Source organism: Rhinoderma darwinii, chromosome 2, assembly GCF_050947455.1.
Source record: "Rhinoderma darwinii isolate aRhiDar2 chromosome 2, aRhiDar2.hap1, whole genome shotgun sequence".
Lineage (NCBI taxonomy): Eukaryota > Metazoa > Chordata > Amphibia > Anura > Rhinodermatidae > Rhinoderma > Rhinoderma darwinii.
In genome coordinates, this window is record NC_134688.1 from 356,748,130 (window position 1) to 356,892,308 (window position 144,179).

The following is a 144,179-nucleotide window of genomic DNA, read 5'->3' on the forward strand; positions in this document are numbered from 1 at the left end:
TCTTCCGCAGTCACTCTCTGGACTACCCACACACAATGCCGGCTTTGCAGACATCTTCAATAAAATAGAAGAGGAGACCCTTCCTCCTCATCGTTCCTACGATTGCCCTATAGAACTGCTCCCAGATGCCTCACCTCCTCATGGACGTGTATATCCTCTCTCCTTACCAGAGACACAGGCCATGTCGGCCTATGTCAAGGAGAACCTTGAGTGGAGGTTCATTCGGAAGTCTTCTGCTGGAGCCAGGTTCTTTTTTGTTATAAAAAAAGATGGATCTCTTCGACCCTGTATCGATTACCAAATCACGGTTAAGAACAAGTATCCCTTGCTATCAATCTCGGAGCTCTTTGATCGCTTTCGTGGAGACAAGATTTTTATCTAGCTGGACTAACGTGGGGCTTACAACTTGATCCGGATCCATCAGGGGGATGAGTGGGAGGCAGCATTCAAGACTCGAGACGGACACTACGAGTATCTTGTGATGCCCTTTGAGGTGTGTGATGCTCCAGCTGTGTTTCAAGAATTCATGAACGAATCCTCCAGGAACTCCTCTATGTCTGTGTGGTGGTGTTTTTGGATGACATCCTGATTTAGTCACCAGATCTGACAACGCATCGGTATCATGTCCGCCAAGTCCTGTTGTGGCTAAGGGAGAATCACCTGTATGCTAAACTAGAAAAGTGCATTTTTGAGAAGAATTATCTGCCTTTCGTGGGCTACATTGTCTCTGATCATGGACCCATGATGGATCCCGAGAAGGTGAAGTCCATCTTAGATTGGCCGCGTCCTCAGGGCCTTCGGGCCAAACAGCGATTTCTGGGATTCGCAAATTTCTACCGCCAGTTTATCTCAAACTTATCATCGCTGACTTCTCCAATCTCTGCCCTTACTAAGAAGGGGGTGAACGCTAAAGTCTGGACCCCAGAGGCAGAGTCAGCATTTATCAGTCTCAAGAGTGCCTTCACTTCAGCCTCAATTCTTTATCATCCCGACATATCTCGACAGTTCTGTTTAGAGGTTGAGGTTTCTTCTGTTGGAATAGAGACATTTGGTTCTAGGCATTGGAGTTTCTTTTGCTTCTGAGCGCACAAACGCAGAACATGGCCTCCGAGGCCGCAATACAGACAAAGTCCTGAAGTGCATCTGCAGTGTTTCTCCTGGGCAGACAGTTTGATCCGGTCCACCTGCATAGGCTCCTCTGGTGGGACAACTGATGAGGGCAACAGGGATTGCTGGAAGATAGGAGCCAGCTTAGGGAATCTTCAGTCCCGACAAACCTCTTGGGATCGCTCTCGGATCCTCATGTCAATCCGGGTGGCTAGAATTACGAGGTCATCCAGGGTAGGTGGCAGATCACGAGCGGCAAGCTCATCTTTAATTTCAGGAGACAGTCCCTGCCAGAATGTAGCCACCAAGGCCTCATTGTTCCAGGACAGCTCTGTCACCAGGGTGCAGAACTGAATGGCGTACATGCCGACGGAGGTGTCCCCCTTGCGAAGGGTCAGAAGAGATGAAGCTGCTGAGGAGACACGTCCAGGTTCCTCAAATACCATGCGAATCGTCTGTAGGAAATACTGGAAGTCATGGGTCTCTGGTCCCTGACGTTCCCAGATAGGGTTTGCCCATACTAGGGCCTTGCCAGTAAGGAGTGAGACTATAAATGCGATCTTTGCGCCATCAGTAGGAAATGCTCTGGCATGTAGACAGAAGTAGATCTGGCACTGGTTCAGAAATTCCCTGCAGGTCCTCGCGTCTCCGTCGTAGCGAGTAGGTAGTGGCAGCAAGAATCGTGATTCAGCACTGGTACTGACAGGAGGTGTAGCAGGAGTAACAGCCGGAGCAACAGGAATGGATGCTGAGATGACTGCAGCTTGTGCATCCAGCCGATGTGTAATGCCGTTTACCGCTTGGAGGAGTTGGTCCTGTCATAATTGGCAGACTAGCATATCCGCCTACATGGCTTGTGATGTCATCACGGTCTTAGGTTGACATTCGGGGTCCATGGCCACGATCTGTTGGTAAGTGGACCCACTGGGACGTACCGCCGTAGCGGGATAGCAGCTGGCCAAACATTGTACCAAGTCAATGTCTATATAGTCCATGCACAAGGGTACCTGTATCAGTTCAGACAGTAGGAACGGCTAGGCTCAGATGGGACCTTGGCAGCAGACACCAGGCGTGACCGTGGTGTAATAGCAGGCGTGACCGACAGCACAACATGACTCTAACTTTCTAAGGCACAGGAACAATGGTAGCATGGGATACAGGATACAGGCTGCAGGTACGGGAACACTGGGAACAGGATAACACTAAGGGACCATTTGCAAGACTAATACCGGTAAACACAACAATGCTCAGGCAATGAGTGAAAGGGCAGAGCCCTTTTTATAGTCCAGGGTGATCATGGGTTAATTGATGATTATTTTCATGTGCGTGCGCTGGCCCTTTAAGGCCGGACCCGAGCGCACCCTACGGGACACAGCAGAATGGAGCGGAAGTGGGCACTGGCTGTAAAGGATTTACCAGACACAGCTTCTGTGTCGACACCCGTGATTAATCAGTCTGCATCTGCTCCTAGGTCTGATAGAGTGACTCGATCTGCTACCACTCAGGCTGGTAGGCTGAGCAGTGGGAGAACCTATCACAGCCTGGCCAGACGGAGCTAGCTCCCGCCCTCGGTCTATTTATACCTTCATTTCCTGCTTTTGCTTTGCCTGTGATTCTGTCTGGTTTCCTGGCTCTGCTGTTCCTGCTAGTACTATTGACCTCTGCTTCAATTTGACCCTGGCTTTACTGACTACTCTCCTGCTCTGCGTTTGGTTCCTCGTACACTCCTGGTTTGACTCGGCTCGTTCACTACTCTTGTTGCTCACGGTGTTGCCGTTGGCAACTGCCCCATTTCCCTTAGCTTCTGTGTACCCTCGTCTGTTTGTCTGTCGTGCACTTATTGAGCGTAGGGACCGTTGCCCAGTTGTACTCCGTCGCCTTGGACGGGCCGTGCAAGTGGGCAGGGACTGAGTGGCGGGTAGATTAGGGCTCACCTGTCTGTCTCCCTACCCCGACCTGGGGAGGAGATGGTGGGCCAGCGCTCATAGATCCATGGCTGCGGCCGTCGGGGAAAGAGTAATCCCAACGGTCCGCTGCTGTGGGAGGTACACTGAGCTTGGTTCTGGTGCTGTATTTATGTACTGAGCTTTTCTTTGGTGCTGTATATATGTACTGAACTCTGTTCTGGAGCTGTATATAAGTACTGAGCTTCTCTTTGGTACTGTATTTGTGCTTGGTTCTGGAGTTGTTTATATATACTGAGCTTTGTTCTGGTGCTGTATTTATGTACTGAGCTTGTTTCTGGTGCCTTATATATGTACTAAGCTTGGTTCTGGTGTTATATTTATGTACTGAGCTTGGTTCTGGCACTGTATATATATGTACTGAGCGTGGTTCTGGTGCTGTATATGTGTACTTAGCATTGTTCTGGTGTTGTATTTATGTACTGAGCATGGTTATGGTGTGGTATTTATGTACTGACCTTGGTTCTGGTACTGTATATATGCACTGAGCTTGGTTCTGTTGTTGTATATATGTACTGAGCTTGGTTCTGATACTGTATATATGTACTGAGTTTGGTTCTGGTGCTGTATATATGTATTGAGCTTGGTTCTAGTGCTGTATTTATGTACTGAGCTTGGTTCTCTTCTGTATTTATGTACTGAGCTTGGTTCTCTTGCTGTTTTTATGTACTGAGGTTGTTTCTGGTACTGTATATATTTAGAGAGCTTTGTTCTGGTGCAGTATATATGTACTGAGCTTTGTTCTGGTGTTACATATATGTACTGAGCTTTGTTCTGGTGTTGTATTTATGTACTGAGCTTGGTTCTGGGGCTGTATATACAGGGCCGGCCTTAGGGGTGTGCGAGCTGTGCGAGAGCACAGGGCGCTGCACCCTCCCAGCATGTAGGGGGTGCCACTGGGCTTTGCCTCTGCTCTGTCCTCTGCTCTTGGAGTAAATAATAGCCGAAGAGCAAGAGAAGAGGAAGCTCCGCCCAGAGCCTGTCCTGCACGAAGTCTGTGATCCTTTCAGACAGGGGAGTTGGTAAGTTCATGTGTGTCTATGTGTGTATATAATTGTGTTTGTATGTGTATATGTTACAGTGTGCGTGTGTGTGTGTGTGTGTGTGTGTGTGTGTGTATGTGTGTGTGTGTGTGTGTGTGTGTTCAATATTAAAGAACATATATATATGTCTCTGTGTGTGTTTACATCCACTACATTATCTGTACTCAGAGAGTTATCACTGTGTTATCTGTGGTATTACATAGGACTGAAGGTAACATCTACTACATTATCTGTACTGTGTATGTATGTGCCTGTGTGGATATATATTGGTCGCTATATGAATGTGTCTTTGTGCTTGTATATATGTGCCATTTATGTATTTGTATATGTTCCTGTGGGTATGTATTATATATATATCGAAACGTTGCCTGCCTGTGCGGTGATTAACCACATCACCGTTTTCATCCACTACTTTGGAGTGCTGTTTCTTTTTTGTCTGATATGTATATGTATATATATATATATATATATATATATATATATATATACATAGCAACAGAAAGCAGCAGCACTCACTAACTGAAGATGTATAGGTGCCAAGCAAGTCGTCCCGATTCAAGGACCGAGCAATATACAAAAGTAGAGATCTTTCAGCACTCCAGGTGTGAAAAAAAGGGTGGTTTTATTCAGCCAACAAACAGCGACGTTTCTGTCCAACAATAGGGCCTTTATCAAGCATATGCAAAAAAGAAACAGCACTCCAAAGTAGTGGATGAAAACGGTGATGTGTTTAATCACCGCACAAGCAGGCAACGTTTCGATCCAGCTTAATGGGATCTTTGTCAAGCAATGACTGACAATCAAGTGTGGGTTTAAAAACCCCAGTAATACAGTGTGCTAAATGAATTTACATAAAATTAAATAAAGCATGTACAAAGAAAAAATGAAAGATCAATAATAAAACCATAACAATCACCTGTCAGCCATGTTACATGAAGTGCACAAATACTGTTATACAAATACTCTCTAATATGTTGGAATACATTGGTGATGTGGAGAATACATAAACCATATATTAGTGATGTGATGAATACATAAAAAAACAGTACAATCCACAGTAAGGAGAAGATGTTACTCACCGCTGGACGACACTACTAGAACGGAGCACGCTACATCTGCGTCTCCAAATCACAAATGTGCAACTGCGCATGTGATAAACAGAGAAGGGAGCAGGGTGCTCACAGTATAAGCATACTGCTCATGCGTCCCGTTCCCTATGAAATAATTCAGCGTAGCTGTAACGTCCGTGGTTGCTGACCACGAACTACTTCCATCCAGTCGACGCCCTTCTCTCCAGAGACGTCTGCACATGCGGCCATCCTGTTCCGCAGTGACCACCAGGGTGCGCTCGCGAGCTCAGTCCAGACTTGTGAAGCCAAAGCGCACATATGTGGGTAATTGAGCTGATTGCTCCCTGGGCTATAAGAAGGTCCCAGCCCCATGCTTCCATGGCTGAGCGTTGTTTGTTGTATCCTAGTTTGTCTTGCAAATGGCTTCCTAGTGTTTTTCAGTTCCAGTGTTCCTGTATCCTGTGTCCTATCCCAGTGGCGTGTTGTGCTGTAGCCGTGCTGTGCTGTACCTACGCTTGTCCTGGTGCTCCACGCCTGACGTCTACCTGCTGCCTAGTCCCAGCCCAGCCTGCCTTGCTACTGTCCGAGCTGCCACAGGTACCTTATACGAACTGTGAAATGTGACCTGCACCCTGTTGGCCAGCTGCCATACCGCCAAGGCGGTACGGCCCAGTGGGTCCACGAACCCAACGTGACAGTGGCAAGGTAAGATAAAGATAAAGAAACGAATAACATGATCATATATAATCATAGATGATATTAACCCCTTACCGCACCAGGACGCACCGGTACGTCCTGTATTGCAGTGCTTTAAAGCACCGGGACGCACCAGTGCGTCCTGGCTAAAAACTGTCACCCTGTCAAAGGACAAGGTGACAGAACTGTGCCATCAACTGTTTATGACAGTTGATCGGCACAGTAAGACGGCAGGGGACCAATCACAGCGGTCTCCTGCCGGCGATCGCTGTGATTGGTCAGTCAAAGTAGACTGACCAATCACAGCTCCATGACGTGGTGTATGTGATGGCACTGGCTCAGAAGCTGAGCCAGCGCTATCACCGTCGGTTATCAGCTGTCCGACACCCCTCTACAACGGCCAGGACCAGAGCTAGGTTCCGATCCGGCCGATTAACTCCTTAGATGCATCGATCAACACGATCGATGCATCGAAATGTCTTGTAGCCTGTCGGCAACCACGATGATTGCCACGGTGTGGCGAAACCGGGTCAGTGGGGGTCGGTTTACGCCAAGAGAATGTGGGCGATAGATTCAGGCGACACAGATTAACAGGGGACAAGCCACAGCGGCGCGTTTATTAACAGGGACAGACACACACAGAACCAATGCATCGCTGCTTCTCCCCTCTGGGCTGGATGGGACAGGCTACCTCACTATGGGGTCTCTCCACTGTACCTTTCATCCTTTGGGGTGTCTCCAGATCCTCCTTAGTTAGATGGGACTCCAGCACTTGTCCTCTATTACTGTCCCTAGGTCAGGTACCATCTCTGAGGTAGACAGCCCCTGCCTGCAGCTCACACTGCTATCTCATCCTCTTCTGGGCTGCAACTCAACTGAGAACTCATCCAGCACAGCTATATCCCTCACTCAGGAAACAGGCCCCCTCCTTTTTCTTATTTACATTACACATGTTCCCGCTCTCAGCATGTGACTCATTCTCCTTCAGTATAAGATTAACCCTAGAGGGGGAGGACAGTGAAGCAGCACTGAATACAATATAAAACAACTGGTTATCAAACATAACGTAATGCAGTTTTAGGGGACATATCCCCATCTAGCACCGGGCGCCATCTAAGCTATGGCACCCGGATGGCGGGAGTGCGACGGTTTGCGGCAGGCTTAACCTTTATCTGGGTACAATGCCTGTAACCGTCACCCGTTCCGCCACAGACCTCCCCCAGCTTAGATCCAGAATCAGTCCTGCTGACCCTCTGTCGGGTCAGTGATGAGATCTGGGCCCGGTGCTGTCAGTCTCTGCCCATCAGTGTCCTGCTGCCGAGAGAGTCCATCAGCATTCCCGTGGTCCCGGCCCTTTTTATGAGAGATGGTAAAGTTATAGGATTGTAAGGCCAGGCTCCACCGTAGTAAACGCCCATTGTCCCCGGCGGTTCGGTTCAACCAACTGAGAGGACTGTGGTCTGTGACTATTGTGAACTCAATCCCATAAACGTAGGGCTGGAGCTTCTTTAGAGCCCACACGACAGCCAGGCACTCCTTCTCAATGGTTGCGTATGCCCTCTCTCGGTCCAGCAACTTCCGGGAGAGGTACGCGACCGGGTGTTCGTGGCCCGCCTGGTCCACTTGGCTCAGTACCGCTCCCAGCCCGACGTCTGAGGCATCGGTTTGGACTATGAACCGCCGGTGGAAGTCAGGGGCAGCCAGGACAGGGGAGGTGGAGAGGGCAGTCTTAAGGCTCCCGAAGGCCGCCTCACAGTCAGGGGACCAGGGCATCAGTCGACTGAACCTTTTGGACGTCAAGTCGGTCAAGGGCTTGGCCAGGGTACTATACTGCGGGATGAATTTTCGGTAGTACCCTGTGACTCCCAGAAAGGCCCTAACCTGCTTCTGGTTGGCCTGCCGGGGCAAATGGAGAATGGCCTCCACCTTGGCCGGCTCGGGGCGGATCTGTCCGCTGCCCACTCGGTGCCCCAGGTAGGCGACTTCTGCCATCCCCATCTGGCACTTGTCGGGCGGATGGTGAGGCCGGCGTACCGGATGCGCTCCAGAATCTGCGCCACGTGCCCCAAATGTTCCTCCCAAGTCTCGCTAAAGATAGCGATATCGTCCAGGTAGGCCTGGGCAAACTCCTGACACCCCACGAGGATCCGGTCGACCACCCTCTGGAAGGTCGCGGGGGCGTTCTTCATCCCGAACGGCATGCACGTAAATTCAAACAGGCCGAACGGGGTGATGAACGCCGAGCGCTCTTGGGCTTCCTTGGTCAGAGGAATCTGCCAGTAGCCCTTGCTGAGATCCAGAGTGGACACGAAGCGTGCCCCTCCCAGCCTATCGAGCAGCTCATCAATCCGGGACATCGGATAGGCATCCGTAACGGTTACCTCATTCAGCCGCCAGTAGTCTACACAGAACCTCGTGGTTTTGTCCTTCTTGGGGACCAACACAACGCCGGCAGCCCAAGGACTGTGAGATGGTACAATGACCCCCATCTCCAGCATGTCTTCTACTTCTTTTCTCATCGCGGTCAGCACTGAGGGAGCCACTCAGAACGCGGGCTGCCTCAGGGGTCGGGCTCCTCCAGTGTCGACCTTGTGAGTGACTAGGGAGGTACGTCCGGGGGACGCGGTGAACAGGGCCTCCTGGGCTGCTAACACCTCCCCCATCTCCCTACTCTGCAAGCGCGATAGCCGGACTTCAAGCTGCACATCTGCCAGCCATATCTGGCGTCGGGCCTCTGCCAGTAGGTCAGGGATGCGGTCCACGTCAGGGTTGTCCATGGGCGGGCAGCATATCGCGACCGCTCCTACCTCCCTTACCACATAGGCCTTGAGCCGGTTTATGTGGTAGTTCCGTACCCGCTTTTCTGCTTTGTCGTGGGCTACTAGGTAGTTCGTCGTCCCCTGTCGCCCCACTACAGTGTACGGTCCAGCCCAATTGGCCTGCAACTTGTTGCCTCGTACTGGCGCGAGGACCAGTACCTTCTCCCCCACCCCCAGCTCTCGGGGTCGGGCGCTACGGTTGTACTCGTCCCGTTGACGGCTTCGAGCTACTTCCAATCGCTGATGGGCCAAATCCATCAGCCGTGCTAGGCGCTCCCGCATTTGGCTCACATAGTCTACTACTGGGATCTCCGGGCTTGCAAACTTCCCTTCCCAACCTTCCCGGACTAAGTCCAAGGGTCCCCGGACCCGCCTCGCGAACAGCAACTCGAATGGGGAGTGCCCGGTAGACTCCTGCGGCACCTCTCGATAGGCAAAGAGAAGTTGCTGCAAGGAGCGGTCCCAGTCTCTCCCCTCCGAGTGGACGTATCGGAGTAGCAACTGCTTGAGGGTACCGTTGAACCTTTCACACAGTCCGTTCGTTTGGGGGTGCTAGGCGGTGGTTCTTAGAGAACTCACCCCGTGCCGATTCCAGAAGTCCTGCATGAGTTCTCCCTGGAATTGAGATCCCTGGTCTGTGAGTACCTCACGCGGGAACCCCACCCGGCTGAAGATGTCCATGAGTCCCTGGGCGACGTGCTCAGCATCTATGGAGGACAGAGCCACTGCGTCCGGGTATCTGGTTGCGAAGTCTACCAGGGTTAGGATGTAACGCTTTCCCCCTCAGCTGGGGGGATTAATGGGGCCAACCAGATCTATGGCCACCAGCTGGAAGGGCTCTCGGATGAGGGGCAGCTGCCTGAGCGGCACCTTGCGCGGGGCCCCCGCCACCCGTTGGCAGACAGGGCACGAAGCTCGGTACCGCCGCACGTCCTCAGTCAGCCCTGGCCAAAAGAAAGCCTTCGAGAGCCGGGCCCTGGTGGACCTGGTCCCAGTGTGACCCGCCGCGGGTATATCGTGGGCCAGGGCTAACAGTCGTGCACGGTAGGCTTGGGGAACAAGCAGCTGTTTGGAGGCGGTCCAGGGCGACTCAGGCTTGGTTGGGGCTTCGACCCGGTACAACAGCCCGTTGTCCCACTGGAACCGTGCCTGGGCCCCTCCACTGGGTGGTCGATCGGCCAGGCTACGGGCAGAGGCCAGGGAAGGATCCGTATGCTGGGCCTCCCTAAAAGCGACCCTATCCACCTCCACCAGGTCTGTCGGGGGGTTTGTCAGGTCGGTCAGTTGTGAGGCGTCAGGGGCTTGGGTACTTACCACCGGCGGTTCGGGGGCGGGGCTTCCGGGAGAGGAGCCTCGGTGGTTACACGGGTCGGTGGTGGAGGCCGGTAAAGGTTCTCCCGGGCTTGGCTGCGGGTCACGGCCCCAGCGAACTGACTTGTGAGACTGTTCCCAAGGTCGTTCCCCAATAAGACATCGGCGGGGAGATCCGGCATGAACCCGACTTCGACCTCCCCTTTTCCGGGCCCCCAGTCCAGGTAGACTCTGGCGCGGGGAATGGACCGCTGCTGTCCGTCCGTTAGGGAAATCCGGGCTAATCGCTGGGGAAGAACCTTAGACTGGGGAACCAGGTCCGCTCTTACCAGGGTGAGGGATGCCCCCGAGTCACGGAGTCCTTGGACGGTGCGGAGTCCCAGCACCACGGGCTGTCGGTGGCCCTGCATGTTGGCAGGGACCTGGTTTGTCACGAGGCTTGCAAGCTCTACATGGTAGACCACCTCCTCCACCTCTGGTGCATCTAGGAGGTGGTCACACTCATCGGGGTCGCTCGCCTCCGGGCAAAAGGCGACCCGGGTTGGGGTTGGTCTGGGAAAGGGCACCGTTGATTGGGCAAGGGGGCAGTCCCGTCGGATGTGCCCCGGCTGGTGGCACCCATAACACTGGCGGGAGTCCATAGGGCCGCGGACCCTTGGAGGGATCGGGGCGGCCGTAGGCTGCGGCTGGGGTCTCATCGAAGTTGGCCGGGGTGGTTCTGCTATTTTGGTAGGGGCTCGGAGCTCTCGGCGTTGGTCCTGGCGCGGAAGGCTTCTCCACTGGGGTCGGTGTGCCAAGAACTCGTCGGCCAGGGTGGCGGCATCTTCAGGGGTGCTGGGGTGGCGGTCCGCGACCCAGGCACGAACGGGGACCTCCATCCTGGAGAGGAGTTGCTCCAAAATGACGAGGTCCTCCAGGGCCTCCCGACTGAAGGCCTTCTTCCCCTCGGCCCATCTGGAGCAGCTTAAGCGGAGCTGGGCTGCCAGTTCCACATAGGTACCCTGGCCGGCGAGCGTCAAATTACGGAACCGCTCTCTGTAAGTCTCTGGGGTGATCGCATACCTCTTCAGCAGGGCGTCCCGGAGGCAACCGTAGTCCCGTCCGTCCTCTGGACCTAGGCTCCGGTAGACTTCAAGGGCCCTCCCTTGCAGGCTGGGCCCCACATAGCGAGCCCATTCGGTGGTGGGGATGTCATGCACCTGTAGCTGTGTCTCCAGCATGGTTAGGTGCGCATCGATATCCGTGGACGAAGGATCCAACTTGGGGAGGTCGTTGTATCGTAGTTGGGGTCTTCGGGGCCTGGCAGGGATTGGGGTTGTTGGTTCTGAGGGTGCCACTGCACGGGCCACGGCCCCAACGATGATCAGGCACTCGGCCTCGGAGCTTTGAGGCCCCAGAGCTGTCAGCAGATCCCCCATCCGCAGGGCCTGGGTGTCCGAGATGGCGCTACGGCTGGTTCCCTGGCGACTGGCCGGTTCTTCGGGGCAGTAGTCAACGTCACCCTCGGCCATCTCTCCCATCTCGGCCGGGTTCGCCAGGTCCCAGGCTTGGAGCTTCTCAATCAGCCGATCCTTGATGTCGCGGGACGAGAAGGCAATACGCCGGAACCGGCACAGCTCTTGGAGTGTAATTCGGAGGTAGCTGCCATAGGGGACAGCCTCTGCTCCGCCGGGAGGATCCATAAAGTCAGGCTCCATGACTGGGGATTTAGGTGCCTGTGGTCCCCCTGTACTGCAGCACGTGTGGCAGTCCGCCCTGGAGGTCTGGCCGCGAAGCGCCGGATGGTACCAGGGTACCTATCCCCTGCCGCTTCCCCAGGAACGGGCTGAATCTATCCCACCGCTGCCACCAAATGTGGTGAAACCGGGTCAGTGGGGGTCGGTTTACGCCAAGAGAATGTGGGCGATAGATTCAGGCGACACAGATTAACAGGGGACAAGCCACAGCGGCGCGTTTATTAACAGGGACAGACACACACAGAACCAATGCATCGCTGCTTCTCCCCTCTGGGCTGGATGGGACAGGCTACCTCACTATGGGGTCTCTCCACTGTACCTTTCATCCTTTGGGGTGTCTCCAGATCCTCCTTAGTTAGATGGGACTCCAGCACTTGTCCTCTTTTACTGTCCCTAGGTCAGGTACCATCTCTGAGGTAGACAGCCCCTGCCTGCAGCTCACACTGCTATCTCATCCTCTTCTGGGCTGCAACTCAACTGAGAACTCATCCAGCACAGCTATATCCCTCACTCAGGAAACAGGCCCCCTCCTTTTTCTTATTTACATTACACATGTTCCCGCTCTCAGCCTGTGACTCATTCTCCTTCAGTATAAGATTAACCCTAGAGGGGAGGACAGTGAAGCAGCACTGAATACAATACAATATAAAACAACTGGTTATCAAACATAACGTAATGCAGTTTTAGGGGACATATCCCCATCTAGCACCGGGCGCCATCTAAGCTATGGCACCCGGATGGCGGGAGTGCGACGGTTTGCGGCAGGCTTAACCTTTATCTGGGTACAATGCCTGTAACCGTCACCCGTTCCGCCACACACGGGCACGGGTGTTAGCTGTTTGTCACAGCTGACATCGTGCTATAACGGCCAGGACCGGAGCTAGGCTCCGATCCGGCCGATTAACCCCTTAGATCGCACCCTATGGTTGCTAATGACAACCATCGGCACCCGCGGGTGTTCCGATGGTTGCTATGGCAACCATAGCCTAACAATCGCTTTCTAGTACGGAAGTCTATTAGGCCCTGCCGGGAAGCGAAGCCTAATAGTCTTGCTGTCAGTGAATAGCTGACAGCTCTAACACACTGCACTATGTAGGTAGTGCAGTGTATTAGAATAGCGATCAGGGCTTCATGCCTTCAAGTTCCCTAGTGGGACACAAAAAAAATTAAAACAAGTTAATAAAAATGTTGTAAATAAGTAAAAAAAAAACAAGTTGCATGTACCCCAAAATGATACCATTAAAAATTGCAGCCCGTCTTGCAAAAAACAAGCCCTCCCACAGCTTTTTTGACGGAAAAATAAAAAAGTTATGGCTCTCAGAATATGGTGACACAAAAAATAAATTATTTGAAACAAAAGTGATTTTATCGTGCAGACGCTGCAAAGCATAAGAGAAACTATATACATATGGTATCGCCGTAATCGTACCGACCCGCAGATCAAAGTAAAATTGTCATTCATAGCGCAGGGCGAACGCCGTAAAAATATAAATAAATAAAAAACATCAGAATTGCAGGTTTTTGATCACCTTGCTTGCCAAAAAAATGAAATACAAAGTGATCAAAAAATTGCATGTACCCCAAAATGGTACCAATGAAATCTACAGATTGTTCCGCAACAAATAAGCCTACACCCAGCTCCGGTGGAGAAAAAAGAAAGAAGTTCTGGCTCTCCGAATATGGCGATACAAAATGTGCAGAGTGTCCAAAAGTGGATAAGATCTGGCACCTGTAAAGATGAAGTAGGGAGACAGACAGGTGAGCCCTAATCTACCTGCCACTCAGTCCCTGCCTACTTGCACGGCCCGTCCTAGGCAACGGCGTACAACTGGGCGACGGTTCCTACGCTCAATATGTGCACGACAGACAAACAGACAAGGGTACACAGAAGCTGAGGGAACAAGAGTAGTGAACAAGCCGAGTCAAACCAGGAGTGTACGAGGTACCAAACGCAGAGCAGGAGAGTAGTCAGTAAAGCCAGGGTCAATATGAAGCAGAGGTCAATAGTACAAGCGGCAGCAGCAGCAGAGCCAGGAAATGGAGGAGCAGGAAATGAAGGTATAAATAGACAGAGGGCGGGAGCTAGCTCCATCTGGCCAGGCTGTGATAGGCTCTCCCACTTCTCAGCCTCCCAGCCCGAGTGGTAGATGATCGAGTCACTCTATCAGACTTAGGAGCAGGTGCAGACTGATTAACCACGGGCGTCGACACAGAAGCTGTGTCTGGCAGATCTTTTACAGTACCCCCCTTTTATGAGGGGCCACTGGACCCTTTCTAGGTGGACCTGGCTTATTGGGGAACCGAAGATGGAATCTCCTGAGCAATACCCCAGCGTGAACATCCCGGGCGGGTACCCAAGTCCTCTCCTCAGGCCCGTATCCTCTCCAATGGACCAGGTACTGGAGGGAGTCTTGGACCATCCTGCTGTCCACAATCTTGGCCACCTCGAATTCTACCCCTTCAGGGGTGAGAGCAGGGACCGGAGGTTTCCTCGAGGTAGCCAAGGACGGGGAGCAGCGTTTCAGGAGGGAGGCATGAAACACGTCGTGTATTGGAAAAGACGGGGGTAACTCCAGTCGGAAGGAGATAGGATTATGGACTTCAATGACCTTGTACGGCCCTATATACCGGGGAGCAAATTTTTGGGACGGGACTTTAAGGCGCAAATTTTTTGAAGACAGCTACACCAGATCCCCGACCACAAACAAGGGGTTAGCAGAACGTCTTCTATCTGCCTGAGTCTTTTGTATGCTCTGGAACGCCTCTAGGTTCTTCTGAACCTGGGCCCAGACTGTGCACAGTTCCCGATGAACGACATCTACCTCGGGATTGTTGGAACCACCAGGTGAAACGGAGGAGAACCGTGGATTAAACACAAAATTACAGAAAAAGGGGGATACCCCTGACGAGTTACTGACCCGGTTATTAAGGGAAAATTCGGCGAGGGAAATGAAGGAGACCTAATCATATTGACAGTCAGAGATAAAACACCTTAAATATTGTTCTAGAGACTGATTAGTCCTCTCAGTTTGGCCATTAGTTTCAGGATGAAAGGCCGAGGAGAAGGACAGATCAATCTCCAACTTTTTACAGAAAGCTCTCCAAAACAATGAAACAAATTGTACCCCTCTGTCAGAAATTATATTGACAGGAACCCCATGGAGACGCAGGATGTGTTTGACAAACAAGGTAGCTAACGTCTTAGCATTGGGTAGTTTCTTGAGGGGCACAAAGTGGCACATCTTACTGAAGCGGTCTACTACAACCCACACCACCGACTTGCCTTGAGATGGAGGCAGATCGGTGATAAAATCCATGGAGATATGGGTCCAAGGTCTCTGGGGAATGGGCAAAGAACATAGTAAGCCCGCTGGTCGGGACCTGGGAGTCTTGGACCTAGCACAAACCTCACAAGCGGCGACGTAGGCCTTAACGTCTTTAGGCAACCCAGGCCACCAATAGTTTCTGCCAATGAGGTGCTTGGTACCCAGGATGCCTGGATGACCAGATAGTGCAGAGTCATGATTTTCCCTGAGTACCCTTAGCCGGAATTGCAGGGGAACAAACAGCTTGTTCTCAGGAAGGTTCCCGGGAGCTGAACCTTGATCAGCCGCAATTTCGGAGACTAAGTCAGAATCACCAGAGGAAATGATTATACCTGGGGGCAAAACACAAGCAGGATCTTCCTCCGAAGGAGGGCTGGCCATGAAACTACGCGACAGTGCATCAGCTTTAATATTTTTAGACCCAGCCCTATAGGTGACCAAAAAGTTGAATCTAGTAAAAAACAACGCCCATCGAGCTTGTCTCGGGTTTAGCCTCCGGGCAGATTCTAGGAAAACCAGATTCTTGTGGTCGGTAAGGACCGTTACCTGGTGCCTAGCCCCCTCCAAGAAGTGGCGCCACTCTTCAAATGCCCATTTAATGGCTAAGAGTACGCAGTTGCCAATGTCATAGTTACTCTCAGTGGGCGAGAACTTCCTGGAGAAGTAGGCACAGGGACAGAGATGGGTGAGGGACCTGGTACCCTGGGACAAGACAGCACCAACTCCCACCTCGGAGGCGTCAACCTCCACGATGAATGGCTCAATTTGGTTAGGCTGAATCAGCACTGGGGCCGAGATAAAGCACTTCTTAAGGACCTCAAAAGCCTGGACCGCCTCTGGAGGCCAGTGGAGGAGATCAGCACCTTTGCGAGTAAGATCCGTAAGATGCTTAGCGATGACCGAGAAGTTAGCAATAAATCTCCTGTAATAATTAGCAAACCCCAGGAAGCACTGTAACGCCTTCAGGGAGGCAGGTTGGACCCATTCAGCCACAGCCTGAACCTTGGCAGGGTCCATGCGGAATTCATGAGGAGTGAGGATTTGACCCAAAAATGGTATCTCCTGCACCCCAAACACACATTTTTCGGGCTCTCCCACTTCTCAGCCTCCCAGCCCGAGTGGTAGATGATCGAGTCACTCTATCAGACTTAGGAGCAGGTGCAGACTGATTAACCACGGGCGTCGACACAGAAGCTGTTTCTGGCAGATCCTTTACAGCACCATTTATCAGTGCGACACTCGCCACAGGTCTATGAAATATTATTTATTTACCCAATTATTATACCTCTTATACCCTGATGTACTCCGCACAGCTTACATATGCCCCCACATTATAAACTGAAATACCAGCAAAACCCCAAACAAAACTACCACTAAGCAAAATCTGCGCTCCAAAAGCCAAATGGCGCTCCCTCTCTTCTGAGCCCTTACGTCCACATATATGGCATCGCCATACCCGGGAGAACCCGCTTAACAGTTTGAGGTATTTGTCTTCAGTGGCACGAACTGCGCACAACATATTGTGCACTAAAATGGCATTTACCTGTGGAAATTTGCAATTTTCACTTTGCACCATCCACTGAGCATTCATTTCTAATAGAAAAAAAAATCCTGTGTGGTCAAAATGCTCACTACACCCCTTAATAAAATGCCTTCAGGAGTGCAGTTTCCAAAATGGGGGTCACTACTTGGGGATTTGTTTTACTATTTGACCCCAGAGCCCTGCCATTGTGGGCTAATGCTGCGAAAATCACCAAAATAGGCCTCACATGCGCCTTTCACTCCTAAGCCCTGTCATATGTCCAGGCAAATAATAAATGCCGTGAGGGGTGTAGTTTACAAAATAGGGTCACTTCTCATGTTTTTACACTATACTCTGGTACCTAAGGGAGCTCTGCAAATGCGACATGGCGCCCATACACCAGTCCAGCAAAATCTGCGCTCTAAAAGCCAAATGGCGCTCCTTCCATTTTGAGCTCTGCCATGTGCCCAGACAGCAGTTTAGGGCCACACATGGGCTATTGCAGTAATTGGGTAACACATTACGTGTTGTTTTTTTCTCCTATTACCCCTTGTGGGAAAAAAAATTGGGTGCAAAACTACATATTTTTGGGAAAAAAAAATATTTTTCATTTTCACTGCCTCATTCTAATACAATCTATGAAACACCTGTGGGATCAAAATGCTCAGTACACCCCTAGATGATTACCCTGAGGGGTATAGTTTCCAAAATAGAGTCACTTCTCAGGATTTTCTACTGTACGGGTACCTCAGGGGCTCTGCAAATGCGACATGGCGCCCAAAAAACAATCAACCAAAATCTACATGCCAAGTAGCACTCCTGCCATTCTGAGCCCTGCAGTGTATCCAAGCAGTAGTTTATGACCAATATGGGGTATTGCCGTACTCGGGAGAAATTGCTTTACAATTGTTGGGGCGCTTTTTCTCCTTTATTCCTTGTGAAAATGAAAAAAATTCAACATTTTAGTGGAAAGAATGTAGATTTTCATTTTCACTGCATAATTCCAATAATTCAGCAAAAAAACTGTGGGGTCAAAATGTTCGAGTGTCACAGCTTGAGAAAGGTTCTGTGACAAACCGAAACGTCGCTGCTCACTTGAGGCGAATAAATCCACCCTCTTTTCATCTGTCTGGAAGTCCTGGTGCCGTTATTTCGTCCTATGGTTCTTATATATATATATATATATATATATATATATATATATATATATATATATATATATATATATATATTATTGTTTTTGCCTGTTTGTCTAAGTATTTATGTGCAGTATATATGTTCCAGTATGTGCGTGTCTATATATATGTTTTATTTTTGGTTTAGGGAGGGTAGCAGTAGAGAGTCCCGCACAGGGCGCCATCCAACCTAAGGCCGGCCCTGTGTATATATGTACTGAGCTTGGTTCTGGTGTTGTATATATGTACTGAGCTTGGTCCTGGCCCTGTATCTGTGCATTAGTCGGAAGATTTGTCGTGGCTTTCTGCGCACGCCGCACTGTCCTCCATCCTTCTCACAATGCACAGCCTAACTAAATGGGCTCAGCACTCTTAGGATATGGAATGTGGGCATATTCTGTATGTCTATACGCAATGAACGAGTTTAATATAATGAGTGTGGGTAGGTAGGTATGTACGCTTATGTAGATATATACATAGTGTGGAAATCCAGTTAAACATTCTGGACAGGGAATATATTTATTTAGAGTCCGCTTTAATATAGGGCATATTTGGAATATTGTAATTGTTTTATTTGAGTATTAGAATAATTTTCCATGCTGCAATACGCAGCGAAACACTGCGACCCACCTACACCCCGACGTGTATGACTTTGTCCGCAAAACAGGGAACCTGTTGTTAAAAATTTGAATTCCACCCCTGGGTCCCACATAATTACCTACACTACAGTATCTTTAAAGGTTGTTTTCCTCATGGCCATACCATCTGCCAAGACAATACGGGAACTCCAAGTGTTGTGATCTGTGGATCCGTACCTCAGATCCCTCCATGACATAGTTTTGCGGAGGCTACTGCCAAACTCACTGCCAAATTTCCCTCATTTGTAACCTGTAATCAGGTCATCTCTCTTGCAGTATTCTGTCCCGAGCCTTCCTCTCATGAGAAATGTAATCTCCATTTCTAGATCTCTCCTGTTGTCTTAATATCTAAAACAACAGATTAACATCAGATTAACCCCTATCCGCTCGAGGACGTAACTGTCCGTCGTTGCGGGAGGTTACTTCCCGCACGAGGACGTATAGTTACTGAGTTTTTCTCGGTGTACACTGTCGGCGACAGTGTGCACCGGGAACCGGGAGGTCAGCTGTCGCCGACAGCTGACACTCCCCTCTTGCCGGCCAGCGGTCCTTTGCCGCTGATTTCGGCGAATTAACCCCTTAAATTCGGCGATCGGTTGCTATCGCCGAATTTTAGGGGTTTCTAGCATATCAGCAGACCCCAGTCCGAAATCGCGTGGTCTGCCGATAGTTAGTATGGCAAACGGAAGCCAAATAATGGTTTCCGGGTCTGCCATGGATGGAAACCCATCAGGACCAACCTTCGGCTGGTCCTGATAGGCTTCCTGTCAGAGTAACAGGAAGTCACTGTGTCGTTCCCGATGCACACTGTCGGCGACAAGGTGTGCATCGGGAACTTGGAGATCAGCTGTCCCTGACAGCTTACACTCCATTGTTGCCGATCAGCGGCTCATCGTCGCTGATTTCGGTAATTAACCCGTTACATGCGCGGATCGATTGCGATCTCCGCATGTACAGGGTTTGTACCACATCAGCAGCCCCCATGCAATCCGTGGGGGCTGCTGATGCTTGTAATGGCATCCAGAGGCCAGGCAACGGGCTCCGGATCTGCCATGTATGGAAGCCTATGAGGATCAGCCTCTGCTGATCCTCGTAGACCAACTGTCAGAGAGACTGTGACGTCACACTGACAGTTGGAATACGTTACACTACCTAGGTAGTGTAATGTATTCTAGTAGTGATCAGAGCTGCAGGTCAAAAAGATAAAGTGTAAAAAGTAAAAAAAAAGTTAATAAACAAAAATATAAAGTGTAAAAAGTAAAAAAAAGTTAATAAAAATGTTTTATAAAAGTGTAAAAATAAAAGGTTTTGTTTTCCTATAATAAGTCATTTATTATAGGGAAAAAATGAAAACGTTAAAAAAAAGTACACATATTTGGTATCACCGTGTTCGTAACGACCCAAACTATTAAACTATAATGTTCATTTTTCCGCACGGTGAACGTCGCAAACAAAATAAACGGAAAACTGTGAGCATCGCTATTTTTTGGTCACCACCCTTCCCAAGATATAGAATAAAAAGTGATCAAAAAGTCGCATTTACCCCAAAATGGTACCAATAAAAACTACAACCCGTCCCGTAAAAACAAGACCTCCCACAGCATTTTTGACGAAAAAATAAAAAAGTTACGGCTCAGAATAGCGTGTCTCAGAAAATAAATTATTTTATAGAAACTTAATTTTATTGTGCAAACGCTGCAAAACTTTAAAAAAACTATACACATATGGTATCGGCGTAATTGTACCGACCGGCAGAATAAATTAAAATGTAATTTATTGCCCACGATGAACGCTGTAATAAATAAAGAATTTAAAGCGCCAAAATCGCTGTTTTTTGGTCACCTTAGCTCTAAAAAAGATCCTGAGGGGCCAAAATGCTCACTATACCCCTAGAAAAATTCCTTGAGGGGTGTAGACTCCAAAATAGGGTCACTTTTGGGGAGTTTCCACTGTTTTGGTCCCTCCGGGGCGTTGCAAACCCGACATGGCACTGAAAACCAATCCAGCAAAATCTGCGCTCCAAAATCCAAAAGGCGCTCCTTCCCTTCTGAGCCCTGCTGTGGGTCCAAACATCAGTTTACGACCACATATGGGGTATTGCCGTAATCGGGAGAAATTGCTTTACAAATGTTGAGCGAATTTTTCTCCTTTATTCCTTGTAAAAATGAAAAAATTCTATGTTTCCACAGAAAAATAGGTGATTTTCATCTTCACAGACTAATTCCACTAAATTCTGCAAAAAAACTGTGGGGTCAAAATGCTAACTATACCCCTAGAAAAATGCCTTGAGGGGGTGTAGTTTCCAAAATGGCGTCACTTTTTGGGGGTTTCGACTGTTTAGGTACCACAAGACCTCCTCAAACCTGACATGGTGCCTAAAATATATTCCTATATATATTTTCGAAAATATATATAAGCTGTGCATGTAACTAACTGTAATACACTAATTAAGTTTAAACAGTAATCAATATTAAAATCTAAGAAAGCTGGCACTCACCAATCTAAACAAACAGTGATCTCCTGAACGGACTTCATATGCGTCGACTACGAAATTCTCGACATCTCAAGCGCCGAGTTGCGCATGCCCAAATGCCCATGTCCATTGGGTAAAGCGATACATGTGTTCTCCAGTTGCCATGACACAGTACAACAGTGTGGCATCGGACATCACTATATTAAAATGGAGGAGTGATCTTACCGCGCAGGCGCTTTAGGGTAGGTGTTCTTTACAGTACCATCTTTAACCCGGGCAGACTACCAATACGAAATAGCATATGTGGGCATAGTAATATCAATGTTATATCCAAGTCATGGATCATATGTCCTGCTTAAATAACGGAGTGTATAGTGGTTATATGGTGCACACCTCAAACTCAGGCTTGAATTCAATTAATGCCTTACGTCCCTACAGACAAGATGTTCTCCACATTTTCATATGTAAGAACTACGAGTCTCAGATATCCATTCAACCAGTGTGTAGATCTATAATCAACACAGAGGTATAAGGTAAAGACCAAACCGGGATCCATGGCTACAGAGACACGCCCTATAGTGTTTCAACCAGAACTCCTTCAAACAGGACTTAGGGTATGTTCACACGCAGTGACCAAAAGCTTCTGAAAATATGGCGCTGTTTTCAGGCGAAAACAGCTCCTGATTTTCAGACGTTTTTGTAGCAACTCGCATTTTTCGCGGCGTATTTTACGGACGTTATTGGAGCTGTTTTTCAATGGAGTCAATGAAAAAACAGCTCCAAAAACGTCCCAAGAAGTTCACTTCTTTTTCGCGGGCATCTTTTTACGCGCCGTATTTTGACAGCGACGTGTAAAATTACACCTCGTGGGAACAGAACACCATAAAACCCATTGAAAGCAATGGGCAGATGTTTGTAGGCGTAATGGAGCCGTTTTTTCAGGCGTAATTCGAGGCGTAAAACGCCCGAATTACGTCTGAAAACACTGCGTGTGAACATACCCTAATATCCATGAATCAGAGGAAAGGGGATCATAAATCATCCCATATTTAATTAGACATTTACAGTGTAAAAAATGCAAAAAAGTTGTACTGTGTTGTACAGCATCTCATAGAGTACACGGAAAAAACAAAAACAAAAATATAAATAATTATTTTATTGAATGACAATCTTAAAGAGGCTCTGTCACCACATTATAAGTGCCCTATCTCCTAGGCAATGGTACAAGATAGGTTCCAGCGCAAAATGATTCTTGAGAGGTAGATGATTAAAATGGAAAATATTCCAATTTTATTATAGCAATATTAAAATAGGGAGACAAGACAATATCCCACGAAGAAAGGTGGATGTGAATAGGCAGCGTGTATTTTTCACATCCACCTTTCTTCGTGGGATATTGTCTCCCTGTTTTACTATTGCTATAATAAAATTGGAATATTTTCAATTTTAATCATCTACCTCTCAAGAATCATTTTGCGCTGGAACCTATCTTGTACTATTGCCTACCTATATACATCGTGTGCCGACACAAGGATCCGAGCGCAGCTGGCAGCAGGACTCTGCTGAAGGTGAGCTGGAGGTTTTCCTTCTATATATACTTTCTGCCCTATCTCCTACATAAGGAGATCGGCGCTATAATGTAGGTGACAGCAGTGCTTTTTATTTAGAAAAACTATCTGTTTTAAACCACGCGTAATCTCGCGAGATTACGATGTAAACGAGATTTAGTTTCCCTTGCTGGAAATCACAGAAAAGATTCAGAAGTGTCAGGATTCTGAATACACATGACGTCCTGGCTGGAGGTAATGTATATTCATTATCAGGACACTTGATTAACGTTAATGTCTGTGTATGTGGCTGCACATCGTGTTCTAGTAAGAACGCGATGCTGCTGTGTAAATAAAATAGATAATTTTTCTAATTAAAAAGCATCACTGTCACCTACATTATAGCGCCGATCTCCTTATATAGGAGACAGGGCACTTATAATGTGGTGACAGAGCCTCTTTAAGGACAGAAAAAGCGACCATATGTGTCCAGTATTCCTTAGTTCAGATGGTGAGTGTCCATTAGTAGTATCATAAACCAGACATCATTCTATCTAAAAGAGAAAGAGTCAGGTTAATAAAAAGTTTATCTGTTACACTATAATTATAATGCTTCCATTGAGGAAGTGAAAGGTTTCATCTGCTGGGTGATTAAAATCCTCACTTTGTTCTGAGTGTTGCTTCGGTTCTCTTTATTTCGTGGATATGGATAGTATTAGGTACAGTGGCTCAGCAGACAGTATCACACATGATAGGCTTAGATATAGGGCCTAGCTCGCTGACATTGCGGCTCCAGCGCTGGACCCAGGATTGGTAAGAATAATAATTGTTTGGGTTTTTTATGTGTTACTCATTTTTTGTGTGTTTGTGATTTTTTACAGGTTCGGTCATTGGACTACGTTGTATTTGAGGTCTACTTTAATGACGACCTTTTTTATTCTCAATAAAATGGTTAATGATTTTTGTGTGGCTTTTTTTTTTATTTCAATAAAATATTTTTTTTATGTCCTTGTATTTTTTAAACTTTATTACTCCTACCTTATTAATAGCTGCTATCTGATTGACAGCATCCATTACTAAGGTGGGGCTTAGTGTTAGCCGGTGCAGAAGCTAACACTAACCCCCAATATTACCCTGGTATCCACCACCACCAGGGGTGAAGGGAACAGCTGGGTACGATCCAGTACCCGATTATCTGTAGGGATGGTCGGGCAATGGAGTGGCCGCAGGATGGTGTTATTAGGCTGGGAAAGGCCAAAAACAGTGGCCCTTCCCACCCTGGTAATGCTAGACTGCTGCTATGTTGTATCTGGCTGGTTATGAAAAATGGGGGGTGGGCATGTCATTTTTTCCAGTTATTTAAAAAATGAATAAATTTAAAAAAATGATGTGGGGTCCTCCCCAATTTTCACAACCGGCCAGATACAACACAGCAGCAGCAGCCTAGCATTACCAGGGTGCGAAGGGCCACTGTTTTTGGCCTTTCCCAGCCTAATACCAGCCTGCAGCCGCCCCAGTGCCCGTCCATTGCTACAGATAGTCAGGTACTGGATCATATCTTCCCAGTATCCCTGGTGGCGGTGGGTACCAGGGTAATAATGGGGGTTAGTGTTAGCCTCTGCACCGGCTAACAGTAAGCCCCGCCTTAGTAATGGACGCTGTCAATCAGCCAGCGGCCATTACTAAAGCGGTAGTAATAAAGTTTAAAGAAAAGACATAGATAAAATATTGAATTGAAATAAAAACCCCCCACACAACCTTCATTAACCATTTTATTGGGAATAAAAAAAGCCGTCATTGAAGTAGTCCTTGAATCCGACGTAGTCCATGGACCGAACCAGTAAAAAAATACAAACACAAAACAAACATTAGTAACACGTGGTAGGCTTAGATACAGGGCCCATGTGTGATACTGTCTGTTAGACCATGTATCTAAGCCTATTACAAGGTAGGCTTAGATACAGGGCCCCAGCAGACCGTAATGTTATACTTACCCTCCTCTTCGGCTCTGGGTGCAGCGGATGTTCCGACACCACCTAGCGTTGTGATGTCATCCGTGGCGCACAGCGTTGTTACGTCATGACGTGAAAAGACACCAGGACTTCCGCTGCGCTCGGGAAAGAAGATGGGTAAGTATGTGTCATTACTATAGTAACAGGGGCCCGTATATTTTATTACATAGGACCCAGTTACCGCGGCCCAGTCACAATTGCGACCCGAATGCAGCAGTCACTGGGGTTCCAGGGCAGGGGCCCCGAAAGCCCAGTTTTAGCAACGCCCCTGGTCCTAGGTAGTTAGTGTTTAATTTGATTAATTAAAATTTCCGTCTGTCCTACTGTTACAGAACGGAACTGCCCCATTATTGTACTGCTGTTAGGACTAAGGGAAAAAAATTAACATTAGAAATCTACACATTTGCATTTTTCAACTTCTGTATAGTTTCTAAACAAACTAAATATTAATAGAATTAAAATACACAACTCATGAAAGTGTCTTATTTTTGTTTGCAGAGCATATTTCCTTCAATAGGATCAATGAAAAGGACCACAAAAGGAACATTTCTCATTTTAAAACTCCCAGCTGTATTTACATTTTGCATAGTAATACAAAATAAACCAAAATGAAATACAAAGTCACTTGAAATATGAGATAGTCCCTTACAACTGCGTTCTTATGAAAATAGAAAAATATATAAAAATACAGATAGATAATGAAATATAATTTTATAGAATATTTCACAGTTATACAATGTACCAATAAAAAAAAGAAAACATACAGTCGTGGCTACTCAAGCAACACCTTTTTAAATGTGTAAGCAGCCATTTTCTTTTAAATTATTTTTCCAAAATGTTCATCGTTTGTTGGCTCAATAAGCTTTGATTTTGATATTTTATGCACTTGATTAGATCTTTTAATTTAAAGAGGCTCTGTCACCACATTATAAGTGCCCTATCTCCTACATAATGTGATCGGCGCTGTAATGTAGATTACAGCAGTGTTTTTTATTTAGAAAAACGATCATTTTTGACGGGGTTATGACCTATATTAGCTTTATGCTAATGACTTTCTTAATGGACAACTGGGCGTGTTTTACTTTTTGACCTAGTGGGCGTTGTGGAGAGAAGTGTATGACGCTGACCAATCAGCATCATACACTTCTCTCCATTCATTTACACAGCACAAAGTGATTTAGCTAGATCACTATGTGCAGTCACTTACTCACATATTAACGTTACTGAAGTGTCCTGACAGTGAATAGACATCACTACCAGCCAGGACGGGATGTCTATTCACAATCCCGACACTTCAGTAACGTTTGTGTGAAATTTACAGCACAGCAAGCATTTTAAATGACAGCTTAATCTCGCGAGATTATGCTTGCTGTGCTGTAAATTTCACACAAACGTTACCGAAGTGTCAGGATTGTGAATAGACATCACGTTCCAGCTGGTAGTGATGTCTATTCACTGTCAGGACACTTCAGTAACGTTGGTGTGAAATTTACAGCACAGCAAGCGTAATCTCGCGAGATTAAGCTGTCATTTAAAACGAGATTACACTTGCTGTGCTGTAAATTTCACACAAACGTTACTGTAGTGTCAGGATTGTGAATAGACATCCCTTCCTGGCTGGTAGTGATGTCTATTCATGGTCAGGACACTTCAGTAACGTTAATATGTGAGTAAGTCACTGCACATAGTGATCTAGCTAGATCACTATGTGCTGTGTAAATGAATGGAGAGAAGTGTATGACGCTGATTGGTCAGCGTCATACACTTCTCTCCATAACGTCCACTTGGTCAAAAAGTAAAACACGCCCAGTTGTCCATTAAGAAAGTCATTAGCATAAAGCTAATATAGGTCATATCTCCGTCAAAAATGATCGTTTTTCTAAATAAAAAAACACTGCTGTAATCTACATTACAGCGCCGATCACATTATGTAGAAGATAGGGCACTTATAATGTGGTGACAGAGCCTCTTTAATTCAAAGGTGAACATATTTACACTGGCCAGAGAAAAATAGATGCATCTTCACTTGCAACATTGAAAATAAAAACTGAAAAAAATATATAAAAAATACTGGCTGCACTTCTTTCCTACCTCTCAGCCTACACATCGTTTTCCATTTTGTTTACAGGCCATCTTTCCTGCAAAGTGCCATGTAAAAATCTGATAGCGTAGCCAGGAAAACAATTCTCACCCAACCCAAAAGCAGGGCTATGTACACTTTAGTTTTGATGTCCTCTTTTACGGCCCGCCGAAGCCATGTAATCGAGCACCGATCAACGAGACAGCTTGTTGATTGGCGCTTGTTTGCTTCTTTCACAAGGAGCTAGTATGGTGACGAGCGCTTGTTACTTCGATCGCTCTTCCCCATACATTTCTATCATGTCGGCAGCGGATCTCTCTGTTTACACAGGGAGATGTGCTACTGATAGCAATAATATTTAGTGTTGCCTAAAATATACAATCAGCCAATGAACGAGCATTTGCTCGTTCATCGGCTGATCGTTGCCCTGTTTACACAAAACAATTATCCGGAACGAGCGTTTTGTGAACGCTCGTTTGTCCGATAATTGGTCAGTGTCAAAGGGCTCTTAGATGCATTGACCTATTAACATTTTTTTATATTCAACATAGATTTTTTATAAGCATTATAAGCGTCACAGCATCTATTAGATTAGCCTGGAGATTGGCCATTACTAAACTAGTGACAGATTCTCTTTAAGCAAGCGGCAGCAGTAGTAAAATTGCATTGTGAAAGCACAATTAGCACAAGTTTCTAAAAATTCTAATGTGTTTTAAAAATATGTAGTAGGTCACTTTGTGCATTTATTCAGATTTTACTTTTAAAGGGTTAAGATGCTGTCTATAACGCAACATTAAATCTTAAAAAAAAGAATACATTTTATTATATTATTGTTTTGTTTTTCTAATTATTTTGTTTTGTTTGGTAGGGATGATTGAGAGAAATTAAAAATAAAAAAATCACATTCTTCCTCTACGTTTTTATTCTTCTGTTCTGGTATGTGCCTTCTTAAATTGGACATGTCAGAAGATCCCCTACTCTATTTTAGAATTCTGACCTAACTGGCACCTTCTTTTTGGCACAAATAATTTTATACAAATTTAGCAATGAAATGTGCCAAAAAGAACAGATTTTTGCGACTCACAAGGCGGCGTGGTAACCGGTAAAGCTTAAGAATCGCCAAATTGCGTCAAAGTTTGGGCCTAAATAAGTAGTTTTAAGTAAGCCAACCAATAGACAGAAGTGTCTATACATACGACAAATTTATCATCCAGTATAAGCCACAGTGATAAATTTGGTAATAATGTGATGTCTGATTCTCTGAGCACCTCAGATGCAATATTACAAGTTATAAGTACTAGATTTTGGAGATGGTACGTTGATCTGATTTATTCTGATTGCCATATTTGGAGTCGGGAGGAATTTTCCCTTAATGAGGCGGTTGGCATCCACCTCATGGAGGTTCTTGCCTTCTCCTGGATCAACACGGTAAGATTATAGGTTGGACTTGATGTACCTATGTCTTTTTTATACCTTATCAACAATGTAACTATGTAATTCTAAGCTGTCTGAATTTAAAACAGTATTAGTAAATCTGCCACTTTATGATTAATATACAAAGAAAGTAAAATGCGTCTTTTAAAAAAACTCTACTGCTCACACTCCGATAGGAAGTGGCTGCCTGGGATTGAGTGCTTGACCATAGACAGGACTACTAAGAGAACCAGGTCCCATGCACATAATGCCCTGTATACAAAATAAATAGATGTGTAGGGACCTTCTGACGTGTCTTCTTTAAAGCGGTACTACACTTTTTTATTTAAACTTATTTTAAACTACATGTACTATTGGCAACAATTGGATTTGCGGATTTATTCTTCCCCATGAAATTTAATAGAACAAATCCTAACAAAGGTAAACTTTTGTGTGGAAAATTTCCGCAGCATGTAGATGGGATTTGTTTAAATCTAATTCCCATTTTGCTACTGTCCGCAAATCCAGACAGAAAATCTGCAGCAAATCCGCCATGTGAGAAAATTCTCTGCCTTAGCTGATATGTGAGTATATACCTCCCTGCCATTGTAGGAAACCCAGATTTACAGTACCAAACATCATGCTGTCTGCCCCTGATCTGTCGTCTAACCCTGCACTAGCTACTGAATAATATGCAATTTAACAAACCATTTCTATATGATCTTGGTATTAAACAAGTTTCTGAGAAATAGTAAATCATAGATAATATAGTATCACTGAAAAGGCAAACCCTAAAATATAACTCTTAATATATCGATAAAAAATACGCAAATCAAGTCCGTATTTAAACAGCAAGTGAAAACGCACATAGAAATTTACACATGACCAGAGTGTGGATATACTTGACAAAAAAAAATAAAATAAGATATAGATTTTACCGTTGCTAATAGCGACAACTGGCAAAGAAAATAGAGTGGAGGGGTGGTGGTGAAAACCCTACCTTCACCATACATTTCCCTTACATTTACTCACTGTCTTGTGCTGCTGATCTGCATCTATATACATTTCCCTTAGATATTCGTGAAGGCAGGATTTTCATATCCCACCCCCTACACTTTATTTTTATTTTTTTTGCCGGTTGTTGCTTTTAGCAACGGTAAAATCTATATTACATTCTAGTGTTGTTGTTTTTTTAAATGGGAGTGTATCTCCATTTCTATATGTGTTTTCACTTGCTATTGTAATATGGACTAGAATTGAGTTAATTTTTATCGGTATATATTAAAAGTTACATTTTAAGGTTTGCCCTTTCAGTGATACTACAGATCTTGGCATTAAACCATTATTATTATTATTATTATTAGATTGTTATAATCAGATGTATAAAAGTATATCTATAGTATTCTGAAATAAATGTATGTAAAACCATACATTAAGGCTTGCAACACTGTCCTTTTGAAAACTTTATGAGCATCAAGTATAAACAGTCTCAGGCCCAATGTCGCTTTGTTGCGCATAACAGCAAAGAATTTAGCTTTCATTTATTAACTACAAGTTAGAAAATGAAAGCTGGACTCCAAATTGGTTATAAAACACATCAATAGAAATTTTAGAACCTGACAATTAGACATAGATAAGTTTCACTATATCAGCCTCGCTCACCTCTTCCTGCAGAAGCAATCTGCCACATATCACTTTTGCAGGAATTTATTTCTCCTATGCCAGCCATTGATTGAATGGTATAAATTGCTCGCAGCTGCAATGTATACAGTACCATGGAAGAGATGCTGCCAAACATCCTAAACCACACCTCACCTCAGAGACTGCAGTGGACAGGAAGCTCTCCGTTCTCTTCAAAGAGAAGTTATGCAGCAACTGAAGTTTGTATGATAAGGAATAATGTATTCCTTACTATAAATTATAAAGAATATTAGACATCACCTAGAAGTTCTCTGTCAATTAAAGGAGTTTTTTCGATCCTTGAGATAGATCATCAAGATAAGGTCGGTGGGGGTCCGACTCATGGCACCCTCGCCGATCAGCTATTTGTTCCGGCCTTTTCACTACTTAACGGGCACACCTCCATACATTCAGTAGTGGCTGTGCCTGGTACTTCAACTAAGTCCTATCCTTTTGAATGGTGCTAAGTTGCAAAGAGCTGCAGCACCAGGAACAGTCACTGCCAAATGTACAGATCTGTGCCTGGTAAGCAATGAAGAGGAAGCAATGAAGAGGCCACCGCTTATTGGAGCGTTGCGGCCCCTTGAATGAGCTGATCAGTGGGGGTGCCAGGAGTCGGACCCTCACCAAACTGATATTGATGACATGAAGGGTAGGTCATTAATATTAAATACCCAGAAAATCCCTTTAAGCAAAACAAAAAGATGATGTTAACATATTAAACTCAATGGACTCACCGGAATCATTGTGCCCTTTACCCTGACATTATATCCGTTCTAGACGTTAAAAATAAATTTGGCCCTAACTATTTTGTAGAATATATATTCCAAAGTTTTCCCAGTTTATTTAACCCATCACTAGACAAACAAATTAGAACAGGTCATAAAGGGATGTATATTGTACTATTTATTTTCCCACTTACTACAGAGAGAATATTGTTGTCCTGTTACACTGTAAACAAATTTGTTGATGGCCCAAATTTTAAGGGCAATAGCACAATTTACTGTTCTCCAACCTCATTATCTTTCTTTTACACTCATTATGTATCTAAAAACATATTGCATATAAATAGCACTAAATGACTAATTATGGTATTTTACACTATCCCAACAAATCAAAAGGAGGGCCCTGCCACTGTTGTTTCACTACACTGCCACCTATCCTAGTGCAAGGAAACCCTTTGCTTAGATTAATGCCCTCCCAAATTGGAGAGAGAATATTGTTGTCCTGTTAGACTGTAAACAAATTTGTTGATGGCCCAAATTTAAAGGGCAATAGCACAATTTACTCTTCTCCAACCTCATTGTCTTTCTTTTACACTCATTATGTATCTAAAAACATATTGCATATAAATAGCATTAAATGACTAATTATGCTATTTTGCGCTATCCCAACAAATCAAGAGGAGGGCCCTGCCACTGTTATTTCACTACACTGCCACCTATCCTAGTGCAAGAAGACCCTTTGCTTAGATTAATGCCCTCCCAAATTAGAAAGAAGTGCAGCATTACCCTTTGCCCATTTGCCCATTTCTTGTTTGCTAAAATTGTGGTATTTGTGGAGATAGTGAGCTGTAGGCAAGTACAAACCACCCATAGGGAAGGAGGATGAAGGCAACATGAGTCCCCTTTCCACAGGTCCCAAACAGTGGAAATGGTGGCCTCCATGTTTTTTATATACATTATCCATCTTGATAAATTAGGCTTACAAATAATTCTGCGATTAAATCAATATCAGTATGATCTATATTTAGTATGATGTCTCTTCTTGGGACAGACACATTGAAAACAAACGATGACCTTAAAACTTAAAAAAAAAATTTCCACTATTTCTTTTTTTTTGGTGGAAAGAATTATCTGTCCACACAGGGAGTACACAGTAAAAGCAAAAACACATGAATTTAGACGGTAATGGTTGCAGAGGCCCTTTGCTCTCTGCATTTGTGTGTCCACTATTTTAACTGATGTGTTTCCATAAATTAGGTGATTTCAAGGATGATTTCAGTGAAGAACTCAGTGGAAGTCCCAACCACCATAAAGCAATGAGGTGAGCTTGGTATCTCTAGTTTTCCATGATAACAGTACTTCTGAGTGATTGTGGTTAAGGGTCCTTAGCTCAGTCAAGCGTCCAGTTAGTCGTGCAAAATGTTGCGGGTCTTCTGGATGGTAGATCTTTGAATACTTATGTAAAATTCCTAAAAGTGGCTCCTGAAGTTTTTCAACACCATTCTTGTTTTTTAAGAATGGACGATCTGTTATGAAATTAATTAAAGTTAATATTTAATTGAATAAAAAATACATTATTTTTTTTTTACTTTTTATATTTATCAAATGATAACATTGCTATTAAACAATAATACATCTGGCATACGTACAAAAAAAAGAGAGAATAAAAATGTTCTTTACTCACCGGAAAAAAACACAGTTATTGCAGAGAGTAAAGCATATTCTGCATCAGTCACATTAAGGGAGCCCATACTTCTATAAAAGTTGAACAGTGGAGTAATAAATTCTTCTGTAAGATCTACAACATAAAACATAAAGTACAATTTCATTAATGGAGCATTCAGGTAAAAATCTTTGTAGTGTACCTAAAAGAAAAAAACTAACACTGGTTGCAATAGACACAAAGGTCACTTTACATCTCAAAAAGTTTTGATACCTGAATTCCATTGGTGTCTGCTCTCTGCAATGCTGATATGCCATTAAGTGCAAGACACAGGGATGCTCAATGCACTGCCCAGCACTTAAATTCAGCTTGTAAGAGGACTCTGTTGCATATGTTTTCCATGTAGCCCACTAGGTTAACCATATATGGGCTACATGGAAAACGACAGGTGCGTTACAAATGAAGTTCCTCACTAAAGTTACTGTAATCACATGTTTATAGAAGTCCAGTCCATATGTCATAAAACACTTGTGGAAAAAGCTTTTTAAAGCTTGCTATATATAGAAAGATATTAAAAAAAGAAAAATGTACATAAGTCTGTGAATCAGCTTGCAGATCGCAAACATAGAAGAAAGAAAATCAGACCTGTATTAAATGTTTGAGTATTTTGCCGCGGAGTAGGTTCTAGAGAATACAAAGGACATCTGTCAAAATCCTGAATATGATAATATTCTCCCGTGTGGGTCTGGTATTTTGCGAGTCCTAAAAAATAAAATATTGATATTTGGTTTCTGTTTGTTCAAGTAAAATTAGTTGTTAATAGCCAAACAATAGTATCTCAGTTCTTATAATTTATGGAAAATTAGACTGTCTCTTAAATTAAGTTTATAATTTATTTACAGGAAAGATCAAGTCTTAAAAAATACTACTGTTAAAGAATCAGTAATTTATGGAAATGTTCAAAAATGTTCAAAAGTAAGAAGTCACTTTGAATGTTCCTGGTCACTACCATGCTGTATTCCAGCTCCTGGTATGCTGACTACATTTCCCAACAAACAGTGTGGGACATTGTGCCCAATGGATCAAATGATTCTGTTGGCACTCATGGGTCATATTATTAGTATGGACTGATAACCCTATTTAGATCCCAGCAGCAGATAAAGTTTTCTATGCTGAAATAGTCTATTTCAATATTCCGCCACCATCAGTGTTGCACCTGAATATTGCAAAAGACTGCTTCACTGTTTACATTAGGTTACTGGGCTTCCGGACCTGAGGCCTAGTAAGAAGCTTTTAACATTTAAGTTGAGATTGTTAAAGGTTAAACAATATAGTTGATGTATGCTGAATCACATATATCTTGACATGGCTGGTGTCAGAAAATAGGTCCACAAGAGGTTCCTCTTGTTGTCCTGTAAGCTAATTTGACCTTGTTAATATAGAATCTGGCTTCCTAAAAAAAACTTATTTTATTTATTCAATATATGCACATTCTGTTGCCTTAATGAGTCAGAAAAGGCCAAAATATCTACTAGCTCCTTTTTTTTAAATATATAAATCACAGCAGTCTGTGGTTGTTGTAATGGGGACCTCAACGGCCGTTGGGTGATTACTGTATATTTCATAGGCAGAACAGCCTAGATAAGCAATTTATTAAAATAAATATGGTAAGAAAAAAGTGACATAAAAAACAAAAAAGAGTTACCTATCTAGTCCAGGAAACTAGTGATAGGAAAATAAGACATATTGCCATATTGCACTAAGGGGTCATTCTAACCAGGCTCCTCCAGAATTAAGTAACACTCCAGACTGTTCAGTTTTTCAATATAGACGCCACAGAGGGTGATCGCCCACCCAGACAACCGCCCTTCCTTTATGAGCCTGAGCGAAGAGCAGCTAACAAGCAGCAACTCTTACTCTGACAGAATCTGTCTGCCCATGAATTGCATTTCTCTTGTTGCTGCCACTGCAGGGTAATGTATAGCCAGCTGGATCTAATAAAATAGATAACTAACTACAAGGTAAATTACCATCATCTAGCTGTGAGCACCCTGTCGCTTGTTGATTGTATATTTGAGCTGAACGTAAAAATATTGCTTCAACAGTGGAGCCTTTGAGAAGAGCAATCTGATCATCATGATCCAGAATTTCAAACCCTGGAAATAAAGGGCATATGTTAACTGTAGAATATCAGGACAATTTAATTATATGCAGTATCTTCTAGGGTACAATATATGTGCTGCATTAATAAATGCATACCAATTAAGGGCTTATTCACACGTCAAATCGGTGTCAAATTGGTCGTGAAAAAGGTCAGTTTTTCACTGCCAATTTGCATCCATGCGGGACCCGATTTCACAGATCCCTCATAGACTTCAATCTATTAAGGGATGCGTTAAAACGGGAAAAAATAGGACATCTATTTTTTCACTGGACCATTCACACGGCTGATTATCCCGTTTGTGTGAATAAGGCATTACTCTTTAACACACCAACCTGTTGCTCTAACAGTAATTTTACAATTTAGTCTCAGAACACATGTATATCATAAAATGTGAACATGATATGATAAAGTGCTCCTTTTAAGTTACAGTATTACTTTATTCCAGGGCGACCATTGTATCTTGAAAATATTGTAATCAGAGATGGGGTTTCTTTACTGTAAGAGCAGTGAGACTATTCCAAAGGGAGTTGTCATGGTTAATTAGTTGAGACTGTAAAAGGGGCCTAGATGCTTTCTTGAAAGTAATAGTGTTACAAGTTATGTGTTATAGATTACTGGAATAAAATGGCAATTAAAGCAAAATAAGTAGTTAAAGAGAGAAAGAGCTGCTGGAAGCTGGTAAATAACTTTCTATGTAATGGAGCATCATCAGGGCCCTGTATAGTACACAGCACATCATCACCTGGTCTTTAAAGTTGCCATGTGTCCTGGTACAGGTACGTAGTAGTAAAGTATATAAAGTACTGCACTGTATTGCAGAGAGGCGCTACTAGACAGTCAATCATTAAATGCGCCACAGATTGGTACTGCTTGTGGCTTTCCAAACTGAATGTGGTTTCACTGTACTCCAGAAAAGGCCATTGTAAGATGAAAATATTGTAACCCGAGGGGCCACTGTACAGGAGATAGTGAAAATTAATAGCCTCTATTTTGAAGTGTGTATACCAAAATAATTGAAATATTTTATGTGTTTAGCATAAGAGTGAAATTCATTTTAAAATCAGATAAACGCTGTTCTGTGTGAATATATCCAAAGAAAACGTCATACCTGGTAGCCTTTTTGTGAATTCTACAAGCACTTGCACATGCATAACCGCTGCTTCAGAGATATGGTAGAATATTTCCTCTGCATTTACTGATTCTTCTAGCTGAGTCAAAATGTAAAAAAACAGGTATTTTAAAATCACTTAAAATTTCTACATAAAGACTAAATTATTGCATTTGGAGACTCTAAGGCTGTGTTTGCATCAGTGTTCGGTTTCCATTGATGGGTTCCGTCAGACCTTTCCGTCGGAGGAACCCATCAACAGAAAGGCAAATGGAAACCATAGCTTCCATTTGCATTACCATTGATTTCAATGGTAATGCTTCCGCTGCTAATGGTTTCCGTTTGTCTCCGTTCCGTAAGGATTCAGTTTGTTTGACAGTATTAATAGCACAGTCGACTTTCCCCTTGATGGGTTCCTCCGACGGAAAGGTCTGACGGAACCCATCAACAGAACCGAGCACTAATGTGAACAGGCCCTAATGGTCTATTCACATGTGGTAGATTTATTGCAGAAATTTCTGTGACTAAACACCTGTTCAGTATATCTGTATAGAGTTGTTTATGCAGCATGTTCATTCCATCATATAAATAAAACAGTCGCAGATAATTCTGCAACAAATCTGCCACATGTGTATATACCCAAGACTGGGGAAAAAAGGAGAATAGGGATCTGATGATGACCCCATTGTCAGTCCTTAGTAGCCCTAACCATAATTATCAATATGTAATCTGATGTTTGTAAGAGTGGGTAAACACTGTGGTTGTGTACATTGTGAATAATATGTACATGTAATTGTATGTGTTTCTGTGTGAACAGGAAGCGATGACTTTCCGTGGGGTGAAAAGTTTTAATTGTAAGGTCAATTCTTCTTCTAGGCGGGCCTAGGATTCAATAGGATGTGTGATCAGGGGATAGAAGAAAGAGGCAGACCTTGCTAACTGAGATAAGTTGGAGCACAGAGAAGGCCCTGCTACGGCCAGGGCTGTCGACTTTGCTGGGGAATATGGTTGCATCTAAGGTATTGTGGCTCCAGGCAGTGTCATTCCTGGGCGCCATGTTGTGGGAGGTCCTAGTCACACTAAAGCAGAAACCTGCGATATGCTTAAGCGTAGGCACATAGTTGTGCATCTCGGGAGGAGGGTGGAGGCCCACCAGATCGTTAGAATGTTGGCGCCAAGGTAAGGCGTTATCCAATGAATGAGGAGAGAGTCTCTCCTCTTGCAGTCTGAATGAGGGCCTGTTGTTCCTGATATATGCATCGAGTCACCACAGGGGTCGACCACCTGGATTGTGTTCGAGGTGTGCAGTGGCAAGTTGCCGATCGGGGCGGAAGTCTCTGAGAAGGCTGATAATAGCCTGGAATCATCCAGACAAAACACCACCCCTTCCCTGGCTATATTAAACAGGACTTAGAAAACTATAGAACCCTACAGGGGGTTCGGATGTTGTAGCTGTAATACAAAATATGGCCTTATTGAGGCTGTGTGAAAGTGCCGCTACAGAAAATGAGAAGCAACTTACTAGCCATTTCTAAACATTGGAGACTTTATAAAATGGTCAGTTATTTTTCCTGCTAAATGTTAGGTTATAAAAAGAATATTAAAAAAAATCAGTAATTCTATATTTAAGACTGAAGGGGCAGATAATAAGTGGTATCAATTTCATACCAACGACACGGGATTATGCTATGAATAGTCAATCAGACATTTTAATTTAAGAGATGATCTGGTTTCGGCAAATAAATCTTCTTTTTTGTATAATGAACAGTTATACAACTTTCCAAAATACTTTCTGTATCAATTCCTTATGTTTTTCCCAGATCCTTGCTTGCTGTCATTCAATAGGAACCTTTATTGTTTACTTCCAGGGGACAAAAATCTGTCCTGGTCGTATGATGGGCACACAGGTACGGTCCTGATTACAATTAACTAACCCTGCACCTGTGTATCTATCCCATGACCAGAACAGATTTTTATTCCCTGGAAGAAAATTACAAAGGTTCCTATTAAGAAATTAAATTGAAACAATTGTATAACTTTTCATTATACAGTAAATAACAAATTGTCAAAGTATGTAGCGGATCACAGTCCAGTGACTGAAATGATCTGGGAGGAAGATGATAACAAGTGCTGTCAATTAACAGTCCAGGTTGTAGCGTGAGGCAGAGACGTGATCACCAAACAATCCAAGTTCGGTACACAAATAAGCAGCAACAGGTTGTAGCAAAAACGTGATCAGTAAGTAATCCATGTAATGTTCAAGAGTTTTATTAGTTCTTTCAGTTTGTCCATTTGATTGGGGATGAAAGGCAGAAGACAAAATTTACTCTTTTTCCAGAAACCGCATTATCTGGAATTCCATGTAATTTGAATACTTTGCGAATCATTAGTTCAGCAGTTTGTTTCGCAGTGGGAATTCCCTTGATTAGAATAAAATAGGTAATCTCTGTGAAATGGTCTACAGCAACCAGGATAGTGTTCATTCCTTTGGAAGAAGGTAGGTCAATCACAAAATCCATAGAAACTGAGCCTCAAGGGCAAGATGGAATGAGAAGTGGCTGTAGCAAACCTAGAGGAGAAGAGCGTGGAGTTTAATTTTGAGCACAAACCACACATGAAGGAACATATTTTTAGACATTATTCTTAAAGCTTGGCCACCAAAAGAAACTGGAATGAAATTCTTGAGTCTTTTAAAATGTCTAAATGCCCAGCCAGCTTAGAATCATGGACTAATTTAGAACATCAAGTCGTGCTGTGCTTTTCTGGTACATACAAACAAAGTCGCATCCAGAATCCATCTTTCAAAAAGAGGTTTACATTCAGTCAGTTAGAAACTTCTTTGAATAAGTAGCCCCTAAAAAGTTTTTTCTACTGATAAAATTGTGCTGCAAGACTTGTTTTTCTGTATGGACATTCCTGATAAGGCATTAGCTTTTCCATTTTTTTGATCTAGGTCGATAAGTAATCACAAAATTAAAATAAGAAAAGAATGAGCGTCATCTTGCTTGTCTGTAGAATAATCTTTTACCACCACGGATGAATTCTAGATTTCTGTGAACAGTAAATACAGTTACAGTAGTAGCAGGTCGCTCCAAAATATGTATCCTCTCAGAAAAAGCATTTTTTTATCGCTAGTAGTTTTTTAATTCCTATATCATTGTTCTTTTCAAATGAGAACATTTGAGGAGAAAAAATAAGCAAAAGGGTACAACAACATCTTGTCTCCTTATCTCTGAGACAACACTGCCCCTACTGCAGAATAAGATGCATCAATCTCAACAGTGAAAGGTAATGCTGAATTTGAATTAATAGTTATGCGTGCTGATGTATAGAGAGTCTTTCATTTTATAATAGCATTGTGAGCCTCAGGTATCAAAGAAAAGCAAACATTCTTCTTTGTGTGTTGAGTGATTGCTGCTATGGTCTTGGAGAAGTCTCAAATGAACTTTCTGTAGGAGTTAGTAAAACTAATAAATCTCTGAACTTTTTTTTTTCATTTTTTGTGGTTGGCCAATCAACAAAAGCCTTGATTTTACTAGGGTCCATACTCAAACCTTCTGGAGATCTAATGTAGCCAAGAAATTGATTTCTTGTCTGTTCAAAAAAAATGTTCTGAAATTCATGTAGTACGTTGCAGACATGTTTGCAATGTTCCTCAAGATTGTCTGGAAAAAAATAAGATACCATCCAGGTAGGCTTTTACAATTTGCTCCCATAAGTCCCTGAAAACATCATTGAAAAAATGTTGGAAAGTGGCTGGGACATTACAAAAGTCCAAAAGACATTAAAAGATACTAAAAGTGTCCAGAAGGTAGTCTTCCATTCGTCCCCAGGACAGATTTGAATGGGGTTATTTGCTACTCTTAGAACAAGCTTAGTAAATATTTCAACTATACGTAGCCTCTCAAGTAATTCTGGAATTAATGGGAGAGGATATTGGTTTTTAACTGTGACTTTATTAAGCTCCCTATAGTCAATGCAGGGACTTAAGGTGGAAATCTTTATATTCAGCAAAGTACAAAGGTGCTCCAGCAGGAGATGTAGATGGCCGGGTAGAGCCTTTTTTTTTCCAAATTCTCTTTCTTCAACCGAAAGTTCAGAAATTGATCTGTTCTCAGGTAGTAAGAAAATAGGTTTAGGCAGACAATTTAGCTGACAATATTTAGAGGGGAAATGTATACAACATATTTCCCACTTGATAGATGGATTGTGAGTAGAAAGAGAAGGAATCCTCAAAATAACTAGAAACTTTGGAGAATCAATCAGTTGGAAATAAATTGAGGCTTGATGAGAACTTAAAGCTTCATAGTCTAAGTAGCAGGCCTTGATTATGTTAGCAATGCAATATTATTATTATGAGCAAAGGATATGTCCATGAAATTTCCACCAGCCCCAGAGTCAAGCATAACAGAACAAGAAATGTTAGTCTTTCCTTTTTTCTTTCAGTTAGTCTCTGATCAATTCAAATGCACAATTAAATTAAGTTCTCCCACTCACCTGGGGTTTCCACTCTGGAAAGCTGATCCTTCATTTGCTCTGAAAGCACTCGCTAAAATTTGCTTTTCTGAGCCGCTAGATTCTATGTTGTATAAGCTACCCAGCAGCAAAATTCAGCTGTGTATTCAGCAACATAGAATCTTCCTTGCCACAGATTATGAAACTTAGCTTCGTCTGTGGTACAACAATTAGAATCATCAAAAGCTTGATTCATAGCAGTGATAAAGTCATCCAAAACATTCAGAAGATTACTATTCTTTTCAACAAAAGCAGAGGTCCATGCTTCATCTGTCAGAAGATTAGTTATAAACAATACTTTTTTTCCTTTCACTGGTAAATGGAGCAGGTTGCATTTGAAAATATATGCAGGATTGATTAAGGAAACCTCACCACTGAACTTTGATGGTAGTGGCATGCGTGAACTGGAATCTGCAGCAGAGCCATGCACATCCGGACTTTTTTCTTGCAATTTAATAATTTCTCTGTGTTGATCTTGCACAAGATCTTGCAGCTGAGAAAAGTCCCATATTAGCCCAGGTTCAGAACACAGATAAGCAGCAACAGGTCATATCGTGAGGCAGCGACGTAATCAGGAAGCAATGCAAGTTTGGTACACAGATAAACGGCAACAGGTTGTAGTGGGAGGCAGAGAGGTGATCAGGAAACAATTCAAGTATAGTACACAGATGATCGGCAACAGGTTGTAGCGCGAGGCCGAGACAGGGTCAGGAAACAGTCCAGGTTTGGTACACAAATAAGTATCAACAGGTTGTAGCGACATGGTCAGGAAATAGTCCAAGATCAGTGCACAAATTAGCAGCAACGGTTCGTAAAGTAAGGCAGATAAAAACAAGACTACAGGCTGGAAACGTAATAGTCTAGCAAGGAGGAAGTGCAAAGTCTTATATAGAAAGCCAAAAGGGTGAAACTGATCAGGACAATCAAGGCAAAGAATCCAGAAATGCAAGAATATGGAGAACCTGGAGGAAAGATTTAGCAGTGGAGCTGTCCAATGTTTCAGATGGCTCAAAGAGAAGAGCTACTGAAAGAACACAGGACTTTTTGTGTTTAAATTCTGACACATTCTGTATACTTGCCGAATTGAAGTGCTACTTTAATGGAGAGATGAAAGATTGCCTTGTATTTACAGAATCTCTAAACATTTCCCATAATAATTTAGCCCCATATGATTCATAACAGTGTGTAGACATTTCACACAGCCAGCCATACATTTGTACTTGTCAAAAGTTCCACTTTCTTATTTTCTTTGCGTTCTATAAAGAACATTAAGAATCCTATTCTCCATGGAAAGACTACTTGCCCAGCAGCAAGAAATATTGGATTCATCAGGACATATTTCTTCTGGTAGAACAATGTTCTATAGGAACCTCGTCTTTTTTATTTTTGTTTGTTTTTTTGCTTTGTAAACTTTCTCACATGTCCCCTTTAAAAAAAAAATCTATTAAAGATATGTCTGCTCGTACAGGTTTTTCAAAACTATTTTCATAAAAAATAGAATGACAGCCAAAGGATGGAAGTGGAAATATCCAAAAGGCACTGGTGTGGAACTGGTCTAAATCAAGGGCGGAAACGGATAGAAGAGGGCCTACAGTTTATGAGCCCCTTGGTCTCCAATAAATTGTTATAGAGCATCTCCTTGTGTCTCTCGCACAATCCATGAGTATGTGTAAGCCATGAAATTTATTAGCTCAGTCCCTAACATCTTCTTATCTAATAGATATTAGAAAGCTGCTTTTAAGGTGGTGGAAACAATTATTTATTTATTTTTTTAAGACCGTAATTTTCTGTTATACTGATTGCGAATAACAACTGATAACACAATGAGTACTTACAAATAATTTGTGCTCATCTATTGGAGAGGCATACTTTTGATATGCAGTAACTATATGATCAATCAATTTGCAGTCTTCAGCTGTCAATTCTAGTCGTGTTACTACCTGCTGAAATCAATATAAATTACAACTTAATATCTATTCATAATCTAAATCATAAACTAATAAAAAAAGGATTTTAAAAGGTTCATATGGAGTGGTATACTGATGTGGTTAAGAAAAGTGATAATTTAGGTGACCTGCTTTAATGAACTGCACTATTTAGGCTATGTTCACACCTGCGCCGGTGTATTCCGTTGTTCTGCTCTGTCAAAGGAGCAGAAAAAGGTAATAATGGAAGCAATGGTTCCGTCGGCCGGCGGCTGATGGAACCCATCGACTTTAATAGGTTCCGTCAGCTTTCCATTGGGATGTCTGTGATTTTACCGGAGACAATAGTGCAGCATGCTGCGCTATTGTCTCCAGTAATCTCGGCCAGATCTGTGACGGAGGCCCCTAAAGGAGCCTCCAACGCAGTTGTGAACATGGCATTAACAACACCATTTACACTTGTGCTTACAATAATATTTGCCTCATTGCCAGAATGAATAGACCTGGATCATAATTTTTCCACCCTGATCTGAAGAATACAACTTGTACTTACTTTTCCTGACTTGGTAGTTGATGACACTTGTCTGCTGTCATTTGCATCATCTTCCACTTTCACATTGCAAACTATTGAGCTGTTTTGCTTACAATTTTTCCTGAGCCTCTTTGACTTACATTGTACTTCAGTTAACAAACCTAGCATATAAAACAGAATATGGTCATTACAATATCACAATTTATATGTCTATGTTTTATCATATAGATTTATCAAACGTATTGGAAGATGAGCTTCATCAAGTCTTTTGTCGATGTATCATTATTTGTTGTTATGGTGAGACCGCTGAGCAATGGGCCAAGCTCATGGGACACATTTGCAAAATACAAATTTATAAATGTATTCCTAAATGAATTTAAGATTTTGCTAGATCAGCTCTCATACTGTATATGTCATATTATATATCTGTTGTTGATGTTTTTAACACTATGGACTAGTCACTTTTTCACTTTTGTATCGATGTTGCCCTGTGTTGATACTCTTACTTATTGATGAAAAGTTTTTACCACTATATGTAATGTTTTAATTTATTTTAATGAGATCGATGATGTCAGAGCACACTTGCTATTTATATCACTGCCATTTAATTGTATCACTATGCTTGAAAAAGGTCCTATTGCAGGACTGAAACGTTGCATTTCTGCTTGATGTGGATTGAATAAATCAAATTTTTTTGCCTTTCTAGAGTCTTTCTTGTAAATAAGTTGTACTGCTGTTTGCTACTTTATTGCCACATCCCATTTTTCAGACACTTCGTAAGTGTTGGACAAAAAAGGTTGAGGGCTTATTATATATGGCATTCAGTCTGAACACCATTCTTTTTTTTAATACAATTGCATCAGAAAACTGGCGCAATTGCATTGATAAATAGGCCCCATTGTGAAAATCAAAATCACTATTCACATCAATGTTTACATCCTAATTGGATTGAATAGTACCAATTGGCAATTGATTAAGACATTGATTTATAAGCTTATTCCAATCCACAAAATGGGCAAAATGTACAAATAATGGTGCACATCGGAATTGTGGGCCAGTCTATTACACTTGTGTAGTGTGCACCATATTCCTTAATATATTTATGTTACTTTTGTTAGTTTCATTTGCAAAGGTGTCGGGGTTCCACCATTCAGAGGACTCAGTGATATCCATATGCCCTAATAGGGAATATGAACAGAGGTTGTCTTCATGAGACAACCACTTTAGGCAGTCCTGCATCTATATGGTAAGTCTGGTTTCTTTTGTATTTCCTCTAAATTAATGTTAAATATGTTTAAATAATACTAAACTTACATTCTGCAAGCATGCCAACAGCCTTACACTTCTTCAGCCGACATTCCTGACATTTCCTCCTCATGTACATGTCCATCTCACAGTGTCCTCCATTCTTACACCTATACACAGCATTTTTGGTAATGCTACGACGGAAAAAACCTGTAAAATTTATATTTAATTGTGTACCATATAATGGAAATACAAAGTATTTTAGAAAATTTGCACAACAAACAGCAATTCTATAATTGTTTTTTAGTTGTTTTTTTTTGTCATTCACAGCCATATTGTGTAAAAAGTAAGTGATATATTTTACATTTTAAAAAAATTAAAAGGAAAAATAAAAATAAAAAAAAAAGTGTGAATATGTAATTTTAGGTGATGCTTTTTGACATCTGGTACATGCCATTTGACAAACACACTTGAATACATATTTGGCAACTTCTGCCAACTTCAGCGATACCAAATATGTGGGCATTTCTTACACGTTGGGCGCAAGGCAGGGCTTACAATGAATGGCGCAAGGCAGGGCTTACAATGAATGGTGCACAAACTGGCTTTTGGAGAGCAAATTTTCCAAAGCTGGTTCCAAAGCGATCTTTGTGCAAGCGACCAGTGTCGCAGCCAAAGTCACCATGTAGCCCAAGCCTAAAACTGTACATCTATATATGATCTACTTCTATATATGGAAATATCTATCTATCTATCTATCTATCTATCTATCTATCTATCTATCTATCTATCTATCTATCTATCTATCTATCTATCTATCTATCTATCTATCTATCTATCTATCTATCTTGCACATTACCGCAAGGGGCTGGCATATTGCCTATCGCTGGAGTCTCCGTGCAGATCATCAGCTAGAACTGTGCCGGGGACTCGAGCACTGCTCACGACGTCACTTTGAATATATGAACAGTGACATCAGGAGCTGCCTATAGCTGGAGTCACCGAGCAGAGCATCAGCTGATGCTCTGCTCGGGGACTCCAGCACTGCGCCTGACATCACTGTCCATACATGGACAGTGACATCAGGAGTTCTCTATCGCTGGAGTCCCCGAGCAGAGCATCAGCTTGCGCTCTATCCCCAGACTCCAGCATATTTATCCAGCATATATGGACAGTGACGTCAGGAGTTTCTTATTGCTGGAGTCACTGAGCAGAGCATCAGCTGGCGCTCTGCCCAGGGACTCCAGCTCTGCTCCCAATGTCCCTTTCCATATATGGACAGAGACATCAGGAGTTCCCTATCACTGGAGTCCACGAGCAGAGCATCAGCTGGCAGTCTGCCCAGCGACACCAGCACTGCTGCCGAAGCCACTGTCCAGAGAATTGACCATTTTTCATGCTGATGATTTATCCGCAGGTCTGACACCCGGACCCTGCCCTGATCAGCTGCTCTGGCTGCCTCCTGGCAACAGATGTACTTGCCAGAAGCAGATGGCTCCGGTCACAGTATAGTGGCCGAGCTGCAGTACTGCAGCTCTGCTCCTATTCAAGTGAATAGTAGCAGAGTTGCAGTTCTGCAGCACGGCCTCTATGCAGTGTGCGGAGCCAGCTGCTTCCGGCACCAAACACTGCATACAGTGCCCGGAGGCAGCCGGAGCAACTGATCACTGCGGGGTCCAAGTGTCAGACCCCCACCGATCATATACTGATGACCTATACTGTGGGTAGGTCATCAGTATGTAAAACTGTCCTGTGTTCGCACAACCCCTTTTACCACAATGCTAGGAAGAGTTCTTGCTTTGCCCAGCCATGTGTTTTCTGCCCCTAGTGATTAGTTTATGGATTGCACTTGCCCTGTGGTTAATAACAGTAAGGGTATGTTCACACGGAGCGTTTTCGGCCGGTTTTTGAGGCGTAAACGGCCGAAAGATCGGATGGGGTGTTTATTACGCGGCCGTTTTTCAAAGCGGATGGGTAAAAAAACGGCTGCGAAAAAGAAGTGCATTTTCATAGACTCTATAGAAAAATAGCTCCAAAAACGGCCGTTAAAAACGCCCCCGAAAAACGTGACTTTGATTAAAAAACGCCTGAAAATCAGGAGCTGTTTTCCTATATTCCTGTTTTCCTATATTAACCAACATCCTGTTACTTCCTCTGCCTGATTTTTCTGGCTTGTCAGTGATCCAGATTGCCTGTGCTAATCTACTATTACTCTCCTTGTGTACCAAACTCTGCATTACATCTGACCATGGCCGATCTGCCTACTTGTGTACTGAACCCTGCATTACATCTGACCACAGCTGAACTCTTTATTTGTGTACCGAACCCTGCATTACGTCTTGCCACGGCTGATCTCTTGTATACTGAATCCTGTATTGCATCTGACTATAATTGAAACTGTGTCGTTTGCCTCTCCAGATCTGAGAACCAGCATCGTTATAACCGTTCTACTGTCGCAATCTTCATAGTTACCACAGTTATAGAATAAAATTGAAGACATAATTTCCTCATATACAAAACAATAATTATTAAACAATCATCTTTTCTGGTTGGAATGTTACTTTTATTGTGTGCATATTTTAGGAAGCACTAAATCATGCTTTTACCCTAGTGTTGAGTATTAGGGTATGTTCACGTGCAAAATCAAAAACGGCTGAAAATGATGGAGCTGTTTTCAAGGGAAAACAGCCTCTGATTTTCAGCCGTTCTTGTAGCTCATGATAATCCAAAGAGTATCTCTGATTACATGTCTACATCAAATAAAGTTGTTATATTTTTAGAGGTGGACATAGATGTGACTAGTTTTAGAAGAACTTACAAAAAATGCTCATTTACTTACCTTTACACCCTTCACAAGTAAGGGCATTGTAATGGTATCCAGAAGCCTTATCTCCACATACGACACAAAGTTCTTCATGACCTTTCATCCGGATGCTGGAATGGCTAATCCTAGTCCTCTTTACAGTAGGGTACATCTCTTCCATGCTATGAGTCATGTTAGGGGTTGGTTTACTCATGTCACATGTGCTAAGGACATATTGTCCATCACCATATGGAGTCTCCAAACTGTATGCACTGTAGTGGCATTGTGATGCTGGGGATTGCAACACAGGGGAATAAGGCACATTTGTATACTGACAAAATGGAGTCGCCTGGAAGTCTGAATCTGGAAGTTGATAATTAATGTGATCTGGCAGGACGTCTGTGAAAACAAACAACGAAACATTTAGCAATGTAATGCTTTCTCTGCTGGACAGGCAGGGAATGGCCAAATGGAAATTCCTACCCATAACTTTCTATCAATCATTGAAACAATATGTTATCAGCCTTTGCTCATTGAATCTATCCCAGAAATTATTAGGGACATGGACTACAGCAACACAAACATATATAAGATATGGTTCATTGTAAATCAGATAAATAATCACGTAAACACATTAGGTGTTTATTGCAAAGGAAGGTCACTTTATATGCGGAATTTATTAAGATATGCTGGGCTTACATGTAGATATTATTTATATTTAGAAGCCCCCACTAGCTTTTTGAGGGGCATATTTTAAAAGCAGCGATTAATATCTGTAGAATTATAAAATAGGAAATATGAACAAAGCATAAATTAGAAAAATTATTAAAGCAAAAAAAGGAAATTCTTTTACATATTGTTTATTTGTTTTTGTTTTAATAATTGACATAGACTCCTATGTAGATAAATAATACAGCAAAATAAATAAAGACATTGGTAAAACAGAGAAACTTAAGTCCAATTACCCATTTGAAAATGATAAAAAATATTTTGACAAAATAAATGTAAGAAGTAGCCTAAGGCTATGTTCACACGGGGTATTTTGCTGAGTTTTTTGACGCGGAAACCGCGTCGCAAAACTCGGCAAAAACGTCCCGAAAATGCCTCCCATTGATTTCAATGGGAGGCGTCGGCGTCTTTTTCCCGCGAGCAGTATAACTGCCTCGCGGGAAAAAGAAGCGACATGCCCTATCTTCGGGCGCTTCCGCCTCTGACCTCCCATTGACTTCAATGGGAGGCAGAGAAAGCGTATTTCGCGCTGTTTTATGCCCACGGCGCTCAATGGCCGCGGGCGAAAAACGACGCGAAAATCGGCGTGCAGGGAGAGGAATATCTGCCTCAAACTTCCAAACAGAATTTTGAGGCAGATATTCCTCCTGCAAAATACCCCCTGTGAACATAGCCTAACACTTGGTCAAAGATGATCAAAATGTCATTAATGATACCTCAGTCTAATTTTCTTACACTCAGTGTATATTAACTACTATGGGTATTTTCTTATTGCCTGATAGCAATAGGTTTACATGAAATATTCACTTATTATTTACATGGAATCTGTGACAGCACTATATACAGGATTGGGAGAGAAGCGTAATGATACTGTGTTGTCAGTCAAGCAAGTCGCATGACGGAGAACTCTACATTTTGATGACCCGCCGCCGTGATTGCAAGTGCCACTCTCTGGTCTAAGTGATCGTTCAAGCGGTCTTTTAAATGGATGCTAGAGCCGTCACTCAGTGGGAAGGGGTTAGTAGCATTCAGTGCACACAGCCTGGAGCACTGAACATGAAGAGGCTGCCTCAGTCACACTTGCGATCACGGCTCCCGGGAACTCACAACGTAGATTTCTGGTGTTGTAACTTTGGTATCCCCATCTTGTATATAGCGCTGTCAGCAGTTTTGAGGCCTCAAAACTGAAAACAGAGTCTCTTTAATATTCAACATCTTTCCCTCAGATCTTCTCAAGGACATAGAGATCGAATGTGGTCATTGCTAGTGGCAGGGGCAGCAGAGATTTTTTTTTTTATTAGGCTGGGGTTTCATGGAAACTTTTTGTAGCATAACGGTACAAATTTAACTATTGAGCTACAGCTGCAAGAATATTTTGAGTTGTGCAACTCTGTGTACTACTGTGAACTGCAGCTCCATGTAGCTCCAGCATTAGGGAGTCTGAAGGACTCCCTAATAAATAATTACAAAAGCAAACTCCAGGTTTAACTGGATCTAAGTCTACCTTCACTACAAACAAATTTTTAGCGATCCAATGCATCTAAAATGAAAAATTAATACCTGTTGCAAATATACTTTATTTAAAATCTTCTACCATTTTGTGTGTACAGTTCCTACACAGACCAATGTGTCCCCATAGTAACAGACTACAAACAAACTTATGTATTCTGATCCTACAGTCATACTACCATCTATCCCGTACTTCTTGTTAACCTACTGAATGTAAGTTAGCAAGTAATAGGAGACAGATGGGAGGGAGTAGGACTATAGGATCAGACTACACAGGGTTTATATGTAGTCTGGTAACACATAGGTCGGAATGGGAGCTGTAGACACTAATCAGTAGGAGATTTCTAATGAAGAATATTTGCAAACTTGTTTCATACTTTATTTTAGAAGTATTGGAGCAAATAAAATAATGGTTACAAATGTGTACATATTGTTTAATAATGATAGCAGTAAGTACTTTTTATAGAAGTGCAAGTTTATAGTTTCTGTTATATATTTTAGTTACATTTACACTTTGATAGCGTTTCATATTGTATAATAACATGCAAAGTCAATGTTTAATATAATATGAGAGAAATATTTCTCATGAAGCTGCAACAATTTTTACTTCATGAACTTTATACGTGGAAACTGATTTTCTCCAGACCACAAAAGCCTGTTTTATTTTTTATCTGTCTTAAAAGTATGCATTTTTGGTTTCAAATGAATAAAGCCAGTATATCATGCACATTCCACAAGTATATTTTCACTTAAAGATCATGCTGCACACATTAAGGTCAGATTCTCGCAGGGCATCTTTGTGGTGTATTACTGCTGTGCATTTTTACTACAATACCTAAAGATGTTACTTTTCAGTGTCTAGGAATTGAATAGTTTGAACAGTGACTGATGCATTGTTTTCTAAAGTGCAGCAAGCCATATATGTTGGGCATTTTTGTGGCATTTAAACATGCTTGATTTCAATTGGACAAAAAAGCCTTTTCTCACATAGTGCAGTCTTGGTGCATTTTGTTTTTCATATACTTCAACCCTTCTTTGGTTCTAATTTTGATTTTGGGGAACAAAAAATATAGACTCGTGCAAAACTTTTAGAAAACAGTTCAAGGCTTAGCCAGACTTATGCAATCAATGTGAGCTTTTTCTTTTTACATCTTAATGAAAACCTATACGTTTTCACAAGTTACGCTCCTTTGCGCGGCGCTCCGTAAAAGTGTTTGAGTATAGTGTAAGTGGATCAGTGTAAATGGGTTGTTCCAGCAAACCGCCTTACTATTACAGTAGTGCTGGAAATACAGAGATGACATCTTGCTCCAATGGCTGGGATCAGAGATAACTCGGATCCCAGCTGTTTACCACTTTAGATGCTGAGGTCAAGAGCGACCGTGGCACTTTAATGTGATCCCATAGGTGCCCCCGTGACACAACTAGGGGAACTAAAAAAAGCCTGCCATGGCTATATGCCTTTAAGGCCCTGACTAGCCAGTATTGCAATGCATTATTGAAGCGATCACAAGATGGTAAATTCAAGTCCCCTAGTGGGGCTAAAAAAACTAAAGAATAAAAAAACAGGTAAATAACATTTAATGAGAAAAATAAATGTCTAAAGAAATACAACAATTTTTTTGAGTAAAAATAGCAAAATAAAAAAAATATATATTTGTTATTGCAGCAATCGTAATGACACGTAGAATAGACTTAAATGGACACTAACTTTTCAAACAACTAATGCTAATCTAGTAAACCTGATATAGCTCAACTTTGTAGTTTACTTATTGTTAAAATGTAGTTGTTTTATCCATGCAAATTCTGTGTGAAGTTACTGCCATTAGGTGTATCCTTTCCTCTAATATGCTGTCCACCCCCTGTTGTCAAGCAAAATCTGTCCCTAGTTACAGAGCAGAATTGACGGGCTGCAGAAGGGGGTGGGTGTCTTCACTGCCTGCCAACACAAGTCTACGAAGAGGGGAGGTGGAGCAGGAGGAGGGATCAGCAGCAGAATAAGAAAGACACAGACTGCTGGTAAGATTTCTATACTAGATTCTCAGCTACACTGCTAATTACTGCTGTATAATCCTCTCCATGCTGCTGCAGCTTTAGTATATATATATATATATATATATATATATATATATATACACATATGTATATATATATATGTATATATATACATATATATATATACATATATATATATATATATATATATATATGATAGTTAGAGATAGAAGAGCAGGATTCTCCTCTTCTATGTGTGCTGTGTATAGCAGACATGATAGCCATTAGGCTCTGCCACAAGCTCAGAGGCAACTCAAAATGAGAGAGCCCGCAGAGGGGAAAACTGCTAAAAAAAATGCAGAATAAAGGTCATATAATGGCCATAGATAGTCTTATTTCTCATGTGCACACATATGATATCTTATTCGGAAAAGTTACCTGAAATGTTAGGTACGCTTTAACATATTATTTATACCACACTCCCAACAGCGTTAAAGAAAATAATACCGGAATCGCTGTTTTTTCTCTCCCCCCAAACAATAAGTTATATGTACTCTAAAAGGATGCAATTGAAAACTCTAACCTATCCTGCAAATACAAGCCCTCATACAGCTATGTCGACAGAAAAATAAAAATGTTATGGCCCTTAGAGTATAGCAGTGCAAAAATTTAAAAGAAAACTAAAAACAGCATCATAAAGGCCTAAAATGGGATGTGTCCTTAAAAGGGGGTTGTGTAGTTTAGAAAACCTATTTCATAGTTAATAGAGGGGATCTTCTGTTCAGGAGTGTCTTTTTCACCCTAGAGGACCAGTCCTGTCCTGCATTACACAGATAACCTATTAGTTTGAATGTGTTACCTTGGTTGAACTTGATGGACATGTGTCTTTTTTCAACCATACTAACTATGTAACCTTTAAAGGGGTATTCCTATCATATGACATTTATAAAATATCGTGTGGATATACCATAGATGTCTGTGGGTACCACCTCTGGGACCTGCACCTAACTTCCGAATGGGGGTCCCTGATCTCACCCCACCCCACCTGGCGAGGTGGTTTCTAGCATCTTGGTAGAGAATCAGTTGTCAGATTCCAGAGAATTAAAGAAACAGCCAAGCCGCTGTGCTATGCTGTTTCCGCAACTCCCATAGAACTGAATGTGAGTTGCGGAAAAAGCAAAGCGCAGCAAGATCAGCTGTTTCTGTAATTCTCCTTCACTTCTCTGGGAGTTACATAAACAGCCAAGCACAGCAGGAACCCGCATCTATCAGACATTATTGGCATATCCTGTGGATATACCATAAATGTCTAACATGGGAATACCCCTTTCATTTTCTCTTTGGTGCTGCTACAGGGAAATGTAACACTTACTGCCAGTTTCCCCACCGATAACTGATCACTGGGGGTCCCAGCAGGGGGACACTTTGTGATCATTTTATTTTCAAAGGATCCTTTTGATAAGTAGACTGCAAGTAGTGTTTATAAAAGAAAAACCCACCTTTGCCACTTCTAATATCTATATACATTTCAGATAAGGATATAATCATAAACGTAACTCCAGCCACAACAGCTGTTATGGGCAGGGGCGTAACTAGGAAAGACTGGGCCCCATAGCAAACTTTTGACTGGGGCCCCCCCTCCCCTGGGTGTCACACAACCCCCCCCTTGTAGATAGTGCCTTTTTTACAGCCCCCCCTGTAGATAACGCCATACAGCCCCCCTCTGTAGATAGCGCCATACATCCCCCTGTAGAGAACGCCATACAGCCCCCTGTAGATAACGCCATACAGCCCCCCTGTAGATAACGCCATACAGCCCCCCTGTAGATAACGCCATACAGCCCCCTGTAGAGAACGCCATACAGCCCCCCTGTAGAGAACGCCACACAGCCCCCCTGTAGAGAACGCCTTACAGCCCCCCTGTAGAGAACGCCATACAGCCCCCTCTGTAGAGAACGCCATACAGCCCCCCCTGTAGGGAACGCCATACAGCCACCCCCCCCTGTAGGGAACGCCATACAGCGTTGCCCCCCCTGTAGGGAACGCCATACAGCGTCCCCCCTCCAAAAAAAATGCGACCTACTGTGTGTCCTACAAAATACATGTATCCCCTCTCCACAGGATATCCACAGGATAGGGGATACATGAGTGATCGCTGGCAGCGATAGGGAGAACGGGGGACTGAAAGTCCCCTGAAGTTCTCCATGACAAACCTCTGACTTCCGGCGTCTGCGCAGCTCAATAAAAATGAAAGGAGCGCTGGTCACGCATGCCCACAAGCACGACCGGCGCTCCATTAATTTCTACGGAGCTGCCGACACAGACCCCGGAAGTCCGAGGTTTGTGATGGAGAACTTCAGGGGACTTTCAGTCCCCTGTTCTCCCTATCGCTGCCAGCGATCACACATGTATCCCCTATCCTGTGGAGATCCTGTGGAGAGGGGATACATGTCTTTTGCTCTATTTTGCGCCTTCAGGACCAGACACCGTTTAGCCATTTTTAGCATGTGTTAGTTAAATGGCTATAACTTTTTTATTTGTTGGGCTAAGGACGTGATTTTTGCGACGTTTTTTTCGTAGACAATGCAGGTTTCATTTTTTATCGTTTTTATACACACCTTTTTTGCTATTTTAGAATTTTTATTCATAAAGTTTGAAAATAATAGTAAAAAAATAAGCTTTTTTACATTTCAGCTATTTTTTTTTTGGTAATAACATAGTTTTACCCTAAAATAGACCTTTTATTTGTGATCGGCATTGTCTACTGTAAATTTTTATATATTACATGTCTATATTAGGGTAATTGGGTCAGCGCTAGCGTTACAACAATGATTGGCGGGGGGGGGGGGACATTTTTTTTTTTGGGGTGGGTATTTTATGTGTATTTATTATTTACATTTTTTTTACACTTTACTTTATTATTTTTTTATTACTATGGTCTGTCCCCCAAAGGTCAAAGAAGACCTTTGGGGAACTTTATATATATTTTTTCTTTCTTTTACACCATGTTTTTCCACTGTAACTGGAGCTGCACAGCAGCCCCAGTTACAGGGGAAATCAGCCCTCTCATAGTGACGATTGTCACTAATAGGGCTGTGCTGGGTCTAGTAAGACCCAGCAGCAGCCTGCCACTAACGGCACCCGGCGATCATGTGACAAGTCACATGATCACCGGGAGGAATAGAGACAGCGCCGCTGCTGCTGTCTCTATTCCTGTACACAGCGCGCCTTCAGCGCTGTGTACAAGTGATCAGAGAAGACAGAAGCAGCGAAAGCTGCTTCTATCCTCTCCTCAGGGTCCCCGGCAGTCACTGACAGCCGGAGACCCGACATTCAGCTGCCCGATCGCGCGGGCAGCAAGTTAAAACCCGAGCCGTAGAAAGTCTATGGCTCGGGTTTTAAGGACCCTGACCGCTGGCCGTAAAAATACAGCCAGCGGTCGGGAACCAGTTAATGGCAGAGCGGGGAGATACCTCCCTGCTCTGCCGTAGTGTTCAGTGGCGTCCCGCTGTAGCAGCCATAGCGGCTGCTGGCGGAGCCTCCGGCCATGGTGGGGGCCCGTGCCGGCGGGCGACACGGGCCCCCTCATGCCGCGGGCCCCGTAGCAGCCGCTACTGCTGCTACGGCGGTAGTTACGCCACTGGTTATGGGAAAAAGAGGCTGAGGAACCCACTCAGGTACAGGAAGGTGCGCTTGGGTGCATTTCCTAGTACCTGGAAACCGTCTTCTGCCATTGGTGGGGGGAGGCAATCACATATACTCAGTTAAACGATGAAAGGAAGGGAGCTCCATACAATTACTTCTGTTTGCTACTGGCACTAGAGGGAGCACCTAACATAAGGATTTTTTCAGCTAATATTGAGTTCAATTAGAATTGTGTCACTCAGAATGTAGTGAGCTCCTCCTAGTCACATCTGCAGGCAGCCAGAAAGTTATTATGTAACTATCGCTGTGTGTTGGGAAGCAAGGAATTTGGAGCTCTGTAACAGAACTCTGACCCTATAAAGATATATTATTATCAAGGAATTATAGACCTATTTGCATGAAATAAATTGAAATTATATGTATACTGTAGCAACTTACTCCCCAAGACCACCACAGATACTAAAACCACCTTCAGCCTAAACAACCATGAATATTAAAACCCACCCTGAACCTCCAAGGATATTGGCATTAACCCACTACTATTATATTGGCACTACCTTAGAGAACCACTGATATTATTATTAACATTTTCACCAGTTTAGACCACTAGATATATTCGATATTAACTCATAAACCACTGTAGAAAACTTGGCATATTATCAGGACTACTATCGCTAACCATTTAACCTGATGTTAAAACATGATATGTACATGGAGCAATTTACCAAAGTAAGTATAATGGCGGCATTTTGACAATCACTGTCGTGGGCACTAACAAATTTGGAAAAATTACTTTAAAAGCCGTGCACCTGTGTGTCTATCACATGACCATGGACAGAATATTATCCACTGGAAGTAAACAATTAAACAACTGAATAAGAACAAGCAGAGATCTTGAAAACCGTGAGGGATTAATACAGAAAGCATTTTGGAAAATTGTATAACATTTAATTATACAAAAGGTAACCTTAAGTTGCTAAAACAAAACAACCCCTTTAATTTTGGGGTCTGGTGTCTAAATGTATTTGGGGGTCTAGTCTAAAGTCTGAGCTTCTTTTAGGGTCTGAATTAATTTTGGAGTTACTATGAGTACTGGATTAATTTTAGGGTCTAGGATCTGAATAAATTTTAGGGTCTAGATCTAGCCCTGTATCTTACATTGATACAGAGATCTCTGCATTCATTGCTCCAATTGCTCTGCTAGATTTTCTTCAGGCTGGCAGCTTAGGTGGCAAGTCCTTTCTGCTGCTGCTCCTCCCCCTCCCTGTCATAGTTTGTATAGGCAGATTAGAGGGAGAGCACAGTCCCCTATAACTCAAGAAGAGGGAGAGCCTGCAGCTTACACTCAATGAGAGGATGAGCAGAAGAGTGGAGAGCTTAACGCTGTATGTAAGCAGTGCTGTATGAAGGCTCTCTCTTCAACTAATCAAACTGCTGGCTCTCCTGTGTGTTTCTTAGGGTATGTTCACACGGCTTATTTTCGGACGTTTTTCGGGCTGCAAACGGGCAAAAAATGGCAGAAAAATCGGAAGCATCCAAACATCTGCCCATTGATTTCAATGAAAAAATGTCAATTCGTTTTGAAAAACAGGCGCGTAAAAAAATGCCCACGAAAAAGAAGTGCATCTCACTTCTTGAGACGTTTTTGGAGCCGTGTTTGGTTGACTCTATAGAAAAACAGCTCCAAAAACTACCGTAAAAAAACGCCGCAAAAAACGCGAGTTGCTAAAAAAAAACTGCTGAAAACAGCTTCATATTTTCAGAAGTTTTTTAGTAAGTGTGTGCACATACCCTTACTGTGTAAGATTCCATTCACACTACAAGCTGTGTTTTTGAATAAAAGCTTGTTCTCTACTTCTTTACTGACAACATTTTCTATTGGCTTGTGACAGTTAAAAGTGGAACTGAGCTTGTACGTCCTCCCTTATTCAGCTCAGTACTATGCAGATTGTATGCAAGGGGGCGCTATTATATTGAAGTAAAGGGAATATCTCACAACAGGAGCATTTTTGTAACCTGAGGTAAATTATAAAACAAATACATTTTTAATGCTAAATTATATTGTAATAAATTTTTTTACTGGGACAACCTTTTCATTTTTGGGTTATTTAGGGCTCTGTTGTCCGAATTGATTTAGAGGTCTGAGATCTGAAATAATTTTGGGGTCTGAAATAATTTTGGGTCCTGGTCTGGTGTCTGAATTTATTTAGGGGTCCGGTGTCTAAATTTATTAAGATGTGTGGGTTCTGGATTTCTTTTGAGGCCTGACATTTTGGGGTCTGATCTGGGGTCTGAATTTATTTAGGGGTCTGTTCTGAGGTCTAACATTTTTCAAGGTCTTGTCAGAGCTATGGATTCATTTTGGGGTTGTCTGGGGTCTGGATTAATTTAGAATTCTGGTCTGGGGTCAAAATTTATTTTTTGTTTTCTGGGGTCTGAATTAATTTTAGGGTCTGAGGTCTGGCTTTATTTTTGGTCAGAAAATAAATGTCCACTACACACTAGTTTTTGTCACATCGCTTACGGTGAAAAAAATGGATGCACAGCCACAACATCCAGGAATTCCTTATGGACTAAAACGTACAAATCGCATAAAGTGACAGTCTCCCTCCGAGTGTTAGGCCTCATTTACACGAGCGTGTGCGTTTTGCGCGCGCAAAAAACGCTGCGTTTTGCGCGCGCAAAAGGCACTTGGCAGCTCCGTGTGTCATCCGTGTATGATGCGCGGCTGCGTGATTTTCGCGCAGCCGCCATCATAGAGATGAGGCTAGTCGACGCCCGTCACTGTCCAAGGTGCTGAAAGAGTTAACTGATCGGCAGTAACTCTTTCAGCACCCTCGACAGTGAATGCCGAACACAATATACACCAACCTGTGAATACAAAAAGACTTTCATACTTACCAAGAACTTCCTGCTTCCCCCAGTCCGGGCTCCCGGCCGTTGCCTTGGTGACGCGTCCCTCTCTTGTCATCCGGCCCCACCTCCAAGGATGACGCCGCAGTCCATGAGACCGCTGCAGCCTGTGATTGGCTGCAGCCTGTGCTTGGCCTGTGATTGGCTGCAGCTGTCACTTGGACTGAACTGTCATCCCGGGAGGTCGGACCGGAGTTATCGGTAAGTCAGAACGTTTTTTTTTTTACAGGTTCATGGATTTTCGGAGCGGAAGTCACTGTCCATGGTGCTGAAACAGTTTAACGCTTTCAGCACCGTGGACAGTGACTGTCTCCTGACGTCGCGTACCCGAACATTTTTTACCGGTTTCGGTCAAAACGAGTTTGGCCGAACCCGGTGAAGTTCGGTGCGCTCATCTCGAATTTGACACTCCGTTTGGATGTTTGTAAACAGAAAAGCACGTGGTGCTTTTCTGTTTACATTCAGGAGTTTGACAGCTCTTGCGCGAATCACGCAGTTCGCACGGAAGTGCTTCCGTGCGGCATGCGTGGTTTTCACGCACCCATTGACTTCAATGGGTGCGTGAGTGCGCGAAAAACGCACGATTATAGAACATGTCGTGAGTTTTTTTCTGCGCACACGCGCTGAGCGCAATTCACGCATCGTCTAAACTGCCCCATTGACTAATATAGGTGCGTACGACATGCGTGCAAAGCACGCGCGTCGCACGCGCGTATATTACGTTCGTGTAAATAAGGCCTTAAGTATTCCAAATGTTTATTTATTGATCCAGCATAAATAAGACAAGCAACAATCTGTTTTACGGGTCTGGTCTGAGGTCTGAACTTTTTTGCGGGTCTATATTAATTTTGCGACCAGGTCTGGAGTCTGCGTTTCTTTAGGGGTTTGGTTTAAAATTATTTTGGGGTCTGAATTAATTTTAGGTTCTGGTCCGGGGTATAAATTTATTTGGGGATCTTGTCTGAGGCCTAGATTAATTTGGGGATTTCATCTGGTGTCTCAATTTATTTTAGGTTCTGGTCTGAGGTCTGAATACATTTGGAGGTGTAATGGGTCTCAATTTCTTTTGGGGTCTGTTTTTGGGTTTAATCTCTCCCATGCCCCAATCCTGTATTTTCTACTTGTGGCTGAGTCACTGAGGTACCATTGTTTGTGGAACTATAACTCCCAGTATGCCCTCATTATTTGTCAGGTCATGCTGGAAATTGTACTTTTACAGATATTTTTTTAACTGTACCCAGTCAACCAGCGAAGTCTGCCCTTACCCTAACTATCACATGGAGCTTGTAAATGCTTGGGGGGAGGGGTGTCGACTATGGGGCCTAGCATCTTCTAATTATGTCCTTGCTTTTAACTCTATCTGTATCCTCAAGCACTATTATTCAGGCAGTATAGTATTTGGGGGCACCAAGGGTAAAAGCAGGCATGCCGCAAGCAAAGTATTGGGGTAACAGCAGGACGCCAAATTTAAAAGAGGCAGGAGGATGGGGGGGGGGTTGTGTTGCTATAGAAGGTAGGGATGGGCTGCTGAAGTGAGGAGCCAAGGATGCCTGGGCAGGAAACTATGCAGTTTTCAGGTGTATTCATCATGGAGGACAGGGCCGGATGGAGAAAAAAAAATGTAAGTGAACGACTCCAATTAGAGAAGATGTCACCTGTGAATCACAGGACAGTTATTTGTTATTTATTCTGCCTTTGTATTATATCCTCTTGTAGGGTCTGCAGTGTGATGACACTCTGCAAACCACCTATGTAGATATAGCATCTGGCCACCAGAGCTGGACAGGTCATCTGGCAGTTCTGGCAACTGCCAGATGGACTGGTGCACAGTGGGCTGGGTGGCTGCCACCCACACAGTTATTTTTAATTATAGCTGTGGACTGAAGCTTATTCACTTTGGGTATCTTATCAAGTTTATCTGAAAGCGGCCACTGATCAGACACTCCAAGAGATGGCAAAGGGGAGAAAATGGATGAGGTTGGTTGCCTCTGTATAATCAAGCAGCTGTCAAGTGGCAGAGAGGAAGCAGTGCTTCCTCTCCCAAGAAGAAAAGAGCCCGTCCAGCAGCCCAGCATTGCTTAGTTTACTGTTTGGTCCGTGGGGGTTCAGCCGCATCGGCTGATTTCACATACTTCAATTGATAAGAGAAAGAGAGATTGGTACTGCTGAATAGTGGCTGTAGTCTGAGCCAATAAGCAGCTACTAAATCTGGCATACAGCAGCTGATCAGCAGTGCCACTCTCTCTATTACTGTCATGAGTAAACCAACATCCTCCAGTCTCTTCATAGAAGTTAAATTCTGTTCACATCAGCATCGGAGTCTCTGTTGTAGTTTCCGTCAGATTTGAATAGAAAAATAGCGCTACATGTTGCATTATTGTTCCCATCAAAACAACGAAAACCACGTCCTAGCTTGATAAACCCTATTGTAAGTCAATGTCCAGGTGTTCCAGGTTATTCATGTGTACAGTAAATATGGCAGCATTATTCATGAGTATAGTATATAGTGGCGTCATACATGTGTACAGTATGTATGGTGGCATTCTTCATGTGTATTGTATATATAGCAGCATTATTAGTGTTCAGTATATATTGGTGTTATATCTGTGTACAGTATATATGATGTCAATATTCATATGTATAGTATATAAAATGTTATTATTCATGTGTATATTCACTATATATGACCGCATTGTTAGAGTGTACAGTATATAACGCCATTAAAAAAAATATGATGAATTTGTGCAGTAAGGATCACTAAAATATTAATTACATCAACCTAATAATTAAACAAACACGTCATGTATCCTTACTGACCAAAATTATTTTAATAAATAAATTCTGCACACATTATATATTCTGGTGGTTTACAATTTTTGTATGGTTTTATATTTATTGCAAACATATATTCTTAATATTTCTGCAATATTTTATTTATTACTAGATATTAAAATATGATTGAAGAATGTCCATTTCTGCGTATTGTCACCATGTCCAGTAGGTCTCCATTCCTGCTGCATTCCTTCTGTGCTGCTCAAATTTTATAGCGGATAATCAGACATCGTTCCTGTAGATTAGTTGTGACCAATATACCAATAGAATTGGTATATACATTCAACCCATAACATGCTACTCCCATTTATCAGTTTTGTGGGATTTATTGATTTATGAAATATCTGAATAGCACAAAAGGAAAGCAGCATTTCAAGAAGCATCAGAAACAATGTACAATTCTTTTGTATAGCTGGATGGTGGACCCACAAATGCGCAAACATATTGCATGGACAGCAGATGGGCCGGTTTGCTTTAAAATGCCAGGGCTGATTTTGTATCATATGATCACTGTATAGCGGTAATATTGGTTATATAGCTCTTTGTATAGTGGTAGTGTATACTTGTCCCTGACTGAAACAACGGTTGTACGCCTGTCCCTAACTGTGTGATCAGGTGTTTCTATGTTTCACTTTTATTTCCCATCTTGTGTTGCCGATGTGACTACATACACTCCTCAACATTTAAATTGCAACACCAAGAAGGAAAAGCCGTAGGGTTATGTAAGTCGAGAAAGAAGCAGGTGTCGCTAAGATCTGCAAATGATCAAATTTTCAAGCACCGAGCTCCAATCTGTGGCATGTGGGAGTAGCATAAAAGCCAGATTGACAGCAACGTTTTTTAGCCACATGAATTCTCAAAAATCGGATCAAATGCTATGGGTTGATTGTGTGATGCCGCCTGTTCGTCGACGTGTCAGTTATTGCCACTTGTCGCAAACTAAAAGGGACAGAATCCTTGAACTGAGAGACCTTGGTTTATCACTCCGGCAGATCGCTACGCGCCTACACCGAGATGTCAGCACTGTTCAACGTTGCGTGTCCCAGAGGTTGGGAGAACAACAACAATACTCGATACTGAATAAATCAAGATGTTTGGAATATTTTGTTTCCATTTTTTTTATCATTTGCATATCATTAACATGTCTATCAATCCTGTGATTTCCACAATTCCAAAACTCTTCCTTCTTGGTGTTGCGATTTCAATGTTGAGGAGTGTTTTATAGAGAGTAGCAAAGGGTGTGACCAAACACAGGAAAATTTGCTGTACAATGTTTTTATTTTTATTTTAATCATATTATTTTAAAAAATTAAATATTGGGCTGGAAAATCCCTTTTTAGAATAACAATTTGTTAAACAACATTTCCTGTGTGTAACATATGTTTCTTTTAACTTACCATAATAAGGTAATGGCTCAGCAAGACAGTATGCATCAGGAACTGTTACATAGCTGTTTGCCATGGTCTGCTCCACTCCTTCCCACTGTCTCATTAACACGTGTTTATTATACTTTTCTGTAGAGAAATCCTGAAAAGAAAACAGAGTTATCAGACTATTTCATTATTTATTGGGATTATAAATAGCGCTAGTCTGTTGTCTCTGCGGCCACGTCTTCACTATATCGCAAACTAAGGCCTTCTTCACACAGTGCAGTTTTAATGCAGATTTTGCATGCATTTTTTGAGCCAAAACCAGGATTGGATCCAGGAGAGTAGACATATAAGACCTTCCTTTATATATTTCTTCTATTTAGGTTCCTGGTTTCGTTTAAAAATTACATGAGTAATCTGCAGGAAATCTGCACCTTGTAAACAAGGATTAATCTTTCTAAAATTAGGCTCTTTCTATTTCCTCATTCATTTTCTTCACCTGAGGCCTTATTCACACGAACGTGTTATACGTCCGTGCTACGCGCGTGATTTTCACGAGCTTCGCATGGACCTATATAAGTGAATGGGGCCATTCAGACTGTCAGTGAATTTCACGCAGCGTATGTGCGCTGCGTAAAACTCACGACATGTCCTATACTTGCCCGAGTTTCACGCAGCACGCACCCATTGAAGTCAATGGGTGCGTGCAAATTGCGCTCGGCACACGTAAGCACTTCTGGGTGCCGCGCGTGATTCGCGCAACAGGAGTAAAAAGAATGAATGAAAACAGAAAAGCACCACGTGCATTTCTGTTTGTAAACATAAAAACAGTGTCATAATGATGCCGAGTGTCATCACGCAGCCGCGCACCGTATGCTGATGACACACGGACCTTTTACGCGCGCAAAACGCATCGTTTTTGCACGCGCAAAACGGAAATGTCCGTGTGAATAAGGCCTAAACTGATGTCTGTAACACCACCATCCTCCCTAGACCACAGGCCCAATGTCTTGGATTTGTACTTGTCTCTGATCTGTACTTTCTTCCTCACATTCAATCCATTGCCAAATCCTCTCGCCTCCACCTAAAAAATATCTCTTGTGTCTGTCCCTTCCTCACCACTGACACCGCTAAAACATGAATCTAGGCCCTGGTCATTTCTTGCCTAGACTACTGTAAGGGCATGACCACACATGGCGGAATTCCTCCGCAACTGTCCGCATCAATGCCGCACAGAATCTGCGTTGCAGATTCTGCAGCGGATCTGCACAAAATGTGCAGAAAATTGATGCGGACTGGCCGCTGCGGACTGCAGGAAAAGTGCTTCTCTTCTCCCTATTCAGTGCAGGATAGAGAGAAGGGACAGCACTTTCCCTAGTGAAAGTCAAAGAAATTCATACTTACCGCCCGTTGTCTTGGTGACGCGTCCCTCTTTCGGCATCCGGCCCGACCTCCCTGGATGACGCTCCAGTCCATGTGACCGCTGCAGCCTGTGCTTGGCCTGTGATTGGCTGCAGCCGTCACTTACACTGAAACGTCATCCTGGGAGGCCGGACTGGAGACAGACGCAGGGAGTTCTCGGTAAGTATGAACTTATATGTTTTTTACAGATACATGTATATTGAGATCGGTAGTCACTGTCCCGGGTGCAGAAACAGTTACTGCCGATCGCGTAACTCTTTCAGCACCCTGGACAGTGACTATTTACAGACGTCTCCTAGCAACGCTCCCGTCATTACGGGAGCCCCATTGACTTCCTCAGTCTGGCTGTAGACCTAGAAATACATAGGTCCAGCCAGAATGAAGAAATGTCAAGTTAAAAAAGCAAGACGGATCCGCAGCACACATAACATGTGCATGACAGCTGCGGACTTCATTGCGGAAATTAGAATCTCCATTGAAGTCAATGGAGAAATTCCGCCATGAGTCCGCCACTGCTCCGCAACAGACAGAGCATGCTGCGGACACCAAATTCCGCTCCGCAGCCTATGCTCCGCAGCGGAATTTTACGCCTCGTCTAAACGAACACTTCTAAATTAAAGTGTAAGTCAATGGACAAACGGCTCCGCTGCGGATTAACGCTGCGGAGTGTCCGCAGCGGAATTTAAGTGAAATTCCGCCACGTGTGAACCCAGCCTTATTCGTCTGCTTTTGCATATTTTTTTTACTGTTTATCAATATATTCCCTTTGTCCTGCCTGAGTTCCTCTTCTTTGGTTTTTCTTACTATTATATTACCTTATTTGAACTTTTTACAAGAATTTCAGATATAAAAAAAACAGCGATTACACATGAGTTAACACATTAACCCATTATCCCTATACCTGGTCACTTTAAATGGATTTCTATTGAAATCCAACCAGGAGGAAAAGCAAGCGACTTCCTTTCACTCTGATGTCAATATTAAACTATATGTATTTTCTACCTGCAAAAAGAAAACAAAATGTAACCTTATAGGCTATACATTAGTCAAGGCTGGAGTATGTGCAGACTGGGCAGATTAGCTGCTGATTTATCGCAACAGATTTCATTGTGGAAAATCTGCAGCATATTAAAGTAGCAGCAAAGTGATTGAGATTTCAACAAAACTCATCCACACGCTGCAGAATAAATATGTGCGGTAATTGACTTTCTTCTTCTTGTAAAAACACTGCAAAATTTCCACACAGAAAATCCAGTAGTAAATTCCACAATCTTTACACTGTGCGTGGACGCACCCAAAGGCATCATTTACACGAGCGTAATATACGCGCGTGCGACGCGCATGCTTTTCACGCGTGTCGCACGCACCTATATTAGGCTATGGGGCAGTACAGACAGTCCGTGAGTTTTGCGTAGCGTGAGTCCGCTGCGTAAAACTCACGACATGTTCTATATTTCTGCGTTTTTCGCGCATCACGCACCCATTGAAGTCAATGGGTGCGTGAAAACCATGCAGGTCGCACGGAAGCACTTCCGTGCGAACTGCGTGGTTCGCGCAAGAGCTGTCAAACTCTGAATGTAAACAGAAAAGCACCACGTGCTTTTCTGTTTACAAACATCCAAACGGAGTGTCAAAATGATGGCGGCTGCGAGAAAATCTCGCAGCCGCGCATCATACACTGATGACATATGCAGCTGTTAAGTGCCTTTTGCGCACGCAAAACGCCGCGTTTTTTGCGTGCGCAAAACGCACACGCTCGTGTAAGTCAGGCCTAAGGGTATGTGCACACACAAAATAAAAAACTTCTGAAAATATGGAGCTGTTTTCAAACTATGACATGTCAGAAGTTTGTTGAACGTTTAGTTACCCTTTAACTACAGCAGCTTAGCATAAACTTTAGTGCAATATGTTTCCTCTTCATCCCTTTTTCAGTCAATCCAGCATCAATTGGACCTGATAGGTGCTGGAATATCTGATATTCTTGATTATTAGACGGCCATATAAAAGTGTATAAAACTTACTTGTAAGGGTATGTTCACACGGCTTATTTACGGACGTAATTCGATTTACGTCCGAAAATGCGCCTCGATAGCGTTGGCAAACATCTGCCGAATTCATTAGAATGGGTCCTACGATGTTCTGTGCACACGGTCATTTTTTTTACGCCCCGCTGTCAAAAGGCGGGGCGTAAAAAAGATGCCCACATCAAAGAAGTGCCTGTCACTTCTTCAGACGTAAATGGAGCCGTTTTCCATTGACTCCATGGAAAAACAGCTCCATTTACGTCCGTAATGGACGCAGCGAAATTGCACCTCAACATGCCATGACAGCTGAAATTACGGAGCTATTTTCTCCTGAAAACAGCCCCGTAATTTCAGCCGTTACGGACGCTGCCGTGTGAACATACCCTAAGGGTAAAGAACCTTCAGGATGAAAGACTAGAAAAACAAATTATTAATATGAAATATCGGTTATTCCTGCTCAGTCTTCTGATTCTGGTTTCGTGAAATGAAAATGCTAGAAACAAGTGCCAGATGAGACTTTCTAGATTATGCGATGATGCATTGAAGGAGTTTTACTAGAATTCCATTGATCACTGGAATGGTTAAAGTGTGTGGATGCGTGTTTAAGTTGACACATACACGTAAGGCTGGATTTACACAAGCGTGTGCGTTTTGCGCTCGCAAAAAACGCGGTGTTTTGCGCGCGCAAAAGGCACTTAACAGCTCCGTGTGTCATCACCATATGATCATTATGACACTCTGTTTGTATGTTTGTAAACAGAAAAGCACGTGGTGCTTTTGTTTTCATTCATGCTTTTTACTGCTGTTGCGCGAATCACGCGCGTCACACGGAAGTGCTTCCATGTGCTGCTCCGTGATTTTCACGCACCCATTGAATTCAATAGGTACGTGATGCGCGAACAACGCACAAATATGGGACATCGTGCGTTTCGCGTAGCGGACATACGCTGCGTGAAAATCACGGACTGTCTGCACGGCCCCATAGACTAACATAGGTCCGTGCGAGGCGCGTGAAAATCACGCACGTTGCATGGACGTATTACACGTTCGTCTAAATAAGCCCTTAGGCTGTACAGTATTCACACGTAGCAGAGTTGGTGCAGGAATTTCTACAGCTGAAAATCCATCCCATACATCTTGGGTTTCTGCAGTATGTGCATGAATTTATGCAAACCCTATTTAGGTGAAAGTGACATTCGCAGAAAGTTTCACAACAAATCTACCACACGTGAATATACCCTTCAGGTTCACTTACACGGCATTATATGCACTTTTTGTATGGCAGAAAATGGGGTCCCTACGGATGCGTATTATTCCTGTGTCTACATAATAAGTTGCGTGTTGGAATGTGCCACAATACGGCACCATATTACAGATCCGTGCCTATGGTATTTGCTATATCAGGACTCACATACTACCTTAACTACACTATATGGACAAAAGTATTGGGACACGCCTCTTAACCCCTTAGTGACCACCAATACGCCTTTCCACGTGAGTCACTAATGGGCTTTAGGCTAGGCTGACGCCTTTTCACGTGAGCCTAGTCTAAGTCCTACACGGGTGTCCCGTGCAGGCAGGAGCCGGGGCTCTGCTGTCTGATGACAGCTGAGCTCCTGCTCCAACGCCCGCGATCGAAGTTTACTTCGATCGCGGTCGTTTAACCCGTTAAATGCCGCCGTCAATAGCGACCGCGGCATTTAACTTTGTTTACAAAGGGAGTGCACTCCCTCTGTCACCCATCGGCGGCCCGCGAATGCAATCGCGGGTCTCCGATGGGGTGTCATGGCAGCCGGGGGCTTGATAAAAGCCCCCAGGTCTGCCCTGGACATATGCCTGTTAGGACGCGCCGGAGGCACGTCCTAACAGATTGCCTGTCAGATTTACACTGACAGGCAATAATGCTCTGGTATACGAAGTATACCAAAGCATTATAGCAGCGATCGGAACATCGCACAGTAAAGTCCCCTAGTGGGACTAATAAAATAAGTCATCAAAGTGAAATAAAGATTATTAATAAAAAGTACAGTAAAAAAATAAATAAAATTATTTTTTTCCATAAAAAGTGGTTTTATTTAGTAAAAGTGTAAAAAAAAAAAAATCTGATAAAGGGCTGCGGCGGGAAGGGGTTAAAGAGACTCTGTCACCACATTATAAGTGCACATTATAATCTCGTTTACCTCGTAATCTCGCGAGATTTCGTATCCGTTGCTGGAATCTCACAGAAAAGATTCAGAAGTGTCAGGATTCTGAGTACACATGACGTCCAGGCTGGATGGTCATGTGTATTCATTATCAGGACACTGTAGTAATGTTAGGGTTTGTGTATGAGGCTGCACATAGCGATATATCTATATCGCTAGTGCAGTGTAAATGAATGGAGAGGAGTGCATGATGCCGATTGGTCAGCGTCATGCACTCCTCTGTACAACGCCCACTTGGTCGAAAGTAAAAGTACGCCCACCTGGGCATTAAGAAAGCTCATTAGCATAAACTTAAATCGCTCCTAACGTTGTGAAAATAGATCGTTTTTTTAAAATAAAAAGCACTGCTGTCACCTACATTACAGCGCCGATCTCCTTATATAGGAGATAGGGCACTTATAATGTGGTGACAGAGTCTCTTTAACCCCTTCCCGCCGCAGCCCTTTATCAGATTTTAATTTTTTGTTTTTTCCTCCCCACCTTCCAAAAGCCATAACTTTTTTATTTTTCTGTCAATATAGTCCTTTGCGGGCTTGATTTTTGCGGGACGAGTTGTAGTTTAATGTAGTACCATTTATTGTGCCATATAATGTACTAGGAAACAGGAAAAAAATTATTTGTGGGGTAGAAAATTAAAAAAACTGTGCAATTAAAACAACATGTTAACTTTATTCTGTGGGTCAATACGATTATGATTATGACGATACCAAATATATATAGTTTTTTCTATATTTAATACTATTTTTTGCGGGATAAGCTGCCTGAGGCAGGGCTTAATAGGAGCACAAAGATGGCAGACCTGGGGGCCTTCATTAGGCAGCCCCACAGCGCGATGAGCTGTTAGAGGGGGTCGTCCCCTCTTTCTAACGATTTTAATGCTGCGGTCGCTATTGACCGCGGCATTTAACAACTTAAATGAGCTGGATTGCACTCGAGCGCAATCCCGCTCATTACTGTGAAGTGTCGGCTGTAACATACAGCTGACACCGTCATCGTATGGAGCGGGTTCAGTCCGTGAGCCCGTTCCATACTTCCCCTACCCGACTTTGGCGTATGGATACGTCAAATGTCGGGAAGGGGTTAATAAGCTTTTGTGAAAGAACTGGTCTCTATAAAGAGCTCACTGATCTCCAGCTACTGGTACTATAATAGGATGCCAACGTTGCAACAAGTCATTTCGTAAAAATTCTTCCCTTCTAGATATTCAACGATCAACTTTGATTGGTATTATTACAAAGTGGAAGCGTTTAGGCAACTCAGCCACGAAGTTACAGAGCGGTGTCCCGAGGCGCATAGTGCAAAAAAAGCTCTGCTGACTCATCAACTGCAGAGTTCCAAACCTTCTCTGGCGTTAACATCAGCACAAAAACTGTGCCCCTGGAACTTCATGCCATTTGTTTCCATTGCCGAGCAGCTGCATGCTAGTCTTACATCACCAAGCACAATGTCAAGCAGCGGATGGAGTGGTGTAAAGTACTGGACTCTGGAGCAGTGGAAACGTGTTTTGTGGAGTGGCGAATCACCCTTCTCTATCTGGCAGTCTGATTTGGCCAATACCAGGAGAATGTTACCTGCCTGACGGCATTCTGTCAACTGTAAAGTTTGGTGGAGGAGGGATATTGCTATGTGGTTGTTTTTCAGGGGTTGACCTTCGAGTGAAGGGAAATTTTAATGCTTTAGAATACCAAGACATTTTGGACAATTGTATGCTTCCAACTTTGTGGGAACAGTTTGGGGAAGGCTCTTTTCTGTTCCAGCATGACTGTACCCCAGTGCACAAAGCAAGGTCCAAAAAGGTATGGCTTAGTGAGTTTGGTGTGGAAGAACTTGACTGGCCAGTAAAGAGCCCTGACCTCAACCCAATGGAAGCCATGATACAGCTTAGTTGATGAAAATTTATCTTTATGGCTCTTGGAATTCAGGGAGAAAAAGACAAAAACGAGAAAGTGAAATCTAGCTGCGGTGGGAAGGAGTTAAGCTCTATTTAATTGAACCTGTAATCATTCAATTTGTATGGCCATATTCAAATAAGATGTTATTACTTTTGCTATTAGAATGTACTCACACATGCAGGTTTTTTTAATTCAGTTATTGAAGCCAAAACCAGGAGTGAATGCAAATTAGAAAAGTGGAGTCTGTCCTCTATACTTTCTCTACCTTTATGATTCAAACCTGGTTTTGCCTTCAAAATCTGCATAAAAAAGCCTGAACAAAACTTCATCAAAACCTGCATTTGTGAATGCACCCTTAAGTCTAATTCACACGAGCGTGTTCGGTCCGTGATATACGGTCCGTGTGTCGGGCCGCATTTCCCGGACGGAACACAGTGCAGGGAGCCGGGCTCCTAGCATCATAGTTATGTACAATGCTAGGAGTCCCTGCCTCTCCGTGGAACGTCAGGACGTCAGAGGGACGCGTCGCCATGGTATCTATTTTTTTTCAATGCAGGATTTCCACAGAAGACATTCCAGATGAAAAACTGCACTACAATTTGGTGCAGTTTTTCGTCCGGAATTCCCTGCGGCGACCAAGGCGGATACGCTGTGTGCTTTTATGCAGCGTATCTGCCCTGTGTGAACATAGCCTTAATGTAAATTAAGTCTGGCTGGGAATCGTCAGAAGTTAATTACTGGCTTTTGTTGCTGTTGCCTTGGTGTGGGGGCTGTAGATGTTATGTTCATTAAAATACAGTTTTGCAATTATATTAAAAGTCTGTAAATATCTTCCAGATCATGAGTCAAAGACACATTTTTGTGTGTGTGCCAAGAAGATCTGAAATTCTGGCTTGAGAAACAGGAGACTGGAGGAAGTGGTAATGTGTCCTAAAAACAACACACATTATCATGTTTTACATTTTTTGTGAAAGCCCTTTTCTCCCCGTCTTAACCTTTTCAGAGTGGCCTAATGATAATTTATTAGCAAATGTGCATTTTTTACTGATGGCAGATTAAGACTTTGTAAGGTTACATGCAGTGGAAGGCATAGAATTTTAAGGGTCTATTCACATGTTGTGGTCATAAGACAATTTTTATCGTGGTATTTGCAAAACTGCAGCGATATGACCGCAAAGCATAAATAGACCCTAATTGCTTTTTAAGATATTTATACACATTAGAAATATGCAACCACATTGGTTATATGCAAATATTGCATGATGATCATTAACAACGTCCAACAGATAGCTACAATCTATTGGTTGGCCAACCCCATTAATAGTTTGATAATTCGTACATGATTTTTCATTTTTATTTTTACACGCTTGAAATTGTCTCAGAAGTTAGAACGAATATGGCCTATTTGAAGGACCAGTGTCAGTTGGCATATCTTTTGAGATAATCCAGTATATGCCAAGTGCTGTTTGATTTGTGTCTAATGAGTGTGGACAGCCCTAGGCATAAAAGTTATATACTACAGTGAATAGCACAGTAAGGCCAAATGCACACGAGGCGTATTAGGTGCGGATTTGCCTACAGCAAATCTGCAGCATAATACAGTACCAGCAAAGTACATGAGATCCCAAGTAATCTCATATACACGTTGTAGAATTTTTTTCCACGCGTAAATTGACCTGGGGTGCATACTCTAGAATCTGCAATGGTAAAGACGAGAAACACACACAAGGGTATGTATATGGCAAAAATTCTATAGACACAAAATATATCACAAAAAATATACAAATTTTATTGATGACAGTTACACCACATAGACATAGTTAAAATCATTTAAAAAGCAAATACATGCTAGAGCTCTCCTGGAAAATGCCACCCTGATAAGTCGCCAGTCTCAAAAAAAAACAGACAAAGACCTACCTAAAAACTCCTCCGATAAATGTAGTAGTATGCATCTGAGTAAACGGGATATTGCATCAAACCATGAGGTATACAAATCCTACCAGATCATGGAATATTCAAAGGAAGGAGAAAGAAGGGGTCTGAATGCCCATTTTTATTTTTTTTCCCCTGCGGACATTCCACCTAAAAGTTGCACCACAATTTGGTTCGTTTTTGTGGATAAACAGATATGAGATTAATATAAAATAGATAGATAGATAGATAGATAGATAGATAGATAGATAGATAGATAGATAGATAGATAGATAGATAGATAGATAGATAGATAGATAGATATTTATAATCCTGGAACATCACTCTTCCTCATCACTGTACATGTAACCGCTCTGTACATATTAAATAATATAAAACTGAACGTCTGGGGACAACAATGTGGAACAAATGGCACTTATCTCCAATACTGTTTATGATTGTAAGCAGTTATATCTAAGGCCCCTGAGAATGTTTATACACAACTCATCTACTGTTGCTTAACTATGAGAAACTTTTGTGAAATAGACAGTTCCAATTAGATAAATGAACTGGAGCCCATTTGTTTTAATTACCGCCATTAATGTATGCAACACAATATGCATCATTTTCAACCCCGTACTGTTTGTCTTTCTGTTTTGTCGAGCTCCAGAGTCATTTCAAACAACAAGGAATGTTTTGCTACCAGGAACATCTTCAATAATCAGATGACCTGCTAATGAATTCTTCTAGCCTCCCACTGGTTGGTTGTTTCATTTCCCTTTATTAGATTATCCCTAAGGGATATAGAAAGCAGTTGAAGTTACGGTTATGATGTTTTTAGAAGAAGAGTTGCAGTCACATGTCCCCTGAGGATGGGAGTTATTTCAAGGAATGTAGGCCTACTTAAAGCAGATGGAGTTAAAAAAAAAGATGTCAAAGGCGTTAAATGAAATAAGGTTAAATAGGATGAATAGGGGCTATGAAGTGAATGTGGGGGGTCTTTATTAATAAAATATGAGTCAGTCACATCCAAAGACTTCCTTTAAGAAATTACATTGATCAAGCTCCATTAAAATAGAGCAAACAAAATTTTCTCCCATATCCTTAAAGGGGTTATCCAGAGAGATAAAATTGATGGCCTTTTCTCAGGATAAGCAGTCAATATATAATTGGTGGGAATCCGACTCTAGGCACACCCATTGTTGAGCTGTTTTAAGGAGCCGCTGCGCTTGTGCAAGTGCTACTTCGCCTTCGCTGACACACTTGTAGCGGCAGTTCACTGTATTACAGTCTTTTACCATTCACTTGAAAATGGGAGAAGGCTGTAATACTTTAAACTGCCGCTAAAGTTTGTTGGTGTTTTAGAGTATAGAGCAGTGTGCGCGATGAAGGGCAGCAGAGCTTGCAAGAGCACTACAGCCCCTTCAAACAGCTGATTAGCCCAAGAATTGAACCCCCACGATCAGATATTGATGACATATCCTGAGGAATAGGCCTTCAGTTTTATCTCTTCAGATAACCGCTTTAAAGGGGTTGTCCACTTTAGACAATCTTTACTTGAATAAGATGACCATACACATTAAATGTATGGCGGCCAACCCTGCCGATTTCGGCAAGACCGGCCCTTCATCTATGTATGGCGGTGTTCCGACTCTCTGATGATGACAAATATCAGGGAAGAGAAGGGTTGGGCATGTTGGATTCCTGATCCTTTTGTTTGCAAGGAGATGAGCCGCTGCCAGATTCTCCTGTCCTTCTCCCTATTGGGAACGCATGCACACTCAGCCGAGGGGAGTTGGGAGGAATAGCTGTTGGACAGCTATCTTAAATGTATGGCCAGGCTCAGAGTGGTACTTTGACAATAGGCTGATCACTAAGTGTCCCCCTTCTAGGAACCCCAGCAATCAGCTGTTAAAGCTGTTATCTGTGGGGAAACCTGGCTATGTGTTCAATTTTCATGCAGCGCCATCATAGGGGAAATTAAATAGGCACTGCACTTTGAACAAATGTTGCATAAAAATCAATAGTATAAGCGAAAATAAGAAACTCTGTAATATATCTTATACAAGAAAAATTTATTTTTCTCTACTTTTCAGGCTCTCCCACTCCTCTCCTAAACTGTCCACTTACTCTGAATTTACTGCGTTCTCTGTCTTGTCTCAAGACGGGCTCTAAGCTCACTGAGGGATCAGATTATAGCTTCCCATAGAAATCTACGGAGAGGGGAGCGGGGAGGAGGAAATCAGAAAGGTTAGTAAGAGGAAAAAGTGCTATATTCTCAGCTACACTGCTCATTACTTCTATATATATGTGATAGATAGACATATAAGAGCGGGATTCTCCTCTTCTTTGTTTACAGTGTATAGAAGACATGATAGCAACTAAGCTTAACCCAGTAGATTAGAGAACTGAGAATTAGAGAGAAAGCATTTGGGAAAAACTGCTAAAAAATGCAGAATACAATTCATATAACAGAAATAGTATTATTCCTCATGTACATACATATAACAGCTTATTCTGAAAAGTCAAATTTATGGATTATCTGTAATACAGGATTGGTCCTCTAGAGTTAGAGTCGCTCTTTGTAATCAGTCTCCACTGAGATGAAGATCCTGAACAGGGGACCCCCCCTCTATTAACTCAAAAATCACTATATGAAAAGGTATATGAAAATGTTTTTCTAAACTAGAAGACCCCTTTAAATCAGAAAGGAATGATATCACAAGGTAGAGAGATACAATCCATAAAGCTGACCTGGGAAAGTAGAGGAGGCTCAAGTTTGAGAGTTGCTCAAATAGGCTAGGACTTATGCCAACATAGTATTAGCAGCACTCACTTGGTATGACATTTTTTCTTTATTTGGCTTGCATAACGATCCATTAATCATTATAATTTTGGGAATTAGTATTTGTATTATCCCTTTTGTTTGTTCGTTAAAGGTGTTTTCCTATCCATGGGATATGTCATAAATGTCAGATAGATACGGGTCCCACCTCTGGGACCGAGCACCTATCTCTAGAACGGGGCCCCCTAAATCCTGTTCTAGCTTTTTGTTCTCACGCTGTCTCCTGGCCACTTATTGATTACATGGTTGGTGGTAATGGAAACAGCGTAACTCGCTGAGCTACGCTGTTTCCGTAACTCCCAGAAGAACTGAATAGTAGTTACGGAAACAGCGTAGCTCGTATGCTATGTTGCTTCCATAAATGCCATTCACCAATATTGGAGTTACGGAAACAGCATAGCTCAGCGAGTTACGCTGTTTCTGTAACTCCCCACCATGTCCCGTCCATGTAATCAGGAAGTGGCCGGGAGTCAGCATGAGCACAAAAATGTAGAACGGGGTTTAGGTGGCCCCATTTTAGAGATAGGTGCATCTCCGAGAGGTGAGACTCGCATCTATCTGACATTTATGACATCCTGTGGATATGTTATAAATGTCCCTCATGGGAAAACCCCTTTAATGCTACTTATAAAGGATGTTCGTAAAGTAGGCAAAAGCATGCTGGGGCACAAATGCCAATTTACTGTGTCCACTGTATATATAGTGTCTAGGGCAGTACCAACATAAAACATGTACATAAAATCCTTAAAAAAATAAATTGAAATTATGGGGTAAATGGAATACATTCTATACATCTTTAAGGAAATAAATAATTTAATGACCTTACTCCATAATGCAGAATTTGCTACTGACCAATATATATTCCAAATCCAAATCCAAATCCAAAACCATAGTCAAAAGTTAAAATAAAATAGTGTGTGTCCTGTGACAGTTAGTAACAGGACAGATGAACTGGCATAGGTAACCTTTAGGGCACATTCAGACGTGGCGGAATTGCTGTTGAATTCCGCTGCGGACAGTCCACTGTTGAATTCTGCAGCAGCCGTTTTTTTCATTTCTTTCTATACATTTTTAGGAAACTTAGTCCAGACGTTGCAGAAAATAACTGTGCGGAAATTAGGCTGCGGTGCAGAATTTTCCCTCCGCAGCATGCACTTTCCATTGCGGAGAAGAAGCGGAATTTCATTGCAGATTTCAGCCTTTGCGATGTAAAAACTGAAATCTGTGGCAAGTCCGTTGTGATATCTGCAACGTCTGAATTACCTATCAAATATGCAAATGTTGGTGCAGATTCGTTGCGTAATTGCCCCAAATCCTGCACCAACATTTGCAGCGGAAGAATTCCGCCACGTCTGAACATGGCCTTAGGATTGCCAACGGTTCATAATTCATGGACACAGTAAAAATAGGGGACAGTTAATCCAATGTCCGTAATAAAAAAATATATGCTCCCATGAGATTTGGAAACTGGGGTGTATCTTGTACAGGTTACCATCATTTTACAATTCACAGTCAATGCTGCTATTGTGTTAATACATGTTTCTGAACTATAGACATATACAGTATTTGGGCCTGTTCACATCAGCGTCGGCTTTCTGTTGAGGGCTTCCGTCAGAGGTTTCCGTCAGTCAACTGCGCTATTGATTCCGTCAAAACAACGGAACCCTGTCACACGGTGACAAACGGAAACCTTTAGCAATGTTTCTGTCACCATTGAGATCAATGGGGAGGGAAACGGAAGCAAAGGTTTCAATTTGCCTTTTCGTTAAGGGGTTAACCCAACGGAAACCTCAGACGGAACCGCTCAACGGAAGGGCAATGCTGATGTGAACACAGCCTTACTTGTAATATTCATAAATAATTTGTGTCTTCCTATTAAACAAAATTGTGTTGTCTGATTTTTTACCAAAATGTCCAGAAAAAAACAACAAAAAAGCAAGTTCCCAACCCTGATGACCACTACTATTTTAAATTACATCCATGAGTTCAATGATAGTGAAATATCCAATTTTTATCATTATATAACATCGGTATGGTTTCATGGGAAATGACCTGGCACAGAACTTTATAGGTTCCATACCCTGCACCCTCATTAAATTGTGACACCTTGATTTAAAGAATTAAACCTCTGAACACAATTTAGCATTGTATGTATTACTCCACATAGAGTAATTGAGTACGCTGAGTAAGGCCCTATGCACATTTCTATGGGCTACGGACACCTTTCCGTATTTTTTAATATTGGCGTCCGTTCTATAGAAATGATCCGTAAAATATAGAACATGTCCTATTCTTGTCCGTAATTACGGCATTGGACTCCCCATAGAAGTCTATGGACGCTTCCGTAATTACGGATGTGCACCTGTAACTACTGATTACGGAAGCGTTGCTAGGCGACGCCAGGTTTGCAGATGTTGCACATCATTTGTGGTTTTCTTCTTTTTTTTTGTGGATCCATATATACGAATGCATTACGGATGCACTACGGACCGTATCTGCGTGATAATGTTCCATATATGCGGATAAGTTGCGGATGACTATGGATCCGTATTTACGGACAGTATTTACGAATGGATGAAAATACGGTCGTGTGCATGGGGCATAACTTTGTAAGTATATTGGGGGAGATTTATTAAAACTGCCTGTGTTGCCCATAGCAACCAATCAGAGCTCAGCTTTAATTTATTAAACTTCTCAGTCTGCTGTTTAACCCCTTGTATGCTTGATCAATACTGAGCACAGCATACAAGGGCAAATACAGAGATATGCCCTAACAACTGCCTGTGTACAATTATAGTATATAGGCTATTGTACTGGTATATAGATATATTTCAGTACATTATAGTAAAAACAATAACATCATTTAAAATGCTCCTTTAGGGCCTGTTCATGCAGAGTTTTTTTGCAGGCAGGTCAAAATCTGCCTCAAAATTCCTACAGGAATTTTGAGGCAGATTTTGACCTGCCTGCAAATTCTTGGTATTATCAGGTTGGGAAAGCCCAAAAACAATGGCCCTTCCCATACTGGTAATGCTAGCCTGCTGATGCTATGTTGTATCTGGCTGGTTATAAAAATGGGGGCACCCCACATCGTTCTTTCCAATTATTTATTTATGTTTTAACTCCTTAACGACATGTCACGTACTGGTACGCAGCAGTCGTTAAGGATAAGTATGGAGCGAGCTCACAGGCTGAGCTCGCTCCATCACAGCGAGTGATGGCTATTTAAATTGTTAGAATCAGGGAGGCGCCCCCTCAAACATGCCATCGGCCTGCGGCGCAATCGGCTGTTTACAGTGGTTGTTATAAATACAGTGGTTGTTTTTATTGTTTAAAAGAATAAAAAGTGATCAAAAAGTCGCATGTACCCCAAATTGGTATCGGTGAAAACTACAGCTCACCCTGCAAAATTTAAGCCCTCACACCTCTAAATTGATGGAAAAATAAAAAAGTTAGGGGCTCTCAGAATATGGCGATTTTTAGCAAATAGTTTTATTTTTTTTAAAGTGGTAAAACATAAAACAAAGCATAAATTTGGCATTGCCATAATCATATCAACCTGTAGAATAAGGTGAATATGTAGTTTTTACCGCCTGATGATGCTGTAATAACAAAACCCCCCAAAAAATGGTGTAATCAGTGATGTTTGCTCATTTCACTCCATATATAATTTTTTTTTCAGATTCCCAGTACATTATGTGGTACAATAAATGGTGCCATGAAAGACTACAACTTGTCCCACAAAAAACAAGACCTCATATGGCTATGTCGATAAAGAAATAGTAAAGTTATGGCTTTTGGAAGGCGGGAAGGAAAAAACGAAACTGAAAAACTCAAATTGACCTGGTCTTTAAGGGGTTAAAAAAATGATGTGGGGTCCCCCCCATTTTTCATAACCAGCCAGATACAACACAGCAGCAACAGCCTAGCATTACTAGGGTGGGAAAGGCCACTGTGTTTGGCCTTTCCCAGCCTAATAATACCAGCCTGCAGCCGCCCCAGTTCCCGGTTCCCTGCATCGTGCCCGGCTCTTCCCGGCACCACTGGTGGCGGTGGGTATTGGGGTAATAACGGGAGTTAGTGTTAGCCTCTGCACCGGCTAACACTAAGCCCCACCTTAGTAATGGACGCTGTCAGTCAGTGGCCATTAATAAGGTGGTAGTAATAAAGTTTAAAAAAAATACAAAGACATAGAAAAAACAGGTTTATTGAAATAAAAAAAAGCACACAACCCTCATTAACCATTTTATTGATAATAAATATCAGGTTTCCGTTTGTCACCGTTGTGACAGGGTTCCGTTGTTTTGACGGAATCAATACTGTAGTCGACTGCGCTATTGGTTGCGTCAAGAACAATGGAACCCTGTCACAACGGTGACAAACGGAAGCCTCTACCAACATTTCCGTCACCATGGAGGTCAATGGTGAGGGAAACGGATGCTGAGGTTTTAGTTTGCCGTACCATTGAGGGGTTACCCGACAGAAACCTTAGACGGAACTCCTCAAAGGAAAGGTAAAGATGATGTGAACACAGCCTAACAAATACGGAAGGCTTAGATACAGAGTCCAGCAGACAGTAATCTTATACAGTATAAGATTACTGTCTCCTGGGGCCCTGTATCTAAGCCTACCACATGGTAGGCTTAAAAGGGGTTGTACAGTCCATAAACATTGATGGCCTATCCTTAAGATAGGCCATTAATAGCTGTTGGGTCGGGGTCCGACTCCCAGGACCCACGCCAATCAGCTTTTTGAAGGGGGTGCAGCGCTCGTACAAGCGCTGCTTCCACTTCATTTCCCTTACTTGCTCACACTGTTAGTCGATGACACGTCCGTGTCGGCGATTCACTTTGAGAAAGTGACCAGAATAAAGGGGAAGTACCTTTAAAACAGCACCTTCAAAACAGCTGATTGGCAGGGGTCCCAGGAGTCGGACCCCTACCCATCAGCTCCAACAGACAGTGGTATTAAACTTACCCTCCTCTTCGGCCGAAGCGGAGGTCCTGACTCCATCCAGGGTCAGGATGTTGTGCGCAGCGAATAGCGTGACGTCAGGACCGTCGCTGCGCTCCGTAAGGAGGAATGTTCAGTTACTATAGTAACAGGGGCCCGTGTAATTTATTACATAGGCCCCAGTTACTATAGTAACTTTTCACTGATGTGGTGCGGGGGGCCGCAGGTCCCCTGGCCTCGGTGGCCCGGTCGCAATTGCGACCACTGCACTCCACTGACAATATGGGTAACCGTGCTCTACGCTTGTCAGACCAAGGGTGAGTAGACAGGCGGTTTATTGTGACCTTGTCACCCAAGAGCCCACATACAGTGCTGACCCTGCTCTCTACAAACCTCCTTCTGAGTCCACTACATGACTTTTCCTTCCTTTGCTAGGATTTACCCCAGTCACAAAAATTTTAGATCCGTTAAACAACAGCTGTTTTTAGCACTTTTAAAAAAAAAAAATTAGATTCTGAAAATATGAGCACAAATAATTTGCATTATGGAAAAAAAATTCTACTTTAGTTGCAATTGATGCAAAAATTATTGGCCATTTATAGGATTTGCACTTATGTAACACAACAAAGAGGACCAATCAGTTTTGGGCTTTGCGAAAAAGCAGCTACAAGTCCAGTTTTCAGGTTTTTTTGTAGTGAATCTCATCACTGCTTTCTCTCTCTCTCTCTCTCTTTTTTTTTCCAGAAATGGGTTGTCCTATCATGACCACTTCTTACATAGCAGGCTCTCTTGCAAATAGCTGATCTAAGGCCTCGTGCACACTTCCATCACCGTTTTCACAGCCGTTTTTGACGGATCCGTGTGCCCGTTTTAGTGGCCGTGTGCACTCTGTGTTTCCGTTTCCGAGCGCCGAGCATGGTACTGTCCAGGGTGCTGAAAGAGCATGGTTGTTCAGCGCTAGTCAATGTACAGGGTGCTGAAAGAGTTAATGGGCTGCACTGATCGACGGTAACTCTTTCAGCACCCTGGACAGTGACTAGCGCTGAATAACCATGCTCTTTCAGCACCCTGGACAGTACCATGCTCGGCGCTCGGAAAATACAATTTTAATGAAATAAAAAATAAAAAAATAAGTTCATACTTACTTTCCTCCTGTCCGGCCTCCAGGGATGACGTTTCATCCCATGTCACTGCTGCAGCCAATCACAGGCTGTAGTGGCGGTCACGCAAGTCAGGATGATGTCAGAAGGCCGGCATCCAGGGATGACGCTTCATCCCACGTGACCACATCTGCAGCCAATCACAGGCTGCAGCGGCCTCTGCAGCCAATCACAGGCTGCCGCGTCATACAGGAAGGTCGGACTGGAGGAAGAAGAGGGACTCGTCACCAAGACAACGACCGGGTACGTATGAACTGCTTTTTATTTTATTTTTAACCAGCAGCCTCTTTTCTCTATCAGTGATTGATAGAGACAAGTGGCTGCCGATTAGTGTAATATATCTGTAATGTACTTCTGCCCGCCCGGCCATTGCTAGGCAACGGCTCCGTCACACAGACGGACGGCACACGGATGCCTTCCGTGTGCCTTCAGTTTTTTTGACGGCCCCATTGACTTGCATGGGCCTCACGGTCACGGAATCTCGGACCAAAGTAGGACATGCTCTACTTTTGATCGGAACGGAGCAACGGAACCATCAAAAAAACTGAAGTGTGCATGTCCCCATTGAAATGAATGGGTCAGCGTGCTAGCCGTCAGAAAAACGGCTAGCACCCTGAAGAAAAAGACTGAAGTGGGCATGAGGCCTTAAGATGCTAATTTCGGGGAGCCCAGTCAATCCACAAAAAACCTGACCGCCAACACCCCTTTCCTGCTGGCGGTCGCGGCCTCCAGCTGGACTGTACTCACTGGCACCCGCCTCCTCTGGGACGCCTGTGAGCTCTGAGCTTTGTCAGGCAGTGAGCCGATCTGCCCGTAGGGTGCGCCTGCGCTGACCATCACATAAAGGGCCAGCGCATGCACCAGTAAGTGTGTCCCCAGCACTGGATACCCTGAACTATTTAAGAAACTCTGCCCACTATCCCAGTGCCTGAGCAATTTTGTACTAACCCAGTGTTAGCCTGCGAAGGTTCCATATCCTGTATCCTGAGACCTGTGTCCGCGACCAATCCTGTTTGCTGAGTCTTGTGTCCATGACCTGTCCTGTATCCTGAGTTCTGTGTCCGTGACCAGACCTATATCCTGAGTCCTGTGTCCATGACCAGTCCTGTATCCTGAGTCCTGTGTCCATGACTAGTCCTGTATACTGAGTCCTGTGTTCGTGACCTACCTGCTTCTAGTAATCTAGCACCAGCCTGCTTCCAGTAATCCGATGCCAGCCTGCTTCCAGTAATCCAGCTTCGGTGAATGGACATTCGTTGCCGGATCCAATTCTCTCCATCACTGAACCATTGAGAATACAAGTGGGGGCACTACACACAGAACAAATATTTTTGTATGTTGTACCTGAGGCTGTTAACTCTGTCCTGCTGGGCCTACCCTGGCTTCGCAAGCACGCTCCTATCCTTGACTGGAATTCTGGAGAAATCCTTCAATGGGGGACCCATTGTCAACACAACTGTCTACCTGTGTCTCAGTCGCTCCCTGGTCTACCTTGGCAATATGCCTGCTATACAGACGTGTTCAGCAAGAAGGAGGCTGAGACCTTGCCACACACAGCAGAGAGATCACACAATAGAAGCCGCTCTCACACTGTCCGTAGCTGATTGGACAATGTCTGACTTTCACGCTCCCTGTCTTTCCATATACAGAAACTCCCTTTTGACAGATTAGGGGCTAATTTACATATCGCAAAAACTGGGGATGACCCTGATAGCTGGCGGGCAACAAACATCCAATGAAGAAAACAAATGTGCATGAGCGCACACAATACCCAGCTTTCCCAGCTATCACAGCGTATAGGTAAATGAATTAATAATTAACTTTTATTAGGTATAACTAAAAGGGTAGTAAAGTGGGACATACAACATATGGATTAAAAATAGCCAAGGCAGGGGCGTAGCTAGGGGGGGGCAGGCGGGGCATGTGCCCCCTCCTCCTGCACTATAATTGTACCTGTGTCGCAAGGACACAGGTACAATTAGAAGCAATGAATGACCGGGTACGTTCCGTGCCCGGCCATTCAGCGCCTTTCCACGAATGAAGCGACTGGTACCTTTTGTACCAGTGACGCTTCCGTCGATGAAAGGCGCTGACTGACTGACAGGGAAAGTCATCCTGCCCAGCCAATCAGCGCCTTTCATAGACGCCGCGTTCAACCCCCTGGAGACCTGCGCAGAAGAGAGCAGGTCTCCATGGCTGCCGGATGGCGTGGGAGCGGGAATAAAGTGAGTTTGAATAGTTTTATTTTTTTATTTTTTTAATTGTAATAAAAGTGTGGCTGTATCTGCGGGGGGGGGGGGACTTTGTCTACACGCGGGGGGCTTTATCTACGGGGGGGGGGTGTCTATCTACAGGGGGACTATATCTACAGGGGTGGGCTATATACAGGGGGACTATATCTACAGGGGGTGGGCTATATACAGGGGGACTATATCTACAGGGGGGCTATATCTGCAGGGGGGCTACATCTACAGGGGAGCTATATCTACAGGGGGGCTATATCTACAGGAGGGCTATATACTGGGGTGGGCTATCTATGGAGCACCATATACAGGGGTGGGCTATAGCTACAGGGGGGGCTATATAGTATATAGCCCCCTGTAGATATAGCCCACCCCTGTATATGGTGCTCCATAGATAGCCCCCCTGTAGATATAGCCCCCCTGTATATAGTCCCCCTGTATATAGCCCAGCCCTGTATATAGCCCACCCCTGTAGATATAGCCCCCCTGTAGATATAGCCCAGCCCTGTATATAGCCCAGCCCTGTATATAGCCCAGCTCTGTATATAGCCCAGTCCTGTATATAGTCCAGCCCTGTATATAGCCCCCAGCCCTGTATATAGCCCAGCCCTGTATATAAGGTCCCCCTGTAGATATGGTCCCCCTGTAGATATAGCCCACCCCTGTATATAGTCCCCCTGTAGATATAGCCCACCCCTGTATATAGTATCCCACAAATAGCTCCCCCTATAGTGCTCCACAGAAAGCCCACCCCTGTATATAGCCCCCTTGTACATATAGTCCACCCCTGTATATAGTGCTCCACAGATAGCCCACCCCTGTATAATCTAGTGGAGCACTATATACAGGGGTGGGCTATATCTACAGGGGGGCTACATACATGGTTGGGCTATCTGTGGAGCACTATATACAGGGGTGGACTATATGTGGAGCACTATATACAGGGGTAGGCTATATCTACAGGGGGGCTATATACAGGGGTGGGCTATCTGTAGAGCACTATATACAGGGGTAGGCTATATCTACAGGGGGGCTATATACAGGGGTGGGCTATCTGTAGAGCACTATAGGGGAAGTTATTTGTGGGACACTATATACAGGGGTGGGCTATATGGGGGCACTATCTACAGGGGGCTCTATGGCAGGCACTATCTACAGGGGGCACAGTGTGTGTGTGTGGGACACGGTGTATGGTGCTATTATAATTAGAGGTGCAGTGTATGGCGCTATTATATTTAGGGGTGTAGTGTGTGGTATAATGATAACTTTATATTTATTCATAAGTGCAGAAATGTTGGTAAAGTGAGAAGCTGAAGACATGTGAGCGGCAAACTGCAGAAATGGTCTGTCCCCGGGAGAAGTCGTCATAGAGGTCTGGACCGGATGGAGAAAAATAACTAGAATCTGAGACGTCACCGGTGAGTCACTCAATGTAAATGTTTATTCTGCCTCTAATCAGTAATGTAGTCACTGTACGATCTGCAGTGAGATGATGGGTGGTGTGATTATAATATGATTTATTTTTTGTGAAAATACATATCCCAGCATATCCTTACCATTGTTCGGGCCATGCTGGGAGCTTTAGTTTTACGCCGTACACACCTATACGGCAGGGGTTGTACTAAATTGAGCTGTATTTGTTCTGGGGTGGTATATATGTACCGAGCTTGGTTCTTGTGTTGTGTATAGAACCATATTGCTTGTAAAATGTACAAATGTTTTTTTGCACGCGTTACATAAAAAGAAATGACACGTCGATTGGTAGAGAAAACAAACACGGCGAGGGGGAAGGAGATGTCGGGAAAGAGGTTGGGGGGGGTCGCCATACTGAATCTTTGCCCTGGGTGCTGGAGAACCTAGCTACGCCTCTGGCCAAGGTTGACCAGCAAGTAGGTATATAGAGGAGCGTGATCGTATTTTAGTAAGTGGAGTGCACCTAAGCACTGGTGTAACAAACCAGCGGCAGTCGTACGTTATGCCGCTGACTCTAACAGTATCATTGCTGGCCCAACTCTGAATTAAAATTAGCACAGAAGCCCCCCCCCGACATGTTTCGCTACGAACGTAGCGGCCTCAGGGGTGAAATGGGGCGTGCACGAGATTTCCTTCTCTTTAAAACCTCGAGATGATGTAAGTAGGGGTGTGGTGTGGCCCGAGCCAATAAAGATACCTAGAAAGCGTCACACCCACAGTCTCTGTGATGGACGTGCATGCCGTCCAATCAGAGGATGGGACTCACATTTAATTTACATATCCGGCGTCAATTATAACGGCACTAATATCTCCAGAATGGCTTAGACTACACAGCTAATTCAAAGGGCCCAAGCACTGTGCAGCATCTCCTATAAGATGGTGCATTCAGCTACACAGGTCTGGGGTAGTGAAATGTTCTCTTTAGGAGAACTCTTAGGAGTTCTCTTTAAGTTCTCTTTTAGGCTTAAAAGTTCCTTTACTTCTGCCTCCGTTCTTCATTATCCATATGTTTCCCGGCAGTTCTCATTGAAGGTTGATGCCTCTTCCGTTGGTGCTGGAGAACTTCTCTTTCAGAGAAACTCTAAAGGAAAAGTTTTTCCCCGTGGCTTTTTCTCTAAACTCTTCTCTGCAGCACAAAGGAACTACTCCATTGGAGACTGAGCTTTTGGCCATCAAATTGGCCCTCGAATTGTGGAGGCATTTGTTGGAAGGTTCTGCACATCCAGTAGTCATCTACACTGATCACAAGAACCTCACCTACTTATAGTTGGCACAACATCTTAACCCACGTCAAGGCAGGTGGTCACTTTTCTTCGCCCGATTAAATTTCCAACTCCATTTCCGTCCAGCTGACAAAAATGTTAAAGCTGATGCACTATCTCGTTCTTTTGAAACAGATGACCTAGAAGAGGATTCTCAGCATATCATTGACCGTTCCTGTATTATTCTGGTTAACCCTCTGCAGATCAAAGACATTCCTCCTGGGAAAGTTTTTGCTTGTCCTACAGACAGAGGAAGAATTCTTGTCTGGGGTCACAACACCAAGATGGCAGGTCACTTGGGCATTCATAAAACTCGGGACTTTATATCCCATCATTATTGGTGGCCCACGCTACCCAAAGATTTTTTGGACTACGTCTCTGTACCAAGTGTGCCCAAAATAACATTTCTCATTCCAAAACTGCGGGCCTACTCCAATATCTGCTAGTTCTGAACAGCCCATGGCAACACATTGCCATGGATTTTACTACTGATCTGCCTTCCTCTGATGGTTACACCACTAATTGGGTGATTGTTGACCGTTTCTCCAAAATGGCACATTTTGTTTCTATGTCCGGCCTTTCCTCAGCAACCTTGCCTGGCAAGTCTATTTGTCCAGCATGTCTTTCATCTGCACAGATTGCCTTTGCATATTGTGCCTGATCGGGGCATTCATTTCAAATTCTGGAGAGACCTGTGTAAACTTCTGAAAGTGAAATTGGACTTTTCATATGCGTACCATCTGCAATCCAATGGCTAAGTTGAACGAATTAACCAAGTGCTTGAAAATTATCTCTGTCATTTTATATCTGCTCAACATGACAAATGGGTAAATCTTCATCCATGTGCTAAATTTTCATATAATAATCACACGAGTGACTCTACTGCTACCTCTCCATTTTTTATTGTCTACAGCCAACACCCACGTGTCCCTTTTCCAGTGCCTGCTTCATCTCAAGTCCCTGCAGATAATGTTTCTTACGGAAATTTTCTATAGACCTGGCTGCAAACCAAGTCTGCGATCTTACAGGCAGTGGATCGCTTGAAGAAGTATGCTGATAGGAAAAGAAGGCCGTCTCCTCAGTTTCTTTCCAATGTAAAGGTTTGATTATCATTTAAGAATATTCGCCTAAAGATTCCCCCCTACAAATTTGCTCCTAGATTTCTCTGTCCCTTTGAAGTCTTGCAGCAGATCAATCCTGTGTCATACAAGCTACGTTTGCCTCCTACTCTCAAAATTCCAAATTCCTTTCATCTGTCCCAACCTGAAACCTGTGGTCCTCAACCGTTACAGCAAGCTCTCTGATTCTATTACTGCTCCTAGAGGTTCGGCTGATGTCTTTGAAGTCAAAGAGATTCTTGATTCCAAGAAGGTTCAAGGAGGGACCTCTTTTCTTGTGGACTGGAAAGGCTTTGGTCCTAAGGAGAGATCCTGGGAACCTAAAGAGAACATTGATGCTCCCACTCTCATCAAAAAGTTCCTTTTATGTTCTGAACCTAAGAAGAGGGGGGCCTAAGGGGGGTACTGCTGACGTCCCCCTCCTGCTGGCGGTTGCGGCATACAGCTGGACTGTGCTCACCGGCACCCACCTTCTCCGGGACGCCATTGAGCTCATAGAACTGTCAGGCAGTGAGGCGATCTATCCGTAGGGTAGGGTATCCTCAGTCCAGTGTCCGTGGCCAGTCCTGAATCCTGAGTCCTGTGTCCGTGACCAGTCCTGTATCCTGAGTCCTCTGTCCGTGACCAGTCCTGTATCCTGTGTCCGTGACAAGTCCTGCATCCTGCTTCCAGTAATCCGGCACCAGTCTGCTTACAGAAATCCGACACAAGCCAGTATCCGCTGCCTGCCATCTGACTGTGTCCAGCTGCCACCAAGGTACCATGTACTAGTGAATGTATTATACAGCTGTCTGGCCAGCAGCTGCTCCATTGCGGCGGAGAAGCCCAGTGGATCCACAGTCCCATTGTAACGTCTATGGCCGCGGACCATCGTTCAGACTTACACTCTGACGGCCGCGGCCATGGACGTCTGTGTTCTCGGTGGCATCTCCCTCCAGGGAGACGCCGGCACTCACTTCCGGGTTCTGAGACTGTTTCCCGCAGGGCGCGCGCGCCCGCGCGTACACGGCCTTAAAGGGCCAGTACGCGTCCAGTTGTTTATAATCAGTAATTAGCCCAGCTGCTGGACTATAAAAAGGGCTCTGCCCACTTGATCCTTGCCTGAGCATTTTTGTATACCTAAAGTTCGTCTTGCAAATGGTCTCCTAGTGTTTTCCAGTTCCCAGTGTTACCCGTTCCTGCTGCCTGTACCCTGTATCCCGTGCTACCATGTGTCTGTGCCATCTACAGTGAAAGTCGTGTCTTCCGCTGCATCTACTGTGCCATCTACAGTGAAAGTCAAGTTGTGTCTATTGTATTGCACCTATATTGTATTGTACCTAGTTGGGCAGCTGCTATCCCGCTACGCGGTACAGCCTAGTGGGTCCAAACCCCGCGCCGTGACATCCATTGGACGTTACAGAACTATTGAAAGCAATAGTTCACCAATGGACATTGTTCATAGGAGTCCTGATTGAGGGACCTGTTTCTATAAGCATGCCATAATAATGCATATAGGAAGGGGTGTATTAAGTGGAAAAATGCTTTAGTTAAAAAGTTAAAGGGGCCATTAATACAAGTAGTTAAGGTACGCTTACACTGGTCAATCATTACCACAATTTGCTCATTTCTGAACAATGATAATGAAAATTAGCTAATATAAATGAAGATCAACGATACAACTATCATTTATTGTTGATCTTCATTGATTGTACCACCATAAAGAACATCGTTAATAGCTCTAGCAGTAAATGCTTCTTGTAACATTAGTAGCTGTATATGTATTAGATGTGTGAGCCGAATCAAGACAACAATGATATTGATGTGGAAGAATAGAGCTTCCTTCCTGCTATCAGTGAGGGTTGTACTTATGGAAATGTCAGTCAGATCCTTGCCCATGATTTTTCAACAAACATTCATTGGTGCTTTAAAAAATTGTGGTATGTAAACCCACCTTAAAGCATGGGTCATTGAATCTGTCTACAACCTAGGAAACTGCCGTTGATTATAGATATGTTTAAATAGTAGCAATTCTAGCTAGGGACAAAGCAGATTATAGCCAAGAATTTGAAATAAGAACTTTACTTCTGGAACGGGTGCCAACTTAAACTCCGCTTTTATATGAAAAGATTTGATCAAATTTAATGATAAGCCAATATTATGGGATGTTAAAATGACTAAACAGTAAGCATTCTGTGTAAAAAGAAAAAAGATTGAGTTGAAATTATCAAGACTTCAAATGAAAAAACAGAAAGCCACACATGCATGTCCCTCATGTATATCATGACAAGAACCGTCAATCACACTCTGGTTATAAGTGATATCTATATGCTTTTGTCCTTTGCCAAAAATTGATGAATACATGCTTGTAATACACACATACCAAATGCAATAGATACACACTATATACATTCAAAATTCCTTATACATGACACATGTTGTTTTAATTCGTCTTCCAAAAAACTTTGAATTACTTTGTACATTTTAGTAGCTGCTCTTCTTGGCCTAGAGTAATTTGTTCTTCCAACCCTAACCCCGTAAAACATGTTGACAGATAAGCCAAGAGAAATGAGTTACTTGGAGGTATTAAATAAAATTGATTGAACTAATCTTGCCATTAAATTATGTTTTACCAGAAGCACATTCTGTGCTGTGGGTCGGTATCAGAACATAGATAAGGATAGTAGTCTGCCAAGATCTTCATAACCTAAAATTTAAGTGGAAATTTTGGAAGAGTAGTATATAGGTTCACCAATATATCCAGATTAAAAAAGGGTAAAGTGCTCTTATACAATTAAAATATATGTATATTATTTATGAAGTTTTTGTACTATTTTATTACATGGCTAGGATGTCCTGGGCACCCATTGCGAAAGCTATACCTGGGCCCTCCACCTAACTGCCAAAACCTTCACATGTCAATCTTTCTCCATATTTTCATTTTATGGACAGTGTGCAGCATGAACAGGAGGAGGATAATATCTTAAGAAGGAAAAACAAGTCATCTAATAAATTTAATTATTGTGAAAACAGGAAAGTAGGTAAACCCTGCTTTCTATTAATTGTCCTCGGAGGCCCACTGGATAAAGGTGGTCTCGAACCTACTCGCCAAACAGCAGTTTGAAAGTGTAAGGGTATGTTCACACGTTTTCGGGGTGTAAACGCCCGAAAACAGCCGAAGAATCGGAAGCAGAACGCCTCCAAACATCTGCCCATTGATTTCAATGGGAAAAACGGCTATCTGTTCCGATGGACCCTTTTTTTACACGGGCGTTTTGAAAAATGGACGCAAAAAAGAAGTGCAGGTCACTTCTTGGGACGTTTTTGGAGCCGTTTTTAATAGACTCTATAGAAAACAGCTCCAAAAACGGACGTAAAAAATGCCGCGAAAAACACAGCGAAAATCGCAAGTGGCTTAAAAAACTTCTGAAAGTCAGGGGCTGTTTTCCCTTGAAAACAGCTCTGTATTTTCAGACGTTTTTGACTCAGCGTGTGAACATACCCTGATGGTTGAAAGCAGATCTAATATCGTTGAATTGGAAGTACATCTGTTATTACTAAAAGACAATTAACTTTACGTGCCAGGAAGCTCCAATAGAAACAAATGTATACAGAGATGAGGAAATCTCTGCCTTGGATGATTGCGTGATTTGAATGCTATTTATTTGATTGGCCAAGCTGGCATAGCATGGGTTGGCACACTGTACAGCACATACAGTAGTAGAATAGTCAGTAGTTATACAGTAGATGCATAGCCAGTCAATGCAGTGGCAGTAGCAACTTGTATTATCATTTTAATATTCATAGTTCTTATCATTATAATACAGAATAAAAATCCTGGTACATTGAAAACTCCATCACAAGTTAATTCCTAAAGTATAATAGTTCATTTCTATAGTAAAATAGGAGAGGAGTTTTGCAGATTACAAACTAATTAACGTGTAATTCAATTAATCCTCAATCACTCAGCAGCTCGAAATGTTTATTTTGCTGTTATCTTTATCATAGAAATCAAAACCACTGGAATTAGGAAGTCATAAATACACAATTAAATCACTGTAGCTTACGCAACTACTTTAGGCTTTTAGTAAGACTCTTTCACATACTGAGTGTATTTATCAACTTTTTGGCTGGATTCACAGGAGCATGTTCGGTCCGTAAAGGACGAAACGTATTTCGGCCACAAGTCCCGGACCGAACACAATACAGGGAGACGGGCTCCTAGCATCTTAGTTATGTACGATGCTAGGAGTCCCTGCCTCGCTGCGGGACAACTGTCCCGTACTGTAATCATGTTTTCAGTATGGGACAGTAGTTCCACGGAGAGGCAGGGACTCCTAGCGTCGTACATTACTATGATGCTAGGAGCCCGGCTCCCTGCAGTGTATTCGGTCCGGGACTTGCGGCCGAAATACGTTCCGTCCTTTACGGACCGAACATGCTCGTGTGAATCCAGCTTTTATAGCGAGGGTGAATTCACACGTGGCAGATTTTGCTGTAGAAATTTCTGCGACTGAAAATCAGTTCCATTTATCATGGGTTTGCTGCAGAAATTACCCCATTTAGATGAATTGAAATTATTTTCAGTCTCCGAAATTTCTGCAACAAAATCTGCCGCGTATTAATCACCTTAAAATGTGCAATATTCCTGTGTACATGAGGCTTAACTGTATAAATGAGCATTCTGTATTATTGACAACACATACAGTATGTCAAAATAGTCTCATACCAGAATTTCCCTTTAGACGAATTCCGCAGGTTAGCTATTATTACCAAAAGGACATCAATACATGGTAGAGCAGAACTATTTGATCAAAAGTATTGGGACACTCCTCTTAATCATTGAATTCAGGTGTTTTATTCCATCCCATTACCACAGGTGTAAAAAAAATCCAGCGCCTAGCAATGCAGTCTGACTTTACAAACATTTGTGAAAGAATGGGTCGTTTTAAAGGGCTCACTGAATTTGAGCGTAATACTGTAGAAGGATGCCACCGTTACAACAAGTCAGTTCGTGAAATTTCTTCTCTCCTAGATATTCCATGATCAACTGTGAGTGATATTATTGCAAAGTGGAAGCATTTAGGAACCACAGCAACTCAGCCACAAAGTGGCAGACCACGTAGAGTTACATAGCGGGGTCGCTAAATGCTAAGGCGCACCGTGCATAAAAGTAATCACTTTGTTCTAATGAAGAGGAATCTTAATGCTTCAGCATATGAAGACATTTTGGACAATTGTATGGTCCAAATTTGTGGGAACAGTTTGGGGAAAGCCCTTTTCTGTTCCAGCATGACTGTATCCCAGTGCACAAAGCAAGGTCCATAAAGGAATGGTTGGGTGAGTTTGGTGTGGTGGAACTTGACTAGCCCACACAGAGCTCTGACCTCTTTAAGTGAGGTAAGCACATATCTTTTTTTCCCCACTTACACTTGCACTTATGTTTGATGTTTTGACTAGACTCTGTTTGGTTTATTATATGCATTATCAATTAAAAGTTAAGTTGTATTCTACATAATATTCACCCCCTTGGTACTCTACTGACATTAAGTGAATTCTATGGAACTATCCCACAAACAGCTTCATTATATGAAGAAAATAGTGGCACTTATGGGGCTTGATCAGATTTATTTAAAAAGTTGGCAAAATGTTCATATATTTTACAGGTAGTATTTCTATTCATTCTGACGTCCTATTAGGCACTGTACTCTCTAATCTACATTGGACAACAAACAAAAACTAACATTACAAAGCAGAGTAACCAATTGTGGTATATAAGGTGCAAATGACAATATAAGCCAACTGTATTCATACCAAGCCACATTGAAATTTGATATAAATGGTTCCCATTCCTTCCCTTTAACTAAAAAAGGCCTCAGACAATCGCTCATGGCTCGTCTCTTTCGTAGATTTAACGTGATCCAGCCAGGACTGCCAGGTTTTGAGAAATACATCCCATTCTTGTTTTCCCAACCAACTAAGTCTTCTATCCATTTGTTGTACCCTCTCTTTCCACATGGCAATCAAATCTGGATCAGGGTCCCTCCACTTCAGTGGAAAAAGCATTTTGGCCGCTGTGACCAATTGGGTGGTTATGTCAGTTTAGTCGGGATGAAGTCCCCTTTCGGCCACCGTAATAAAATAAGTTTTTGGGTAGATTTAATATTGTTGGAGCAAATACTATTAACAATAGCATTAATCATAATCCAATAAGGTTGGATCTTGGGGCAGTGCTACCATATATGTGAAATAATGCCGTTAGGTTTCCCACATCTCCACCATCAAGTGATTGTTTTAGAAGAATTCTCATGAATACATATGCACCTATAGAAACTGTGTATATACTCAAGATCCTACCTTGTAAAGGTGACATTTAATTATTTTTCCCCAAGCTATAATAAACTTAGGTTTTTCAAACGAGAGACCCAATAACAGACCTTGATATAGTTTGGTAAGCGATTTCCGCGGCAGTGTGTATAGTGGTAAAAAGTTTTCAAACCATGTGGGGTCTCGGAGTTTCCCTTTGAATAAAGACACTAATGTTATACGTGATGTGTGAGCGATGGGTGCCCCAAATTTTATATTAAAGCTGGTAATAGTACGTGGTCAGACTCTTTAAGAAAGTCATGCACTAATAGAGAATGTGATTTTTTTCCAGTGTGGTGGAGTTGGTAGGGGTTTATCCTTTAACATATCTGGTATCAAGTTAAGGGTCGTTATGGAGTCGATCATGTTTGGGGCCTCCTGTTGGCGTAAAATCCTAAAATATGTTTTAATCGTACCTCTGGTCATGCTACTATGAATGGTAATAAGACCTGAGTGTAATGACCGGGGGTAGGGAAACGGACAAGTGAGCCCTAATCTACCCGCCACTCTGTCCCTGCCTACTTGCAACGACCCGCCCTAGGCGACGGGGTACAACTGGGCGGCGGTCCCTGCACTCAGTAAGTGCACGACAAACACGACAAACATACAAGGGAATACAAGCAAGGGAAAGGGGCAGTTGCCCACGGCAACACCGTGAGCAACCAGAGTGGTGAACGAGCCGAGTCAAGCCAGGAGTGTGCGAGGTACCAAACGAAGAGCAGAAGAGTAGTCAGTAAGCCAGGGTCTGTATGGAGCAGGATCAAAATAGAAGGAGCTGTAGCTGGGCCAGGAAACCACACGAAAAAGAACAACAAGCAAGGAGGAACAGGAAATGCAGGTATAAATAGACAGAGGGCGGGAGCTAGCTGAGTCTGGCCAGGCTGCGATAGGCTCTCCCACTCCTAAGCCTGCCAGCCTGAGTGGTGGAAGCAGGAGTCAGTCTCAGGGATGTAGATTCAGGTGCTGACTGATTAATTAAGGGAGTTAACCCTGAAGCTGTGCCTGGCAGATCCTTTACACTGAGTGACTATTATCCTTCCTTCAAAGAAGGAGTGCATTCTGATCCTTAAGAGGGTGTTTTTGTGAGCCAATATGCAACTGCATGTCCTTGCAGTTGACTAACCACAACATTATATTTAATAAGTGACTGAAGGTGTGGCCTATTTTGTGGGCAAACTGTTAGGCGCTAGACAATCTGTGTCTACGGGCTCCTGAGATGTCCAGTGTTGCATGCAACTGATCATAGGTTGCTATATATGGGTGTCGTTTCTCAGGAATGAGATGTGTCCTACTGTTTTTTATCAGAATTTTCCAATCAACAATAGTGGAGATTCTTATTTTTTAGACCACTTCAGAATCCATTTATGTCTCCTATTTCCTTTCATTTAAATTTTTTAGTGAGTAGCTTTTTTCAAATTTTTATTACAAAATCGGACTGCACACAATTTTATTTGGCTCATATGCCAAATCTGTGTCAAGCCATCAGTTTTCACATAGTGAAAAGCATCTTTTTTTTTGTACATTTTTGACCAGCTGGGAGACTACTGTAAATCTACACCAGTAAAATTAACATCCCACCTACTCACTACAATTTAAGACTTAAGCAGCCAGAACTTTGTACTGTTTAATATTTACAGTTCCTGCAAAGTAAAGTGAGGGAGTATGGGAGGTAGCGTGGAATAGTGATGAATTTTTTGGCTTTGTGTTATCTTTAACAGCAAATATTTGTTTGAAACATAAGCAAGTTAGTGAATCACAGCACCGTTATCTACTGATCAGTTCGGCAAGCTAAGTCCAAAGTCTAAATTTTTTGGAGACAAGTAAATGGAATTTTTTAAATAAGAGGAATCATTGATAGTTTTATGGTCTACTTTTGTCTACTATATTTCTATATGGCCTTTGTATGTTTATTTTTTAATAAACATATATTATTGTTGATACGAGATAAGAATCTTGTAAAGAACTAACTACCAAGTCGGTAAACATGAACTTCAATAGTCACTGTAGCAGAAAAATCTTGTGCACACAGTCAGACACGTGGCTTTATCATTTAGAGGAACACCACTATAGTTAACGCCTATTATACTTTTTTTTTAATGTGGGTAGCATTTACCAGTTTTTTGCTTTTAATGCCTCAGCTGATCAGCACAACTTTTGCTTCAGAAACCTTAGGCCATACAATTCCTCTGTAGCAGTCACCGCCGTATTGAGTATTACATGCTGGCCATTCAAATGAATGTTTGCCATTTAATACATGGACTGGCCATGTCCTACAGAGCAAGTGCTACTGTTTGTAGAGGCTCTCTGCTGTGACTTATAGAGGGGAGTCCCTTTCAGGAGTACCCATATAATACCCATATGCCCAGGGGCGTAACTAGGAAAGACTGGGCCCCATAGCAAACTTTTGACTGGGGCCCCCCCTCCCCTGGGTGTCACACAACCCCCCCCTTGTAGATAGTGCCTTTTTTACAGCCCCCCCTGTAGATAACGCCATACAGCCCCCCTCTGTAGATAGCGCCATACATCCCCCTGTAGAGAACGCCATACAGCCCCCTGTAGATAACGCCATACAGCCCCCCTGTAGATAACGCCATACAGCCCCCCTGTAGATAACGCCATACAGCCCCCTGTAGAGAACGCCATACAGCCCCCCTGTAGAGAACGCCACACAGCCCCCCTGTAGAGAACGCCTTACAGCCCCCCTGTAGAGAACGCCATACAGCCCCCTCTGTAGAGAACGCCATACAGCCCCCCCTGTAGGGAACGCCATACAGCCACCCCCCCCTGTAGGGAACGCCATACAGCGTTCCCCCCCCTGTAGGGAACGCCATACAGCGTCCCCCCTCCAAAAAAAATGCGACCTACTGTGTGTCCTACAAAATACATGTATCCCCTCTCCACAGGATATCCACAGGATAGGGGATACATGAGTGATCGCTGGCAGCGATAGGGAGAACGGGGGACTGAAAGTCCCCTGAAGTTCTCCATGACAAACCTCTGACTTCCGGCGTCTGCGCAGCTCAATAAAAATGAAAGGAGCGCTGGTCACGCATGCCCACAAGCACGACCGGCGCTCCATTAATTTCTACGGAGCTGCCGACACAGACCCCGGAAGTCCGAGGTTTGTGATGGAGAACTTCAGGGGACTTTCAGTCCCCTGTTCTCCCTATCGCTGCCAGCGATCACACATGTATCCCCTATCCTGTGGAGATCCTGTGGAGAGGGGATACATGTCTTTTGCTCTATTTTGCGCCTTCAGGACCAGACACCGTTTAGCCATTTTTAGCATGTGTTAGTTAAATGGCTATAACTTTTTTATTTGTTGGGCTAAGGACGTGATTTTTGCGACGTTTTTTTCGTAGACAATGCAGGTTTCATTTTTTATCGTTTTTATACACACCTTTTTTGCTATTTTAGAATTTTTATTCATAAAGTTTGAAAATAATAGTAAAAAAATAAGCTTTTTTACATTTCAGCTATTTTTTTTTTGGTAATAACATAGTTTTACCCTAAAATAGACCTTTTATTTGTGATCGGCATTGTCTACTGTAAATTTTTATATATTACATGTCTATATTAGGGTAATTGGGTCAGCGCTAGCGTTACAACAATGATTGGCGGGGGGGGGGGGACATTTTTTTTTTTGGGGTGGGTATTTTATGTGTATTTATTATTTACATTTTTTTTACACTTTACTTTATTATTTTTTTATTACTATGGTCTGTCCCCCAAAGGTCAAAGAAGACCTTTGGGGAACTTTATATATATTTTTTCTTTCTTTTACACCATGTTTTTCCACTGTAACTGGAGCTGCACAGCAGCCCCAGTTACAGGGGAAATCAGCCCTCTCATAGTGACGATTGTCACTAATAGGGCTGTGCTGGGTCTAGTAAGACCCAGCAGCAGCCTGCCACTAACGGCACCCGGCGATCATGTGACAAGTCACATGATCACCGGGAGGAATAGAGACAGCGCCGCTGCTGCTGTCTCTATTCCTGTACACAGCGCGCCTTCAGCGCTGTGTACAAGTGATCAGAGAAGACAGAAGCAGCGAAAGCTGCTTCTATCCTCTCCTCAGGGTCCCCGGCAGTCACTGACAGCCGGAGACCCGACATTCAGCTGCCCGATCGCGCGGGCAGCAAGTTAAAACCCGAGCCGTAGAAAGTCTATGGCTCGGGTTTTAAGGACCCTGACCGCTGGCCGTAAAAATACAGCCAGCGGTCGGGAACCAGTTAATGGCAGAGCGGGGAGATACCTCCCTGCTCTGCCGTAGTGTTCAGTGGCGTCCCGCTGTAGCAGCCATAGCGGCTGCTAGCGGAGCCTCCGGCCATGGTGGGGGCCCGTGCCGGCGGGCGACACGGGCCCCCTCATGCCGCGGGCCCCGTAGCAGCCGCTACTGCTGCTACGGCGGTAGTTACGCCACTGCATATGCCCTAATATGTGCCAAAGGTGTTAAATAGTCAACTGAGAACTTTCATTCTGGAAATAACTGGTGTTCAGAGACCACATACTTCACCATTTCTCTCACATGTATCTATGATATATCAAAAGATAATTTTCCCCTGTAAAGAATACCTATGGTTTTAGCTATGTATTTGAACATGTCAGAAAAAAGTCAGAAGATAGCTCTGTTGGGTGTCCATGAGCTTGGACCCCCACAAATTTCTAGAAGAGGACCCCCTGCTCTTCCAAGAACTACTATTTTCTCAAAGATCTACATTTTGCTGGTTGCCCTCGGAAACAGACAGCAGCTTAGCTCCACTCCACCCTGGTGTCATAGGATGTAATTGTATTTGCTTTCCCACAATGCACCGCTCCCTGGTAACAGGAAACCAGCATAATTCTAAACTTGGTTTCCCACTACAGCAATTTACTCATTTTCTGGGAGCCCAACCAATCACAAAAATAAAGGATCGCATGAACGGGGCTGAGATGAAGTAACTGCTCAGTTACTTGAGAGACGCACTGTGTCTGGAAAAACAATATGAAAGGCCCGCTCTGCTATAGGGCTGCGGCCTCTTATATTCAGCTAAATGAGGTTCTGTCTGCATAGAAATAAAATTCATCTGACATTACTTTAGCTACAAATTGATTCAGATTATGCAGTATGAATTACACTTTTAAGGAAACTTATTAGTAACGGGGTGTAAGAGGGGGACTGTAGTAGCAACAGCCAGTCAATATAAGCCATATACAGATCAAGGGATTGGCATCCTGGTGATGACAGAGGGCAGCCAAGATATTGATGATTTTACTTTCGGCTCCTAGTGACTACATTTACACATTAAGACTAGTTGAAATTGAATATAATTTGACTAGAGAGACTATTTAAAATTGACTTAGTGTGAACTTTAGTATAAATGATTTAAAAGATTACTAATATACTTTATAAGGCTACATTGCTCAGTTTTTGTGGTAAAGAGTCTTATTCCCCACAAATATACTATTAAAAATCTTGACTGCATGTTGCTGCCACTAGGGGGCTGATCTGTATGCGGCTTCTATTCAAATCAATAGAAGCCATATACAGCTGTATACAGAAAGGCCTCCATGTGACAGCAATAGAGAAGTGAGATGTGTGAGAGGAACCAGAGCAAAGGTTTTCTACAAAAAATGGATCACTGCACCCTATAAAGTATATGTAAAATAATATCTAAATCATTTATGCTGGAGCGTATATAAACTTCACCCTGCCAATATACACCTAGATTATAAAGACATCAATAGTTTCAGAGAACGTTGTATTTTTGTAAGAAATAGAAGATAAAAACCTGTAGACATCTATGATCTCCTAAAGAGGACTTTTCAGCTCTCCTGATATGTCTGTTTTAGTAAATAATTGAATTTCTCATGAAATAGCATTTCTTGTTGTGCCAATCCTCTGTTATTCCTCCTGGAAATGTATGACTAAATTAACAACTGTCATTCCCCTTGTTAATGGTGCATGTCCCTTCACAATCTGATACTGTCCAATCAGTGCTGACAGAGTCACACTGTGTTGGTACAAACCCTATTGACAGGGGGAAAGGTAATAACAAATTGTCAATTTATTCATACCTTGCCAGGAGGAATAACAGAGAAACAGCACAATGCAGAGTTCTAAGAAAAGATGCCCCAGAATTGTTATTTTATGAGGAGTGCAAGTATTTACTAAAAATAGATGAGACAGGAGAGTGGACTGGTCCTTTTTGAGAAAATATTTGCATTCGCTCAACTTTGGACTGGTATGGCCTCCTAAAGGGCTAGTTTGCCTGTTTCATGTATTTCTCGTCAACTATAACTAGAGGTGATTGAAATGTGACTCTTGATAATTGAAAGTGTTTGCCAATATTAGGTCCATTTCCCATTGTTGAATAGCATTTGCCTAGGTAACCACGATCCTTAACCCAAATTACCAAAAATGACATGATTTGTATGCTAGCAAATGTTTAAAAAACAACAGCTAGGTTAAGCAGCATGTTCACAATAAATCATACATAACATTTTATTATAATGCTCAGATTACACTCATTTTCCTGTATTAACATGTAGGAGATTTTTATAATTCATCTCAATAATGACATCTTGGTAATTGCAATAAACATCTTTCCATCATTTTAAGCAGCATGTTTATATGTGAATTAGAGCAATATTATGAAAATCATTTATAAAAGACAAGAATAAGCCAAAGCAAAACTGTTTATATAAACTCAGTCTATTATAATTTATCATATACAGAGATATCATATGCAATGACCTATAAAGTAAAATTAACTAAATCCGACATTCATGGGACCTGAACATGCCAGATTATCAAACATTCTGAATTATTGCACAATCATAATTCTTCTAATAGCAGAGGACCTGCCGGAATGAAATATGATTATAAAATTTACTTTGAGGAGACTATAAAATGTTTTTTTCTGGTCAGTCTTTTACTTCTGGTGTGACAGTCAAGTAGTACTCGAAGATCTCGTATCCATCTTCACAATCCTCTACAATAGAGCTGACTTTTTATAACAGGGGTGAGGAACGTCTGGCCTGCAGGCTGTATAAGGCCCTGAAAATCATTTGGTCTGGCTCAGATTTGAGGTCAGGTGACTCAGGTCAGGTGACTGGACTGGTCCACTCCCGGGCCTGCATGCACCGACCTCACAGAGACCGCCGACCGCCTCATTCACTAGTAGTGAATGACACTACTTGGCTCTGTCCGCCTGCTCATAATATTTAGAAATTTAGCTGAGGCCTCATGTAGAGTTAGGACCTAAATGCATTTGCAGACCGTCTGCGCAAAACCGCTGAAGACAATAACCAAAATCTTTCACTCTGATATTACTAACCTAGATTAATTTAATAGATTTAATGCTAAAGGTCCTATTACACGGCCCATATCGTTGATCGGCAGTCGTTTTATCCTTTTTTTGGATAAGTATAGGGACGAGCGCTCGTTACTACAATCGCTCGTCCTCCTCATACATTTTCATCATGTCGGCAGCACATCTCTGTTTATACAGGGAGATGCGCTGCCAACAATGATGTTTTTTAGTGCTGCATAAACGAGCAGATCAGCCGATGAACGAGAGTTTGCTCGTTCATCAGCTATTTGTTGCCCTTGTTTACAAAGGGCAAGGATCGGGAAGGAGCGTTCATATGAATGCTCGTTTGCCCAATCATTGGCCCGTGTAATAGGCCCTTATGATATACTGGTCTGCCCCTGCATGGTATAGAATTATGGTGTCAGTCTTTATTGTCATTTTAAGACAAGAATCACACATGCAGATTGTGGTGCAGTTTTCTGTTAGCCAAAGCTAGGAGTCCTATGTTTTGCTAAAAAAAACTGCCTCAAAAACTGCCACAAAATCTACGTGTGATTCCAGCCTAAGAAATATTTTGCTAGTGCCGGAATCTGAAATGTCAGTATTGCAGGACCACTGGTAAGTATTATTATGCCATTGAGATGGGGACAGTAGGACAACTCCATCTCCAGCCTACACAAGTTTTATAATCTAAACATATTCTAAGACTAACAAATTAGCCATATTACTCCAGCTGCCTATACTTTGCTCATGCTTCATAGCCATACTAAAATGTGCTTGCATGTACTGTATCTAAACCAATATTACAATAACTTTATAATCTGTGCTTTTCACATGTCCGGTTGACAGTGGCAAACTCGGATTGGTCTGGTCTGGACCCCTTGGCATTAAAGTTCATGATCCTCTTACCAACCACTAGAACCATGAGACAGTTGGGTCTGGTTAACAAATTGCATTTGAGGAGTACTTACCACTTGTATTTATTTTGCATGCCCTTCAGAAAAAAATTGTGAATGCTGTAACTGACTAAAAAGTTGTAGACGTCCTCTGGCCATGGGCACTGTCTTAAAGAGGCTCTGTCACCAGATTTTGCAACCCCTATCTGCTATTGCAGCAGATCAGCGCTGCAATGTAGATTACAGTAACGTTTTTATTTTTTAAAAACGAGCATTTTTGGCCAAGTTATGACCATTTTTGTATTTATGCAAATGAGGCTTGCAAAAGTCCAAGTGGGCGTGTATTATGTGCGTACATCAGGGCGTTTTTAATACTTTTACTAGCTGGGCGTTCTGATGAGAAGTATCATCCACTTCTCTTCAGAACGCCCAGCTTCTGCCAGATCACGCTGTGACGTCACTCACAGGTCCTGCATCGTGTCAGACGAGCGAGGACACATCGGCACCAGAGGCTACAGTTGATTCTGCAGCAGCATCAGCGTTTGCAGGTAAGTAGCTACATCGACTTACCTGCTAACGCCGATGCTGCTGCAGAATCAACTGATTCTGACCGATAACAGGTAGATCCTGCGTGGACCCGCATTCACTGAACCCCTCATTCCCGCGGACCTGACGGAAACAGGATTTAGCGAACGATAAAGCTGCTCTGTATAGAGAATACAGAGCAGCTGTATCTCAAAAGGTAAAAATCATTTTTAATAAAAACTAATTATAAAGTTGCACCAATCACACTGATTGACCTTTTTATTTAAAAAAAAATCCCTTTCAAAGGTTTGCATCCTTTTCAATCCCTGCTTACTCAGTGTCTATGAGCCCAGAGGGCAGTCTCACTCAATGATTGACAGCCTTCCCTCTATACATTATCATACAGAAATAGCTGTCAATTGCTGAGTGAGACTACCCATTGGACTCCTAAACCCAGAATGACAACAATTGACTTCAATAAATTAGAAGTTATTTTACATTTTTTCCCACAAAACTATAAATCAGTATAAAAATAGTAATGGAGTCTGTTTTCTCTTATTTTAAGTGAAGGTCCAACTTTCAGCCACTTATATTAGGGGATTGCATTATTAGCAATTACCTCATATATAAGTACTAATCAAAGAACTAGTATATCATACAGCTCAACATTTAAATCTCCATTTGTGGAACATTTGAGCCCAGCGCCTGATCTACCCACTAACCCCCACAAAGTTTGTCATAAATGATAAATTTTTAGACACTTTTGCATATGCCACACCCCATTGAGGTCCATTTCACTGTACAATCCAGTGAAAAGTCGGCCAGATGGAAGTTATGGTATATTCTTAATATAGAGAGCAATGGGTTTGTCAAAATGTGTAGACAGCACCTTTGCTTTCTCCATTACAAAATAGAAATGACAGAAATCATGCCTGTATTCTGTCCAGAGTAAAGTCTGCTCTGTTAACTGATTCTACCCCACTCAATAAGTGATGATCCCCTACCTGCTGGCACCACTAGGGGGAGCTTAGGAGCTTACTGCATAATGATTGTTCAATGTTTATACATTGAACAATCATTTAACACTATGGCTATGCAGGGGTTTTAGAGCACTGTATCAGAAAAATGGAGCTACAACCACTATAAAGACATAAGAAATTAGTTTGCGTAGAATGCTGGACTTAAAAATGTTGTTAAAAGGTGGACATTGACTTTAAACTGTCTCTTCATTACTTAATTGTTTCAGCTGCTGCCAGTGGCGTAGCTATAGGGGTCGCAGTGGTCGCAGTTGCGAAGACAGAACATGGCGGGCGCGCTACAAGACACCCCGATGTTCTGTCCTCAATGCCTGAACCGCCGCTCTTCCTGTCAGGAGCGGGGCAATGGCTGTATTACACAGCTGCAGCCCCGCTCTATAACGGCGGAGATCACAGAAACCTCTCCTCTCCGCCGCTATTCTCCTGAATGCTGCGATCAAAGCTGACTGCAGCATTCAGGGGAAAATGAGAAGGGGGATGCCCCTGGATCGCGTCACAGGGAATTCCTGTGACGCAATTGAGGGCCATACCATATATGGGCAGACAGCCCAGAGTCCATTGAAGGACCCCAGTGCTGTCTGACCATATTTCCTGATTTTAGGGCATACTTAGGTATGTCCAAACAACTATCTGTACACAGGCTAATGTACTGGGATATAGATATATGCCAGTACATTAAAGTTTAAAAAATAAAGTAAAAACAAAAGTAAAAACAGTAATGTTAAATTAAAAAAAATACACATACGCCTTTTTTACAATAAGCATTAAAATAAGTCTTAATACATAAAATATACATATAATCGGTATTGGCGCGGCCGTAATAACCTACACAACAATTTTTTTGCATCATTTATGATGTGTACGCTGTAAAAAATAAAATAAAAACTGCTTTCTATCACTTATTGTGGGGCACGAGGTGCGATGATGAATTTAACCTCCATGTGCCTCACATTAAGGGCTCATTTACACGAGCGTGTGCATTTTGCGCACGCAAAAACCGCTGCGTTTTTCTGTTTGCAAACATACTTTTGACTGCTGTTGCGCGAATCACGCGTGTCCCACGGCAGTGCTTCCGTGTGGTGCGTGTGATTTTCACGCAGCCATTGACTTCAATGGGTGCGTGATGCGCGTACAGCGCACAAAGATAGGACATGTCGTGAGTTTTTTTCAGCGGACTCACGCTGAGCAAAACTCACGGACTGTCTGCATGCCCCCATAGACTAATATAGGTTCGTACGACACGCGTGAAAAGCACGCGCGTCACACGCACGTATATCACGCTCGTGTAAACGAGCCCTAACAGTAATTAACCCCATCATGTACCTTACACATTAACCCATTATGACTGAGAAACATGATGGGGTTAATTATTATTAATGTGAGGCACATTCAAAATTCATCATTACACCTCGTGCCTCACATCAGAAAACAAAATAACTTTTTTTATTACTGTTGGCAAAGTAAATGAAGTATCGGTATCGTAGTGCAAATTTTGGTATCGTGACATCCCTACACTGTGGGTTGCGTTCCCCTTGGGGGTTCGTGTGAAGACCTCCGGGGGGTCGCGAGTCACTCACCGAGGTCCCGGTTCGAATCAATGCTGGAGCAAGGAGCTGACATCTCCTTGATCCAGCATTCCCTGTGCCCTGAACGGCTCGACGCAGGCTGGCGGGATGTAGCGACATCAGCCTGTCTGCGCCGAGTCACTCATAGTACACACCGGAGGAGGCGAAGGATCCTCCACCCGACGTGGGAACGGGGATAGGTAAGTAATTATGTTATTTTTCTATTCTGATATTGCGGGGGGGGGGGGGCATTATACTACATGGGGGCTGATAAGGTAGGGGGCATTATACTGTATGGGGAGCATTAGACGGTATGGGGCTGTTATGGGGGGGGCATTATACTGTATGGGGGCTGATATTGCGGGGGGCATTATACTGCATGGGGGCTGATAAGATGGGGGCATTATACTGCATGGGGGCTGATATGGGGGAATCATACTGTATGGGGGGCTGATATGGGGAGCATTATACGGTATGGGGCTGTTATGGGGGGGCATTATACGTTATGGGGCATTATACTGTGTGGGGGCATTATACTATGGGGGCTATTGGGCAAGGCGTCTGGGCATAGGCGCGCGCAGGGGTCTGATGCTGATGGTGGTGTTTGGGAGTGGTAGGGGGGCCCAAGCTGAATTCTTGCACCCGGGCCCATGAGTCTTTAGCTACGCCCCTGGCTGCTGCCTACGTGTTATCAGCCTAGGAGTAACCAGGAATCACATATTGTAATGACAAATGTATTTATTTACATATACATGTGCGATTGTGTATGTATCAATGACTCACAATTACAGTTTTTAAAAAATTGCTATTATTGATATGGTTCTTCATAGTATCTAAAAAATATATCTGACTTCCTATTATTTTCATACTATGTATATAACTACTTACATGACAGCAAATATGTAATCCAAATTACGCATCCCAGTTGCGTGTTCATAAGTTTTCGGCTTTAGGTGTATTTTCATCTGACATCATGTGTGAAGAAAATTTCTTATACCTCAGAAGGTCATTTTTGGTGACTATCCACCAGTATATATAGTACTTTCTTTAGATCTAAATATATCCCTATTCATATAGCAAACCTCTGTCAAAATCGGCAAAAATGTTTGCCGTAGCATATACAGTAGGTCAAAATACCAACATTTTGGTGATAACTCATTTTATTGTAAACCCCCACAGAGAAGAACAGGTGACTCTTTTCGGGAAAGGCTATTTTCACACCTGTGTTGAGTCTTTCTATTGTTCTGCTCTGTCGGAGAAGCAGAACAAGGGAAAATCGGAAACGACTCTACCGTTCATGTGATAAACACACACCTGTGGTGGGATCGTTAATAGACACAGCTCTGATACACATCTGTAACCGCAATCAGTCCTGCACCTGTGTGTCCATCACATGACAATGGACAGAATCTTATCCACTAATAGTAAATAATAAATGTTCCTACTGAATAACAACCAGCAGAGATCTTGAAAACTGGGAGGAATTATTACAGAAAGTATATTGGAAAATTGTCTAACTTTTAATTATACAAAACATAACATTAATTTGCTGAAACCTGACAAGCCTTCTAGAAAAATTACAGAAAACAGTCAGGTGTGACCTTTTAGCTTGCCTTGTTCATGAATTTGACACACGCTGCACGAGGGAGAGATACTGTGGCACCTCTCATACAGTGCGCCAATATTAATACATCTCCCTCATTGTGCGTAGAGAACTTCATATTCACCTATTGACTACTAGCAAATATCTAGATTTAGGCCCTATTCACACGACAGGGATTCCCGGCCGTGTGATGGCCGTTTTTTGAACTGCCGTCACACAGCCACAGTAGGAACAATAGACCCCAAATGGGGCTATTCACATGGTAAACCGGGCCGTCAAACAATGGAGCATGCCCTATTTTCGGCCGTTCTCCCGGCCGTACGGCTCCCATAGAAGTCTATGGGGCCGTGTAAAGCACAGCTGTCACTCGGATGTGATCCGAGTGATGGCTGAACTTTCTGCCGCTCGCCCTCTTCCCCTCCTCACAGTATGAAGTGCATGTGAGGAGGAGGGTATTTTTTTGTTCCCTGTAGGAGCGGAATCCCTAATCCCCGGCCACAGCATTTCCGAAGCTGTGGCTGGGGATTCCACTCCAGGAGAAGTCCCTAACTTCACTCTCCATATATGGACAGTCACGTCAGGGACTTCTGAAGCGGAATCCCCGGAGTCCTGGAATGGTCCCCTACAGTGGCGCTATCTACAGGAAGGTAGGGGGTGCCATCTATGGTGGGGGGGGCTATGTAAAAGGGTGCTGTGTAGCACTACCTACAGGGGGGCTGTGGTGCACTACCTATAGGGAGGCTATGTGGCATTACCTACAGGGGGCTGTGTGGCATTAGCTACAGGGGGCTGTGTAGCATTATCTCCAGGTGGCTGTATGGCACTACCTACAGGGGGGCATTGTGGCACTACCTACAAGGGGGCTGTGCGGCACTACCAACAAGATGGGCTGTGTGGCACTAACTACAGGGGGGCTGTATGGCACTAACTACAGTGGGCTGTGTGGCACTAACTACAGGGGGGCTGTGTGGCACTACCTACAACAGGGCAGTGTGGCACTACCTACATGGGGGCTGTGTGGCACTACCTACAACAGGGGCTGTGTGGCACTAACTACAGGGGGATGTGTGGCACTAAATACAGAGGGTTGTGTGGCACTACCAACAAGGGGGCTGTGTGGCACTACATACAAGCGGGGCTGTGTTTCACTAACTACAGGGGGCTGTGTGGCACTACCTACAGGGGGGCTGTGTGGCACTACCTACAGGGGGGGCTGTGTGGCACTACGCATAGGGTGCTGTGTGGCACTACCTACAGGGGGGCTATGGCAGTATATACAGAGGGCAGTGAGTGGCATTATCTACAGAGCGAAGTGTGTGGCAAAAAATGTACAAATCAAATTCATGTGTTTTTAAAATGGACAGGGAAAAAAACTGATGCAAAACGGATCTAAATCGGCCGCTAAAAAGGGAAACACGGCCCGGAACAGAAACAAAACAGATTCAAAACAGCCGTTTGTGTCGTGTGAATAGAGCTTTACAGCCATATTACTTCTCAGTCTTGCATGGGGCATAACTGTGCCTCTGTATCCCTCTAAACTTCATACAGAGGCATACAGATTTTTTTTTCTGTGCAAAAAATCGTTGCATGCTACATTGGATGCAGTATGAACTGAGGTACTCCAGCAGAACCTTTGCATTTAGGGGAGACTATCTGCCACATACCTCACAAAATGAAGCAAGGTGCGGCAGCACACGTAGGCTGTACGGATTCATAGTATGAGTTGCAGGAGCCTCCATATGCCACCGAATAGCTCCGCCGTTTGCATGAGCCCGAAACTTGTTTTCCAGCCATTAACTTGTATAACATGTCAACCAGATGTATCATGAAAGTGTTATTGAGGAGAATCTGGATTTTGGGATCCCTACTTCACTGATATGTCATAAAAGTATAAAGCTGGAAAATACTTTTTACCCCGCCACAGCCATTTTTCATTTTTTCATTTTCTTTTTTTTCCTCTGCGCCTTCTAAAAGCCATTGATTTTTTATTTTTCCATCGTCATAGCCATATGAGGACTTTTTTGTTAGAAATTAGTTGTCATTTTTTATTTAACATAACATACACTATAATGTTCGGGGATACATTTAAAAGTTATTTAGTGGGGTTGATTGGAAAAATAACACCAGTTTCTCCATTGTTTTTTGGGATATTATTTTACGACGTTCACTGAGCAGTAAAAATGATATGCAGGTCAATACGATTCCATCGATAACATCGTTTACTACTTTTACAAAATAAAAACTATTTGTAATAACAATGTTCTTTGCGTCGCCATTTTTTATTTGTCCGTCGATGGAATTGTGTGAGTTCTTGTTTTTTGGGGGTCGAGCTGTAGTTTTTATTGCTTTCATTTTGGTGTGCATATGAATTTTTATTATTTTTTTATTCCATGTTTTTGGGGAAGTAAATGACCAAAAAACAGCAATTCTGATATTTATTTATTTGTATAGCCTTCACCCTGCATGCTCAGTAATGTTATATTGTAATAGTTTGGACTTTTACGAATGCGATGGTACTAATTATGTTTACATTTTATTGTTTATATTACTTTAGGAAAATAATCGGAGGTTCCTGTTTTTTAGTTTGACAATTTTTTTTGTATATTACTAAAAAAAAAAAATTTGGCCCCTAGGACAGTGATCTCCATCGACTGGGCCGTGGACCATTACCGGGCCGTGGATCATTTGGTATTGGGCCGCGGTATCTGTCCCGGTGGCTGCAGGGAATTCCGGCCGAAAAACCTAACCAAGTTGTAGTGCAGTTTTTCTCCTGGAATGTCCGCTGCGGAAAACTTCTGTGCATTCATCAGGCCTGCTAGCCGACCAGCCTCCGGGGATGACTGTTATCACAGGAGATTGCGGCAGCCTATGATTGGCTGCAGCGGTGGTCACATGGTATAAAGCATCATCCCAGGAGGCCGGCCCTCTGATCCAGGAAAATCCGCCACAAATCAGCAGCCTTTACGCATATACAATTGACATGCAGCAGAATAAAACTGCGCTGCATGTCAATTTCTGAGCGTCTTTTCTGCTCACTATTTACGCAGCGTGTGGATGAGATTTGTTCTGTCTCATCCACTTTACTGCTACTATATTATGCCGTGGATCTTCTGCAACTAATTCCGTTGTGGAAAATCCGTAGTATTTACGTAGTATTACTAGTATTACGTAGTACTTGGTGTGAAGTGACTCTAAACCCCCGAAACAACACCCCCCCCGCGCCATGTCAGTGGAAAAATTGTCTTGCATGAAACTGATCCATGGTTAAAAAATGTTTGGGGACCGCTGCCCTAGGGGACTTGGACATGAGATTGTTAGATCGCTTGTACAATACTTATGTATCACGTCGTGGGAGCTAATGGGGTGACAGAGGGGCCCTTTTATTGACTTCGGCATCTAAGCGGTTAAACAGCTAGGATCATCTCTGATCCTGGATGTTAGAGCAAGGTGTCAGCTGTAATATACAACACCTGCCGCATATGGAGCGGACTCAGCCTGTGAGGCCGTTCCAAACGCCACAACTCCCGACTATGATATACATGTACGTCAAATGTTGGGAAGGGGTTAAAGTATTTATACTACCGAGTTCATTTTCTACATAAAACAATGCATAAAAAATCTGTATGCAATTGGTTGGGCATAATAAAATAACAAAATATTAGGGTTCATGCATACTGGCACAGAGCCTTTACAACAGAGACGTGCAGCCTCCAGTCGTACAGTCTCCATCCGATCACGTGTGTACAGAGATTTTCTCCCCTATGAACAATACTTCAGAGGGGAATATCTTTGTACATACGGAGTCCGATGGAACGTGTAATCCGACAGAAAAAAAACTCTGCTTGAAATCGGAGGAATACAGAAGTTTTTTTCTGTTAAAATACGACACAAAATGAACATTTGTAATACGGTCGTGTGAATGAGCCTTTACTCACATTACTTCTTGTTACAATCCCTTCTTCTAATGGATCTCAACTGGCCATGTGAACATATCCATTAGTAGATAAATGCCTTTGGTGTAATTATCTAGCAATTATTTATCCATCATGAAAAAAAAATTAGTGTTATAATGAATTCATAATATAATCTCATGAACAACCTATCAAAGCTTGAATAAAAAACAACCTCGTAAATAGTTAAAATAATTAATATCCAAATTTGCTAAGTAGTTAGTGAAATAAATTTACATTAAATACACCAAATCATAAAAATGTATTATTGAAATACCATCTCTTTCGTTTTCTAAATTTATCCCTATCTGACATTCAAAAAATTACATTTATTTTATGTTTCCAATAATTTCATCTAATTTCCTGAAGCAGCTATAAAAAACCCTCAAAAAAATATGTTTGACAAGAAGCAAAAATATACAAATCACGGGTTTCCGCATCAAAATTGATATGAACCTGGCAAAATGGATGTCGTTTGTATTGATGTTCCTGGGCCAGATGTCAAGTCTCTGTGCCTCACTATATGACATGAAATGCAATCCAACACCAGTCAAATTCTAAAGCTTTGAAAACAAATGGTTTTAAATAAAAATTAACTTTTCACTTTAAACAGTTTTTTTTCTGTAGCAATAAATTCATTTTTTAGCATAAAGCAATGGCTAAGCTTGTGCAACTGAATTTTCCCACTATTTGTTAAATGCAATCTGCGACTTCCTTAACAGTAAATACGCCATCATACTAATCCCTCTATTACTTAGCACAATTTATTTCATTTCATTGACGTTGTAACAACATTTTCCAAACATATATACTGTGGAGCACAAAAACCAGAGACACATGATGGTTAACAAACAAGCCTACGGCCATTTTCACGCGGCAGTATTTTAATCAGTATTTTGCATCAGTATTAGGAAGCCAAACCAGGAGTTGGTCCAAAACACGGAAGCGGTACAAATATTTTTTTCATTATGCTTTTTTTCTGTGTCTGTATGTTCCATTCCTGGTTTTGAATACTGATGCAAAATATTGACCAGAATACTGCCGTGTGAAATTGGCCCTAGTCTGGATTCACACAAGCAGTTTTTGCTGCAGTTTCTGGTGCAGTTTTCCTTAGCCAAAGCCGTCCTGGTCCATAAAGTAAGAAAAAGTATAAAGGCTTATAGTTCTCTCTTTTACATCTACTCCTGCGTTTAGCTCAAACTGCGCCAAAAACAGCATTCAAAACTGCACATGTGAATCCAGCCTTACTAGTCCGTTTACATTTTCTCCATCTTTTCTGCAATGGAGAAAGTCGCACATAAATATATCTCTAGGAGTTTACCACATCTAATGATCTCACAAGTACTTTAAGCATGCTTAAAAAGAAAAATCTAAATTTTAAGGTTTTCAGGCCTACAATTATGTTAGACTTTAGATATATTATAAAATCTAACATGAGATAGGGAGACAACAAAAATGGCCAACGCAAACAAGTCACCAATCACAATTGCCATTTCTCTTTGGTTAATTTTATTATTAAATGTTGAAATAACTTTAAATACAAAATGTCTCCTGCACCAAACCATCCAATCATAGACTTGCTTTCATTATCTATCATACCCATATGGAAGCTTTTTGCTGATTGGCTACTTTAGGTCTGTATATATTTAGTACTGTAAAGCAAAGTTAGGGCAGTAAATTAAGTCCTACTCTATTAATACTGTTACGTAAAGCAACATACGAACAGTATTGTAGAATCTATATGTAAAATATAGTTTATACAGATAAATCGCATAAAGAAATGAATTATATAAAGAAAAATAAATAAGTATTAAACTCTAATGTGCTCACTCTACGCTAGCATTAGATACTATATAGGAATTTTTGCTAAAATAAATTTGAAAAATAATTGTTAAAGTTAATAATTGTGTTCAAATATAAAAATAGTAACTTTTGCTATGTTTTTATGTATGTTTTAAGTCAAGTAGAAGTTGCAAGAGGGAAGCCCTGTACTTACATACAGCCTGGATGAGCCCTGGTATCTCCAGATGTAGGCACCACTGGAAGTTTGGAAGTGTAATTAAGCCTGATGTCTTTCTCGTGGCTATTTATCAGTCTCTGTGCATATACTCAGGCTCCAGACACTCTGCAGAGCCCACTGCTTCATCAGCCCTCTCTATAATCTCACACACCAACTTCCCACACAGCCCTCCCTCAGGGTCACTGCAAGGGCAGCGAAACAGACATAAATCAAATAATAAGTGGATGGTTGGGGACAGAGGCTACAGGGACCTAAGCGTCACACATTCCCATAGTCCCTTTTGCTAAGAATGAAGAAATAGATATGCTCTTTTACCCAATTGTTGCAAAACTTCAACCCACATGCTAAAACATTCAACGTTTTATAAAGGGATAATGGATAAAAAGCGTTGCAATGGGTTTGGTCAACTGAATGAGTGTGTGCGTGTTTCTATACAGGTAAATGCAATCTATACATGCTACATACAGTATATACAATACTATGTATTTTATAATATTATTAGTTGTAGACCTCACATGTGGCAACCATCTCCTTCAATGAGTAGCAATTTATTTTTGATGGTTCGGTTATTTTCACACTTAGGCTGGGTTCACACGACCTATATTCAGACGTAATGGAGGCGTTTTACGCCTCGACTTACGTCTGAAAAACCGGCTCCAATACGTCGGCAAACATCTGCCCATTACTTTCAATGGGTCTTACGATGTACTGTGCCGACGACCTGTCATTTTACGCGTCGCTGTCAAAAGACGGTGTGTAAAATTACAGCCTCGTCAAAAGAAGTCCAGGACACTTCTTGTGACGTAATTGGAGCAGTTTTTCATTGAATCCAATGAAGAACAGCTCCAAATTACGGCCGTAAAAGACGCCCAGCAAAACGCGAGTACATGCAATTACGTCTGAAATTCAGGATCTGTTTTCTCCTGAAAACAGCTCCGTAATTTCAGACGTAATTACAGTTATCGTGTGCACATACCCTAACACACACGTAACCATACAAACACACTGACATTTTGGCCACAATATATTCATTTCCACTGTACTCTATATTTAATATATTAATTATATATTATAAGGAATTGTGATTATATATGTGGTTAAATGTCATTAATTTGCAAATTGTGGCATAATGGCTCTGCTATAGTAAGCCAGGTTCAAAGATGATCACTTTTTGTATGACAAAGACATTTGCTTTCTGTAATATAAAGTGCGACATATAAAATGTATGAACTTAACAAAGATGTGAAACAATGGTATAAATTTATAGATGATAATACTAAGATCTCTTTACGATTATCCAAAACACCAGCGAACAATCATTTCGATCCTCTACTAGCAGGCAAGGGTTTCTCCACAGTCCAGCAGGGTGCACTACTGTCGCCTAGTGACGGCTCTCATGAGAGTCGTGCGAGAGGCAGCAATAACTATTGTGAGTGTGGCTACCAATGCCCTTTATATTTACCGATAATGCCGCTGATAACCATTATTTTTACTGCTGCACAAACTATCAAGATCAACGATAAATTGGAGTTTTATTGTATATCGTGAGCTTTCTCTGCATTCATACTGGACAATTACCGCTACAATTGCTCGTAAACTAGCAAATCGTGACTACAATATTCTAGTGTAATCGGGCCTTTAATATGCTGCTGTGGTGCTAACAGTTATTATACTTAAGAGGGCAGTAATTTTTTCATATGGGTTTTATGGATGTCTGCTCCTTAGGGCTTATACTCATAGCAATTACATGTGCACAAACCTTGTACAGGTATGAATTATGGACCCATACACACACCGTGTGTTGCTGTATGATGCCTCCATGAGAATTCCTTCATAATATTGCAGTGTTTCCCAAACTGTGGGTCGCGATCCCCTGGGGAGTCGTGTAAAAACTCCAGGGGATCGCAAGCCACTCACTGATGTCCCGGTTTCAACTGTTTCTGCGTCCTCAGAACGCAATACAGTTGAATTCAACACTGGAGGCTCCTTGCTCCAGCATTCACTTCATCGTGAGCGGCTCAGCGCAGACAGGCGCGATGTAGTGGCGTCATCGCGCCTGTCTGCGCTGAGCCACACACTGCACAGACCGGAGGAGCAGAAGGATCTCCTCCACCCTTCGTGGGAACGGTCATATCTGATTATGTATTTTATTATTTTTATTAGGCACTTTTAGGGCTGTGTGGAGGCAGCTATGGAGCATTATACTGCGTGGGTGCAGATGTGGGGCATTATACTGTGTGGTGGCAGCAATGGGGGGCTTTATACTGTGCGGAGGGCAGATATGGTAGCAGTTATGGGGATATTATACTGTGTGGGGACAGATTTGGGGGCATTATACTGTGTGGAAGGCAGCTATAGGGGCATTATACTGTTTTGGGGCAGCTATAGGGACATTATACTGTGTGAGGGGACTAAGCGGCCATTATACTGTATAGGGGCAGCAATGGGGGCATTATACTGTGTGCGGAAGCAATATAAGGGCATTATCCTGTGTGGCAGCATATATAGGGGCATTATGCTGTGTCGGGGCATCTATAAGGGCATTATACTTTGTGTGGGCCACTAAGGGGTCATTATACTGTGTGGGGGGCCCACTGGGTTCGGGCCAACTCAGATGTGTTTAACCCCACTGTTCTAAACCCCTAGCTACGTCTCTGATGGCCACTGATAGACATGACCCACCATGAGCAGCCATAGTCGGGCTTCAGCAAGGCACAGCAGCAGGATACCTGGAGCCCGTCCCATCCCCCACCCACACAATTGTTATTGTTTGCAGGGACTTATTGTTTCAATGTTGCAGAAACTTATTTTTCTAATGCAGGGATGGGGAACGTCCAGCCCGCGGGCCGTATAAGGGCCGCGAGATCATCACTCACCTCACCTGACTGCCACTGCGTCATTTGGTACTTGGCTCCACCCGCCCTACTCACTCACATTTAGGAGCAGGAGAAAGGCAGACGGAGCCAAGCATGGCGGCTTCGGTCTGAGTGAGGTTGGTGCGTGCCGGCTCAAGAGTGGACCAGTCCGGTCACCTGACCTGAGTCAGTGACGTGAGGTCGGGTGACTGGACTGGTCCACTCCCGTCACAGCACGCCCCGACCTCATTTGACTGACACTGCCGCCCTGTCATTCCCTCCTTGGCTCCGTCAGCCCTACTCACTCACATTTAAGAGCAGGAGCAGGGCGGCGGTCTGAGTCAAGTATGGTGGCAGTCTAAGTGAGGCCAGTGTGTGCCGGCCTGGGAGTGGACCAGTCCAGTCACCTAGCGTGAGGTGCCCACCTCCTGACCTAAAATTTAGAAACATAGCTAAGGCCTAAATGTAGAAATTTAGCTGTAGTGTAGACATAGGATAGGACCTGTCGTAAAAGCATGAAATGAGGTCAGGTGACTTAAAGTTTTTTTTTTCATCAAGGACATTTATGATATATCCACAGGATATGTCATAAATGTCAGGTAGATGCGGGTCCTACCACTGGGACCCGCACCTATATCTAGAACAGGGCCCCCTAAACCCCGTTCTACCGCTCTGTGTTCCGGCTGATTCCGACCATGAAGAATAAAACAGCGTAGCTTGCTGAGCTACGCTGTTTCCATAAGTCCCATAGACCCGAATAGTTTTTATGGAAACAGCGTAGCTTGCATGCTACGCTGCTTCCGTAACTGCTATTCACTACTATGGGAGTTACGGAAACAGTGAGCTACGCTCTTTTCTTCTTCATGGTCGGAAATCAGCTTGAGCATTGAGAGGTAGAACAGGGTTTAGCGGGTCCCGTTCTAGGGATAGGTGTGGGTCCCAGAGGTGGGAAAGGGGAAAATCGGAACAACTTACTGCTGCGAGTTGTTTTCAAAACTTACCATTGCAAAGAGTCGACTGCTCCAGACTGGCCGACGCAGCAGCAACATCATCAATACCGTAAACATCACATGCCTCATCAAAGAGAAGCAGTTCCAGCCATCACATCAGGGGTGAGTTAATTAAATGTTTGACCAAATATAGCAGGCAAATTTTTAAGTTAATAATTTTGTATGGCTCGCGCATGATGTTATAAATATCCAAATGGCCCTTGGCAGAAAAAAGGTTCCCCACCCCTGTTCTAATGGAGCTAAGTACCGGCAAGATGTTGACATACATTAGAGGAAGTGGGGCAAAGTACAGGATTGGGGGGTCCCAAACAAAAGTCTCGGCCAAAAGTGGGTCCCAGCCTCAGAAACTTTGGAAACCACTTCACTAGAGTATGCATTAATTTTTTTCTTTTTATTTACACGTGCTTCAGTATTAAATCGGAGGCAAGCGGATTATAGTATGGGCACATTGCAGGCTCTCAGCAATGTATCATAGAACTGGCTATGCACAGAAACAGATCATACACTGCAAGCACAGTCAATATCAATTTAACCCCTAAATACCGTAGGTATTTTTAAACCTTAGTGACAAGAGCAATTTTGACCGTTTTGCTATGCACAGATGTAATGTAGTATAATTTTGTATGTGTTTTATGTATCTATGTGAATTTTCTTGGGACATGTAGTGCTTTCTTTTTGTCGTATATTTGTACAGGTAACATTTTTGTTTGTTTTTTTATAGCCATGGAAAGATGGAAAAAAAATAAAAATTTTCATTTTTCATCATTTAAAATCTAATAGTTTGCAAGGTATTTTGTATCATACACATGTATTGAAATATATTTTTTCATTTATCCTGATAAAAGACACCTAACTTGGAGATGTAGTTTATGTTTTTTGGGCCAGAAATATAATATAAAACACAAGTGACCCTTTTTTCATTTTGTATTAAAGAGGCTCTGTCACCAGATTATCAAATCACTATTTCCTATTGAATGTGATCGGCGCTGCAATCTAGATAACAGCAAAGTTGTTTTGTTTTTTTTTAAAACTATCATTTTTGCCCAAGTTATGAGCAATTTTCTATTTATGCAAATGAGCTTTTCAATGGACAACTGGGCGTGTTTTCTCGTTTTACCAACTGGGCGTGTATTGTGTTTTTACCAACTGGGCGTGTATTGTGTTTTTACCAACTGGGCGTTGTGAATAGAAGTGTATGACGCTGACGAATCAGCATCATACACTTCTCATCGTTCCCACCCAGCTTCTTTCACTGCAGACATACAGCGTGACGTCACCCACAGGTCCTTCAACATTGTCGTCGGACAAAGAAGATACATCGGCTCCAGGCGTCCAGAAGGTTAATATGCTCGTCTCTAGGGAGTTTGCTATGCTTACCTGCACATACACTGCACTGTACCCTCTGACGCCTGGAGCTGATGTGTCTTCTCTCTTCCGACGCCAAGGTTGAAGGACCTGTGGGTGACATCATCATTCCCAGCCAGCTTCTTTCACTGCTGACACACAGCGTGACGTCACCCACAGGTCTTTCAACCTTGGCGTCGGAAGAGAGAAGACACATCAGCTCCAGACGTCAGAGGGTACAGTGCAGGTAAGCATAGCAAACTCCCTAGAGACGAGCATATTAACCTTTTGGACGCCTGGAGCCGATGTATCTTCTTTGTTGAAGGACCTGTGGGTGACGTCACGCTGTATGTCTGCAGTGAAAGAAGCTGGGTGGGAATGATGAGAAGTGTATGATGCTGATTCGTCAGCGTTATACACTTCTATTCACAACACCCAGTTGGTAAAAACACAATACACGCCCAGTTGGTAAAAACACAATACACACCCAGTTGGTAAAACGAGAAAACACGCCCAGTTGTCCATCCAAAGCTCATTTGCATAAATATAAAATTGCTCATAACTTGGGACAAAAATGATCGTTTTAAAAAAAAACAAAAAACTTTGCTGTTATCCACATTGCAGCGCCGATCACATTCAATAGGAAATAGGGATTTGATAATCTGGTGACAGAACCTCTTTAAAATGTCTAATTTAGTTTTTTACACCATGGTATTATAGTATGGGTAATGGACTTGAAGTCCAATAAATAATGCTAAAAAAAAAAACATTGTATTCTAAAAACTAGGCACTCTAAAGTCTATTTCTGGGGTTTCACAGCATGTTTTCACCCTCCACATTTTTTACAGAAGCTGCCTAAACTAGGACCAAAAAAATAAAAACAGCACTTTTTTCACAAATATGTAAATTTTCTTAAGCTTTTTTGGAACGCCATATGACATATCAGTAAAAATGACATTGTTCCACATCCTACTATTTCTGCCGTGTACGGTGATACCAAATATGTGTTTTTTATCTATTATATGGACCCGTTACAGGACATAACATAGAAGGAGTCCATTTTGGCTTTTTGAGGCCTTTTTACACCAGCGATAATTTTAGAGCACCATGCTACTTTTGGCATGGTACTGGAGTTCTTTTTCTAGCGGTTCAATGTATGTTTTAACCATTCAAATTTTTTACAGAATTTACCCAATCTAGGCCCCAAAAAATTGACATTGCATTTTTTTCACAAATGTGTCCAGTTTGGCTTTTGGAGGCCTTTTTACGCTTGAGATGATTTTAGGGAACCATGCTATATTTGCCATGGTACTACAGGTCATTTTGATAAGTATAAATGTCCTGCTAGTATTTATCTAGGGGTATAGTGAGTATTTTTAATAGGTGGAAACAAAAAAAATATTTTCCCGTAAAATACAGTATTGTCGCAATTATACCGTTGGAACCTCCCTCCCACCCCATTGAACCAACTAAGCCCATGAATTATCAACCAAATATATGGTTTTAACCTCACACCAGGCCGCTTAGAAAATATAATGACCAAATATGAAAAAAAAATTGTAAAACATTATCTATAAAGTAACCCTCCCGTTTGGTTCTATATACAAATACAGTGTGAAAGTAAATAAAGTAAACTACCGGACAACTGATGACCTATCCACCGGATAGGTCATCAGTATATCATCGGTGCGGGTCCGATACCCGGACCCCGCATTGATCAGCTCTTCCGGCTGCCTGCGGGCTCCGATGGACCTGTCATCAGTTGTCCGGTAGTGGACAACCCCTTTAACCCCTTGATGCATTATCACGTACATGTACGTAATAAGCATCATAAGGAAGTATGGAGTGCGCTCAGATCGTGAGTGTCAGCTGTGTATTACAGCTGACACCCAGGACTAACAGCCAGGAACAGCGATCGGCCTGTTCCTAGAAGTTTAACACCCTCAAATGCTGCGGTCAATCGCGACCGCAGCATCTGAGGCGTTGAAAAGAGGGAGTGGGCCCCCTCCGACATCTCATTTGCTGACTCTGACTCTGGCACGGCTTAACAGAAGCCTGTACAAATTACAATATACTGCAATACATTAGTATTGCAGTGTATTGTACCAGCGATCTAACGATCACTGGTTCAAGTCCCCTAGGGGGGCTAATAAGATGTGCACAAAAAGTTTAATAAAGTTATTAGTAGTGAAAAAAAATTAAAAGTAAAAAAAAACACCCTTTTCCAATTTTTCCTCTAAAGTAATGTAAAAAATGAAAAAAATTAACAAAATTGGTATCGCTGCATCCGTAAAACTCTGATCTATTACAATATACTATTATTTAAATCGCACGGTTGTGAAAAAAAATCTCATTTAAAATGACAAAATCACAGTTTGTTGGTCCCCATAGCTTTAAAAAAAAACAAAAAATATACCAAAAAATTATACCAATAAAAACTACAACTCCCCCGCAAAAAAAAGCCCTTACACCACTCCATTGACAGAAAAACAAAAAAAGTTATGGCTCTTGGAAGGCGTGGAGTGAAAAACGAAATTGAAAAATAAAAAAGTCTCAGTCCTTAAGGGGTTAATAATGGGGAAAAAAAAGTATTCTGCCTATTTGACTTTTTATACAGCACAAAGTCATTGTATGTAGCCATCTGTATAAGGTGGATGGCCACCTTTTTATACCAGGTGCAGGATTTTCTTTGCACCAGGTATGGTTGTAAAGCCTGATCGGATAAATCTACCGCACCCATGAATTTATTATAGTCTGTGATGCATACCGGCTTCTCTTTTTCAGAGGTGGCACCACATTCCCTCACTGTCACTTTTGTGTCTGTGTGGACAGTGCTTAGCATGAACACCTCCTTGCGGTCATTAAATTTTATTGCAAGAAGGTTTCCGCTGCAAAGACCTTTCGATTCCCCCCTTCTCAGGCGCTTTCTCACCAGCTCCTGTGGCAAGCACCTTTTGTTTTTGCAGATTGTTCTGCAAGCCCCTGTGTCAGCGGCATGCAGGTGCTTGTACAAGGGGATGCTGGTATAGAAGTTATCAGTGTACAACTGATAACCCTTATTTAGTAGAGGCTGCATCATGCCCCAGATTATTTTGCCACTGCATCCTAAGTTACTGGGACATCCTAATCAGGGTCGGCCTTAGGGGTGTGCGACCTGTACCTTCGCACAGGGCGCATAACTCCAGCAGGTGGAAGGGGTGCTCCGCTGGCTCCCTTCCCCTTCTTGTTTCAGAAGCGCCCGAGCCCGGCCACTCAGCAGTCGCCTTTCCACACGGGCGCTTCTTCACTCAGTGGCGTCGCTACCACTGTAACAGCCTGCTAGCGGCGACACCGGGCATGAGGGCGCCCGTCGGTACGAGGTGCAGCTGCAGCTGCTACAGCACTAGAGATGCCACTATAGCAGAGCAGGGAAGTATCTCCCTGCTCCGCTACCTACTAGCACCACTGTAGCTCCTTGAATGAGCGGAATCCCCGTGTTGCCGGGGATTCCGCTCCTGGAGTGCTCTGCTTGATGTCTCTGTCCATATATAGACAGTGACATCAGGGGAAGCTCCTGATGCGGAATCCCCGTTCACAGCCTTGCAGACTCTGTGACCGGGGATTCCACTCCAGGAGAAGCCAATGACGTCACTGTTCATAAATAGACACTGGCGACAGGAGCTTCTCCTGGAGTGGAATCCTGGGTCACAGCGTCGGCAACACTGTGAACGGGGATCCCGCTTTAGGAGTTTCCCCTTATTTCACTGTCCATATATGGACAGAGACATCAACCGGAGCACTCCTGGAGTGGAATCCTTCAGGGAGCTACAGTGGCGCTATCTACAGGGAGGGAGGGTGCTATCTACAAGCAGGCTGCGGGCTGTGTGGCACTACCTACAAGGGGGCTGAGGGCTGTGTGGCACTACCAACCAGGGTTGTTGTGTGGCACTACCTACCAGGGGGCTGTGTGGCACTCCCTACCAGGGGGCTGTGTGGCACTCCCTACCAGGGAGCTATGTGGCACTCCCTGCCAGGGAGCTGTGTGGCGCTATCTACAATGGGCCTGTGTGGCGCTATCTACAAGGGGGCTGTGTGGCGCTATCTACAAGGGTGCTGTGTGGCGTTATCTACAAGGAGATGTGTGGCACTATCTACAAGTGCCTGTGTGGCACTATATACAAGAGGCCTGTGTGGCACTATCTACAGAGGGCTGTGTGGCGCTATCTACAAGGGGGCTGTGTGGCACTATCTACAAGGGGCTGTGTGGCGCTACCTACAAGGTTCTGTGTGGCGCTACCTACAGGGGGAATCTGTGAGTGGGGGGCTGATGGTCATTTTACTGTTAGTGGGGGGGCTGCTGGTCTTCAGGTGGTTTCCGCATATGACCTCCAATTGAAATTAATAGGAGGCAGTAAATACCTGCGTCGCTCGTTTGGAGCTTTTTTCTTGCATCTTTTGCATTCGCTTCAACGGCTTAAGAAAAAACGCAAAAAAAAAAATAAAGGTCAAACAACGCTGTCAATTCCTGAAGGAATTTTGAGGCAGATTTTTTTTTGCCATACAAAAAACGTGTGCGAACATACCCTACAAGAGTAGTGCTTGTTTTTAGCCATTTTCTGTCTTTCCGAAACAATTTTTGGTAGGGGTGCCCTGAGGAAATGTAATTTTTACAGTGCTGCCTCGAGTCCTAAAATGTTGGGAAACTCTGTACTAGGCTACAGGATCAAGCCGGCCTACGCAAGGATCCCATCATTGAGGGAAAAGGGGCCTAGATGAGTACAATTTTTGTTTTTGTTTGGGGGCACTGTCTACAAGGAGGAGGTGGGGGGGGGCTGTATGGCATGATATACAAGCAGGAGGTGGGGGATTATGACACTGTCTACAGGGAGGCTGTATGGCAAAATCTATAGGGGGGCACTATACTGTGTGTGGGCCACTAAGCGGACATTATACTGTGTAGGGGTACTACAGGGGGCATAATACTGTGGGCACAATTAGAGGACAAAATACTGTGTCCTTGAAGGGGTTGTAATATATTATATTATTAAATATTATTATTGTACTGTATGGGGGCACTAAAGGGGCATTATCATTTTTTTATGGGGCATTTTTTTTAACGATAGGGGTGGGGCGCCGAAAGATCATTTTGCACGGGACGCCATCTATCCTAAGGCCGGCCCTGATCCTAATATCACGGTCTTTGCCTTCATAGATTCCGAAGGCAGATTTGTAGCTTGTACCGCTCTCACTGAGCTTGTAAATTTTAACCCCATATTTTGCTCTCTTTGAGGGGATCAACTGGCGGGATGAGAGCCTGCCTTTGTAACTCATCAGGGACTCATCCACCACTAGTTTTTTTTTGAGGGTTGTGCACCTGCATAAATGACTCCTCCAAAATTGTTATCAGGGGCCTTATTTTATACAGGCCATCACGGCCTGGATCACTACTGGGGGAGCCTGGTGATTGTCATTAAAATGAACAAAGTGCGACAGCACTTCATATCTGCTTCTTGACATAATTGCTGGGAAAACAGGTGTGGCATGTGTAGGGCATGTTGCCCAATATAACCGAATAGAGGGCTTTTTCACTAACCCCATGTTGAGGATGAGCCCCAAATTGTTAAGTTCACCAGCATTTGTGCGGTGCCACTGTTATGCATTGGAGGACGTTGGCTTTTCAGAAAAGAATTGGCGAGCATACAGATTGGTTTGGTTAAAAGGAACCTGTCACCAACATTTCACCTATTAAACTTTACTTATCCTTCACTGGCCGCTGCTCATTGCCATTATCCACTCTACTAAACTCCTCCTCCGACTGTAAATAACGGTCTGCAATCATTTTGCGCTTTTTTATCTTAATAATCCGGTGTCCCTTTGTGCGCACACACCAGAAGAGGACATCAATGCACAAGCGCGGGATTTTGTGTGCGGTGGGAAGGCGACGAGATGTCAATCAAAACCAAGGAGGCGGTGTAAACTCGGAAAGACTTGAGGAATGAAGATATGACTCTTTTCAAACGAAGATTTCACTCTTTTATGCTCATTAGCATACGGTGTGGGAACACTAAAAAAATTAATACTAAAGCTACAGAACCTACTAAGAAGACAATTATAGGTTATATAGAAATTATTTTTCAACCACTACCACCAGGTATTGCTGGTTTAATAGGTGAAATGCTGGTGACAGGTTCCCTTTAACCTCTTAAGGAAGCAGCTTTGTTTTGGACTTAAAGAGGCTCTGTCACCAGATTTTGCAACCCCTATCTACTATTGCAGCAGATCGGCGCTGCAATGTAGATAAGAGTAACGTTTTTTTTTTTCAAAAACGAGCATTTTTGGCCAAGTTATGACCATATTTATATTTATGCAAATGAGGCTTTCTAAAGTACAACTGGGCATGTTTAAAGTTATGTACAAGTGGGCGTGTATTGTGTATGTACATCTGGGCGTTTTTACTTCTTTTACTAGCTGGGCGTTGTGAATAGAAGTGTATGATGCTGGCGAATCGGCATCATCCACTTCTCTTCACAACGCCCAGCTTCTGGCAGTGCACAGACACACAGCGTGTTCTCGAGAGATCACGCTGTGACGTCACTCACTTCCTGCCCCAGGTCCTGCATCGTGTTGGACGAGCGAGGACACATCGGCACCAGAGGCTACAGTTGATTCAGCAGCAGCATCGGCGTAAGTAGCTACATCGACTTACCTGCAAACGCTGATGCTGCTGCAGAATCAAATGTAGCCTCTGGTGCCGATGTGTCCTCGCTCGTCCGACACGATGTAGGACCTGGGGAAGTGACGTCACAGCGTGATCTCTCGAGAAAACGCTGTGTGTCTGTGCACTGCCAGAAGCTGGGCGTTGTGAAGAGAAGTGGATGATGCCGATTCGTCAGCATCATACACTTCTAGTCACAACGCCCAGCTAGTAAAAGAAGTAAAAACGCCCAGATGTACATACACAATACACGCCCACTTGTACATAACTTTAAACACGCCCAGTTGTACTTTAGAAAGCCTCATTTGAATAAATATAAAAATGGTCATAACTTGGCCAAAAATGCTCGTTTTTGAAAAAAAAAAAAAGTTACTCTTATCTACATTGCAGCACCGATCTGCTGCAATAGGAGATAGGGGTTGCAAAATCTGGTGACAGAGCCTCTTTAAGGCTCAGAGCCCATTTTTTAAATCTGACATATTTCACTTTATGTGGTAATAACGTCGGAATGCTTAAACCTATCCAAGTGATTCTGAGATTGTTTTCTCGTGACACATTGGGCTTTATGTTAGTGGTAAAATTTGTTCGATATATTCAGTGTATATTTGTGAAAAATTGCAAACTTTAGCGAAGATTTTGAAAAAATAGCATTTTTCTGAATTTAAATGCATCTGCTTGTAAAACAGTTGGTTATACCCCCCAAAATAGTTACTAGTTCACATTTCCCATATGTCTAATTTAGATTGGCATCGTTTTTTAAACATTATTTTATTTTTCTTGGACGTTACACGGCTTAGAACATAAACAGCAATTTCTTATATTTTTAAGAAAATTTCAAAAGCTTTTTTTTTAAGGTACCTGTTCAGTTCTGAAGTGGCTTTGAGGGGCCTATCTATTAGAAACCCGCATAAAACACCCCATTTTATAAACTAGACCCCTCAAAGTATTAAAAACAGCATTTAGATTTTTTTTGTAACCCTTTAGGAATTTCACAGGAATTAAAGCAACGTGGAGGTGAAATTTGCAAATTTAATTTTTCTTGCTGAATTTCAATTTTATTCAATTTTTTTCTGTAGCACAGAAGGTTTTACCAGAGAAACACTACTAAATATGTATTGTCCAGATTCTGCAGTTTTTAGAAATGTCCCACATGTGGCTCTAGTGTGCTTGTGGACTAAAACACAAGCCCCAGAAGCAAAGAAGCACCTAGTGCATTTTGGGGCCTCTTTTTTTTTATTAGAATATATTTTAGGCAGCATGCTAGGATTGAAGAGGTGTTGAGTTACCAAAACAGCAGGAATCCCCCAAAAAAGACCACATTTTGGAAACTACACCCCTCAAGGAATTGATTTATGGTTGTTGTTACCATTTTGACCGCACAGTTTTTTCACAGCACGTATTTGGTTTGGGCTGTGAAATGTAAAAAATTCATTTTTTTCCAACAAGATGTAATTTTGATCAATATTTCTTATTTTCACAGGAAACAAAATGCCCCATTTTGTTTCTCAATTTGTCCTGAGTGTGGCAATACCCCATTTGTGGTGATAAACTGCCGTTTGGGCCCATGGGAGGACTCAGAAGGAAAGGACCACCATTTGGCCTACTGGAGCTTTTCTGGTACTAAGTCATGTATGCAGAAGCACCTGAGGTACCAGTATAGTTGAAACCCCTGAGAAGTGACCCCCTTTTAAAAACGACACCCCTTAAGACATTCATCTAGAGGTGTAGTTAGCATTTCTATCCCACAGGTACTGTGTAAAAGATAATGCGCAGCAGATGGTGAAGAGTGAGATTTGCAATTTTTTCTATACAATTGCCATTTCAGTGTCCAATATATTGTGCCCAGCATGCGCCACCAGAGATATACACCCCATAAACTGTAATGTGGGTTCTCCTGGGTACGGCAATACCCTACATGTGGCTGTTATCAGCTGCCTGGGCACACAGCAGGGCTCAGAAGGGAAAGAGGAGAGGGATAAGCTGTGCGGAGTGCGTCAGGGTAGATGAAAAATCTAAGGGATGTATGGTAAATTTGAAAACACTTTCATACAGAGCCCTGGTTTTTCAAGACACGTGTCACATTGATACATTGTGTCCTCCCTTATCCCCCTCTTATAGCAGACTTTTGACTTTTTCCCTTCTTGCCAGTTTGGGGAACTTCTTCTGGAAAGTGTTGCCCTGGTACGATACGTGTGGCCTCACTTCCAGAAGTACTGGGTGCCCCCTAATTGGTCCCTGAAGATTAGGTTCTTGATAATGATGTGCACGGCCAGCTTCTTATACCACACCGCATGGCACTGTAGGGCTTCAGGACTTGATCTGACAAGTCCACCCCTCCCATGTACCTATTGTAGTCCAGGATGCAGTCTGGTTTGGGGGTCTCTGTACTGGTACCTCGTACGGTACGTGGGTACTGGTGTGGCCATGTATTGTTGTCAATACAAGGACATCTCTCTTGTCCTTGTACTTGACACACAATATGTTGCTGCTAGATTGTGCTCTGTTCTCACCCCTTCTGAGTGTTTGCCCAAGCAGAGTCTTAGGGAGGCCTCTCAGATTTCTTCTAGCAGTGCCGCATGCCGCAGTACTTCTGGAAGCGAGGCAGTTGAAGAGTGGGACGCTGGTATAAAAATTATCCAGGTAGGGGGCGTGTCCTGAGAGCCGATGGAGTAAGTCGCACAGTCAGGAGCTCCTCTGATCACCGGCCTTAATCAAGCGGTTTCTACTCGGTGCAGCCTCCCAAGACTTACCGATGATGGTGAGACGATCAGCCAAGAAGCTGGAGACTAAACCGGCATCCTCCGGAGCCCCGAGGCACCTTGGATGCCTTCTTCTCGGACTTACCGACGGGACAGGCGCCATTACCTGCGATCTTGCACGAGGAGGCGTCACAGTCCTCCAGATGCCCATCGGATATGGAGGATCAGGATGTGGCCATCTCACAGCCGCTGGTAGCCGGAGAGGCAACACACCCTGAGGTAGATCTTCAGGAGGAGAACGGAGAGGGATGGCCGCCATCTTCTGAGCTAGCCTCTATCCCACACGTGGCTGAAGAGGGGTCAGAGACGCCATATTCCGCGGAGCCACCCTCCCCCACAAGAAGGAATCTACAGGTCAGTGACTTAACACTACGGGTTAGGGAAGACCTGCTACCCCCTAAGCCACCGTTACCCTGCAGACATGACGTTTCCACGTCCAAGCGACTTAGAGGCCTCAGCAAAACAGAGAGAGACCCTGAGATGGAGACGCTCTCTATATCGGGTCATATACCGCCATGTGCTCAAGATGCGGATTTGCAGCCGTGGCTTTCATCCTCTGATTCTGAGAGTCCTGCTCCCAAACGTCAGGAATGGCAGTCGTTTCTAAGGCAGCTTCCTACCCGAGATGATTTTAAGTCACTTATAGCGGAGGTGAAAGATACCTGCAATGCGGCCATTGCAACAGTCAGGCAAGACATACAGAAAATGTCCCTGTAAAGGATCTGCCAGGCACAGCGGGGTTAACTCCTAGAACTAATCAGTCAGCACCTGAGAATACATCCCTGAGACTGACTCCTGCTTCCACCATTCAGGCTGGCAGGCTTAGGAGTGGGAGAGCCTATCGTAACCTGGCCAGACTCAGCTAGCTCCCGCCCTCGGTCTATTTAAGCCTGCACTTCCTGTCCCTCGGTGCTTGTTATTGCTTGTGTTTCCCTCCTTGTGGTTTCCTGGCCCAGCTACAGCTCCTGCTATTTTTGATCCTGCTCCATACAGACCCTGGCTTACCGACTACTCTTCTGCTTTTCGTTTGGTACCTCGCACACTCCTGGCTTGACTCGGCTCGTTCACCACTCTGGTTGCTCACGGTGTTGCCGTGGGCAACGGCCCCTTTTCCTTGCTTGTGTTCCTTGTATGTTTGTCGTGTTTGTCGTGCACTTACTGAGCGCAGGGACCGCCGCCCAGTTGTACCCCGTCGCCTAGGGCGGGTCGTTGCAAGTAGGCAGGGACAGAGTGGCGGGTAGATTAGGGCTCACTTGTCCGTCTCCCTACCCCCTGCCATTACATAATAACAAGCCCATACCTAGTCTACCCCTGGTCCCTGACACCACTATCGATCCCCGTGAGATTCTGGCTCAGCAAATGCAGGGTCTCTCTCTACAGGTCCAGGCCCTGGACCGGTTCTCAGGGGACCGGAGGGCTTTTCTCTCCTTTCGGGAGAGTTGTAGGCTTTACTTTCGTTTAAAGCCTCATTCCTCAGGTTCTGAGAGCCAGCGGGTGGGTATAATTATGTCCCGGCTCCAGGAAGGGCCCCAAGAGTGGGCCTTCTCCTTGGCTCCTGACGCCCCTGAACTTTCCTCCGTTGATCGTTTCTTTTCTGCTCTCGGACTCATTTATGACGAGACTGACAGGACTGCCTTTGCCGAGAGTCAGCTGGTGACCTTAAGTCAGGGTAAGAGACCTGTTGAGGAGTATTGCTCTGACTTTCGGAAGTGGTGCGTAGCTTCTCGGTGGAATGACCCTGCCTTAAGGTGCCAGTTTAGGTTGGGTCTGTCGAATGCCCTGAAAGACCTGCTAGTTAGCTATCCCTCTTCTGACTCCCTAGACCAGGTTATGGCTTTAGCGATACGACTTGACCGACGTCTCAGGGAACGACAACGTGAACGTTTATGTGTTTTCTCCTCCGACTCCCCCATGATGCCTCCCGAAGCTCCGTTGCTTCGTTCCTCCCCGAAAGATTCAGAGATACCTATGCAACTCGGGGCCTCCGTGTCCCCCCAACAACGTAGAGAATTCCGCAGGAAGAATGGTCTCTGCTTCTACTGTGGGGACGACAAGCATCAAGTGAACAACTGTCCTAAGCGTAAGGTTGCAGCCAGAGAACTTCCGCGTCTAAGTGATCATCGGGGAGGTCACTTGGGCGCACAGGTATTTCCAGTAAATATGAAACGTACTAAGATCTTGCTTCCCTTTCAGGTCTCTTTTGGTGGTAGGTCTGCTACCGGCAGTGCCTTCATGGATTCAGGGTCCTCTACTAATATCATGTCTGTGGAATTTGCTATGTCCCTTGCTATGCCTCTTATTGATTTGCCTAAACCTGTCCCGGTAGTGGGTATCGACGCCACTCCTCTTGCTAATGGTTATTTTACACAGCATACCCCTGTTTTTGAACTCCTTGTTGGCTCCATGCATTTGGAGCAATGCTCTGTACCGTTGATGCAGGGATTATCGTACGATTTGGTTCTAGGTCTTCCCTGGTTGCAGTTGCATAATCCTACGTTTGACTGGAATACTCGGGAGCTAACCAAATGGGGTAATGAATGTAGTACGTCATGTTTTACTGTTAATTCTATTTCTCCCCCTAAGGAGGCGAATACGCTACCCGAGTTTGTTCAGGACTTCGCTGATGTTTTCTCTAGGGAGGCCTCCGAAGTGTTACCTCCTCATAGAGAATACGATTGCGCTATCGAATTGGTACCAGGAGCTAAGCTTCCTAAGGGTAGGATATTTAATCTTTCTTGTCCCGAACGTGAAGCTATGAGAGTGTATATCCAGGAATCCCTGGCCAAGGGTTACATTCGTCCCTCTTCTTCTCCGGTAGGTGCTGGCTTCTTCTTCGTGGGGAAGAAGGATGGTGGTCTTAGGCCATGCATTGACTACCGTGGCCTGAATAAGGTCACGGTAAGGAACCAGTATCCCCTTCCTTTGATTCCTGATCTCTTTAATCAGGTTCAGGGGGCCCAATGGTTTTCTAAATTGGATCTACGGGGGGCGTATAACCTTATTCGCATCAAAGAGGGGGATGAGTGGAAGACTGCGTTTAACACGCCCGAAGGCCATTTCGAATACCTCGTCATGCCCTTTGGGTTGTGTAATGCCCCTGCGGTCTTCCAGAATTTCATAAATGAGATTTTGAGAAATTACCTGGGGATTTTTCTGGTAGTGTACCTTGATGACATACTGGTGTTTTCCAAGGACTGGTCCTCCCACGTGGAGCATGTCAGGAAGGTGCTCCAGGTCCTTCGGGAAAATAAACTGTTTGCCAAAACCGAAAAATGTGTGTTTGGGGTACAGGAGATTCCATTTTTGGGTCAAATCCTCACTCCTCATGAATTCCGCATGGACCCCGCCAAGGTTCAGGCTGTGGCGGAATGGGTCCAACCTGCCTCCCTGAAGGCGTTACAGTGTTTTTTGGGGTTCGCTAATTATTACAGGAGATTTATTGCTAACTTCTCGGTCATCGCTAAGCCCCTTACGGACCTCACTCGCAAAGGTGCTGATCTCCTCCACTGGCCTCCTGAGGCTGTCCAGGCTTTTGAGGTCCTTAAGAAGTGCTTTGTCTCGGCCCCGGTGCTGGTTCAGCCCAACCAAATGGAGCCATTTATCGTGGAACTTGACGCATCTGAGGTGGGAGTGGGGGCTGTCTTGTCCCAGGGTACCAGCTCCCTCACCCATCTCCGCCCCTGTGCCTACTTCTCCAGGAAGTTTTTGCCAACTGAAAGTAACTATGATATTGGCAACCGCGAACTCTTAGCCATTAAATGGGCATTTGAAGAGTGGCGCCACTTCCTGGAGGGGGCTAGGCACCAGGTAACGGTCCTTACTGACCACAAGAATCTGGTTTTCCTAGAATCTGCCCGGAGGCTAAACCCGAGACAAGCTCGATGGGCGTTATTTTTTACCAGATTCAATTTTTTGGTTACCTATAGGGCTGGGTCTAAAAATATTAAGGCTGATGCACTGTCGCGTAGCTTCATGGCCAGCCCTCCTTCGGAGGAAGATCCTGCTTGTATTTTGCCTCCAGGTATAATCATTTCCTCGATCGATTCTGATTTAGTCTCTGAAATTGCTGCTGATCAAGGTGCAGCTCCCGGGAACCTTCCTGAGAACAAGCTGTTTGTTCCCCTGCAATTCCGGCTAAGGGTACTTAGGGAAAATCATGACTCCGCACTATCTGGCCATCCAGGCATCCTGGGTACCAAACACATCATTACCAGAAATTATTGGTGGCCTGGGTTGCCTAAAGACGTTAAGGCCTACGTCGCCGCTTGTGAGGTTTGTGCTAGGTCCAAGACTCCCAGGTCCCGACCAGCGGGCTTACTGCGTTCGTTGCCCATTCCCCAGAGACCTTGGACACATATCTCCATGGATTTTATCACCGATTTGCCTCCATCCCAAGGCAAGTCGGTGGTGTGGGTGGTGGTGGACCGCTTCAGTAAGATGTGCCACTTTGTGCCCCTCAAGAAACTACCCAACGCCAAAACGTTGGCTACCTTGTTTGTCAAACACATCCTGCGTCTCCATGGGGTCCCTGTCAATATTGTTTCGGACAGAGGGGTACAATTTGTTTCATTGTTTTGGAGAGCCTTCTGTATGAAGTTGGGGATTGATCTGTCCTTCTCCTCTGCCTTCCATCCTGAAACCAATGGCCAAACGGAGAGGACTAATCAATCTCTAGAACAATACTTAAGGTGTTTTGTCTCTGACTGTCAATTTGATTGGGTCTCTTTCATTCCCCTCGCCGAATTTTCCCTTAATAACCGGGTCAGTAACTCGTCAGGGGTCTCTCCTTTTTTTTGTAATTTTGGGTTTAATCCACGGTTCTCCTCCGTTTCACCTGGTAGTTCCAACAATCCTGAGGTAGAGGTCGTTCATCGGGAACTGTGCACAGTCTGGGCCCAGGTTCAGAAAAAGCTAGAGGTGTCCCAGAGCGTACAAAAAACTCAGGCTGATAAAAAACGTTCTGCTAACCCCCTGTTTATGGTCGGGGATCTGGTGTGGTTGTCGTCTAGGAACTTGCGTCTCAAGGTTCCGTCCAAGAAGTTTGCTCCCCGGTTTATTGGGCCGTATAAGGTCATTGAGGTCCTCAATCCTGTCTCCTTCCGGCTGGAGTTACCCCCGTTTTTTCGGATACACGACGTGTTTCATTCCTCCCTCCTCAAACGCTGCTCCCCGTCCTTGGCTCCCTCGAGGAGACCTCCTGTTCCCATCCTCACCCCGGAGGGGGTGGAATTCGAGGTGGCCAGGATTGTGGACAGCAAGATGGTCCAAGGCTCCCTCCAGTACCTGGTCCATTGGAGAGGATACGGGCCCGAGGAGAGGACTTGGGTACCCGCCCGGGATGTTCACGCTGGGGTATTGGTCAGGAGGTTCCACCTGCGTTTCCCCAGTAAGCCAGGTCCACTTAGAAAGGGTCCGGTGGCCCCTCATAAAAGGGGGGGTACTGTAAAGGATCTGCCAGGCACAGCGGGGTTAACTCCCAGAACTAATCAGTCAGCACCTGAGAATACATCCCTGAGACTGACTCCTGCTTCCACCATTCAGGCTGGCAGGCTTAGGAGTGGGAGAGCCTATCGTAACCTGGCCAGACTCAGCTAGCTCCCGCCCTCGGTCTATTTAAGCCTGCACTTCCTGTCCCTCGGTGCTTGTTATTGCTTGTGTTTCCCTCCTTGTGGTTTCCTGGCCCAGCTACAGCTCCTGCTATTTTTGATCCTGCTCCATACAGACCCTGGCTTACCGACTACTCTTCTGCCTTTCATTTGGTACCTCGCACACTCCTGGCTTGACTCGGCTCGTTCACCACTCTGGTTGCTCACGGTGTTGCCGTGGGCAACGGCCCCTTTTCCTTGCTTGTGTTCCTTGTATGTTTGTCGTGTTTGTCGTGCACTTACTGAGCGCAGGGACCGCCGCCCAGTTGTACCCCGTCGCCTAGGGCGGGTCGTTGCAAGTAGGCAGGGACAGAGTGGCGGGTAGATTAGGGCTCACTTGTCCGTCTCCCTACCCCCTGCCATTACAGTCCCACAGAGTGGAGTCATTGGAAGACGACCACGATTGCACTCGCCAGTACGTATCTCGGCTTCAAACCACAGTAGTGGCACAACATGCTGCTCTTTCTGATTATCAAAAGCACTTAGAAGATCTAGATAATAGAGGCAGAAGACATAATATTAGAGTTCGGGGTGTACCTGAAGCTACTCAAGATGAAAATCTGAAGGAACTACTGGCGGCCATTTTTAATAAGGTTCTAGATGCTCCCGCTGATCATACTATCAAGTTAGATAGGGCTCACAGAGCTCTCAGACCCAAAGGAGCTTCGCCGTTACCGCGCGATATTATTTGCTGTGTGACTGATTACGAGCTGAAGGAAACCATTATGAATAAAGCTAGAGCCCACCGTTTTATTCAGCACAAAGGATCCAATGTCCAACTACTACCTGACCTATCCTGGATCACGCTACACAGGCGTAGACAACTAAGCCCTTTACTTGCTACACTAAGAGAAAATAGTATCCTGTACCGATGGGGATTCCCGTTCAGTCTCACAGCCAGACGAGACGGTCGTTCAGCGGTTCTAAGAACATCTTCTGATATTCGAGCTTTTTGGGACATCCTGGACATTCCAGTCCCAAAACTGCCTGAATGGGAACTTTCTCCGCCACCACCCCCACCATCACCTGTTTGGCAAAAGGTTTCTTCACAGAGGAAGGCTGTGAATCAGCGAGGCTTCATGTCTGAACGCGGACCCAAGCCACCATTTCAGCGTTAATGTATTGAACTGGGGAGGCTCATACTCTTTCTTACATGTTTACATGCTTAGACCGCATTGATAGTTCATTGTATGCAAAAAAAAAAAAGAAGGGGTTCTTTGTGCCCTGTTTTCTTTTTTATAGGCTGTAGAGGAGTTTCGTTTGTACAGAATGTACAGAATTGGTTTCTCCCAGTTACTGGGGCTGATGGCTGTGTTGCTGATAGATTTGGCTCCCAGTGATTCTTCTCCCTTATGGAGACGGTATACCCTCCTAGTGCATTTTATGCATCTAGGTGTCGAATCGATACCTATATATGAGAATTTTACTAATATGCTGGTCTTCATATGGAATCTAGATTCCATTCATTGTCGTTTAATCGACTTTATACTACAAGTATGTTTTCTGTTATATTTTCTGTCTGTAGCTGTCTGCCCATGTCTCCCCCACCCTTCCCCCTCTTTCCTTCCCCTTACTTCCATGAATAGGAGATCTGGTTTGTGGACTGAGAACATCTCACTGATGTGGTGAATTTTCTTCCGGACACCACAATCTACGCACAGATTGGTGGACCATCTGGGTATGTTGATCATATTTGCCTTACTGCCTAAAGAACTGTCATGGCGCGTATAGTATCTTTGAATGTTAAGGGCTTAAATTCTAATGTTAAGAGGCGTCTAGCACTTCGAGAGTTGAGGCACTTGAGAGCAGATATCGCCTTCCTACAAGAGACGCACCATGACAGTTCGGGATCGTTCAAATTTGCACTACCTCATTTACCTACTGCATATACGGCCGTGCAATCTAAGAAAAGGGCTGGGGTGGCTATTTTAATATCAAGGGATTGTCCATTACAAGTATCGAGATCAATTGTTGACCCACAGGGGAGATATGTCATCCTCGCAGGGACCCTGAAAGGTGTCCCGATCACTCTATGCAATCTATATGCACCAAATACGTTACAAATCACTTTTTTAGAGAGAGTTTTTGCTAAAATTTCCCGTCTACAGCCAACTACTTTGTTTATAGGTGAGGACTTTAACCTTCCCTTTTCAGAAAGCATGGACAGACACTCGCTTAGTTCCCCTTCTCCGCCCATGGATCTACGTCACCGCGCTTCGGCATTTCGACGTTTGATTCGCAAATACAATCTCTATGATCTATGGCGAATCTCAAATCCGTCGGCTAAACAATATACTTTCTACTCACACCCACATAAAACTCATACTCGGATAGACCTATTCCTTGGCAACGTACCAGGACTTCGTTCAACCTCATCGGCTGAAGTAGGGGCTATTACATGGTCGGATCATGCTCCAATTATGTTGGACCTACAGTCTGACTTACGAACGACCCGGATATGTCACTGGAGGTTGAACGAACGACTGATTAAATCCCCGGAGCATAGGGAGACACTTAAAAAGCACATTGATTCTTATTTTGCCCTTAATAAGGATTCAGTCCCTTCGTTGGCCACAATTTGGGAAGCACACAAAGCGGTTCTTAGAGGGCAATGTATCTCCCTTTCCTCTCACATCAAGCGGGACAAAACACAGCAGCGATTAGAGCTAACGACGACTCTTACTAAACTAGAACGTAAAATGACCCTCTATCCGTCGACGTCTACTCTTCGACAAATCATTGCCACGCGAGGAAAATTAAAAGACCTTTCTATTGCTAATGTAGAGAAGATGCTTTTATATACTAAACAAAGATACTACGAGAGAGGGAATAAGGCACACTCACTACTTGCTGCTCAGCTAAGAGACAAAAAGGCTCAATCGACCCCATCTGCTCTCCGGCATGCAGGAGGTCAATTGATCTATGATCCTAATCTACAGGCGGACATGTTTTACCAATATTACTCAAAGTTATACTCTCTCACATCTCAGCTCCCTACAGACCCCTACACACGGGATCAGCAATTGATGGAATACTTAAAGTCCTGCCCCCTTCCCACTATCGCTTCAGACGATGGCCTTATGCTCAATGCCCCCATCACAGAAGAGGAATTACAGACTACTATACAAGACTTACCTAACGGAAAATCCCCAGGGCCTGACGGATTCCCATATCTATACTATAAGGTCTTTAAAGATATATTAACACCACACCTAGTAGCCCTTTTTAATTCCTTTCTGTCAGGGGCTGACATCCCCCCCCCCCCCTCCATGCTTCATTCTTTCATCACGGTTATTCCCAAGCCAGGGAAGGACCAGTCTGATTGTTCCAACTATCGGCCAATTTCTTTGTTGAATGCAGATCTCAAAATATTTACTAACATTTTGGCCAATAGACTTGGCACATTGCTCCCGGGCTTGATTCATAAAGATCAAGTGGGCTTTGTTATGCATAGACAGGCAGGAGACAACACTAGACGGACCATTGATTTGGTAGATGCTCTTAATAAAACAGACTCTCCTGGCTTACTCCTCAGCCTGGACGCTGAAAAAGCCTTTGACCGTTTGGACTGGTCCTTCCTTTTTGCTACACTGAGAATGGTAGGCATCTCAGGTCCCTTTCTTACCGCTTTACATTCGTTATATACCTCACCAAATGCAGTGGTTAAGTTACCTCACGCGACTTCCAAACGATTTAACATTTCCAACGGGACTCGTCAAGGTTGCCCCCTTTCCCCCCTGCTCTATGTGCTATGCATAGAACCTCTAGCTGCCCGTATCAGGAGTAATCCAGATATCCAAGGCTTCTTAGTGCGGGATCGGGAATTTAAGATCTCCTTATTTGCAGATGATGTCCTCCTGACTCTACGCAACCCACAAATTACTCTGCCAAACTTACATGCAATACTGAATGAATATAGTCTACACTCGGGATATAAGCTGAATAACTCTAAGACGGAAGCCCTGCCACTTAATATTCCCCCACAGCTCGCGTCGACATTACAAACAGCATTTAAATACACATGGAAGGAAGAGGCGATCAAATACTTAGGGGTTCAGATCACCCGCACATATGCCTCCCTCTATAAAAGTAACTTCTCCCCCTTCTTTCAAGAAATGAATACACTGTCTAAATGGTCTTCCCTCTCGCTGTCCTTCTTTGGTAGAATATCTGCAGTTAAAATTACTATTTTGCCAAAGTATTTGTACCTTTTGGAGACCCTCCCAGTGCCTATACCACGTAGCGAAATTCGTAAGTTTCAATCAGTTTTATTGAAATACATTTGGGCAGGGAAACACCACAGAATACCAAAATCAGTTCTACTTTCTACCACTGCATTAGGAGGTCTGGCTGTCCCTGATGTATATCGATACTATTTAGCTGTGCATCTACGTAGAATTCCTGGCTGGACTTCAAGGTGGGCATATACTAAATGGGCAGAGATTGAGAAGTTGTGGATCGCTCCCATTCACCCGAATTCGCTGCTGTGGTCTGGGAAGGTGGAGGCGTGGAGGCGTGGCCAAAATCCTTACTAGGTCCCATGTTGTTCACTAAGAACATATGGAAGCTAGCTAAAGCCTTATATCCCCTGGCCTCTCCCAAATCACCAATGACCTCTTTTTTATTTAACCCGGCCCTACCTGATGGGCTCACTGCGAGGGTGACTAAACAATGGGCACAAGCTGGATTGTTTTATTTTGCGGATATATTGGACCCATGTTCGAGAACGGTATTATCGTTCTCGACGCTGCAGTCTAAATATAACTTACCGCCCAACACATACTTTAGTTACCTACAGATCACCCACTATGCCAATTCTTTTCCTGGTGATAGTAGTTTCTGTAAACCTACGCCCTTTGAAATTCTTTGCAAGACTATCACCTCCACTAGTGGTCTAATCTCTGACATATACAGTATTCTCTCATCTCCAGGAGGTAATGAGAATCCCAAACATAGCTATATGACTAAGTGGGAGACTTATATGGAGAGGGAGATTCCCCTGTCGCTGTGGGAAATCATATGGTCGCAAGCTGCGAAAGTCCTCTCTGTGTGCTGCCTATAGGGAGAACCAATATAAAATTCTGACGTATTGGTATCATACCCCGGACTTTCTCCATCACATATATCCTCTTGTTTCGGATAGATGTTGGAGGTGCTGCAGCGAGAGGGGGACGCTTCCTCATATCTTCTGGGACTGCTGTCTGATTCGCTCCTTCTGGAGGGAGGTTGCGGGACTACTTCAGACACTGCTGGGGGTCTATGTTCCATTGTCTGCGCTGACTTTTCTGCTTAATGTACCGCCGAAAGGGCTCCGTAAGGTCTCCTCTAGACTATTATTACATGTGCTTACTGCAGCTAAGTGTCTCATTGTGGCTCGGTGGAAGAGAACTGATCCCCCTGTAGTAGCTGACTTATATTCTAGAATAAGGGAGGTCAGAAGAATGGAGTTGTTGACAGCCTCTATGAACAATAGCCTGACACGCTTCCATGAAGTCTGGTCACCATGGGATGTATTTGATTCATCTAGACCGCCCTGAGCACATAACACTAGTTCAAACCTCCTACTGATGCACTCAGATCAAGCCAGGATATCTCTTTGCCTTTTCTTCCCTCCTCCTTCTATTGTCCTGTCGTATATATGTTGTAGGTGTTAACTAGTTTTCTTTTTATGTCTTTCTTTTTATGACTTCTATGAAAGCAGAGTCTATGTGACTGATAGAGAAAGAAGGGGCCCACATATTACCGAATTACTTGTTATTGGTAGGACTGATTGTCCCTATGAGGTTCAATGTAGAATGTACGATATTCTTGATATGCACCATGTTATACCTCCATATTACCCCTGTCACGGCTTATACTCTGTATTATATTGTATTGATACCATGTATGTTTTGTTTATACGAAAAATTAAAATATATAATTCAAAAAAAAATTAAATAAATTATCCAGGTAGAGTTGGTAACCCTGGTGCACCAAATCCCACACAATTTTTGCATTAACTCCCAGTAAGGGGGGGGGGCATTCTGGGGGCTGAATACTGGTGTCCTTCCCTTCATTTATCCTAAGTTTTTAGGTATACCCAGATGCACTCTCGTACAGCTTATACATCTTCACACCATACCTTGCCCTCTTACTCGGCAGGTACTGGCGGAATTGAAGCCTCCCTTTAAAATCTACCAAGGACTCATCAATAGAAATACACTTTTTGGGGGTGTATGCTTGGGAAAACCGGGCACTGAAACGGTCTAATAGGGGTCTCCGTTTATACAAACGGTCAAAACTGGGGCCATCTCAAGGTGGGCACTGCTCATTATCAGTATAATGTAAGAAGCGAAGTATTGCCTAATTTATTTTTTTTAGGTTCCAGTTCAGTTCTGAAGTTGCTTTGAGGGGCCTATATATTAGAAACCCCTTTGAAACACCCCATTTTAGAAACTAGACCCCTCAAAGTATTCACAACAGCATTTAGAAAGTTTAAGAACCCTTTAGGTGTTTCACGGAAATTTAGAGCAAAGTAGAGGTGAAATGTACATATATATTTTTTTTTTGTCAGAAATTCCTTTTTATACCATCTTTTTTCTATAACACAAAAGGTTTTACCAGAGAAACGCAACTTAGTACTTATTGCCCAGATTCTGCCGTTTTTTTAAAGAAATATCCCACATGTGGCCCTAGTGTGGTAATGGACTGAAGCACCGGCCTCCGAAGCAAAGGAGCACCCAGTGGATTTTGAGGACTCCTTTTTATAAGGCACCATGTCCGGTTTGAAGAGGTCTTGTGGTGCCAAAACAGTGGAAACCCCCCAAAAGTGACCCCATTTTGGAAACTAGACCATTTGAGGAATTCATTGTAGTTTTTATGGGGTACATGCGACTTTTTGATCAGTTTTTATTCTATTTTTAAGTGGCGTGGTGACTAAAAAAGAGCAATTCTACTATTGTTTTTTTATTCTATTTTTTTTACAGTGTTCACCGTGCGCTATAAATGACATATTCACTTTATTCTGCGGGGCGATACGATTACGGCGATACCATATGTTTATAGTTTTTTTTATGTCTTATGGCGTTTGCACAATAAAATACTTTTTGTAAAAAATCATTTACTTTTTGTGTTTCCATATTCTAAGAGCCATAACGTTTTTAGTTTCCATGAACTTATTTTTTGCGTAACGAACTGTAGTTTCGATCATTACCATTTTTAGGTACATGCGACTTTTTAATCTCTTTTTATTCCATTTTTTGGGAGGTGAAGTGACCAAACAATTGTGATTCTGGTACGGTTTATTATTATTTTCTTTTACGGCGTTGACCGCGCGGGATAAATATTGAAAGAATTTTGTAGTTCAGCCCGTTACGGACGCGGCGATACCAATTATGTATAGTTTATTTGTTTGTTTATATATTTTTTATTAATAATAAAGGAGGATTTTTACTTTTATTACTTTTAAAACTTTTATTTTCTTATTTTTACACATTTTTTTAACTTTTTTTTAACTTTATAACTTTGTCCCACTAGGGGACTTGAGGGCAGGAGGCCCTGATCGCAATTCTAATACACTGCACTACATGCGTAGTGCCAGAGGCGTAGCTAGGGGGGGCAGTCGGGGCATGTGCCTTTGGCGCAACTTAGAGGGGGCGCCAGCGCCACCTCCTCCTGCACTATAATTGTACCTGTGTCTATAGGACACAGGTACAATTAGAAGCAATGAATGGCCGGGTATGTTCCGTGCACGGCTATTCAGCGCTTTTGTACTAGTGAAGCGACTGGTACCTTTTGTACCAGTGAAGCTTCCGTCGCTGAAAATTATGTGGCTGTATCTACAGGGGGGCTTTATCTACAGGGGGGGCTTTATCTACAAGGGGGACTTTATCTACAGGGGGACTTTATCTATGGGGGGACTTTATATACACGGGGGGGCTTTATCTACGGGGGGGTCTACCTACAGGGGGGGCTATATACTGGGGTGGGCTATCTATGGAGCACCATATACAGGAGTGGGCTATATCAACAGGGGGGCTATATACAAGGGTGGGCGATCTATGGAGCACTATATACAGGGGTGGGCTATATACAGGGGTGGGCGATCTATGGAGCACTATATAGAGCGGTGGGCTAAATCTACAGGGGGGCTATATACAGGGGTGGGCTATCTGTGGAGCACTATATACAGGGGTGGACTATATGTGGAGCACTATATACAGGGGTGGGCTATATCTACAGGGGGCTATATACAGGGGTGGGCTTTCTGTGTAGCACTATAGGGGGAGATATTTGTGGGATACTATATACAGGGGTGGGCTATATCTACAGGGGGACTATATACAGGGGTGGGCTATATCTACAGGGGAACTATATACAGGGGTGGGCGATCCATGGAGCACTATATACAGGGGTGGGCTATATCTACAGGGGGGCTATATACAGGGGTGGGCTATCTGTGGAGCACTATATACAGGGGTGGACTATATGTGGAGCACTATATACAGGGGTGGGCTATATCTACAGGGGGGCTATATACAGGGGTGGGCTTTCTGTGGAGCACTATAGGGGGAGCTATTTCTGGGATACTATATACAGGGGTGGGCTATATCTACAGGGGGACTATATACAGGGGAGGGCTATATCTAGAGGGGGGCTATATACAGGGGTGGGCGATCTATTGAGCACTATATACAGGGGTGGGCTATATCTACAGGGGGCTATATACAGGGGTGGACTATATGTGGAGCACTATATACAGGGGGGACTATATGTGGAGCACTATATACAGGGGTGGGCTATATCTACAGGGGGGCTATATACAGGGGTGGGCTATCTGTGGAGCACTATATACAGGGGTGGGCTATATCTCCAGGGGGGCTATATACAGGGGTGGGCTATACGTGGAGCACTATATACAGGGGTGGGCTATATCTACAGGGGGCTATATGCAGGGTTGGGCTATACATGGAGCACTATATACAGGCCAGGGCTATATCTACAGGGGGCTATATACAGGGGTGGGCTATCTGTAGAGCACTATAGGGGGAGCTATTTGTGGGACACTATATACAGGGGTGGGCTATATGGGGCACTATCTACAGGGGGCTCTATGGGGGCACTATCTACAGGGGGCTCTATGGCAGGCACTATCTACAGGGGGCACAGTGTGTGTGGGACACGGTGCATGGTGCTATTATAATTAGAGGTGCAGTGTATGGTGTTATATTTAGGGGCGTAGTGTGTGGTATAATGATAACTTTAACTTTATTTATAGGTGTAGAAATGTTGGAAAAGTGAGAAGCTGAAGACATCTGAGCGGCAAACTGCAGAAATGGGCTGTGACCGGGAGAAGTCACCATAAAGGTCTGGACCGGATGGAGAAAAAGAACTAGAATCTGAGACGTCACCTGTGAGTCACTTAATGTAAATGTTCATTCTGCCTCTAATCAGCACTGTAGTCACTGTATGATCTGCAGCGAGATGATGGGTGGTATGATTATGATATGATTTATTTTTTGTGAAACAGCATCTCCCAGCATATCCTTATCATTGTTCGGGCCATGCTGGGAGCTGTAGTTTTACGCCGTACAAACCTGTACAGCAGGGGTTGCACTAAATTCAGCTGTATTTGTGCTGGTTCTGTATATATGTATTGAGCTTGGTTCTGGGGCTGTATTTATGTACTGAGCTTGGTTCTGGTGTTGTGTATAGAACTATATTGCTTGTAAAATGTACAAATGTTTTTATGCTCGAGTTACATAAAAGGAAATGTGGAAAAGAAATGACACGCCATTGATTGGTAGAGAAAACAAACACGGCGAGGGGGAAGGAGATGTCGGGAAAGAGGTTGAGGGGGCGCCAAACTAAATCTTTGCCCCGGGTGCTGGAGAACATAGCTACGCCTTTGCGTAGTGCAGTGTATCAGCTACTCACTGACAGCAAGCATAGTGGGTCCTGACTTTGTCAAGACCCACTAGGCTTCTGTCGATGGCATAGCCGGACGCCATTGTTAGGTGTCCGATTGCCATAGTCACCATCGCCGGCCGCTATTGTGTAGCAGGCCTAGCTTAAAGAGGCTCTGTCACCAGATTATAAGTGCCCTATCTGTAAAGGATCTGCCAGGCACAGCTTCGGGGTTAACGCCCATAGGTAATCAGTCGGGCACCTGAGTCTATGTCTCTGAGACTGACTCCAGCTTCCACCACTCAGGCTGGCAGGCTTAGGAGTGGGAGAGCCTATCGCAGCCTGGCCAGACTCAGCTAGCTCCCGCCCTCGGTCTATTCATACCTGCCTTTCCTGTTCCTCCTTTGCTTGTGATTCTTCTCGTGTGGTTTTCTGGCCCAGCTACAGCTTCTGACTATTTGATCCTGCTCCATACTGACCCTGGCTTACTGACTACTCTCCTGCTCTGCGTTTGGTAACTCGCACACTCCTGGTTTGACTCGGCTCGTTCACCTCTCTTGTTGCTCATGGTGTTGCCGTGGGCAACTGCCCCATTTCCCTTAGCTTTGTGTACCATTGCCTGTTTGTCTCGTGCACTTACTGAGCGTAGGGACCGCCGCCCAGTTGTACCCCGTCGCCTAGGGCGGGTCGTTGCAAGTAGGCAGGGACAGAGTGGCGGGTAGATTAGGGCTCACTTGTCCGTTTCCCTACCCCTATCATTACATAATCACAAGCCCATTACCTAGTCTACCCTGGTCCCTGTCGCTACTATGGACCCCCTTGAGACCCTGGCCCAGCAAATGCAGGGTCTCTCCCTACAGGTCCAGGCCCTGGCTCAGAGGGTCAACCAGCCTGATGCTACCATGGTAGTGCCCCTCACCTCACCTCTTGAACCCCACCTCAAGTTGCCTGACCGGTTCTCAGGGGACCGGAGAACTTTTCTCTCCTTTCGGGAGAGTTGTAGGCTCTACTTTAGCTTAAAGCCGCCAGCGGGTGGGTATAATTATGTCCCGGCTCCAGGAAGGGCCCCAAGAGTGGGCCTTCTCCTTGGCTCCTGACGCCCCTGAACTTTCCTCCGTTGATCTTTTCTTTTCTGCTCTCGGACTCATTTATGATGAGACTGACAGGACTGCCTTTGCCGAGAGTCAGCTGGTGACCTTACGTCAGAGTAAGAGACCTGTTGAGGAGTATTGTTCTGACTTTAGGAAGTGGTGCATAGCTTCTCGGTGGAATGACCCTGCCTTAAGGTGCCAGTTTAGGTTGGGTCTGTCGAACGCCCTGAAAGACCTGCTAGTTAGCTATCCCTCTTCTGACTCCCTAGACCAGGTTATGGCTTTAGCGGTACGACTTGACCGACGTCTCAGGGAACGACAACTTGAACGTTTTTGTGTTTTCCCCTCTGACTCCCCCATGATGCCTCCCGAGGTCCCGTTGCTTCGCTCTTCCACGGAAGACTCGGAAGTACCTATGCAACTCGGGGCCTCCGTGTCCCCCCGACAACGCAGAGAGTTCCGCAGGAAGAATGGTCTCTGCTTCTATTGTGGGGATGACAAGCATCAAGTGAACACCTGTCCTAGGCGTAAGAATAAGCAGCCGGAAAACTTCCGCGCCTAAGTGATCATCGGGGAGGTCACTTGGGCGCACAGGTATTTCCCGTAAATATGAAACGTAATAAAATCTTGCTTCCCTTTCAGGTCTCTTTTGGTGGTAGGTCTGCTACCGGCAGTGCCTTCGTGGATTCAGGGTCTTCTGCTAATATCATGTCTGTGGAATTTGCTATGTCTCTAGCTATGCCTTTGATTGATTTGCCTAAACCTGTCCCGGTAGTGGGTATCGACTCCACTCCTCTCGATAATGGTTACTTTACACAGCATACCCCTGTTTTTGAACTCCTTGTTGGCTCCATGCATTTGGAGCAGTGCTCTGTACTGTTGATGCAGGGATTATCGTCCGATTTGGTTTTAGGCCTTCCCTGGTTGCAGTTGCATAATCCCACGTTTGACTGGAATACTGGGGAGCTTACCAAATGGGGTAATGAATGCTTGACGTCATGTTTTGCTGTTAATTCCATTTCTCCCCCTGAGGAGGTGAACACGCTACCTGAGTTTGTGCAGGACTTCGCTGATGTTTTCTCTAAGGAGGCCTCCGAAGTGTTACCTCCTCATAGAGAATACGATTGCGCTATCGAATTGGTACCAGGAGCTAAGCTCCCTAAGGGTAGGATATTTAATCTTTCTTGTCCCAAACGTGAAGCCATGAGAGAGTATATCCAGGAATGCCTGGCCAAGGGTTACATTCGCCCCTCTACTTCTCCGGTAGGTGCTGGCTTCTTCTTCGTAGGGAAGAAGGATGGTGGTCTTAGGCCATGCATTGACTACGTAACTTGAATAAGGTCACTGTAAGGAACCAGTATCCCCTTCCTTTGATTCCTGATCTCTTTAATCAGGTTCAGGGGGCCCAATGGTTCTCTAAGTTTGATCTACGGGGGGCGTATAACCTTATCCGCATCAAAGAGGGGGATGAGTGGAAGACTGCGTTTAACACGCCCGAAGGTCATTTCGAATACCTCGTCATGCCCTTTGGGTTGTGTAATGCTCCTGCGGTCTTCCAGAATTTCAGAAATGAAATTTTAAGGGATTACCTGGGGGTATTTCTTGTAGTGTACCTTGATGACATACTGGTGTTTTCCAAGGACTGGTCCTCCCACATTGAGCATGTCAGGAAGGTGCTCCAGGTCCTTCGGGAAAACAAACTGTTTGCGAAAACCGAAAAATGTGTGTTTGGGGTACAGGAGATACCATTTTTGGGTCAAATCCTCACTCCTCATGAATTCCGCATGGACCCCGCCAAGGTCCAGGCTGTGGCGGAATGGGTCCAACCTGCCTCCCTGAAGGCGTTACAGTGTTTCTTGGGGTTCGCT

At 43.6% G+C, this 144,179-nt stretch overlaps 1 protein-coding gene across 2 annotated transcripts; it reads right to left on the reverse strand.

Annotated features, from left to right (window-relative positions):
* Positions 1-29,240: 29,240 nt before the first annotated feature.
* Positions 29,241-111,147, reverse strand: LOC142743239 (bile acid receptor-like). Of its 2 annotated transcripts, none has more exons than XM_075853809.1 (11): positions 111,005-111,147; positions 61,313-61,442; positions 46,329-46,691; positions 43,559-43,699; positions 42,266-42,405; positions 41,623-41,727; positions 35,273-35,372; positions 34,031-34,156; positions 32,646-32,762; positions 32,022-32,135; positions 29,241-31,863 (listed from the first exon to the last, which is right to left on the reverse strand). In XM_075853809.1, the coding sequence occupies exons 2-11, from the start codon at positions 61,404-61,406 to the stop codon at positions 31,625-31,627; spliced, it is 1,539 nt and encodes a 512-aa protein (XP_075709924.1). In that variant the 5' UTR covers positions 61,407-61,442; positions 111,005-111,147; the 3' UTR covers positions 29,241-31,624. The 2 variants fall into 2 exon arrangements, with proteins under 2 accessions (XP_075709924.1, XP_075709923.1); XM_075853808.1 differs by having other exon boundaries at positions 41,623-41,730.
* Between the last annotated feature and the right edge of the window lie 33,032 nt (positions 111,148-144,179).

Excerpts from the sequence above, each read along its gene's own strand:
- LOC142743239 (XM_075853808.1), bottom strand. The coding sequence starts at position 61,406 with ATGAGACAGTGGGAAGGAGTGGAGCAGACCATGGCAAACAGCTATGTA. Across the intron at positions 43,700-46,328 it reads TACTTGTGAAGGGTGTAAAG|GTTTTTTCCGTCGTAGCATT; the intron begins GTAAGTAAATGA and ends TAAATTTTACAG. Across the intron at positions 41,731-42,265 it reads CAACTACCAAGTCAGGAAAA|CAGGTAGTAACACGACTAGA; the intron begins GTAAGTACAAGT and ends TATTGATTTCAG.